This window comes from Gossypium raimondii, chromosome 2 (assembly GCF_025698545.1).
Source record: "Gossypium raimondii isolate GPD5lz chromosome 2, ASM2569854v1, whole genome shotgun sequence".
NCBI lineage: Eukaryota > Viridiplantae > Streptophyta > Magnoliopsida > Malvales > Malvaceae > Gossypium > Gossypium raimondii.
This window is the reverse complement of record NC_068566.1, coordinates 41,798,132-41,942,310: the sequence shown is the minus strand read 5'-3', so window position 1 is coordinate 41,942,310 and position 144,179 is coordinate 41,798,132. Positions and strand designations below refer to the sequence as shown.

The 144,179-nt window shown below is 33.3% G+C and overlaps 11 protein-coding genes, 3 long non-coding RNA genes and 1 other non-coding gene across 32 annotated transcripts; 5 read left to right on the top strand and 10 right to left on the bottom strand.

The window, feature by feature from the left end:
* Positions 1-27,765: 27,765 nt before the first annotated feature.
* Positions 27,766-28,329, bottom strand: LOC105788864 (histone H4). Its single transcript, XM_012615930.2, has one exon. The coding sequence runs from the start codon at positions 28,238-28,240 to the stop codon at positions 27,929-27,931; it is 312 nt and encodes a 103-aa protein (XP_012471384.1). The 5' UTR covers positions 28,241-28,329; the 3' UTR covers positions 27,766-27,928.
* Positions 28,330-37,255: 8,926 nt separating this feature from the next.
* Positions 37,256-40,410, bottom strand: LOC128034831 (uncharacterized). The gene is made up of 3 exons (XR_008190888.1): positions 40,313-40,410; positions 39,170-39,254; positions 37,256-38,375 (listed from the first exon to the last, which is right to left on the bottom strand). It is a non-coding gene; the product is annotated as an uncharacterized LOC128034831 (long non-coding RNA).
* A 7,009-nt stretch (positions 40,411-47,419) lies between these two features.
* On the top strand, positions 47,420-49,515 carry LOC105788861 (uncharacterized). 3 transcript variants are annotated; one of them, XM_052627549.1, is made up of 4 exons: positions 47,420-47,564; positions 47,734-48,477; positions 49,031-49,077; positions 49,161-49,515. In XM_052627549.1, the coding sequence occupies exons 2-4, from the start codon at positions 48,223-48,225 to the stop codon at positions 49,315-49,317; spliced, it is 459 nt and encodes a 152-aa protein (XP_052483509.1). In that variant the 5' UTR covers positions 47,420-47,564; positions 47,734-48,222; the 3' UTR covers positions 49,318-49,515. The 3 variants fall into 3 exon arrangements, 1 of the variants encoding a protein (XP_052483509.1); XR_001132180.2 differs by having other exon boundaries at positions 47,734-49,077; XR_008193742.1 differs by having other exon boundaries at positions 47,444-47,490; positions 47,734-49,077.
* A 19,698-nt stretch (positions 49,516-69,213) lies between these two features.
* Positions 69,214-70,717, top strand: LOC105788859 (ATP synthase small subunit 6, mitochondrial). Of its 2 annotated transcripts, XR_001132179.2 has the most exons (3): positions 69,319-69,425; positions 69,536-69,578; positions 70,416-70,717. XR_001132179.2 is itself a non-coding variant. In XM_012615926.2 (2 exons), exons 1-2 carry the CDS (start codon positions 69,302-69,304, stop codon positions 69,580-69,582), a joined length of 171 nt encoding a protein of 56 aa, XP_012471380.1. In that variant the 5' UTR covers positions 69,214-69,301; the 3' UTR covers position 69,583. The 2 variants fall into 2 exon arrangements, 1 of the variants encoding a protein (XP_012471380.1); XM_012615926.2 differs by lacking the exon at positions 70,416-70,717 and having other exon boundaries at positions 69,214-69,425; positions 69,536-69,583.
* A 2,430-nt stretch (positions 70,718-73,147) lies between these two features.
* Positions 73,148-77,305, bottom strand: LOC105788858 (UDP-glucuronic acid decarboxylase 5). 2 transcript variants are annotated; one of them, XM_012615925.2, is made up of 13 exons: positions 76,935-77,305; positions 76,718-76,838; positions 75,770-75,856; positions 75,567-75,654; positions 75,356-75,447; positions 75,215-75,279; positions 75,047-75,135; positions 74,739-74,816; positions 74,562-74,655; positions 74,282-74,348; positions 74,113-74,176; positions 73,956-73,996; positions 73,148-73,632 (listed from the first exon to the last, which is right to left on the bottom strand). In XM_012615925.2, exons 2-13 carry the CDS (start codon positions 76,805-76,807, stop codon positions 73,447-73,449), a joined length of 1,041 nt encoding a protein of 346 aa, XP_012471379.1. In that variant the 5' UTR covers positions 76,808-76,838; positions 76,935-77,305; the 3' UTR covers positions 73,148-73,446. The 2 variants fall into 2 exon arrangements, with proteins under 2 accessions (XP_012471379.1, XP_052483508.1); XM_052627548.1 differs by lacking the exons at positions 76,718-76,838; positions 76,935-77,305 and adding an exon at positions 76,078-76,147.
* Positions 77,306-83,461: 6,156 nt separating this feature from the next.
* On the bottom strand, positions 83,462-87,355 carry LOC105788856 (uncharacterized). 2 transcript variants are annotated; one of them, XM_012615923.2, is made up of 7 exons: positions 87,243-87,355; positions 86,740-87,170; positions 86,477-86,631; positions 85,714-85,806; positions 85,005-85,261; positions 84,199-84,419; positions 83,462-84,053 (listed from the first exon to the last, which is right to left on the bottom strand). In XM_012615923.2, the coding sequence occupies exons 2-7, from the start codon at positions 87,037-87,039 to the stop codon at positions 83,691-83,693; spliced, it is 1,389 nt and encodes a 462-aa protein (XP_012471377.2). In that variant the 5' UTR covers positions 87,040-87,170; positions 87,243-87,355; the 3' UTR covers positions 83,462-83,690. The 2 variants fall into 2 exon arrangements, with proteins under 2 accessions (XP_012471377.2, XP_012471378.2); XM_012615924.2 differs by lacking the exon at positions 87,243-87,355 and having other exon boundaries at positions 86,740-87,236.
* A 2,391-nt stretch (positions 87,356-89,746) lies between these two features.
* Positions 89,747-93,455, bottom strand: LOC105788855 (ubiquitin-conjugating enzyme E2 7). The gene is made up of 6 exons (XM_012615922.2): positions 93,388-93,455; positions 93,179-93,281; positions 92,688-92,785; positions 92,510-92,610; positions 91,398-91,475; positions 89,747-90,263 (listed from the first exon to the last, which is right to left on the bottom strand). Exons 1-6 carry the CDS (start codon positions 93,428-93,430, stop codon positions 90,186-90,188), a joined length of 501 nt encoding a protein of 166 aa, XP_012471376.1. The 5' UTR covers positions 93,431-93,455; the 3' UTR covers positions 89,747-90,185.
* Positions 93,456-96,345: 2,890 nt separating this feature from the next.
* Positions 96,346-97,369, bottom strand: LOC105788854 (osmotin-like protein). The gene has a single exon (XM_012615921.2). The coding sequence runs from the start codon at positions 97,343-97,345 to the stop codon at positions 96,593-96,595; it is 753 nt and encodes a 250-aa protein (XP_012471375.1). The 5' UTR covers positions 97,346-97,369; the 3' UTR covers positions 96,346-96,592.
* Positions 97,370-105,999: 8,630 nt separating this feature from the next.
* LOC128039246 (uncharacterized) lies at positions 106,000-108,736 on the bottom strand. 5 transcript variants are annotated; one of them, XR_008193741.1, is made up of 4 exons: positions 107,891-108,557; positions 107,503-107,642; positions 107,050-107,098; positions 106,000-106,470 (listed from the first exon to the last, which is right to left on the bottom strand). It is a non-coding gene; the product is annotated as an uncharacterized LOC128039246 (long non-coding RNA). The 5 variants fall into 5 exon arrangements; XR_008193740.1 differs by lacking the exon at positions 107,050-107,098 and having other exon boundaries at positions 107,891-108,556; XR_008193739.1 differs by lacking the exons at positions 106,000-106,470; positions 107,050-107,098 and adding an exon at positions 107,123-107,287 and having other exon boundaries at positions 107,891-108,556.
* LOC105788850 (CLAVATA3/ESR (CLE)-related protein 46) lies at positions 106,172-106,882 on the top strand. The gene is made up of 3 exons (XM_012615917.2): positions 106,172-106,301; positions 106,433-106,512; positions 106,606-106,882. The coding sequence occupies exons 1-3, from the start codon at positions 106,172-106,174 to the stop codon at positions 106,681-106,683; spliced, it is 288 nt and encodes a 95-aa protein (XP_012471371.1). The 3' UTR covers positions 106,684-106,882.
* Positions 108,737-110,382: 1,646 nt separating the features above from the next.
* LOC105788853 (uncharacterized) lies at positions 110,383-113,746 on the bottom strand. Of its 3 annotated transcripts, XR_001132178.2 has the most exons (8): positions 113,267-113,746; positions 112,882-112,983; positions 112,602-112,798; positions 112,288-112,360; positions 112,073-112,177; positions 111,507-111,613; positions 111,336-111,413; positions 110,383-110,443 (listed from the first exon to the last, which is right to left on the bottom strand). It is a non-coding gene; the product is annotated as an uncharacterized LOC105788853 (long non-coding RNA). The 3 variants fall into 3 exon arrangements; XR_008193735.1 differs by having other exon boundaries at positions 112,288-112,798; XR_008193736.1 differs by lacking the exon at positions 112,602-112,798.
* On the bottom strand, positions 113,608-113,710 carry LOC128039505 (small nucleolar RNA Z279/snoR105/snoR108). Its single transcript, XR_008194006.1, has one exon. It is a non-coding gene; the product is annotated as a small nucleolar RNA Z279/snoR105/snoR108 (small nucleolar RNA).
* Positions 113,747-116,642: 2,896 nt separating the features above from the next.
* Positions 116,643-117,989, top strand: LOC105788852 (chitinase 2). Its single transcript, XM_052627546.1, has 2 exons — positions 116,643-117,118; positions 117,539-117,989. Exons 1-2 carry the CDS (start codon positions 116,643-116,645, stop codon positions 117,981-117,983), a joined length of 921 nt encoding a protein of 306 aa, XP_052483506.1. The 3' UTR covers positions 117,984-117,989.
* A 5,408-nt stretch (positions 117,990-123,397) lies between these two features.
* LOC105788849 (inner membrane protein PPF-1, chloroplastic) lies at positions 123,398-129,938 on the bottom strand. 6 transcript variants are annotated; one of them, XR_008193734.1, is made up of 13 exons: positions 129,478-129,938; positions 129,263-129,373; positions 129,088-129,162; positions 128,925-128,985; positions 128,394-128,467; positions 128,178-128,282; positions 127,540-127,647; positions 127,343-127,446; positions 126,547-126,696; positions 126,335-126,461; positions 125,381-125,520; positions 124,934-124,982; positions 123,398-123,582 (listed from the first exon to the last, which is right to left on the bottom strand). XR_008193734.1 is itself a non-coding variant. In XM_052627545.1 (12 exons), exons 1-11 carry the CDS (start codon positions 129,817-129,819, stop codon positions 125,413-125,415), a joined length of 1,365 nt encoding a protein of 454 aa, XP_052483505.1. In that variant the 5' UTR covers positions 129,820-129,938; the 3' UTR covers positions 123,398-123,582; positions 125,381-125,412. The 6 variants fall into 6 exon arrangements, 4 of the variants coding, with proteins under 4 accessions (XP_052483505.1, XP_012471368.1, XP_012471369.1 ...); XR_008193733.1 differs by lacking the exon at positions 123,398-123,582 and adding an exon at positions 123,904-124,131; XM_052627545.1 differs by lacking the exon at positions 124,934-124,982.
* LOC105788851 (CLAVATA3/ESR (CLE)-related protein 46-like) lies at positions 124,053-124,789 on the top strand. 2 transcript variants are annotated; one of them, XM_012615919.2, is made up of 3 exons: positions 124,053-124,189; positions 124,317-124,396; positions 124,489-124,789. In XM_012615919.2, exons 1-3 carry the CDS (start codon positions 124,060-124,062, stop codon positions 124,564-124,566), a joined length of 288 nt encoding a protein of 95 aa, XP_012471373.1. In that variant the 5' UTR covers positions 124,053-124,059; the 3' UTR covers positions 124,567-124,789. The 2 variants fall into 2 exon arrangements, with proteins under 2 accessions (XP_012471373.1, XP_052483507.1); XM_052627547.1 differs by having other exon boundaries at positions 124,060-124,189; positions 124,326-124,396.
* Positions 129,939-144,179: the final 14,241 nt, after the last annotated feature.

The window sequence follows — 144,179 nt, the reverse complement described above, 5'->3', positions numbered from 1 at the left end:
TTTTATTTATTAAATCTGATTTCATAGTTAAATTTAATTAACTAAGTAAATATCCTCTTTTTTTATCAAATTAATTAAATAATATTCTAAAAAGAAATTAAGTAAATATTCTTAGTAAATAAAAAATTTTAAATTTCTTCACTTCTTTTATTTTATAATTGTTGAATCAACGGTTCGATGATTAAGTCAGAATTTGCTGGTCTCACCAACTCGATTTTATAATATTGATGTCACGATGACATCTTACCCATGCACAACAATATGATAGGAGGAGCGGCCAATCTTCAAAATTCCAGTAGGTTCCAATTCCAAACTTCTCTTTTCACTATAATCGCAGTTAGCTTTTGTGTTGACTTTCGTTGGTCATCCTATCTTTTTCTCTCCCCATCTTTTGAGATTATGCCTCCCCCTCCCGTCTATCTTTTTCTATTGCCTTCGGCTGTTGTGATGCGGATGGCTTAAATTCCTACTACTTTCTGGAATTTTTTCACGTTTTTGCTTAGAGCATGGCTTGTTTTTTCAATTTTTTTTCTTTCTATCTTGACCTTTGTTTTTCAATTTTAAGGTCAAGAGAAACTGATGAAGGTTCTGGATGCATTGGAAGCCCATTGTCTCTTCTCTTTATTAAGCATTCTATTGTTTGATGGTTGATGTCTAAAGGAGAATTCTGACATCATCAAACGCTGATTAAAGCTTCCATATGAGTTTAGTACAACTTTGCATTATGCTAATCCATCTTTTGCTATCAGCCTGTAATCAACAACAGTTAATGTTATGAGATTTAAACATGGAAAGGAAGCTTGTTTGCCAATTTGAAGCCACGAAAAGTATCTCATTGTTTTCTAAACTGAGAGAAAACCGAGAGAGTATTGGAAAAAAAATAGTCTCTCAGATTTCTCTCCAAGTTAATATTGCTATCAAAAGTCTAAATTTATCCTTCACTCTTTAAAAAAAAAAAGTCAAAATTAATTAATCTTTTGAAAAAAAAGTAAAAATGAATTTTTTTCATAAGAATATTAATTAAAATGTTAATTTTTTAAGCAAGGTGTTAAATTATTTGTTTAATCTTACATGACAATTTATGTGTATTCTATTTTTTTTTAATCTTCATGAATTTTTATATTTTTTAATTTTGATTTTGATGTTTTATTTTTATAATTTTAAATTATTTGTTGACATAACATATAAGACAAATTATATTATGTTAATATGATGTGCACATATACTACCATGCAAGTTGTCACACCAACAACATTAAAAAATTGGGCAATTTATAGAAAAAAGCCCTTTTTTTAAAAAAAATTACCGAAATGGGCCCATTATTTAATTATTTACCGGAATGGTCCATTTTCTGAAAAATCGCGTCCACGTCAGCGCGATGTCAGGGAACGCGCCAGGAAATCGTGCTGACGTGGCCGCGACTTGCCCCGTGCGTGAACAGTGCTCTAACGGTCAAAAATTTTACAGTTGCCCCCCCAACGGTAAAAAAAAACTATAAATACCTCCACCCTTTTTTTTTTCACAAACTAATCCTCTCTCAAATTTCCTCTCAATTTCCTTCAAAAATTCTCTTAAATCCATATTTAATTTCAATTTTCTCTCAAGTTCCTCTTAAGTTTCTCTTAACTCCCTTTTTAAATAATTTTAAAATATTTTTAAAATTTTTAAACTGTAAAAATTTGTACGATTTCAAAGAATGGTAGGAGAATTGACTCGTCTTGATAAGCATCACATATTGGTGGAACAAGTGAAAATGGTAAGTATTAAATTTAATTTTTAAATATTATTTAAGAATTTTTTATTTATGCATTTTTAGATAATTATTAATTTTTCATTTATTATAAAAGTCTGTAGATTGGGTATTGGAATGCAATATCCGGAATATGCATGCTACTCCATCACCGTTGGTAGAGAACTACCTGCGGGAAGCGGGTTTTTGGCACGTGGCGACGGTAGGCCGGGGATGCAAGGTGGACCTGAAACTAATCAATGCGTTGATCGAGAGGTGGAGACTCGAGACGCACACATTCCATCTTTCATGTGGAGAGTGCACTATCACTCTAGAAGATGTCAGTCTGCAATTAGGATTGCCGGTGGACGGGAACCAAGTCACCGGGTCTGCCCAATCTAGTGATTGGGGGCGATGTGCTACGAGCTTTTGGGCACTATTCCGAAAAAAATGGAGGGAGGTAAGGTCGAGATGGGCTGGTTACTTGACACATTCCCTGATCTGGATGAAGATTCAACCGAAATTGAAAGAATCTGATATGCTCGGGCATACATTCTTCAATTAATTGGAGGTTATCTGATGCCTGACACATCACGGAGCCGCGTACATCTAATATGGCTGCTAAAACTCGTTGATTTTAGAGCAGCAGGTGAATTGAGTTGGGGGTCTGCCGTCTTGGCAACGTTATATCGGGAGATGTGCGGGGTGACGCGACCGAGGAGAGCAAAAATCGGAGGTTGCCTATCACTACTACAGTCGTGGGCACGATTTTGCTTTCCATTTCTACGTCTTCGAGTGGACCACCCATATACATTCCACTCATAACGAGGTAAATTTTATATTAGATTTTACAATTATTATGTAGATTTTTAAAAATAAAAGTATGCTAAAAATTTATTTAATTAGGTGGAACCATCCGACAAGTCATGCTCGATTACCGTCCTCTCTTGAAGATATACGACTTCTATTGGACTAACAGTCGGAAGCACAAGTAAGTTTTAAATAAAATAGATATTTCTATACATTCGCTAGTCGATTGATATATAGTATTTAGTATTTAGTATTATGTATATAACTAATATTTCTATCATGTTCATATAGTTTTAATGGACACCATACGAGGATCCGGCAATTCGGGCAGTAATCCCGGAAGAGTTCTTACAAAATCCACAAGCTTGGCAAGTGAAAGTCATGTTGATCAACTACGCAACCGTGGAGCCGCACCAGACAGACAGAGTGCTACGACAGTTTGGATGTAGACAACCGATTCGCGTGGATCCTGAGGTGTTTGACGATCAACACAAAGTCGACCTTCGGCAATTGAAGATGGATTGTACGAGATACTGGTCCGAGTACATGGAAATGTGGGAAGATCGATATGAATATATACCTACTCGGGAACCAATCATCGTTCCGGAGTTAGCGTGCGTTCCAGAATACATGCCATGGTTTAGGATCCATGGCAAGCCGTATTTATTGACGCCAGAGGAGAGGCAGCGGCAAATACGTGTCGAAAGGGAAAGGCGCGGGCCTCTAAATCCAAAACGACAAGACGACGAAGGCAGCCCTTCAACGAGGCACAGACATTCACCCGGCTCATCATCAGCGGCCATGCAATCACCAGGCCCAACGAGAGCACCGACACAATCACCCGACGCAGCAGTTCAACCGATAATACCTAGGCAACCACCTTTTCAGATGATGCCAGGTGCGTTTCCTAACCCTTATATGTATCCTATTCCGAGTCCTATGGCAGGTTAGAGCCAAATGCCCGGTTCAGCTCCATTTCCTGTTATGCCGAGTGGACCGCCGATGTATAGGCCAGCGGCGCACGAGGGATCGCAAGATGGGTTGTCGGGGAGCTCTCCTTTTTACCAATCCCCACCAACGTATGAGTTTCAAACACTGTCGCCGTTCGTGATGCAAACACCTCCACATACACTATTCTTTGAATGTGGATCATCGTCCTAAGTCCGTCAACTAGATGCCGTACCGGAAGAACCAGAATCCCCGCCAGAAGAACAACAACCGCTGCCGGAAGCTAGAGAAAGGAAGAATCCAGTACAGAATCGTTAATACCGCCATGTGGCAATCGAATCCTCGGTATAGACATTGATTGTCAGTATTTAAATTTATTTGTACAAATATTTTGAATATTTTGATATTATTTGATGTAATAAAATAGAAGTTTATTTGATGTAATAAAATAGAATTTTTGAATATTTTGATATTATTTGAGAATTCTACTAACAATTAATACCCTTAACTTAAAACCCTAAACTAAATTAATTAAAACCTTAAACACTTAACTTAAAAACCCTAACCCTTAACTTAAAAACTCTAACCTAATTAAATTAAAAACCCTAACTCTTAACTTAAAAACCCTAACCTAATTAAATTAAAAACATTAACCCTTAACTTAAAAACCCTAACCTAATTAAATAAAAACCTTAACCTAATTAAATTAAAAACCCTAACCTAATTAAATTAAAAACCCTAACCCTTAACTTAAAAACCCTAATCCTTAACTTAAAAACCCTAACCTAATTAAATTAAAAACCCTAACCTAGTTAAATTAAAAACCCTAATCTAATTAAATTAAAACCCTATCCCTTAACTTAAAAACCCTAACCTAATTTAATTAAAAACCCTAACCTAATTAAATTAAAAACCCTAACCTAATTAAATTAAAACCCTAACCTTTAACTTAAAAACCCTAACCTAATTTAATTAAAACCTTAAACCCTAAACTTAAAAACCCTAACCCGTTACTTAAAAACTCTAACCCTTAACTTAAAAACCCTAACCTAATTAAATTAAAACCCTAAATGAAATTAATAATTTTACTTTCACATAATGTTAGATTTGGAAAATGTTTTTTCCTGGTACTAACAATTAATAATTTTATATAATTTGATAATTTTACTAATCATTAATACAATTTATCAATTAATAATTTTACATTCACATAATGTTAGATTTGGAAAAATGTTTTGACTGGTACTAACAGTTAATAATTTGATATAATTTGATAATTTTTACTAACCATTAATACAATTTATCAATTAATAATTTCACAAACTTAATTTTTTTACAATTACATTCAACTATTGCGATTAGGGCATGATCGACTTGTATGGCCTGGATTCCTACACCATCCGCACAACTTCGTTTGACTGGCTGTTTCTCGGATATCCATATTGTTACGTATTCTAGTCGAGCAAGGTCGACCTTTTGGTTTGCGACGTAATTCTCTATCCGGTAATAGCTTACAAGGAGCAAGAGATATGGGCAGCCACTTACGTTCATATGGGACCGGTGGGAAAACGTGTCTCTAGACGTTGTACATGTTTTCTAATTTGTACACTTCGTCCACATAACTCATCGGATCCAGACGGAGATTCTGACAAGCTACAATAACATGCGCGCATGGATAACGAAATGTATCAAACATCCCACAGTCACAAGTCCTATTTCGCAAGTGTACACGATATTGCCCGCCACCAACACCTTGGTGTGGTCTGTCAAACTCTGTCACGCGAAACCATAAATTATCTCGATCGTGACACACTATGTGCATGGTGTTTGCCCTCGCCTTGGCCTTGTTAATTTCTTAAACTACCTTACTGCACCATACATGTCCTCCCTGCATCTGGCCTGCATAACTTGCTGCTCGTTTTGGAAATAGCGCCGCCAAACGAAAATATGTCTCTCGCACAACCGATGTTATCGGTAGATGGCATGTTCCTTTAAGAACAGAATTTATACATTCAGCCAGGTTCGACGTCAGATGGCCATATCGTAGGCCGCCGTCGTATGCTTGTGCCCACTGTTCGAAACGTATGTTACGAAGGTAGTCCGCCCCTTCTCCGTTAATTGAACGTAAAATTGCCAACATCTCGTGAAAACTATCTTTATTTATTTCATACCCTGCCAATATAAGATCATAGCGAATAATTTATACCACTTCTACCAATAAAACTAATTCAAATTGACGAACGAAATAACACAAATATAGACTAAATACCCATGTTGGTCACTTGTCGTCATTCGCTCTTAGATGGATATTGCCTGTAGTAGTTCGAAGCAACGTGTCTTAGGCAATATTTATGGTGTGTATGCTGCCACAAGCTTCCCTGTCGATCAAATGCAGCTAGTATACCGGTGCCCCGATCTGAAATAACATAGATATTAGGTTGGGGGCACACATGCCTTCTTAACCTAGAGAGAAAAAAATCACAGTTATCAAACAACTCCCCCGGTGTTATTGCAAATGCAATTGGAAGAATTCTCCCACCGCCATCCTGTGCCACTGCAAGCAATAGCCGATGAGTATACCTACCGAACATAAAGGTACCGTCAATTTATACCAACGGCTTGCAGTATGGAAATGCGTCTCGGCATTACTTAAAGGTCCAAAACACGCGTTTGAACACTTGGCATCCACGTAGCAATCGGCTGTTGTAGTACGCATGTTCCGTTTCAAGGTCTGTGATGGCACTTGGGACGTATCTCTCTAGCACCTGACACCACTGTCATATTTCATTATATGAGGCGTCCCACCTACTATGCATCTTCTCCAACGTCTTTTGCTTAGCTATCCGAGCCTTGCGGTAAGAAGGCGTGTACCCCATTTGGCTACGGATATTGGCAATTAACACCGGCACTGAAGTCCTGGGATCTGTTTTTACCGTGGGTAGTATCAAGCTAGCTAACATAGCTGAATCCATCTTGGGATGATCTTGTGAAACACCTACAAACCGAGTACATTAAATAATGCAACATTGCATAATAAAATTATTAGTTAGAAACCGTCAATACTATACCTGCATCACATGTATGTAGACCTTTGTACTTTTTAATCTCCCACAACTATATCCTTTTCCTTAACAAGGTATAGATTTTCCATGAACATGTGTCGTCTTGGACCGCACACTTCGCCTCAAACTTATCATATTTGGATTTAACGACGTGGTAGTTAACGCCGTTTTTGATGCTATGTTGTTTCAAAGCACCAATAAAACTATCCTTGTTGGTAAACTGATTACCAACTTCAAATTCACCGGAATCTACCCCCGAACTTGTACGATCACACAACCGGTGTGGTAGATCTGGAAACTCTAACGCATCATCTGCAATAGATCGACATTATGCATGTGGGCTGGAGGTGAGTATGCTCTGAATCGTGGATTTTTTTCATCTGAACTCCTTTCAGCATCTTCAGGTTCTGTTGGAATAGGCTCCGGTTCAGAAAATAAGCCAACTTCTGCACCATCCGGCCCGGGCTCCCGAGGTGGATTCACATCGGAGTCATCTTCTAACCCACAATCATCTGCAGCATACGAGGTCCCCTCACCGATTGACGTCGTAAAGAGTACGTCATCCCTTCTTCTGGGCATTTGATAACGTCCCCAATTGGATGTAGATTGCCACCCACTAGAAATTGATGTCGTTCCCCAGTACGTATTTCCAGCATCAAACGTCGAGCCACCGACGTACATGTCCCATCCACCGACAGAGTGTCTTGCAGGGGATGTGCATTTGACACCGCTACCGAACATAGGCTGTTCCGTATTTGTAACCCGCTAACCGAGTGTCAGCCAGGGGTCGTGTATACATCTCGAACACCGGTCGTAAGTACATCAATTGGCGATGTAAATTGTACATATAACTCAATATAATGTGCTCCACTAGCAAGATGAGTCTGCACCATTGCCTCCAAGCTACGAGCACCTTTTTATGTCGAACAAGTCATATGTCACCGGATCAACAGAAGAACAAAATCGATACGTGATAGACAGAACTTTCATTGGCGTCGTTCCGAAAATTTTATGCCTAATTCTTTTACGAAGTTCTGTCAAATATATGTTCTGGTTAAAAACCAGTTGCACCGTATTCTCCAACAAAAAAACAACACCATTCTCGGTGTGGCAAACCTCACCATCGTAGTAAATAGCAGCACTAATACATTCACTCATATTTGGAACTCTAACCTTCTTAGCCTCTCTAAATTTTTTCTGCTGTGACTTATGCACTCTGCGAACATTTTTTGCCTAATTTATAGCCTCAGCTCAAACATGCTACTGTAGCAAAAGTGCGTCCACGAGGGTGCAATTTTCACAAATTCTTCTCAAATAGCATCCTCCTAGAAGCGATTTTATACTATTTGCTCAGAAACGTCAAAAAAAATTGTTTCTTCTATGACCTACTGTAGCAAAAGTGCGTCCACTAGGGCGCGATTTCACAAATTCTTCTCAAATAGCATCCTGCTAGAAGCGATTTTATACTATTTGATCAGAAACGTCAACTCGAAATTATTTCTTCCAGGACCTAAAAACCCTAAAAAGCCTGAACCCTAAGCCGTAAAAGCCTAAAAAACCTAACGTGGGAAAAACGGAAAAATCGCGTCCCCAGACCGCGCTATTTGGCATGAAATCGCGTCCCCTGACATCGCGCTGACGTGGACGCGATTTTTCGAAAAATGGACCATTACGGTAAATAATTAAATAATGGGCCCATTTCGGTAATTTTTTTTAAAAAAGGGCTTTTTTTGGTAAAATGCCCTAAAAAATAATGTTTTACTCATCATTTCCATTTAAAACAAGTAACTTGACTTTTTTTTAATGGTTAAAGGCCAAATTTAACTAAAAAATTAAGGACCAAATTGACAAAATATAAATGCTGAGGACAAAATTTATCATTACCCCAAATACTTTGTAAGCTTTGGGTTTGAATAGGGCCGTCAAATTAAGTGAAAACCAACATGCAACCTTTGGATGAGGCTAAGAGTTGTTTCTGGTGGTGCTGCAATTCTGCAAAAAGTTTAACACAACAACAAGATTTGAGTGTTATACCTCATGAACCTCCCAACATACGTGAGGAACCTCACAGTGTACCCATAAAGAGCTAGACATGCATCTCTCAATAGAATCAATGACACTACGAACTCTGGGTTAGTTTACGAACTTCAACTTAGTGAACTTTAGCAAAAGGCACCTTCATTAAGACTATATAAGGATCACGTGGAGGCCAAGGTGATTGATCGCTAGTCACCCTAAAATGTCTCATCCTAAGACATAATATCACTTTCACTGCCAAAAATATCTAATCAGACTAATTCAACTTATTTAGTTTAATTCACGTTTATCAATTGCATAACAAATAAATCATTTAACAACATCATTCACGTTCATTCATAAGGTCTAAGGTCTTATTTCATCTAATTACAGGGTTATGCTAAGTTAAATTTTACTATTAGTCCTTATACTATATGAAAGTTGTGGATTCAGTTCTTGTATTTTAATTTGTTCTTCTTTAATCATTGTACTTTTAAATTCTAAAATTGTAGTCCTCACCAAATAAAATTTGTTAAATTTATTAAGTTATGTTATTTCTAAAATCGATACAATAAGTATATTATCATATATGCAATGTCATATCAACTTAAAATTTCATATATTACTCACTAAAAATTTAGTTAATAGATTAGCAACTATCTTTTTGTCTAACGCTATAGTATTGCTACAATATCAAATCCACTATCACTGTTGTTTTTACACTAACAGCAGATAAATGCACCATCCATCCAAAGGGGATCTTAGACTCAGAGATTAGTAGAATATAGAAGGGATGAGAAAAGTAATCTCTATTGTATAGGACTAGCGTTTAAAAATGACTTAATTCACACTTTAGCTTTTGAAGTATACTCATTTTTTATTTTGATATCAATTTTTTTTTGTCTCAGTTTGGTACTTAAAGTACAATTTCTTCTATTTTTGTTCATTTTGTAACGGATGTTAAAAAGAAATTATTACGCTACTTTAGCTAATGAAAAAGCACCATGTGACATGTTTTGACCAATGAAAAAAATGCCACATGACAATTAAGTTTATTTAAAATAAAAATTAAAAATAAAAAAATTATAATATTAAATATTTAAATATTAAAAAAACGTTTTTAACTTTGAGTGATTGTTGATCAGCATTGATCAATGTTGTTCGGTCAACCACTTGGCGCTATTTCAACACACATGTCCTTTTTTAAGTATTATATATATTATATTGAATAAAAATGTAAAAGAATCATATATATATAATATATATAAAATTTAAAATAATATTTAAATTTCAAGTAATTGAAAAATAACTTGAAATTCAAATACCTTTTAAAATTTTAGAATTTTATAAATATATTTTACATTTTTTAATAATATTATTAATTTCAATTAATTTCTTTTCAATTATCACATTTTTAATTTTATTTTTATAATTTATATTTTTTTCAAAATTTTATATTTTTTGAATTTTTTATATTTATATACTTTTTAATATGTGTATATATTTAATAAAAGAAAATAATTGTTTTTTCATAAAAAATGCTATATGGCACTTTATAATTGGGAAAATTAGAAGAAAAAAATGTCGGTTTTAAAACATATTTAGCAAAGTAGCCTTTTTTTTAAAAAATTAGAGAAATAAACTGATTTTGGATAGAGAAATAGGAAATGCTTCCTGTAGAAAGCATTTTCAGTCGACATGTCAAAAAACGCTTTATACAAAATGCGTTTTCTTTTGACATATCAATGGTTTTATCCTTGAGTATTACGTTCGATTCCTATCCTACTTACATTTGTATTTTTTATTTCATGTTGTTTTAATTTTTTATTTTTTAATTAATATTTTTTTTTGTTAAAAAACCTAACTAAACTAACATCCTAAGCCTAAAAATTCGATACCCTACCATTCCAATAATTCCCTAAAGAAACGTCATGATCTAAATTACTTATCCTAAGCAACTCTCAGCCATGTGCAGAGCAATAATGTTCTACCCAACTTACTGATATCTTGATAGTTTCCACAAAATCCCAAGATAAGCCTTGAAACATCAATGACTTATTGCTATTGATTCGATGATCCCTATAGGACGTGGTCAACGAGAATTAGGTATTGGAGATAGACAAATCGGTAAAACAGCATTAGCCACGGATACGATTCTCAATCAGTAAGGGCAAAATGTAATATGTGTTTATTTAGCTATTAGTCAAAAAGCATCTTCTGTGTCTCAAGTAGTGACCACTTTCCAAGAAAGGGAGCGATGGGTACACCATTGTGGTAGCCGAAACGGCGGATTCCCCAACTACATTATAATACCTCGCTCCTTATACAGGAGCTACTTTGGCTGAATATTTTATGTATCGTGAACTACACACCTTGATTCATTAAAAATTGGACAAGGAATTTTCTCGTTGAGATACGTACTTACTTAAAAATGAATAAACCTCAATTCCAAGAAATAGTATCTTCTACAAAGACATTCACTGAGGAAGTAGAAAAGCTTTTGAATGACGCTATTCAAGAACAAATGGAACATTTTCGACTTCAGGAAAAATTATAAATTGAAAATTCTAACTTAATGGAATATAGAGAAATTGATTCTAATTGTGTCCAATAGGATTTGAACCTATACCAAAGGTTTAGAAGACCTCTGTCCTATCCATTAGACCATGGATGCTTTTCATTATGATATTTTGACATTTTGACTTTTTTTCTCTTGTTCAATTTTTTCTTTTCTCTTGGTTGGAAAAACTAAAGAACATGTGAAATTTTGGCACTCTCTGCTGCTTTGATGTTGTGCCCTAACCATTCCATACATAAAAAAAATAAGTAAGGTGACAGAAGGCATCCTTGACGTACTCTTCTTGTGGGTTGAAATTTTCCTGTAGGTACTCCATTCCACATAACCTGCATAGTGGATGTCGAAATGGCATACATAATTACTTTACGTAAAAGGTCTGATATTCCTGCTGTATGTATCGATCTATCAATGAATTCCCAACCAACCCTATTATAGGTTTTCTCCAAGTCAATTTTAATAGCCACCCACTTGTTACTCTTTCCTCGCATGGAGTGAATGACTTCTTGGGCAATTAGAAGATTATCAGAGATATTCCAGCCAGTAATAAACCCAACCTATTCTTATGCAATAATTTTAGGGAACATCACTTTAAATCTATTAGCTATTACTTTTATAACCAATTTATGAAGCACAGAGTACAAGCTAATAGGTTGAAATTACGAGATTTCTTCAGGTCGATTATTCTTTAGGATAAGAATGATAAGTGTATTATTTAGTTCTTGGTCAACACGTCGCCCTTTAAACACTTCTTTCACCCATTCACAACTTGCCCCCCCAGCTGATGCTATCCCACTAATTTTGAAAAAGTAAAGCATGAAACCATCACTTTTGGGAGCTTTGAGCAGAGTCATATCAATAGTGATGTTTTAATTTCTTCATTTGAGACCTCTTTTCCTAAAAATTCAATGCCTCTTTACTCTAATCGAGGAAAATAGCTAGGTAATTCTCCCATCCTACTTGGTATTTCCCCATACAGCTGTTGAAAATAGGACACCACTTCTGATTGAATTTGTAACAGCCTATTTTCAGTGAAATCAGAACAGTGGTTTCGAGACCACAAATCTAAAGTCAGAATAAAATTTATTTTAATATTATTTTATGGTCTACAGTATGACAGAAATATCGTATGAAAATTTCGTTAAGAAATTTTACCGTTTACATATCTAGCTTGATAAAAAGGACCAAATTGTATAAAGTGCAAAAGTTGAATTCTAGTAGCTAAAGGTATCAAATAGCTATGGAATTTAAAATTGGAGGTCATTATATGACAAATAAACCATTTATAGGAGTTATTGGATAAGGATGATTATTCATCATTGGAATTTAGTAAATTATTAAGATTAATTTTGGAAAGTAAATGATAAAATGATGATAAATAAATAAAATAAAACAAATTTTCATCATTTTCATCATCTTTCCTAAAATAAAATGTGGAAACCCTAGCCATGGAAGCTTGAAGATAAACAAGATTATTTTGCTTAATTAGGTGAGTATTCTTGTCCCATTTTTAATGATTTTTATGTTTCTGATATCGTAATAGCTTAATCTAGCTATCTCAAGGATTAATTTGCAAAATCGTTAAAGTATTAGGGTTTTTCCATGGATGAGTATAATTGAATTTTGAAGTTTTATGGTAGAAAATGAAAGGTTGTTGCTAGACAAATAACTTTTGTAAAGAGAACTTTGATGAAATTATGATTTATGGACTAAATTAAAAGATGAAAAATTTTGGAAAATTCTAAATTTTATGAAAATATGGGCTGCTATTGATATGTATGAAAATCATTTAGGCTTGAAATAAGGATTAAATAGTATGAATTTCATTTTTCGAGCTTAGGGACAAAATCATAATTAATTAAAAGTATAGGGGCAAAATAGTAATTTTTCCAAAGATGTGTATGGGATTGAATTGAATATGAATTGTATTAAACTGAGTTAAATTCATTCATATAGATCTGAATAGACTTAGTACAAAATTGGATTGAAGAAAAGAAAAAGTATCTGAATCTACATATACTTGTCGAGGTAAGTTCGTATAACTAAATTGTATATTTATATGTTTTAAAATTGAATTTTTTGTGTGTGATTTGTACAATTTGCCATGTATAATTATGATCACATATCTGATAATTATCGAGTCTCGTTTGAACCTTAGAAATTCGAAGGATATAAATGACATGTCATTAGGGTTCCCGATATGGTTGTGATCCTGCATGTGTTGCGGACGCACCACAGCTCTCATGAGCTTCCTGATTAATGGCTCTCTTAAGCTTCCTGATATTTGGCTCGTATGAGCTTCCCCATTAATAGCTCTCCTTAGCTATCTAATTTACGGCTCTCATGAGCTTCCCGTTACTTAGCTCACATGAGCTTCCCGTTACATGGTTCGAAAGAGCTTTTTGTTTACATGCTTGTATAAGCATACTTGTATATGAATTGACGAATTATAGATTTGTACACTTCGTGTGTACTACCCGTGTATCCAACGATATTTTAAATGGTTCAACGGGCAAAGTTTTGAAATGAGATAATTTGAGTTCGAAACGAACTATTACCCATATATACATTAAGTACATGGAAATGATATTACTTGATATACTGAAGCATGAAATGTCTGTTACATGTATGAGGAACTTGCTTGATGACTTTGTTCATCCATGATGATGGGCTATTATATGGTCTTGCATGGCTAACGTGTTGAAGATATGTGTTTAAGCTTTTGGCCAAGTTGATTGGATTATGCTTTGTATGCTTACCTTAAATGTAATTGAATGGTAAGTTAATATCCGTGTTATACGAACTTACTAAGCTTAAATGCTTATTATGTTTTATTTTCCATGTTTTATAGTAATTTGAAAGCTCAATTTGGTTGGAAGTTGGTCGGAGCTACTTCACACTATCCAACGACCATTTCCGTATACATATAGTAAACTAATTTTGGTTATAATGGCATGTATAGGTTAATTTGGCCAAAGTTTGCATGTAAATGTTTGGTTGAGACTAGCCATTTGAGTGGCTTGTGTTGGATATTTTAATGTTTTTATAAATGACATTACCATGCTTGATGTGTTTTTGGTATGGATGAGTGATTGATAATTTATAGGCATATTGATGATTAGTTTGAGATAATATGTTTGGTACAAATATGCATATATGAGTATATGGTCAAATTGGTAAGTATGGATGCTTGGATATATGAGGTGATATGTCAAGTATAAATTTTGGTTTTGGCTTGATTTGACTGCCTATATATAGCTTCATGATGTTAAAAAATGTTTGGTTAAGTTGATGGCAAATTGGGTGAGAAATGTGGCTTGGAAAATGACTTATTTTCATCCACATGAGCAGAGACACGGGCGTGTGTCTTAGTCGTGTATCCCCTGTATCTTTTAAATTACAAAATAGAATGCTCACACGGCCTGGCACACGGGTGTGCCTCTTGACCGTCTTAGACACACGGTCGTGTGTCCCCTGCACATTTAAAAAATTTTAATATTTTTTGAAAAATTCTTTGAGTACCCGAATTAGTCCTAACTTGTTTCTAATGTGTATTTTGGGCCTCGAGGGCTCACATAAGGGACATTATGCTTGATTTCAATTTATTTCTGATATCATTCCTATATGATATGAAATACCCATTTATTTGTTTCTATAAATTCTAGTAATGTTCTGTAGCCTTATTCCAACGACGGACACGAGTTAGGGGTGTTACAAAATTTTATCTAGTTCATACAACCAATCACCATTACTGTTAAGCAAGGCGTTAATGCGGTTAACTTTCCTTCTATATAGTGTCTAACTGTGGAAAAAGATTGTGTTCTTGTCTCCTTGTTTGAGCCAATCACACCTTGACTTTTGTTTTCGAAGTAACTCTTCGTGATTAAGCAGTTTTTCGAGCTTATCCCTTATGTACATCTCTTTTTTAGTGATCATATTCAAATTTGATCTTTCCATATCACTCTGATTTTGATTTAAGGATTGTAGCAACTTCTGTTTACGCACCCCAATATGTCTATATATTGTTTTATTCCATTCTTTGAGACCCGTGGTGAGGTTTCCTAGAGTGTCAAACATGTTTCCATTATATTTCCACAAATCCTTTACAGTGCATGAGAAATTATGATGTTGGGTCTATCTAGCCAAGAAGCGAAAGGGGTGACTTTTAGGTAGATTAAGTTCTAGGCAAAGGTTAATGAGAAGAGGTCGATGATCTAACTTGATTCGCACTAGATGGGTTACAAGGCATGTAACAACCCGTTTTTAGTAAAATCAGAACAGTGGTTTCGGGACCACAAATCTGAAGTCAAAAAAATTATTTTAATATTATTTTAATATTTAAAGCATGTTAAAATTATGGTATAAAATTTTCATTAAGAAATTTTACTTTTTATGCTCAATTTACGAAAAAGGACTAAACTGTGTAAAGTACGAAAGTTGTGTTCTATTAGCTAAAAGTGTTAAATAGCTATAGAACTTTAAATTTGAGGTCCTTATATGGTAATAGACCATTATTTGAGTGATGTGTATGGCATGATATTTATGAAATTTTTAAAGTTAGGTAAGGGTAAAATGGTAAAAGGGCAATTAATGATAAAAATAAAATAAAACAAAATAGTTGTCATCTTCACACATGCATGAGCTGAAATTTTCATCAAAGAAAAACACCATTAGAGGAGCTTTGAGGTTTGGCCAAGCACTCCCTTGCATGGTGAGTGATTTTCGTTCCGTTTTTAATGATTTTTATGTTTCCGGGATCGTTGTAGCTTAACTTAGCTAGCCCGGGGACTAATTTGCAAAATAGTTGAAAGTTTAGGGTTTTACCATGAGTATAATCTAGTTGTTTTTGAAGTTTAATGGAAGAAAATGAATCATTGTGGCTAGTTAAACAACATTTGTTAAGTGAGTTTTCATAACATTGTTAATTAGGGGTTAAATTGAGAAATATGAAAATTATGTGTTAAATGTGTGAATTTATGGAATATATGAGCTGTTATAAGCACATATCAAATTCGGCTAGGCATAGGTCTAGATGAAATTGCATGAAATTCATTTTACGAGCCTAGAGACTAAATTGTAAAGAAGTCACAAGTATATGGAGAAAAATGGTAATTTTCCATAACATGAATTTTGGATTGAATTGAATATATTGATGATTAAATTGGTTAATTTTGATTATATAGATCAAGAAAAACAACGTACAGAATTAGATCGAGGGAAAGATAAAGTCGTGGAATAAACGATCATATTTTCGTCGTACGAGTTTAAAGTAAGTTCGTGTAATTAAATTGCGTATTTATATGCTTTAATTGATATGTACGTATGTGAATAGTGTAACTATTATGTATAATTATCGAGCGCATTATCAATGACATACGAAGAATACTGAGCCCCGTTTGAACCTTAGGAATTTCGTAGGATACAAATGACATGCCATTAGGTTTACCGATTCCAACTCTTATGAGATTATCGATACTCAACTCGTATGAGCTTACCGATATTCAGCTTGAAGGAGGTTACCGTTTATCACTCGTATGAGCATGCATGTACAAGAATTGACGAATTACAGTTTAGAACACCTCGTGTGTACCACTCGCGTATCTAACGATATTCTAAGTGGTTCAACGGGCATAGTGTTATTACGAGATTACACAAGTTCGATACGAACTAGTACAGGTATTTTTATGGAAATGGTTTATATATGATATACGGTATAGATGCTACATGTACATGAAATTTTATTAATTGTTGAATTCATACATGATTCTCGATTCTTATATGGATACATGACTAACTTGGTGAATGGTTATGTGTTAGGCTTTGGCCAAATTGAATTGAGTTATACTTTCAGTTACTTACCCAAATTTGTGTTAAAAGGGTAAGTTTAATTTTGTATTTTACGAACTTACTAAGCTTAATTGCTTACTCTGTTTATTTTTCGTGTTTTATTGTGCTTCGGAAGCTTGCTCGGTTTGGAAGTTGTCGGAGATTGCGTCACACTGTCAAACACTCATTTTAGTATTTTGGACTATATATATTTTGGTTAAATGGCATGTATATGTGTTTTGGATAATGTGGCCTATATGTCTTGATGTGATAGCCATTTGACTTGGCTTTTATTAGGTATATTTTGTTATATAAATATGTAAATAACCTTATATTATATGATGTATGGTTGCCATGTAAATGTCTTGGATGTGAGTTGGTATTTAGGTACCAAATGGTAGAGATTTATAAGTGGCACACATGTTAAGCTTTAGGCACAAAGATTTCATATATGTGTTTGACCAATTAGGTAGATTTGGAGGCATAGTTTGCATGATTATAAATTGCCAACTGAGATGCATATATGTATCTTGATTGTGTGGGATATTATAACATGTTATGAACTTGATATTGGTTGGTTTTGAATGCCGATTTATGCCATGGTTGTATATACATTGTTGAGCTTAGGTTGGTACCAAATTGGATGAGAAATATGACTTGGAAAACGACCTATTTTTGTCCACACGTGTAACATCCCGATTTAGGGCCTAGTCGGAACAGTGGTTTCGGGATCACAAATCTGATAAGGAAAAAGTTTTATTTTTATTATATTTTTATGGCCTACAATTTCACAGAAAGATTTAGTGACAATTTCGTTAAAAAATTTTGACGTTTGGGCACTTAATTTAGTCAAAATGACTAAATTGTAAAAAGTGCAAAAGTTGAGTTTTATATGTTAAAGGTATTTAATTGTTATGGAATTATAAAATAGGGGTCCTTATATGTAATTAGACCATTAGTTAGTGATGGACAATAATGGACATGAGATAAGTGAACTACGATTTTTTTAAGTAAGGGCATTTTAGTCATTTAGTAAATAAATAGAATTAAAAGGGAAAATAATGTTAAAAAAATTGTGTTCATCATCCTTGCTTTCTGCAAAAAATTGAAGAAAGCCATAGCTAGGGTTTCTTCACTTTCTCAAGCTCATAGTAAGTGATTCCAAGCCCCGTTTTTAATATTCTTTATGTTTTTGGAATTCTGGTAGCTTAATTTAGCTTATTTTAGTAATAATTTAACCTAGGGTTCATATTTGGAAAAATACACATAGGTGAAATATGTTTTTTTGATGTTTTATAGTAGAATATGAAGCTAGGAATTATGTTAAACAACTTTTGCTAGTCGATTTTAAGTGAAAACGAGTATATTCACATAATCGGCAAAAATACCTAATGTTCATAAGTAAGTGTTAGAGTAAGAATTTGATATTGTCATAGAAGGGAAAAATGTTCAGCATGTTATAAAACATAAGAATAAGAGATGAAGTTTAATTTTCGAGCTTTGGGGAAAAAGTGTAAATATGAAAAAGTTTAGGGGCAAAACTGTAACTTTTCCAAAATTGAGTCAATGACTGTTTTGATAAATGTTTTGAGCTATGGCATGTATAAGGACTTGGTCACTTCAATTGTATATTCTTAAATTATGACTAAAAGATGATATGTAAATATTTGATGAAGAATAGTTATTAAAATGGCTAAGTATGAAGGTGTTTGTTGTTATAAATGTCTAGGTGATAAATTACGCATAGAATTCATGAAAAAGTAAAAATTGGTAGTGAATCAGTTTTGAGACAGCAGTAGTGACGTGAATTTGAAAAATCACCAAGGATAGTAGAAAATGAATTAGAGGGTGGATGAGATATAGAGTTAAAGCTTATTGAGTCTATTTTCATAGAAAAATAACAATGTAGACAAAAAAATTATGTATTCTAAGATATTTGCATTTTAGTTAGACAAGGTCAAAGTAGTTTTCGAAATCCCATATTCCGACTTTCGAAAACTATTAAAAACTGTACAAATATAGTTATGAGTTTTAATTTATATGTCTAGATTCGTTATTGAGTCTATTTTCTGTAGAAACAAGTGAGAACACCATATGAAGTTTGTACAATGAGATAATTAAATTTTAGTAACAAGAGATCAGGAGAGTTGATCAGTGAAATAGGGGAGATTTTAACTAATAAACTGTACTAATTGGCTGAACCAAAAATTCTGAAAAATTTATGGTAAAAAAATATATGAGTCTAGTTTCAGGGAAAATTTACGAATCTAAATTTTGAGTTTCGTAGCTAGAGTTATACTTAATTTAGTAACTACTTCGCAGGTGTACAACTTTGTTGTGAATAGTAAAATTAATTTCAAAAGTAAAATTTTATGCCCCGAACTTTTAAGTTAAGTCAAGTAACGCCTCGTGCTCTACTCCGGAAACGGTCTCGGGTAGGGGCAGTTACATTTTATTGGTATCAGAGCAGGTTTAGTCGGTTCTTGGAATATTCAGTATGAATAAGAGTCTAGCTACACATGCCATACATATATATTTTGATAGTGTGACGACTCTTGACAATTTTGAAATGTTTTCTTTTATAGTTATAGATCCCGAACGAGCTGGCACAGATGATGTAAAGAGTAATGCGACCGCTTTCGCAGAAGGGACGCTGCCACCAGATGTTAATGTTAGTGAAAGACCCATTTCAGTTAGTCAAGGAAGAGGGGCTCGAGAAGCCATTTTCCAATATTTAAATAATTGGTTTGCCGAGTTCGTTCTCACGAATCCGGCTGTTAGACCTCCACCCCCTCATGATTCTCAGGTTCCCCATGTAGCTTCTCCAGCCGCAGGTATAGTTATCAGGGAAATGCCACCAGTTGATAAGATCAGAAAACAAGGGGCTGAAGAATTTCGGGCTACTAAAAACGATGATGCAGAGAAAGCAAAATTTTGGATCGAGAACACTATCAGAGTTTTTGATGAATTATCTTGTACACCTTAAGAATGTATGAAGTGTGTTGTCTCACTTCTCAGAGATTCGACTTATCATTGGTGGAAGACTCTTGTGTCAGTGGTACCTAGTGAGAGGGTTACTTGGAATTTCTTTCAGGAGGAGTTCCATAAGAAGTACATCAGTCAGAGATTTATAGATCAGAAAAGAAAAGAGTTTCTTGAGTTAAAACAAGGTAAGATGACTGTGACCGAGTATGAACGCGAATTTGTTAGACTTAGTAAATTTGTGCCCACTGAAGCTAACATGTGCAAGAGATTTGAAGACGGGCTCAATGATGATATTCGACTGTCAGTGGGTGTTTTAGAAATCAGAGAGTTTGTTGTTCTAGTTGAGAGAGCCTGTAAAGCAGAGGATTTGTTAAAAGAAAAAGAAAAGGGCAAAGCTGAAATTGAAGCGCAAGACACGAAGAAAAGGCAGATGAGCAGATCATTTCAGTCTACTTCCAAGAGGCCTAGAGAGTTCCCTAGTGGATCAAATTTTCCAACCAGATATTCTAGTCGAACTAGAGGCAGAAGATTTGAGGGTTCTAGAGCTCAAACTACTACAGTTGCAAGTACGAGTAGTACTCAACCCACTAGGTCAGAATGTGCCCAATGAGGTAAACGTCATCCTGGAGAGTGTAGAGCAAATGAAATACATGTTTCAGATATGGTGCACCAGATCACTTTATTCGGGATTGTCCCAAAACATCTAAAAGAGAAGTAATACTGAGTGCGAGATCAGAAATGCTCCTACTAGAGGCAGATCACAAAGGAACCCGGGAGTCGGGGCAAGTAACAGGGGTACGTCTAGAGACTCAGCAGCTAGATCAGATGTTAGAGCACACGTAAGAACATATGTTATTCGTGCTAAGGAAGAGGTACCCTCCCCTGATGTGATTACGGGTACATTTTCTCTCTATGATACTAATGTTATTGCTTTAATTGGTCCGGGTTCGACTTATTCTTATGTTTGTATGAGATTGATGCCTAGTATGAACATGCCTATAGAATCCACTGAATTTATAATTAAAGTATCAAATTTATTAGGCCAGTATGTGTTAGTAGATAAAGTATGTAAGAGTTTCCCTTTAATGATTGGAGGTCACTCTTTTTCGGCCGATCTCATGCTATTGCCATTTGATGAGTTTGATGTGATTCTTGGTATGGATTGGTTGACTGCCCATGATGTGATAGTAATTTGTGAAAACAAATACATTGAGTTGAAATGTGAAAATGATGATATTATTTGGGTTGATTCAGATAAGTCAGATGGTTCTCTCTCTATGATTTCTGTTATGTCTGCTCAGAAATGTTTGAGAAAAGGGTGTGAAGCTTAGCTTGCTTTTGTATTGAACACTAAAGATCCAAAGCTAAAAATTGAATCAGTGGCAGGGGTACGTGAGTATTTAGATGTGTTTCCGGAAGAATTGCCAGGTTTGCCTCCTGTTAGAGAAGTTGAATTTGGTATTGAGTTGATTCCAGGTACAACTCCTATTTCTATTGCTCCTTATAAAATGGCCCCGTTGGAATTGAAAGAATTGAAAACTCAGCTGCAGAAATTAACCGATAAAGGTTTTGCAAGGCCTAGTTGTTCTCCGTGGGACGCACCAGTGCTTTTTTGTGAAAAAGAAAGACGGTTCAATGAGATTATGCATAGATTATCGTCAGCTTAATAAGGTAACTATAAAGAACAAATATCCACTCTTGGATCTCAAGTCTATCTTGGAAAACACAGTAGGTCCTTTCAACTGGTCAAAAAGATCATCAATTCTAGGCAGTGGATATTTGTTCTTTATAGTTACCTTATTAAGCTGCTGGTAATTTATGCATAATCTCATTGAACCGTCTTTCTTTTTCACAAAACGCCCTGATGCGCCCCACGGAGAACAACTAGGCCTTGCAAAACCTTTATTAGTTAATTCCTGCAACTGAGCTTTCAATTCTTTCAATTCCAACGGGGCCAATAGAAATAGTAATTGTACCTGGAATCAACTCAATACCAAATTCAACTTCTCTAACAGGAGGCAAACCTGATAATTCTTTCGAGACCACATCTAAATACTCACGTACCACTGGCACTGATTCAATTTTTAACTTTGGATCTTTAGTGTTCAATACAAAAGCAAGCTAAGCTTCACACCCTTTTCTCAAACATTTTTGAGCAGACATAACAGAAATCATAGAGAGAGAACCATCTGACTCATCTGGATCAACCCGAATAATAACACCATTTTCACATTTCAACTCAATGTATTTCTTTCTGCAATTTACTATCACATCATGGGCTGTCAACCAATCCATACAAATAATCACATCAAACTGATCAAACGGCAATAGCATGAGATTGGCCAAAAAATAGTGACCTCTAATCATCAAAGGGAAACTCTTACGTACTTTATCTTCTAACACATACTGGCCTAATGGATTTGATACTTTAATTACAAATTCAGTGGATTCTATAGGCATGTTCATACTAGGCATCAATCTCATACAAACATAAGAATGAGTCGAACCCGGATCAATTAAAGCAATAACATTAGTATTATAGAGAGAAAATGTACTCGTAATCACATCAGGGGAGGATACCTCTTCCCGAGCACGAATAACATATGTTCTTGCGGGTGCTCTAACATCTGATCTAGTCATTGAGTCTCTAGACGATCCTCGCATTTACTCCAACTCCTGTGTTACTTTGTGATCCGCCTCTAGTAGGAGCATTTCGATCTCGCACTCAAGATACTTTTCTTTAATTGTTTCGGGACAATCCCGAATAAAGTGATCTGGTGCACCATATCTGAAACAGGCATCTTCATTTGCTCTACACTCTCCAGGATGAGGTTTACCGCATTGGGCATATTCTGGCCTAGTGGGTTGAGTACTACCCGTACTTGCAACTGTAGTAGTTTGAGCTCTAGAACCCTCAAATCTTCTGCTTCTGCTTCAACTAGAATATCTCGTTGGAAAATTTGATCCACTAGGGAACTCTCTAGGCATCTTGGAAGTAGACTCAAACGATCTCGCCCATCTGCTTTTCTTTGTGTCTTGCGCTTCAATTTCAGCTTTGCCCTTTTCTTTTTCTTTTAACAAATCCTCTACTTTACAGGCTCTCTCAACCAGAACAACAAACTCTCTGATTTCTAAAACACCCACTGACAATTGAATATCATCATTGAGCCCGTCTTCAAATCTCTTGCACATGTTAGCTTCAGTGGGCACGAACTCCCGAGCATATTTACTAAGTCTAACAAATTCGCGTTCATACTCGGTCACAGTCACCTTACCTTGTTTTAACTCAAGGAACTCTTTTCTTTTCTGATCTATAAATCGTTGACTAATGTACTTCTTACGGAACTCCTCCAAAAAGAAATTCCAAGTAACCCTCTCACTAGGTACCACTGACACAAGAGTCTTCCACCAATGATAAGACGAATCTCTGAGAAGTGAGACAACACACTTCAAACATTCTTAAGGTGTACAAGATAATTCATCAAAAACTCTGATAGTGTTCTTGAGCCAAAATTCTGCTTTCTCTGCATCATCGTATTTAGTAGCCTGAAATTCTTCAGCCTCTTGTTTTCTGATCTTATCAACTGGTGGCATTTCCCTGATAACTATACATGCAGCTGGAGAAGCTACATGGGGAACCTGAGAATCATGAGGGGGTGGAGGTCTAACAGCCGGATTCGTGCGAACGAACTCGGCAAACCAATCATTCATAGCTTGGAAAAAGGCTTCTCAAGCCCTCCGCCCTGACTAACTGAAATGGGTCTTTCACTAACATTAACATCTCGTGGCATCGCCCATCCCGCGAGAGTGGGCGACATCTCTACTTCATCTGCACTACACTGCTCGGATCCATAACTATAAAAGAAAACATTTCAAAATCGTCAGGAATCGTCACACTATCAAAATATATATGTATGGCATGTATAGCTAGACTCTTATTCATACTGAATATTCCAAGAACCAACTAAACCTGCTCTGATACCAATAAAATGTAACAACCCCTACCCGAGACCATTTTCAGAGTCGAGCACGAGGCGTTACTTGACTTAACTTAAAAGTTTGGGGCATAAAATTTTACTTTTGATATTAATTTTACTATTCACAACAAAGCTGTCCACCTACGCAGCAGTTACTAAATTAATTATAACTCGAGCTACGAAACTCAAAATTTAGATTCGTAAATTTTCCCTGAAACTAGACTCATATAGTTTTTTACCAAAAATTTTTCAGAATTTTTAGTTCAGCCAATTAGTACGGTTTATTAGTTAAATTCTCCCCTATTTCACTGATTGACTGTCCTGACCTCTTGTCACTAAAATTTAATTATCTCATTGTACAGACTTCATATGGTGTTCTCACTTGTTTCTACAGAAAATAAACTCAATAAAGAATCTGGACATATAAATTACAACTCATAACTATTTTTTATAATTTTTAATAATTTTATAAAGATGGAATAGGGGATTTCGAAAACTACTTTGACCTTGTCTAACTAAAATGCAAATATCTTAGAATACATAATTATTTTGTCTACACTGTTATTTTTCTATGAAAATAGACTCAATAAGCTTTAACTCTATATCTCATCCACCCTCTAATTCATTTTCTACTATCCTTGGTGATTTTTTAAATTCACGTCACTACTGCTGTCTCAAAACTAATTCACTACAAATTTTTACTTTTTCATGATTTTTATGCATAATTTATCACCTAGACATTTATAACAACAAACACCTTCATACTTAGCCATTTTAATAACTATTCATCATCAAATATTTACATATCATCTTTTGGTCATAATTTAAGAATATACAATCGAAGTGACCAAGTCCCTATACATGCCATAGCTCAAAACATTTATCAAAACAGTCCTTGACTCAATTTTGGAAAAATTACAGTTTTGCCCCTAAACTTTTGCATATTTACACTTTTTCTCCAAAGCTCGGAAATTAAACTTCATATCTTATTCTTATGTTCTATAACATGCTGAACATTGTTCCTTTCTATGACAACATCAAATTCTTACTATAACACTTACTTATGAACATTAGGTATTTTTGCCGATTATGTCAATATACTCGTTTTCACTTAAAATCGACTAGCAAAAGTTGTTTAACATAATTCCTAGCTTCATATTCTACCATAAAACATCAAAATAAACATATTTCACCTATGGGTATTTTTCCAAATATGAACCCTAGGTTAAATTATTGCTAAAATAAGTTAAATTAAGCTACCGGGATTTCAAAAACGTAAAGAACATTAAAAACGGGGCTTGGAATCACTTACTATGAGCTTGAGAAAGTGAACAAACACTAGCTATGGCTTCCTTCTAGTTTTGGCAGCAAGCAAGGATGATGAACACAATTTTTTTTACATTTTTCCCTTTTAATTCTATTTATTTACTAAATGACTAAAACACCCTTACTTTAAAAAAAATCTTATTTCACTTATCTCGTGTCCATTTTTGTCCATCACTAACTAATGGTCTAATTACCATATAAGGACCCCTAATTTATAATTCCATAACAATTAAATACCTTTAACATATAAAACTCAACTTTTGCACTTTTTACAATTTAGTCCTTTTGACTAAATTAAGTGCCCAAACGTCAAAATTTCTGAACGAAATTTTCACGAAATCTTTCCGTAAAGTTGTAGGCCATAAAAATATAATAAAAATAATTTTTTTCCTCATTGGATTTGTGGTCCCGAAACCACTGTTCTGACTAGGTCCTAAATCGGGATGTTACAACACGAGCAGAGACACGGGCGTGTGTCCCTTGATACTTTTATATAAATCAAGATAGTAGCTTCACACGGTCTAGCACACGGGCGTGTGGCTTGGCCGTGTGGCACAAATCAGAATATCATCCAGTTTTCACACAGCCTGACACACGGGCGTGTGAGACCATTTCGAAGGGTGCACGGCCTGGCAAATGGGGTCGGACACGGACTGGGACACAGCCGTATGTCCCCATTTCGAATGCCCACACAGGCGTGTGTCTCCTGAAAAAAAATTAATGTTTTTCTAAAAATTCCTTAAGTACTCAGTTAAGTCACGAACCACTTTTAATGTCTATTTGGGGCCTTGAGGGCTCGTATTAGGGACTTTATGAATGAATTTGAATGGTTTTTAATTTGAATGAGAAATGAATATGAAATGTTTGATTGTTTGATTTTATAAGTTCGATAATGCTCCGTAACCCTATTTCGGTGTCGGATACGAGTTAGAGGTATTACACGGCACCTCAGAAAAGCTTGACTCCATGTAGAATTTCCCAATGCACGATCAAGTCTTTCAAAGTCCCCTCCTCTTTTCCAGGTAAACGGTGGCCCTGTAAACCCCAAATCCTATAAATAGTTTGTTTCGACAAATTCCCCAAAATGAGGGCATCGTCATCCAACAAAACTACCCTTTTTTATCATTTTTAAAAAGGATAGTATTGAAGTCTCCAACCGCCATCCAAAATACAGAGGAAGAAGGAATGGTTTCTTTTAATGTTTCCCATAAGGCTGTCCTTCTACATTTGTTCGAGTTACCATAAACAAAGCAATTAAAATAGTCTAAAAGAGTAGCCCAAAGACAATCTTTGTCAGAAATAAATTGAGGGTGGCTTTAGACAATTTCAAGTCGGACCAAGTAGCATCCTTCGGGCCCAAGGAGAGTTGCAAGCCCCTCATGTTAATAATTGTATTATTTTCATGTTTTTTTTAATTTATCTTTTTAATTAACAACTCTTTTATTTATACAAATAAAATAATAAATATGTAATTATATAATAAAAATATATTTTATATAAATCATTATGTAAAAATATTTTTAATTAATAACTCATTTATTTATAATTATATAATAAAAATTAATTTAAATTTTATAATATTAGAATTTACTACACCCATATGAAAAAATAATAATAATTGAAATATTTTATATATAAAAATAAAAATAATATTTGAAATAATTATTTAATTTTATAACATCAAAAATCATCATACCCGTGAAGAAAATAAATATTTAATATATAATTATTAATAAATAATAATTATTTTATATAAATTAAATAGTTATTAATTAAAATATTTTTAACAATATATATATATATATAATATACGTCTTCATTACATAATTATATATTTATTATTTTATTTATGTAAATAAAAGAGATATAATTCAAAATGAATAAAAAAACTTTATAATAACATATTCATTCATTAAAAATTAAAACAACATTTTTATTTCTTTCTTCAAAATTAATTTACTTCCTTAAATATGGAGGAAACAATGGCCAACATTACAAATTTTATTTTCCGACTTATTTCCTAATTTTCCCTTTATATTGGCTATATTTAAAAAAACATATAACAAGAAGATATTTTAAATACCAGAATTTAAAAATTAAAAAATTTTAATTTGACAGTTCTATTGCTTGTTTAATAATAATAATATAATTATTTAATAAATTCATAAAAAGTATTTTAATCATTTTTAACTCTTGATTCAATACCCATTTTCTTTCCATAATTTTTTGTCACCAATCAAACTAATCAAAGCAATAATTCTTAACTTAACCAATGTGTCCGATAGAATTACATCTTCATATAGAATATATCGTACTTATTGTACAAATTTGTATGCCGATATCTTTGTCATGCTAAGGTATCACAATTCAACCAATACGTAGGACAGAGAGAACAGAAACCTATAGCCACCCATCGTTGAGATAAGAGGCACCCACAACTACAAATGTCCAAGTAGAACACTATGTTAATTAGCTATATAATAATTCAATGGGATGCACGCAGAAGCATAGTTGATTGAAATCCTTTGAGAGCATTTCAAATATTTAGAATCACAGTAACATCAACAACGAACTGAAGCAATTACATTAAGGCAGTGGATCTATAGCCAAGATCCATGATTCTACCATAATAAGCATAATACTGCAAAGCCTAAAATACAAAAGTGTACTAAGCTTAACCTCCAAAACCATAGAGAGTCCTGCCTTGCCTTTTCAAGGCATAAACAACATCCATGGCGGTAACAGTCTTCCTTCTGGCGTGTTCAGTGTATGTCACGGCATCACGAATCACGTTCTCCAAGAAGATCTTCAATACGCCTCGGGTTTCTTCGTAGATCAAACCGCTGATTCTCTTCACACCTCCCCTACGAGCCAGACGGCGAATCGCAGGCTTGGTAATGCCCTGAATGTTGTCCCTTAAGACCTTCCTATGCCTCTTGGCTCCTCCCTTTCCGAGCCCCTTACCTCCCTTTCCCCTTCCTGACATTGTAGTCAAAAGCTGGAATTTCAAAGAAAATTTTCAGAAGACGAAGAACAATAAAGAAAACTGAATCACAACTGTGTGATGGATAGGGATTTTGTGGGCATTTATAGAGTGAATGATTGATGTTTTGCGTGTTGTTGCTTTTTTGAAAGTTTGGCGGGGGCTAATCTGAGTGGCACGATCAAATTTTAATCGACGGTTCAAAGTATCTATCTGCGTGAAAAGAATGAGCTACATCTACACTGTTGATTCTTAGTTAATCAACGGTTGCTAGAAATACGAGGTCTTTGTTCGGGGATTGTAGGAATTTCGAATTTCGTATCTGATTTTTCTCTTGAGAATCTATCCGTGTATGTTTAGTAAATTACATATACACCGTTGATAGGATTACCATCGACGGCTGCAATCAATTTTACGACATGTGACACGGATTGTGCTATTTTTAGTGCTTTGACTTTTAAAATTTTAAAGCAGGCGGGTTCAAGATTTTTGAGAAAAGAGTTCTTTTATTTCCATTTTGGCGGATTGCGCTCTCTTAAACAATATAATTTACAATAGAAAAAACAACGTAAAATTAGGCTTAGTTTTGATGGACAGTGTATTTATTTTTGGGAAGTTAAAAATAGTGGTGGCGGTAAGATTAATTACTGTAGTGATGATATTGGATACTATAACAGTGAGATTAGAAACAATGGTGGAGTGTGTGTTTAGATTCAAACGCAGCTGTAGCGGTGAGGTAAGAATAAAAAATAACTATTAAAGACACAGATTAGAATTGATATATAATAGAAGTTTTTAAATTATTTTAATTTTATAAAATTATCAAAATATGTGAATTTATAAATTAATTTAATAACATATTAAAATGTATCTTCTAATATTTTATTATAAAATAATAAAAATAAGATTGGGAAAGAAATTAGTTTAACTTTCAAGGATAAAATGGTAAAATAATAAATAAAAGTATGGGTATTTTTGTCTATTAAAAATACCAACTGCCCCAGTGAATTTTAATTGCTACTAAAATCTCCAGCTGATTTTCAGCATATCAACGTGGTGGAAATGCATTTTCATTTGAATGTCATCTTGAACCAAACAAAGATAGCATGAGGTTGGTAGCAGTTATTTACCCCAACTGCACCTCATTGGCATTAAAAGCCAAACCAAATGAGGCCTTACACTTTGTTCGCATTTGAGATATAAACTTATTTTCTTCACATGGTAATGATAACTTTAATGATAAATGTGATTGATTTAATTAATTTTTTATTCAATTCAATTAGTTTGTATTAGTTCCTCGATCAACTGGTCCAAAGCCTCTTCCAAATCGATATCTCGATCCGACCAGTCTGATTCAAACAATATTGGAAAATGCTTCAATTGCTTGATATTACAATCCTTATTTGATATCAATTTTATGACTCGTTACATGTTTAATTTAGCTTATTATTAACTTTGTTACATTAGGTGCTTGAAGCATTAGGCTTCAAATTGATATATTTTAAGCTTAGATTGTGAAAAGGGCTAGATTGTAAAGTTAATTTAGCTTATTGTTAACTTTGTTACATTAGGGGCTAAATTGAATAAATGTAAAATTTTTCATGAAATTATGTATGAGAATATATAAAATCATATTTTAATCCAAATCTAGGAATCGAAAGTTATATTTATATCGAGATTAGGGACTAAATTGAATAAAATGTAAAATATGGAGAAATTGAAAATAGAATTATATAAGATCATGCATATCATAGCATAGTATGAAAATGTTTGATATTTATTGGTTATATAAAATAATTGATTAGATCAAGATTTGGATCAAAGTGTAGCTAATTAGGAAAAGCTAAAATTGTGAATTAGTCCCTAAAGTATCCACTCATTTCACATTTTGAGCAGGTAAGTTCATATGGAACTTACTATCTTATTTTATGTTATGTGTTATTTTGTGTTTGTTATTATATATAAATATGCTTATATATAATTAGAACATTAGTCAAATTGGCATGTAATGGACTGAATTGAAATGTTATATGATCATTGGTTATTATGTAATAGTATAGGGTACAAATGTGAAAGTTGAGTGATTACAGGACAAATAAATGAATTATGTGATCATGTATAGGGTACGATATGAATTATGAATAATTACAGGGATTGGTAATGTTATACATATACAGAAATGATGCTCGTGTGAACTTAGTAAAAAGTTAGGATACGACTGGCATGCCAAAAGGGTTATATGCATGATTGATTAGAGATGTTATCGGTTATAATGAGATCTAGCATTTGTTGTAAATTCCCAAGTTATATGTAACAGAGCTTTAGCCCGGACGGGTAACGTGATGTAATCTCAGCTTGTGTGAGCAACTTATTTGAATGTTAATACTGTCATGTGCCTAGTTATGACATTATACGCCAAGGATATCCAAATTGTATGCCAAGATTATTGGTAATTGTTACATTTACAAGTAATCAAGGTAAGTCTAATATTTCTATATGAACTTGCTAAGCATTCTTAATGCTTACTCTAATTATTTCCTTTCTTTGTAGATTGTCACCTTATAAGACTTGGCGACCCGGATCAACATGATGCACACACTGTTAACACGACAGTAGATATATGTTCATTTTGAGTCAAGACATTGTGGCATGTATATAAGGGTACCTTGTTGAGTAAATGTGGTAATGGTTAAATTTGCATGTTTAACATGGTACTTAACTTATAGTTGCATGATTTGGCTAAGGATGATGCCTTGTGAATAAAGTTCATAAGTCTTGTATGGTTTAATATGTTAAAGGTTGCAAGTGAATTAGTAGAAATAGCTAGGTTGATGGATGTTTAGAAATGGTCAGTTCGAATGCTAAGCATGATACATAACTTAGTGAATATGTAACACCCCAACCTGACTCGTCCACCGGATCTGGGTATGGAGCATCACAAATGGATCGGGTTCTCATATCCTTAATTAATTTAAGCTAACTTAACTGCTATAAAGAAGACTATAGTAAAATAATATAAAAATAATATCAATAACAATTATTACAACAAATGCCTTAAGCCACTGAATGTTTATGCCCTCACAATTTCAATATTTAATTAAACTATTCACTTACAAAGAGACCCTTAAAATTTTAACTTATTGCTAACTAATTTAGAATCCAAACCTTAAGGACGTCGTCTGGTTACACCGTGATTTATCCTGAGGTGTAGTCTCTAAAGGTACTCTCTTCCTATGTGTATGACTCTAATTGCCTGTGATCCACTATCTTATCACTGTATGGCTAGGTCCCTCCTTTGAGTCATCGACCAACCTCCCAAATCCTACGAACATCAAACAACTATTGTAAGTTAAATAAACTTAGTGAGTCCCTTCTCCACACCATAATTAAACCTTATTGCACGAGGGTAACAATGCAAAATAAACTAAACATAAATTTACTCATTGCTCACTCGAGGCGGTTATTCTTTATCAGGGTGGCGGACTCCACCTGATCCTTTGAGCTGCTCGACTTCCTATCAGACCTTTCTCTTGTCGAAGTTTCCACTCAACTGTACCCTAAATACTTCACTATATCAGCAAATCCTATCATTACTTCTTGTCCTTCCTCTATTACACTTCACCCTTTTTCGCAGTGTTCATTGTCCTCTATCTAACTTGGTTATACACATGTTTACCATCATGTACCTTTATGGTGGTTTTCTCGTCTTTTCGACCAAGTGTTCTTAGGACATACCCTTCTTGGTAGACTTCCATGGTCAGACCAATCCTTGGCCGACTCCTTTATTTCCACACATTAGTCTCCAAGAACTTGTTGACATTTCTGTTATGTGCTGGCCTTCAGCAAGCCTCGCCACTCTGACGTACCGATTCTCCTTCCACCTTATTGTTCACAATGGTGGGATTAAATTCAACAACCCACCAATAACCTAGACCTTTCCTAAGGACTCGCCCACCCCATAAATGAAGGTCAATCTGATTATTTGAACCAAGAGGTTATTGTCCATACGACTATACAAGCCTACCATCTTACTTACTCGTTTCCTCCTTACGAGGATATCATTATGGCAGTGTACCCGCACTAGACTTTCCTCAAAGAGGAATAGCCTTGAAAAATGTGTTGTCCCCTAGACAGAATCATTATCCTAGGGGTGGAATTCCCATCCCTTTCATGAGTTTTTCCCCCTCTCACGTACAACTTCTTTGAGCACTCTCTGATGGCTCTTCATTGTCGATCATTGCTTGCGATCCATGGACAATTTCCCTATTTTCATTCCCATAATTAGGGCATCTCTTGCATGACCTATCTTCGTCTAAATCTTGTTGGGTCTTCAACGATTCATTGTTGGCTTTCACATTTGTCCTTACCACTCACCACTTTCTTTTAACTCTTTTTCCATCTGCGTGGTTTCTCATACTTGGTACACTAGATGTGCATCCCTAACTTGAGGTCCTGGCGTGCTTTTCGCATTTGTTTTCTGGCGGACTCTATGGGTTACCATAGCCGAGCTATGGTCTTATACCCTTCTCACCTCATTTCCCTTGTCTTGACAGACTTACCCCGTGTTTACTATCCTGGTGGACTTTATCTGTGTTTACTGTCCCAACAGACTATCTCTATTCTGTGTTTATTTTCCTAACAGACTATCTCTGTTCTGTATTTACTGTCCAAGCGGACTATCTATTCTGTGTTTATTGTCCCAACGAACTATCTCTATTCTATGTTTATTGTCTCAATAGATTATCTCTTTTGTGTTTACTGTTCTAGCGGACTATCTCTTTGAATGTCATAGAGTCTTTCATCAATGGTCTTACTCATTATAGCTGGTTTTCATAGCATTTTTCACCTACGGTCTTATATTGTATACCTTATACCATGTCGTCATGACATCTTTCATCCATAGTCTTATGCTACGTACCTCATACTAGACTGCCATAGCATCTTTCATCTATGGTCTTACGTCATATAGCATCGTCACGATGTCGCCCTGAAGGACCAGCCGATACCGTCATCACAATAAATACCTTTCCATGATTTTCATTTCCTAAATCATCCTTTAATTAATCCTTTACACAACTTAACTTTGATGTTCGAACACCGCAGTGTTCCCTCCGTAAGGCCCGAAGCTTCGCCTGTTGTAGTAGCTAACAAGGTCACTCATTATTTCTCTTATTAACTTTATCTATCCCATATAGGTTTTTCCTACATTTATCATGCAATCATGCGCATATTATACACATATTTCATAGCTATGTGATGTACGCTATACTATAACCATTTCATGCTTATGCAAACATGGCATACTCTGACAATAGAGATTGTAACGTCCAAGGTTGGAGTTTTAGGAACTCGCCTGATACTTTATCATCTCCTCATACTAGCTTTCTTGAACGCCAGAGCTTCCGTTTTTCTGATAGCTAAACATTCTAACCAAAATCACGGGTTATACTCAAAATTCTTAGCTTAAACCTATGTTTTAGAAATATGCAGAACCCTTAAAATGGTTCCAAAGTCCATAACTTCATTTCTTAACTTTTATGTACACAAAAAGGCTAAAAACCTTACCAGCTTGTTGATTTCCTTACTTTTGCATCTCAATCCTCATGAAGTTCGCTCCATGCAAAACCTTCCATAACTATTCCTTCTTCAAACTGCCAAAGAAGATGAAGAACAGAAGAAAATGAAATAGATTCGGGAAGGAAATCATCATTAGGAAACCATTTCTCAATTATTTATAGCCCTTCTCGTACTATTACCAACCTTTTGAGAACTATCAATTGCTAATTATTATGTCTCCCACAAAGGAACCGTCTGGTTCTATTTTAACCAAACCAATTTGGTTTTCAACCATGTCCAATTCAGTTTCCAGCTTTCCCGTTTCTTCCAATAGAGGTCGCTAACTTGCGGTCTTTTTTAATTTAGTCCTCCTATTATTTCAAGTTTTCTGGTTATCAAAAATCCGAGTGTTACAAAATACTTTGGTTAGTTCATGTCAAGCTAATTCCTTAAATTGTTTAGTTATTAGTTTTCATAATAAAACATGTTTGATACAGTAAATGAAATATTTAGATATGATGTAACACCCCCTAACCCCAAACTATCGATGGAATAGGGTTATGAGGCATTACCGGACATATCAGATAATTTACAATAATTCTTAAATAAATAACAAACATATTAAGATAAAATCATAAAATCATATAATATTTTATTAATTGACTTCATTTTTAAAAATTTTAAAAAGTTTTTAAAGATTTCGCTTATTTTTACATAAAACCCCCGCAATTAAAAATCATATCATTTTCAAATATAATCAAATCAACCAATTCATGTCACATTCTCATTTTCTATTCTAAATTCCTTCTAATCAAACTCAATCGATATACTATCAATTTAAATTTAATAATGTACTAATTAAATAAAAATAAATAAGCATCTTCCATTATAGTTCATAAACTTATAATACTATTTTTTTTTAACCATTTATATTAAAACATAATAACATTTATACACATCCTATGTATATGCCACATTACCAAAAGAAAATATACATAACCAAGGTTATGCTGAAGTCGGGTCTGGCTTTGGATGCTGGTTCAGTACTTGACTTCTACAACTCGCATACGTAAACAACTGATGTTGAGTATGCATATACTCAGTGGTATCACTATAATTCAATTTATACTTAAATATAATAAATCACACACATACTTTTCATTACAATTATCACTACTAATAAATAATTCAATCTTTTTTATATATTATCAATTAATTATATATATAAATATCATTTTTATTTCTTTATTTCAAATTTCACTCTTCACATATACTATGTCATTCGAGATTAGCTTTATCAGTAAATTTATTCCATTTATCCCTATTAACTTGACTCGGACTCGGCGGATACTCGGATTCCAACCAAACACACCAATAAACGATGAATCAAGATGCGATAGCGATAATGAAGAATAAAGAATAAGAATAATATTCAACACACAAAGTGTGAATCAGAATAAAGATTCGACACACAAAGTGCCGAATCGTAATAAGATAATGAGTCGGCACATAAGTGCTCGATCGAAGTTTCGGTAAATACCTCGTACTCTTCCATATCCTATGGCATGCCAACTATATCCGACTAGCCCGACTAGTTAATAGGGTATTTAATTCACTTTTCAGTACAATTTCCAACTTAGTTTAGTATCAATTATAAATTCCTTATTTCAATCAGTTTCACAATATTGCAGTAATTCATTACTTCAGTAATTTCACAATTCAATGCATTATACATACAATATTCAGTATTTTCACAATTCACTCAGTACTCAAAACAATATCCAGTATTCCATAATTCAGTTCAGTATTAGTTTCAATTTCAATACCACATTATAAATTTATCATTTTTAAGCACTTACCTTAAAATACTTGCCACACATAATTAACAATTTAAACACTTAATAATAATAATAAAGTTTGAATTATAGTGATACAAACTGTGATTCTCGTGTCTATTCCTCGTCCACTTTTTCTTTTCCTTTCTTCGTGGATGCCTCGGGTGCGATATTAGCTACGAAAAAAATTAAGATAATTTTCATAATCATTGATACAATATAATTTAACTGCTGAAATTTTTATCTAGCTTTTACTTTAATTCCAATTTAATCCTAACTAAACCTATATGTTTTTCTTTCTCAATTCATACCTTTTACTACTCAATTTCTTGCCAAACTCACATTTAACTATCTAATTTTTATCATATTTTCATAATTTCGAATTTATTTCAATTTAATCCCTAAAATTCAAAACTTATAGCTTAGTTTACTATTCAATCCTTTATTCAATTCTAATCAAAATTTCTATCAAATAAATCCTAAATTCCATCATTTATTCAACATAAACCCTACTAAAAATCTATTAACTTTCAAAATTTCAACTTAAATCCAACAAAACTTTGTTCTAAGACTTCTAAAACATCTAAATTAAAAGAAAAGGACTTGATTGACTTACCTTTAAAACTTTAAAACCTTAAACCCTAATTTTTCCTTTCTTTCTCCCCTGTTTCTTTCCCTGTTTCGTCACTTACCTATTCTGTTTCTTCCTTCTTTTATTTCATTTTATTTTATTTACTTTATATTATAATAACATCTATTTTAATATCAATATTCATTTTACATTTGGTCACACTTATATTTCTACATTTGTGCCAATAGTTTTATTACAATTGTCATTATTTAATTTGTTTATCAAATAAAAATCTCATAGTTTAATTATTTAATTTAATAAATATCTTTAACTTAATAATAATTATTAGTAAATATCTATTTTAATATCATCTACATGTATTGCAATTGTACACATAAATATTATTACATTTGTACCTTATCATCATCATACACTTATCATGTCCTTAATTTATTTATTATATAAAAATCTCATAATATAATTAATACAATTAATAATTATAAAATATATTCATACTTAAATTATAAGTAATTTAGGTGTTTGATTTACAAATGTACAAATATAATTTTTACACATGTATATTTTATTACCATACAATTGTCCACTATTTACTTTATTTAATAATAATAATAATAATAATAATAATAATAATAATTATAGTTAATAATTATAATAATTATATACATATAATATTTGTATATAACTTAAATAAAATCTTGGATTTAATGCATATATGCCACCTTATTTCATATAAATGGCTTAATTCCATTTTAGCCCTTTTACTTTCTCTTAATCTATAATTAGACTTTTACTCTTTATTCAATTTGATCCTTTTTCCTAATTAATACCTAATTAAGCACTCAACTAATCTTATAATTACTTCTAATAATTATTTATGACTCAGTTTACTAAGACGAAAGCCCGATAATATTCTTTTCCAGTGCCAACGGGTTTTGGGTCGTTACATATGAATGGTTGAAATGGAAATTGAATATGCTTAAATGAAAGATATGTTTAAGGTAATGTGTTCAATGGTTGGTTCCATGAGATATAGACTTATTTTAGCTTAAATTGTATTATTTTGGCATAGGAGGAATTGACATATGAATGGTTATGATAATATGTTGTGATTGGAAACACTTGAATTAGGTACCAAATATACATTTTGCCAAAAACAGGGGCAACGTCCGACCATGAGTCCCTGACGTCCCAACATTGTCTGACAATGAGTGATGTCACGACGTAGATATACATATCATCACGACGTAACTCAGTTGAAAATTTCGCGACAATAAAATTATGAAGTCACGACGTTGCCCGAAATGGGACCCAGAAACGAATATTTTGCATAGTATGAATGCGATAATATACTTATTTGCATATGTGTACAACTATAGGATGTAAAATTATCTGAGGTTGCTCCAACGGCGAGTGTAGCACTCTGTAGCTCGGACCCGAGGGTTGGGTCAAGCAAGGGGTGCTACATAAGAATTTAATACTTATTAAGTTCAAACGGAATTTACAGCACTTACCTTCATCATAGGTGAGCAAGTTAACCACCTAAGGATTAGACATACATCTTGTAACGACTCAGTTTCCAATGGTGTCAAAACATATGATTTTGGGACATAGTTTTCGTAAACTGAGCCCGTAAATAATAATTACATATATTTATAGAGTTATTATATTTATGAATAAAAAATTGGTTAAGCATTTAGTAAAAAATATGGTTAATTAAGTCCCAATAACTAAATTGTAAAAGCTTAATCGCTATAAAATTTTAACTGGGAAAAGGATTGGGGACTTAGATAGTAATTATCCAAGGGACTAAATGGTTAATAAACCAATTTAAATTAAATGTTAGTGGATGAAGATGGTGGAATGTAATACCCCCTACCCGTATTCGTCACTGAAATAGAGTATGAGGCATTACCAGATTTTACTGAATTTTTTTTAAGATAGATTTATCATATTCATAAGATAATTTCATCACATACCAAAACCAAAATTTGTTAGCCATACCAATGGCTAACCGTACATTCATTTCACATTAACATCTAATTTACTAGCTTATACATGCCATTGATTTCCAAAATAAAGTTCCTTTATGTACCGAGATCTCGAGATTGATAGTGTGATGTGTCTCCGACCAAATCCGACCTCCGAGCTCTTAACTCTACAAACAGGGGAAAAAGAAACAGGGTAAGCACTTTGTGCTTAGTAAGTTCATGCAACAGGAATTATACTTACCATACTTATACATCCATCATTTAATAACACAAGCACACATCCAATTCACATAAACATATACCTATCACATACAAACTCAACCTCATACAAACTCATTACAAAGATAAATGATTCATGAGCTCATCAATTCCATGATTTCCATTTCCTTGTTATTTTTCCATATTTATCCCGTTGAACTACTTGGAATTTCATTGATATTCAGGGTACACCTAAGTGTACAAATCCGGTCCGTCAATTCATATTCATGTGTGCACATTTCCATTTCAGAGAGCACACTCATGAACCTCATCCTTACAAATGGATTACAGATCAAAGCTAAATCCTCTGTAATATAAACTCACGAGTATTGTCGGGATTACCGGTCAAGCTAAATCCCTTGCAACGACAATTACTCTAATGAGCTTGGATCTGAATTACCAGTCCAGGCTAAATTCAGACCCTAATTCTGATTACCCGTCCGGGCTAAATCCATTTTCCACATATTCTTCGGGAGGGCTATATCAGGATAGGATCACCCGTCCGGGCTAGATCCTTTTTACCGTCAATTCTTTTTCAAAGATCCATCGAACTTTCCTTTCATTCAACCGAGATTTATTTCCTCTTTTCATCCAGAATATCAATACTTCATCAGTTATCATACAATAAACATCCAAATCATATTCACATCAATAACAAACATTTCAAGCATTTATGAATATAATTCAAGTTACACGAACTTACCTCGACAATTGTTCGTAAACAAAAATCTACTAATCCCGAACTTTTTCTTTTCCTCGATCTTGCTTCGTATTTGAATTTTCTGGATCTAAATAAATAAATTTAATCATTAATCTAATACATTTCATGTTCATATGTAACTTTCTCTACAATTCCATTATTATTTATAGTGCATTCAAAGCTGCCTCACTGAGTTACAGTCACTAAATTATTTATATATTAAGATACGGAACTCCAAATTAAGATCCGATAATTTTCCCTAAAACTAGACTCACATATATTCTTACCATAAAAATTTCAGAATTTTTGGTGTAGCCAATAAGTACAGTTTATTCTTTAAAGTTTCCCCTATTTCACTGTATGACAGTTCTGACCCCTCTTCACCAAAAATTAATTATCTCACTGTACAGAATTAGGATGATGCTTCCCTTTATTTCTTCAGAAAATAGACTCATTAAGGATTCTAAGCATATAAATTATAACTCATAATCATTTTTTTAAAATTTTTAATGATTTTCCAAAGTCAGAATAGGGGAACCTGAATTCATTCTGACCTTGTCTCACAAAATCTATTATATCTCATGATTTACAATTCCATTGCTTACACCGTTTCTTTTATAAGAAACTAGACTCAATAAGCTTTAATTTCATATTTTATTCATCCTCTAATTCAATCTCTACAATTTTTAGTGAATTTTAAAAGTCAGAGTACTGCTGCTGTCCAAATCTGTTTTAGTGCATGGTGTTAATTACCATTTTTCCCTTAAGCTTTCAACAATGATAATTTCGTCCCTGCTCAATTAACCTCTCAATTGAGCTGATTTTTCTCAATCAACACTTTATTATATCACTTTAAACTACCTAATAACCTTTGGAAGTCATAATTTCAGCACTAAACTTTAATTCCAAACTTTTTCACAATTAGGTCCTACAAATCAATTTCTATTGGAATTACCTAATAAAATCATCTCATAAATAAATTAAAGCATAAATTTCATCCTATTTCCTCATAAACTTCCAGCACATATTCATATCAACTTTCAATATCATTCATAAAATCAAAAACTAATGAATTTAGTAATAGGACCTAGTTGTAAAAGTCTTAGAAACACAAAAATTACAAGAAAAAGGCAAGAATTAACTCACTTGGTGCAAAAATTATGAAAACCCAGCTTGAAGAAACCCTTAGGACATTTTTTTTGCTGATGAGAGTGCAGAAAAATAAAGAGAAATCTAGATAATTCCACCTTAGTCCTAACTTTTAAAGCAAATTTTGTAATATTCCAATTTTACCCTTATTTCTTCAATTCTCCTGATTTTTCTCAGCGTATGCCGCCCAAAATATCTCCTTTTGGGGTTATTTTCAATTTATGTCCCTCCTCATTTCACAATTGAGCTATTTAATCCCTCTAGTAACTTTTACACATTTTTCAATTTATTTCTTTTTACTTAATTGACTACCCAAACATTAAAATTTTCTAACGAAATTTTAATACCATATTACTAACACTTCATAAATATTTATAAAAATATTTTTGACTCGGTTTTATGAGATCAAGTCTCGATATCTTATTTTACCTAATTTCTTCAGAATTTCTTTTTCTAACTAACCGCTTAATCAAGAAAATTTTTCTATCGATATTTTCATACGATTTTTCCTATCATATCAATATTCATGCAAAAATATTAAAATAAATTTCTCTTTAAATTGGATTTGTGGTTACGAAACCACTATTCCGATAATTTTAAATTTGGGCCTTTACATGGAATGTCATTAGAATTAACTAATGGTGATTAATGAATAATTAACTAAAGTTTACATTAATTAATTATGATTAAACATGTTAATTTAAGTATAAATAGAAGAACAAAGTGGAAAGAAAGATAAACTGGTGTCATCTTCTTTATCAAACACCATAGCAACCAAAGAATAAAAGAAAGGAGAGAGCTTTAGGTTTTCATACATTCGGCCTTTCAATTTCAAGTAAGTCCCTAGCCATTTTTTTTATTTTTATGGAAATTTAATCATGAGAGTTTGATTTAGTTAGCCCATGTACCAATTCATAAAACTTTTAAAGTTTTTAAAAGTTTCCATTGTTGAGAAATAAATGAATTTGGTGCGAAATTGTTAGAAATTAAGCTTAGTATATAAAATGAACGAAATTGTAAAGCTTAATTATTAGTTTTGTACATTAGAGACCAAGTTAAAAAAATAAAAAAAATTGTTATAAATTATTGATAATAATAGAAAATAGAGGGTCACTAATGAGTTTTGGCGAAATCAAATTTTAATCTGAATTCCTAAATTAAAAATTATGATTGTCTCAGTTTCAGGGATTGAATTGAATAAATTGCAAAGCATGTGAAATTTGGTATTTGATTTTGATTTGGTTGGAAATTGATAATTTAATATGTTTTATGGTTATTTTTAGGTAATGACAACATCGAACAACCGAGAGGGAAAGGAAAAGCAAAAATCATTGACTAATGACGCGCAAAACCTCAGTTTATACTTTTATGATTCGGGATAGAAACATTTGATTTTATAAGCATATTTATTGATTGTTGAATTATTAAGGTGAGGCTATTATGATAATATGAAAGGTTTTGATTGAATTTGATATGTAACATCGAGATAAATAATTAAAATGAATAAAATGGGAAAATATATGAAATAATTAAATTATGATATGTGATATGGAAATTATATTGAAATATGTCTTTTAATATGGAATGTGTGTGTTAGATGATGAATGGGGTTGTGATTGTGAATTTGATCAAGAAACAATATATGTACTAAATTGCAAAATAATTGTTATATGATAGAACGATGTACAGGGTACGAAAATGCATATGTGACCAAATACAGGGCATGAATATGTGGGTAAGATGATTACAGGTATGGAAATGCTTATATATATAGGTATAATGCCAAAAATAGCCCCTAACATTTGGTTGTTAGGTCACTTTGACCCTTTATATTTTTTTGATCACTTTGGCCTTTAACGTTTTTTTTTGTCAAATTGGTTTATTTTTAATGGACATACTAACATGGCCTTTAGTTGACTGACAGTCAATATTAACAGCTAATGTGGCGGTCAAATATAATTAAATGCTGACATTGCACTATTTTGTCTTATATGCCACGTCAGTAAATTATTTTAAAATGATTTTAAAACCATCATCATCATTCTCGTTCTCCTTCAAAAGCCTCCTTAATCATTTTCTGGGTTTTTGAAACCTATTCTTAAAATTATTAAAATTATTTTAAAATCACCATCATCAACATTGTTTACTGTATTAAAGGAACCTGTTCTTAAAATTCTTACACCCAATTCAAAATTTAAAAGACCTTACAAGACAAACATAAGCCCTTATTATTTTTGGTTTGGTATAAAGGAAGCCGTGACCAAGAGATAAGTTCTGGGTTCATTGACCTCTATTGTTGGTTACAAAAGTAATTACTTATCCAATAAAGAAAATTTGGATCCACTAAACCCCACAACCAATGAAAACCTCCAAAATATGCAAATAAATGAAACTTAATTTTCATTTCCTTTACTTATTTTCCTAATAACTAAATCAATAAAAATAAAAACTTCCAACTTTTTCCATCGTTCATCATCATTGTCATGTGAAGCTGTTAGACCTCGACGGAGCTACTCTCGCAAGCTAGTACTCCATTCAGAAAATTTAGATCGACAATCTAAAACCCAAACCCATATCATCCCCATCCTCATCTCAAAAACTCAGGGCTAGTTTGGATGGGCGGTGTGTTTACCTCCGGTGAAATTAAAAACAGCGGTGGCGGTGAGATTAGTTACTGTAACAGTGAGATTGGATACTGTAGCGGTGAGATTAGAAACAATGGTGGAGTGTGTGTTTGGATTCAAACACAGCTGTAGCGGTGAGATGAGAATAAAAAATGACTATTAAGTACATCATATTAGAATTGATATAGAAGTTTTTTAAATTATTTTACTTTTTAAAATTATTAAAATATGTGAATTTATAAATTCATTTAATAAAATATTAAAATGTATCTTCCAATATTTTAATGAATTATATAATTAATTTAAATTATTTATTAGATAAAATGATAATTATTTTTAATTTTTTATAGTTAAATATTTTTTTATAACAATGGTAAATATTATTTTCACAAATAGTAACATTATACTTGGATCAAATTTTAAAGTATCTAAACAGATGATTTTTAATAAAAAAAATATAGTAACATAAGACATAATAAGTTTCATTATTACTAGAAATTAGGTTATGATACAAAATGTTTTTACAAATATGGATTCATTAAACTAGTTGCAATGGTTTCCTTAACATCGTGATTTCAAGGTCACTTTTTATGTTAGAAGAACTCGATTCACCTCTGTCAAACTGGCTTGAAGAGACTGGCATGTCGGGTATATTCTCAAATTCTCGAAAATCCTCATCATTTGACCAAGCATGTCTTCGAATGTAATTATGCAAAACCATTGTTGCAATAACTATTAAAACTTGCTTATTGAATGAATAACTTGGAATATCTCTTAATATTGGCCATTTTTTTTCCACACTCCAAATGTTCGTTCAATCACAGAGCGTAATGAAGAATGGGCATGATTAAAGATTTCTTTTTTTCTAGAAACTTGATGATTACCTCGACGAAAATCAGGTAAATGATATCGTTCCCCCTATATGGACCTAGAAAACCTGCCATTTGTGGATATCCTGAATCCACAAGATAATATTTTCTTATAAAAAAGTAATACCAAGTTTAAAAATAAACTAAAAATTCTAATATTTTTATGTAAAAAGTAATTAAAAAATTAAAGTTCAACCTGATGGAGGGTGTGGAAACTTCAACTCTTGTTTTCTAAGTGCTTGCAAAAAAATTCTACTATCATGTGCTGTTCCTTCCCAACCAGGAAATGCAAAAATAAAGCACATGTTGAAGTCACAAACTGCCATAATATTTTGAGTTGGTTCAGCTTTCCGTCTGATATAAGGTATTTGACAAGAAGGAGAAATGCATGCTTTTATGTGTGTTCCATCTATGGCCCCAATACAAACCTTTAAAATAAATACAAGTAATGAGATAAAAGTTAGAAATAATTTATATTTTAAAAAAATAAAGATTGTGTAAATTTTACCTTAAAGTGAGGCCAATATCTTGTATCCTGTCGAATATGGTTCGGTACTTCCTCGAATTGACCTTCAGTGGGTTTAATCATGTCTATTCTCATTCGAGCAAATATATGCAGCATATTAGTAAAAATTCGACTAACAGTTTCCCTAGATCGTTGAAATCGCTCTGTTGCATTTGAATTTGATTCTCTATTTCCAAGAATGTACAATGATAATGCTAACTTCTCTATCGCCGATACTTTCCCATTCTTTAAGCCATAATTTGTTTGCAAATCATGCAACAAGCTGAGAAATATATCTTTTGGCATCCTAAAACTATTCATGCAACGATCATCGTGCCCATTTAATACTTCGTCCACCCACATTTGACCTGTATAATTTGAATCCATACGCGGTTGCATAGTGAAATAAGTTTCATGGTGTACCAATACACTGCTTAACACATATTCTTCCTCTTCATGATAATTGTTGTTCTCAACTTGGGTAACAATTGTGGCTATTCTTCGTTGAGCTTCTTCACTTAATTTAGGGGTATCATAATTCATATCAAAACTATTATACATATTGTTAAATTCATCCATAACCTGAAAAAGTAATCAAATGAAAATAAATCCTTTAAAATCTCGTGATATTCTATACAACACAGAAACTTGATTAAAAGCATAGCATAAAAATACCAAACATAAAAAGTAGCATACATTAGTTTTATATATAAAAAAGTAGTATAGTTATGTTACAATAATAATTCTAAGGAGCTTATGGTGGAGGTGGTTGATGGTATGGGTGGAAGGGAAATGAGGATGTTGCTACCGAGGATGAAAATGATGTAATTGGATTTTGTTAAGCATACTTACGTCGAAGCCACCAAACCCTATCATCTGGATCTAAGTTCAAAAACACTTCTCGTTTCACCGGTATTTGGAACATTTTGGTGGCAAAATAGTACAGTTCATCTTTTTTTGGAATTTCATCTCCCAAAGCACGCAAAACATCCATTGCATTTGAAATAGTATATTGAGAGTGAGGAAAAATAATTTCATTCACTGACTTCCTTGGACTAGCCATACTCTCACACAATTTCTCAATCTGAGTAGTTAATGTATTTCTTGATGATTTTCTACTTGAACTTGATTTTTTTCCTTTACCATGTACAACCCCAAGTGTTTGCTTTCTTCGATTATGGATTTTATGAGAAGGGTTTGATGGTACCTCATCAGGAGGAATACCTTCATTCTCGTTACTATGTTCATCTGAATCACCAAATCCCTCATTAGGTGCATCATCTCCCATAGGAACCCCACTTGGAAAAACACCAGACGAAGGTGCCCATGCGTTCTCTCCAGTGGTTACAATGCCACCAAACATTTGCCACATTAACTCATTCAATCGTGGTTGAATTCCTTTCTTCTTAAATACTTTAAAATCAAGATTTTCCTACATAACATGTTAAATTTAAATGTTATACTAAGATTTTTATAATTGTAAATAATTAATTTCAATAAACTTTATGCATTAAAATAATGATAAAGTTAACACTAACCTGTATTTTTGCAGCCCACTATTCTTCGGTAGCATCGACCGTCTTTTTAAATGGACACCATTCCTTTCTTAATGTATCCCACTTATTTTTCAATTGAGGTTTTCCATATTTTTTTTTTTTTGTGTTTTTGCTTGAAAAAGAGCAACCACATTTTCCCATCCTTTTGAGTTTAGATGAGTTGTCGGTCTATTACCAGCATTGACTTCATTCACACAAAGCTCACAAAATATCAACGTCAGCTCATCATCCCAAACAGCTTTTGTTGCTAAGGTACTATCTCCCTCCACAAAATTTCGTGTCTTTACCATCTATTATTATTATTATTATTTTGATTTTAAATGTCAACCGACATAAAACCATAAATATATAATTAGATATAATAATATAGTTTCATAAAAAAATAAGAATAACACATCACAAATGGATGAAAGCCATAATATGAACACTAAAGAAAAAATTCTCAAAGATCCTAGATAATAATTAGTATATGTGGCCTTCCTACCTCTTCTTCATGAAAACTACTTTTTTTTTAAGATTAATATTACAATAATCTCGCACTCGTCCTCGGGCTTTTGTTTTTTCACTTTACTCGTTGGACTTCCCACTATATATATATTACTTACTCCATCCTCCATTATTTTCCTTTGTTTAATTTTGGTCTCTTTATTATCGCTTTTCTAAAAGATATCTCATCTCATCTCCCTATTCTTTTTCTTTCTTCACTTCCAATTTCTTTTGCAAGCCTGTTTATTGTTCAATGAAGTGGGTTTGGGCTTCATTATTTCAATTCAAGTGGCAAGATTTTTATTGAAATAGGGAAATGTTATCGATAAAAGTACTATAGATATTTCCAATGATGTATTCAAGAGGGCACTCGGAATTTTCAAATTTTGAATTTTATATATAAATTAAGTATTATTTAAAAATAAAAAGTGTTTGATAAACTAAAAACAAATAAGGGTTTAAAATTAAGTATTAAAATTTAAGTTTTGAAATTTTTGTGATATAGTATTTAAAATTAATTACGGAATATAATTGAATTGCTTGATATATATAGATTTTAAATAATAATAAAATTATATTGTCCATTGTATTCTAAACAAAAGCCAAATTTTAAACCTAAATTTTTATAGAATAATATAATATTAAAATAAATAAAATAAAATAAAATAAAATAAAAATATTTTCATTAACTAATAAATAGTCCTAATCTACTTATCAATTTTCACACTTATTTATAGAAAAATTCTATTGGATTTTACTAAAAAATTTTATTATCATGTATAAAAATTTAAATCATTAAAAATATTAATTTTTAATTTAAAAATACATAAATATTATTTTAAAATTTCCATAGAAATCAACAAATATTATTTTCAAAAAGGATTCGATAGTGATTGACCTTAATCAATTAATCTTGAGTAAAATTTTTAAATTTTTATTTAATTTTTAAAAAACCTTTAGAAAATCTAAAATATTTACCGTTTAATTTTTTTCCTAAAAATTGATTATGAAGATATAATACAAAAGAAAATATATTATATTTTCTTCATTTAAAATTTAATAACTTCAACTTTATCAAAATTTCATCTAATTCATAATAATTTTTCTTACTCAGTCGAGTCTCGACATTTCCGAGGTGCACACCCAATCTACAAAATCTCTCTCTATTTTGCTCATAAGCCTCACTCTATAAGCTTTGAATTTTCCCAGGTTCATTTAATTTTCTTTAATTTTTTGGTATATATTTCTAAAAATTTTTTTTTGTTGGGTTTTTAATGATATAATTGTTTCTTTCTGGGTGCATTCTAATGGTCAAAAGAACGAATATGCTTTTGAGTTATGTATTGATTTTGAGTTTTTATAATCTGGGTATTTGCAGAATTGTAAGTTCTATACTTTTTGGAGTGAGATTTGAAGAATCCCAATTGACAAAAAGGCAATCTTTTGCGATTGGGATTTTAAATTATGGTTGAATTTTCAACTGTTTAAGATCTGGGTGTGTCTTTAGAATTTTCAAAGGGAAGAGGATGTATGCTGTGGGGAGACTAGGTAGCTATATATCTCGTGGTGTTTATACTGTGTTTGGTCCATTTCATCCCTTTGGTGGTGCTGTTGATATAATTGTAGTTGAACAACCTGATGGGACCTTGAAAACATCACCTTGGTATGTTCGGTTTGGTAAATTTCAAGGGGTTTTAAAGACGAGGGAAAAGGTTGTTAGTATCTGTGCTAATGGAATCGAAGCCAATTTCCATATGTTTCTTGATCATAAAGGGAAGCATATTTTTTAAGGGAAGTAGATGGTGAAGAAGGGGAATCTGAAGGTGTTCTATTTCCTTTTCCTTCGGGATATGATACGGATGAGCCTATGTCTGGTAAAAGAATGCCAATGAAGACTAAAAGTTGTAACTATGATGCTGATAGGTCTAATTCCGCGGGTGAAGTTGATGTGAGTAATGGGAAGATTTTGGCTAGGACTACTTCTCGGAGGTCACGGATATTTGGACTTGTTTTTGGACGGAGGTCGATGAAGGAGGATGGTTACCAGGAAGCTATATGTGCTGCTGATGTAATGAGGTTAGATCCATTGGAGCGTGCTGAAATTGCTGCTGACTTGTTGGAGGTGAAGTGTTCTACTAATCTTATATCTAATAGATCAAATACTAATGGTTCTGGATTACCTTCCACGAATGATGCATTGGATAATAAAGGCTACGAAGAGCATACACTGATTACTCGTGAAGAAAACCAGTTTCAATCTTCAGTACATGATGAGGAGGGAAAGAATAATGTTGAAGAAAACCAGTTTCACTCTGCAGTATATCATGAGGAAAATGGTGTTGGTCACCAGACATTACTAGAGGAAACTGAATGCTGCAATGAGCAAAATGGGTTGGAGCTTTTGGATGAGATTAGAAGTTCTGAGATTTTGCTAACAGAGTTGTGTATAATACATTGATTTCAAGTTTTTATAAGGAAGGTAAAACTGGTGATGTTGAAAGTTGGTGGAAAGAATGAGAGAGGACGGTGTAAGGGATGTTCATAATTAAACCCTATAAACTTTGAAGAATTAAACAGTCACTTGCTCATTTTCCATATTCATAATCAATATTCTCACATTATTGTGCATATCTATTTCTTTCTCTGCTTATTATTTATTTTACTTTTTGGTGCAGCTGACATGCAAGCAGCAACCTCTAATGTTCTACCAACTTTATCTCTGGTAAGCATATATATATATATATATATATATATCTTGGATGACATGCTGCAAATGGGTATAAATCCTAATATTTCTACCTTCAGGATGTTAATAGAAGCTTTCTGCAAGGCAAGTGATTTTGGAGTAGCGAAGGAGCTTGAAAAGATTGGTCTATATGTGGTCACAAAGAGCTTACATACAGTTTCTAGTACCCTCACACACAAACAAATGAACTCAGGTAGTTATTATTTTCTTAGCTAAGAACAAGATCAGAAGGCTGTAAAACTAGTTGTAGATCATTAATTCATGATTGATTTTTACTTTCCTTCATGTTTTCTATTGGACCTTGTGCAATTTGTAGGAGTCACTCAATTAGTGCTCTATGCAAAGCAGGAAAGATAGATGAAGCTAAAAATATTTCTACCGTTATCTAATAAAATCCTAATATTTCTACCTTCAGGATGTTAGTATATGTGGTCAGAAGGAAGCCTTTTATAGTTTAATATTTCTACCTCACGCACAAACAAATGAACCTTGGTAGTTATTATTTTCTTAGCTAAGAACAAGATGAGAAGGAAAAACAAAAACTACTTTGATACAATTCAAACACATATATAGAGTAGAAAAAGAAGGGTTTTGACTTACCAGATCAAAGTTGAGAACAAGATTGATAGGATGAGTCGAAAAATAGAGCTTCTTTGAGTCTGCTGTGCTGTTGGTGGGGTTTTGTAAGAGTGTCAATTGAAGAGCAGGAGTTGAAGAGCAGAGTTTTCTGCAGATTGGGAAAGAAATTAATTTAAATTTTAAGGATAAAATGGTAAAATAATAAATAAAAGTAAGGTTAATTTTGTCTGCTACAGTGCCAACAACTCGGTTTAGCCCTCCACTGCTGCTGATTTCTCCAGTTGAAAATCAGTTGACTAGCGTGGTGGAAAAGAAACCTCACTGCACCGACAGTCTAAACCAAACAACATAGCAGTGAGTTTGGCACCATATTTTTCATGTAAACGCACCTCACTGCCTTTAAACCTCAATCCAAAGGAAGCCTCAAACTCAAACCCAACAATCTAAAACACAAAGTAAGAGCAAAAGAATCAAATATATCTTATTCCATGAAACTTTTTTTCTTCCTTCTTATTGTAGTAACCATTAATATTAAATCTTTATTTTTTCATATCTGAATCCAAAAGAAAATGCCAAAAAAGAACCCAAAGATAAATATATATGCAACAAATATATAAGAAACATATAGTAGAAACCAAGAAATTCGCTTCGAAAATGGAAGCGATTTTGAAAAGCAAATTGTCAACGGAAGAAAAGTGATGAATGTTTATCTTTTCCACTTAAAAGCCGATCCTAAAACGCACTTCCCCCACCATGATTCTTTCTTTAGTAGCCTTTTGAATATTCCCCATATCTTTGGTCTTCCCATTATGGGTTTTTATTTTCAAAATATTTTGTGGGATTTTTTTTAATCTTTGATTGAAGAAGAAATATGGTGGGTTTTTTTTTGTTTGAAATGTGGTAGGAAACAAGAAATGTAGGAAAGAAGCAGAGAGATGGGGAGAGGAAATTAGGGTTTTTTAATTGTTTTTTTAAATAATTTTAAAATCATTTGTTGATGTGGCAAAATAGTACCACATCAGCATTTAATTACATTTGGATTGTCACGTTAGCGGTTAATGTTGACCGTTAGTCAAATAACAACCACATCAGCATGTCCATTAAAAATAGACAAATTTGACAAAAAAAATGTTAGGGGATATTTTTGGCATTATGCCATATATATAATTGATGCTCGTGTAAACTTAGTAAAAGGTTAGGATACGTTTGGAATGCCAATAGGGTTTTATGCTCATTTGTACGTGTAATACGCCAAACTCAGTGATACGAGTCACAAAGGCCCAACCCAAATTCTTCAAGGCAAGGCCCAATAAGAAGATTCCAAGCCCAATCAAGAAATCCACCCATACTTAGTTGAAAATCAGGCCAAATTGTCAAAGTGGCCCAAGTTGTAAAGTTTTATTTTTATTTTTATTTATTTATTTATTTTTACTTAGTTTAATTTTATGTAAATATTCGGTTCGAGTCCCAAATAAAGACCATTGGTGAATTTCCATATTAAAATAATTAGGAGTTTTTTTATTTTAGTTTTCTAATTAGATTAGGACTAGTTATAAGGCCTATTTATATGGATTGGCCACCACCCTACATTACATTACAATTACATTGAAAATTTCAGATTTGATTTGAGTGAAAATTCTCTTTGAGTTCTCCAAGGATTTTCTCTTGAGTTTTCTTTAGAAGTTGTTTTAACAATCTTTTTTATTGTGGGAGCCATCTTCAACCTTCTTCTTGCCATTGATATTCTTTGGAGGAGATTAGAGCCGTTTGAAGGAGTTGTGAGATCTTTCGGGATTTCAAGGCTTCTTAGGACTTATCTTTTAATTTCTTACTATCAATTCTTTCTTTATTTCGCTATACTGAATCTTTATCTAATTTATTTTTTTGTTTTTATTGTGTTTTCACCTTTTTCTATCTTAAGGAATCACCAAAAAATCCCCAATTTCTAGGGTTCTTCCATACTCTTTTGGGTAAAATCAGATTGTCGAAATTTGGGGAAAACTATCTTGGTGTTCAATTGGGCGTAATCGCAATCTCCTCTAGGGTTTCAAGATTCCTTATTAACACTTATTTCTATTCTCAATTTGATTCTTTATTGTTTTGGAGATTTTATTTCGGATCCGAAATTCAAAATTCTAATCTTTTAATTTTCTCTTTCGTTTTCAGATCCGATTGTTTAGGGTTTTCATAGGAGTTTCCGTGACTTGGCAACTCGATCTTGGTCCGCAACCCTCGTATCATTTGGTATCAGATTTTGGGCGTTTTGGGTGTTCTTGGTTGATTTCTAAACCGATCTCAATTTTTAAAGCAAAAACAGCAGTTTACCGGAAAAATCTTTCAAAAAATTCATTTGAGTGGGTAAACGTTGTCCAATTGATCTGAAATTTTACATACATATTTGTGGCACTGTGATTGAATATAAAACAATTATTCCATAAAAAAATCAGTCAAAAAGTCAAAAATTGAAAAAGACGAAATCCAATAAAATTTTAAAAAAAATATTCAGCGGGTTGATTTTAGTGCCCAAACTTTCCAGATCAAAAATTAAATATTTAAGGACATTCCAGATTTATTTTCATGATTTTTTGAGATCGGGAACACCTCGAACGAAGTTGTCAAGTTACTCTGCAGCTTTTTGGGTTTTTCTTTTCAGCAATTTTATTGATTCTTAGCTGTAGGTTTTCATTTGTTTGCTTTTATTCTTCCTTTACAATATCTAACACCTTCTTGTTTCTTGTGTTAGTAGAATTTAAACATGTGCACAATCCTTCCTCAGTGCAACACAAATCAATTGGTGTCTCGCCGCTTTTGGCATCCTAGTGCAAATTAGGATTCTTTGGTAGTTTGGTTCACACTCTCTAATTGGTTGATATAAACTCCAATAAAGAACTCACAAGATTGAATTCTACCTCATTGAGAATTTGAATTTTTCTTTTGAGTGATTAACGGTGAGGTTTGCTAATTTTTCTTTTGAGTGTTGAGTGTTTGTATTGCGGGTAGTCCAAAATAATAATAATAATAATAAGATGCTCCGCACCCTTAACATCCAAATGGGAGACAATTGTGATAACCAAAGGACCAATATTTTCCATTCTAGGTGTTTTATAAAAGGTAACTTATGTTCACTTATGATTGATAGTGGGAGTTGTTCAAATGTAGTTAGCAGTTATTTGGTGGATTCCTTAAAGTTACCTTGTATCGAGCACCCTAAGCCGTATCACCTTCAAGTGGCTTAATGAATGCTCGAAGTTAAGGTTACAAAACAGTCCTTGATCACTTTTAAGCTCTGGAATTACGAGGATGAGGTATGGTGTGATGTGGTCCCAATGCATGTGGCACACTTGCTCCTTGGACGACCTTGGCAATTTGATCGTGATGTTACACACCAAGGCAAGCTCAATAGATACTCTCTTGTGTTTAAAGGCGAAAATTCACTCTTGCTCCTTTAAATCCCAATGATGTATATAAAGATCAATTAAAAATGATGAAATTTTGTGAGGGGTGAGGGAGAAAGGAAAAATTAAAAAGACAGAGAGAAAAGAGGCTAGTAGTGAAAAAAGTCAAAATTTAAATGGCCCAAAGGTGAGTGAATCCGCAAGTGGCAAAACTAGAGAGAAAAAATTGATTGGAACAAAAAAAGATGTGCGGAGAGCCCTACTCAATAAACAACCTTGTATCCTTGTGAGGTTTAGGCAAAACTATTTATCTCTATCTAACATTAATGGATATTTGCCTAGTGTGTTTCAATGTCTTTTGCAGGATTATGTGGATCTTTTTAGTGAGTCCCCTAAAGGTTTACCACCTTTACGTGGGATAGAACACTTCCATTGGCCACATATGAAGAAGGATGTCGAAAAGTTTCTGTGGTTATACATGAAGTTTGAGTTGCATTTGACAAAGGTTAACTCAACAACGGAGTTTCGACTACACTATGCCCCCGATGAGCGAAGGTTTGTATTAAATGGAAAAGGTAAAATCGACCCTTATTCTTCTCATTATAAAGGTAAGATGCTTGAAACTTTTGAAACACCTTTGTACTCCTCAGATAGTGACAAAGATCATGTTGATGATTTAATTTTTGTAAAACACTTAGATCGAAACATGCTTGACTGTCATATTTTATTTATTGATGATCTATATATTTTGATGGTTGATAAAAAGATTATTGTTTTTGATAATTTTTATGATGCATGTGTGAGTGAATCTATAGTCCGTCAATTAATGCATGGTATGATTGTGCAACTCTGTGAACCGTGTGAACCTTTTCAAATACCTACTTGTGACGATTACGTTTACCATTTGATTTATTACTCACGATTTATTCATGGTTTGTGGAAATAATTTGAGAGGATTGAATGCTTTAAAACATGTCCATCTTTCAATATGGCTGACTTGTCCCCATTTGATTTTTCAGATTCGAGGACTAATCTTTTTGAGGAAGGGGAATGATACGAGGCACAAAGGCCCAACCCAAATTCTTGAAGGCAAGGCCCAATAAGAAGATTCCAAGCCCAATCAAGAAATCCACCCATACTTAGTTGAAAATCGTGCCAAATTGTCAAAGTGGCCCAAGTTGTAAAGTTTTATTTTTATTTATTTATTTATTTTTACTTAGTTTAATTTTTATGTAAATATTCAGGTCGAGTCCCAAATAAAGACCCTTGGTGAATTTCCATATTAAAATAATTAGGAGTTTTTATTTTATTTTAGTTTTCTAATTAGATTAGGACTAGTTATAAGGCCTATTTATATGGATTGGCCACCACCCTACATTACATTACAATTACATTGAAAATTTCAGATTTGATTTGAGTGAAAATTCTCTTTGAGTTCTCCAAGGATTTTCTCTTGAGTTTTCTTTTAAGTTGTTTTAACAATCTTTTTGATTGTGGGAGCCATCTTCAACCTTCTTCTTGCCATTGATATTCTTTGGAGGGAGATTAGAGCCGTTTGAAGGAGTTGTGAGATCTTTCGGATTTCAAGGCTTCTTAGGACTTATCTTTTAATTTCTTACTATCAATTCTTTCTTTATTTCGCTATACTGAATCTTTATCTAATTTATTTTTTGTTTTTATTGTGTTTTCACCTTTTTCTATCTTAAGGAATCACCAAAAAATCCCCAATTTCTAGGGTTCTTCCATACTCTTTTGGGTAAAATCGATTGTCGAAATTTGGGAAAACTATCTTGGTGTTCAATTGGCGTAATCGCAATCTCCTCTAGGGTTTCAAGATTCCTTATTAACACTTATTTCTATTCTCAATTTGATTCTTTACTATTTTGGGGATTTTATTTCAGATCCGAAATTCAAAATTCTAATCTTTTAATTTTCTGCTTGCTTCGAGATCGATTGTTTAGGGTTTTCCGTAGGAGTTTCCCGTGACTTGGCAACTCGATCTTGGTCCGCGCGCAACCCCCGTATCACTCAGCCTGGACGTTATGGCCAAATCTAGAGAAGTCACACCTACTCGTTTGAAAAACTCAAAAATCTAATTTGAAGTCGTAAGGTAAAACAATGTCTAACTTGATAATTCGTTTTCTAGTTTTAGGGAGAAATCCTCATTAAAACCATTTATATTATTATGGGAAACCATTTAAATGATTATTTCTATTTGCAACGAAATTTTCCTAAGTTGAATCATTTTGAAAATCATGACTTTGTTTTATAAAACATATAATTTTACAATCTAAGATATAATAATTACTAAATCCGATAAAGAAATTTAAAAACGAAAATTAAAGTCCAAAAACAAACACAAGCCTAGAAAGTCTATTAAAATGTAAAGTCTTTTAATGACCGTATTTTTAGTAAAACTAGTCCAAGTTCCCGCACATCGACCGATCCTAAGTTTGCTGGTTACTTGAGAGAAAAACAAATAGAAAGTGAGCTTACAAGCTTAGTGTGTAACACATCCCGAGCAATAGATCAGATACACATAAATTTAAAGATATATAATCAGATACAAAATCATATGTACTTTCATAATCAGATACAGATACAAAATCAGATACATATTCAGATGCATAATCATATCCTACCCCCAACCGCTACACACCATCATCGTCCATCCTCACATACCAAATAGGGTATTAAATACTCATCCAACCCCATACACTTATAAGTGAGTGTATGTCACTTTTTAGAATAGTGCAATCAAGCTGCCAGATATAGTACGCGGTAAACTGCCAAAAACAGATAAACGTGGCTAAGCCACCAGTATAGATATATGTGGTTTTTACAACCAGATAGGGTAGATTATAAATTGCCTACACTTCCTCTGTCACATCAATATCCCACCCCAATGCTTATACAGATAGTAACAAATAACATATGCTCATATGACATGCATGCTTTTCACATAAGACATGCTATCAGAATTATCAAAATACAAATAACATATATTTCACATACCATATCCACATTACATACAGTAGTATACTATCAAATATTATGTTTTTAAGTCCTATTTATACAGTATGAACCTTGCAGAGTGGCTAATTACGAATCACACTACAATACGAGCCTAAGCGAAATTTTCAAAAAATGGGATCACACGATCGTGTGGCCTACACGGCCCAATTGACCCAGATCGTATCGCTTACATGACTGTGTGGCGTCGACATTCCACTTTTCGGCATCCCATCATTCATTGTTTTTTGGGTTTTTGATAAACGATGATCCAATACCCTTCTAGACCCTAAAATCATCGATTAAAACAAACCAATTAATGTCGATTATTAAAAATCAAAACTTGAATTCGGTATATATATCTTAGTAAAACAATCCCCAAGATTGACATTCGATTGCTTACCTCGAAACTTCCCAATTAAACAAAAACTAAATCATTGGCAAACTACATATTTCACTATTATCACCTAACAAAACCAAATTTTCCTCCAAAATCAAAACAACCCTTAACAAAAAACGAACTACCATAACCAAAAACTATACAACAATACTGACATTCTGAAACACACACAACTAGCAGCAAATTAGAAGGAATCGGACACACGGAACTCGAGGCTTAAATAGAAGAAAGACAAAAGCAAAAAACGACAAAAGAGAGGAGAATCAAGTAGGATAAAAATCAAAGCGTCATTAACAGAAGAGTATAATCAAGAAAAAGAAAGGAATGACCAAAGGAAGAAGACGGTAGAGAAAAAGTAATTTTGGTCAACAACAAAAGGAATTGAAAAAAAAAACAGAAATGTGGAAAAGAGGGGAGAAAGAAACAACACTAATGAGAAAATTAGGGAAATAATCTTTATTATATTTTTTCTATTTTAAAAGAAACAAAAATAAAATGATAATATCCCCACCATTATTTTTTGGAAGAAAAAAAATAATGCCTACAATCTACAATATAGTAAAAGGTAAAAGAAAAGGGCTAATCAGTTATTTCTTTTATCACCTCAAACAAGCCAATATTAGCACTAATGGTGCATAAATGTAACTCATTGTTTAAAGTACTATTCAGAGTTCCTAGAGCTCCTTGTAAAGCTTGTTGGAAAACCCATTGTCGGACTTGATTAATTGCTCTTTGTTGTTCAAAATAAATGGTTTCACTTTTGTAATTTTCTAATTGTTCAAAAATCTTATAAGTTGAATTAATCAAATTCAATTTTTCTCGTTCTATCTCAGAGTATCCATTCACTCGAAACTGATCCGCCTCTATTTCTACTTTTAAGTAAGTGGTAGGGCTTTTTCCAAATTGCTCAATAGGCCCTCGTAGTTCTTCGAATTTGAATAGTATTCAAGATCCTCTTTTCGATTATCTAATAAATCACTTAATGAAAGTAGATTATCTTTCCATTCATTTTTTATTTCAAAATTCCATGATCCTTTCGAACCAAACATGAACCTTTCGATTCATTTGGCTCTCACGCTTAATTATTTCTTATTTATTGGGAATTAATTCCTAATATCTTTTTTTCTAAAGTAATGAGCTTACCCTATCCCTCTCATCTCTATTCATATTCCAAAATATCGAACCGATTACTAATCCAAGACCGTAATATTCGGAGGATTCTTCCGACCAAAATAGAAAATATATCGAAAAACTAAAAGTATAATAAATAATAAATAAATAATTTACACATAATTTGGAATTTCTAATTGTACTTAGAATTGTATAGTGTATAATTGTAATTTGTCAAGAACGTTGTTTCTTTTTTTTTTCTTCAAATTCAAAGAATTCTTCTCCTTTATACATAGGTCATCGATAAATAATATTTATTATATTTTTTTCTATTTTAAAAGAAACAAAAATAAAAGTATAATATCCCCACCAAAACCAACTAATCTAGTTAGTTACTCCCCTAATCATCTTATGGGAATTTGAGTTTTCCCATTTCTTGAGTCAATGAGGGTAAAGGAGAGTCAAGACAAAAATTAATTCAATTTTTCAAAAACGAGATTCAAACTTGAAACCTCTCACACACAAGCACAACATTTAACCACTAAACCAAATTAATTACTTTGACAAATTCTAATAATTCAAATACTAAAATTTTGAGGCGTTACAGTATGGGTGAGATTATACGGAGATCATTACAGATTATATCGGGATCCAGCATTTGTTGCCGATCATCGAGTATTATATGTCTCTACGAAAACCTTGGTGTGGTGGAGGGATGTTTATACATATGAGAATGCATTTGATGTCTATGGGCTTTGCACTTCGATGCTCTAGTGTGGTGTAGTTAAAGCTCTTATGAGCTATCTGGTGTAATGTAGTTTACTTGTGTATCTGAGTTCGTTTTACTAAGGTTCCATTGGGCATAACATTATATTTGAAATTGGAAAGCTTAAAAAGTAATGAAATAGATTAATAATAGAATATAGTACCGAAATGAATACAGATGAGTTGATAGCTCCAGAAAGATGTTCGAACGATATATTAAACGAATTTTGATATGAAATGAACTTGATATTGAATGTCAAAATGAATGGATTATGAATGTTTTAAATTGTGAATTGGTATTGATAGCTAAAGGCCTTAAGATAGGTTTTGGTATATGTAATTGGATTTTGTAACGACCTGAAAGTCAGTGATGTTAGAAAGTGTGGTTTTGGAAATATATTTCCATAAATTGGACTTATAAATATTTTTATTAAATATGTACAGAGTTATTTTAAAAGTGAATTGAAAATTGGTCGAGCAATTTTGTCGAATTAGTGCTTAATTAGGGTATAGGGACTAAATTGTAAAAGTGTCAAAAGTTAATATCTTAAGGATCTCTTGATTGGAAAATGATTTAAGGCCTAAAATAACAATTTTACCATTTAAAGCTTAATGTGGGACAATGGCTTAAAGCATATCATTATTAGTAATGTATAAACTTAGTTAAAATTTATTTTATATCATATAAAATCAGAAAGGTAAATAAAATAAAAACAAAAACACTTAGTGGAAGAGAAAGCCAATGTTCTTTTCATTCTTTCGACATTGAAATATCAAAGGGAGAAAGAAGAACCCACAACCTTAGGGTTTCTATTTTCAAAGCTTCATTTGGTTAGTTCAATTTAGTCCTTTTCTTATAATTTTTATATTTTTGGAATCCCGATAGTTGACACATGTCATATTTTTATATGATTTTTATTTCAATTAGTTAGGTGACCCATGTCATATTTTTTGGTACTGTTAAAGATTGAGAATGTTGCCATGGATGAATAATTGAAGCTTTATGTGTTAATTTAATAGATTTTAAGTTTAGAGTTGATAAATGACTAAATTGTAAAGTAAATTGATGGTTTTGTTCAATAGGGACTAAAGTGCACAAAATTTAAAATTTGTGGTAGAAATAAGATATAGGAAGTCTTAGAAGGAATATAATGAAAATAGGTTGACAATATGGGTTTTAGATTAAAAGATATATTAATCTCGATTTTAGGGACTAAATTGAATAAAATGTAAAATTTACATAAATTAGCAATTAAATGTGAATTTGATTATGTATTGATAATTTTGTATGTTTGTTTTAATCCATAGCTAACATCGACCTGAATCTCTCGAAAAAGAAAGGAAAAGATAAAGTTGTCAATGAATAACTTGAAGTTTACGAATTGTGTTTCTATAATTCGAACTATCTCAATTGTTGCATTTTTACATTGCATTGTATGGTAAGTTCATAAGGTGAGTTATAATTCATTAACTTGAAATGATGTGATTGAATTGGTTATTTGTATTAAGGATTGAATTGAATAGATTCAAAAATATTAAATATTATTTAAAATATGAAATTGTGTTAATGTTGTGATTAACTTTGCTATTATATATAGGAATTATGGATTGGTTGATTGTGATTATGAAGTTGAAATGAAGACTTGGTTATAAATGAATGTGAAAAATTGTTACCCTGTTAACTGTTCGGGTAGAGTTGGATATAATTGGCATGTCATAGGATAGGAAGAGTTCAAGGTTATACAATTACATGTCAGGGAGTGCTGAGCACCCCATTTGTCAGTTATATCGACCAATGCTTAGCACATCTATTTGTCATTTTTTATTGGCGAGCAGGGTGCAACTTATTATTTCGAATTTATTCGATAGGCACTGGGTGCCAAATTGGTGTGTTAGTTGGATTCGCGTATCCGTCTGAGCCCAAGTCATGTTAATAGGGAAAATAAAAAAATTAGAATCAGAATTACGACATGTGAAACAAATTAAAATAAAGATGATTATGATTTTTGAATGCATACAATGGAAATTGAGATGAAATGGGATATTAGTGCTTGATATCTCAATGAATATGAAATGGTGGTGTAATGTTTCATATTAGTACATTTGTAATATTGGTTAATGAAGCTATGAAGAAGTGAAAGTTTACATGTTGATTTGCATATCATCTATTATTTTTAACTCATGCATTTGAATGTATTATATATTGTTTAAATGTTCGGATCATAGAAATATCACTGAGTATACTCAGCGTACTATTTTGTTTTCCGTGTGCAGGTTAGGTGCTTTTTGATTTGATCGTTGACTTCAGCATCCAGCGACAATCCTAGACTCAAGTGTTGGTGATAGTTTATTTTGGTCATGGCATTTACCTACGGAGTTATTGGTTAGACAATGTTTATTTTAGATTTTTGTTGGCATTTTGAGAATCTTGTGTATATGCTTATATATATATGTGAGTGATGGCAATGTTGTCTTGTTGAATTGGTTGGTATTTTTGCTTACAAGTTAATAAGGTAATATGCTTGAAATATGCTTATTAAATGAATGGTATGTGCATGTTAGGTTTGAATGCTTTTGGTAAGGCTTTGAGCATGCTTGTATAGTTGATATTAAATCATTGTTATAAGGTGTTTAAAATGGTCAAATGATGTATGCCATGTTAATTGTTTTGAGGTGCCTTAAAAGGTATATTGGATTAATTTGAATATGATGTTATGTTTGAACTTGAATTGTTGGATTGATGTGCCAAATGTGGCATATTGGTTAGGCACTTAGGTTGATTGTTATAAGTGATATTTTTGACATGACATTAATACTTTTGAATGTGGTGAGAATTGGTATAATATGTTGCTTGAGGCATAAGTGAATTAGGTTTAAAGGCTTGTTTTGGAAGGTTTCTACAAGTAGACACACCCTGGCACACAACCGTGTGCCATTCACGGGTATATGGCACGGTCGTGTGGTCTGCACATTTAAGGTAATTTTGGTGCACACAGCCACAATCTGTTACAAGGCCTAACGACACGACTGTGTGACATCTTTTGAAATTTTGCACTTTGACCCACATGACGTTAGTAAGTTACACAATTTGTTCGCACGGCCGTGTGAGTCTAGCTCCACATGAATTCAGGCTATTACATGGCTTGCCCACACTACCGTGTGTCCCATCCCACATAGCCTCAGCCTTTCACACAGTTAGGGAACATGGCCATATGACCCTTATTTGTAAAATTTTCCTACCTTTTTGTTTTTCTTTCGATTTGATCCTTAATTGATACCAGGTTGGTTTTAAGTTTTCGTAAACTCGATATAAACTCGAAATTGATTGAATTGCATGTTGCACTTGATTATATATGAATAAATTGATATTGAATTGATATTTTAAACTATGAAATGTAATCAATTGTTCTGTTTTTGCTTGTATAATCTTATAGCTCGGGTTCAACGACTGGACCTGGTATGGGGTGTTACAAATTTGATCATTCTTTTGCCATGACGTTGAATTGGTTTGCCTTGATAATAGTATACCTTCATATGTAATTGATTATATACTTATGTTAAAATATAGAATATATATTAGTAGGCATTGAGATTATAAATATCATAGCTTGTCATAAATGTTACTTTATGTTATATTATCTTGAATCATGAAAGTACCATTAAGATTTATCGCTCAGCATATGGTTGTTTGTTCCATGCACAGGTTTAGGTACCTCTCGAAGCCCCGGGAATTGAATTCAGCATCCAGACTACTATTTTTGACTCAACAAAGTTTGTATAGTTTGTTCATTTTGGTTTTGTTGCATGTACCTAGAGACTATAATCTAAATGTTTCAAATGGTTAAGTTGTATGTGATATGTTCTTGTGCTAATGTTTAGAAATTGTGGTTGCGTGTGTTCATGTAGTTGGTTTTGAGTCCTAAAGTTAAAACTCATGCATTGTATGAAATTTTGGTGGCTTTTGAAAGCGTAATGGTTGAAAATTAGCTTCGATAATCAATGTTTAATTAAATGTGGATAGTGGATGATGTTGATAGTGGATAGTTGATGATGTTGACAGATATCATTAGGCTTAATTAAATGTGGATTAAAACAAATTAAAATAAGCAGCTGAAAAATGAAAGTAGTTGATGAGTAGTCGAAAATTCTGGTTTGTACATTTATAATTTAAAGTCATACAATTTTCTTGCATTTTCATGTTACATGCATACGAGAGTATCAAGGTAAGTATATAGTAATGATATAAGCTATTGGACTGAGCTTGATTTTGAGTTTTCGCAATAGAGGACTAAAATGAATGAAATGTAAAATAACAATAATTGTCTAAATATGGCATGTGATATGGAAATTGTATGAAAATGTATGGAATAATATGTCATGTATTGTTGATTTGAGTTTTGATAGTGAAAATGATTGAGAAATGATATGCGTACTAAATTGTAAAAATGAATTGAATATTGGTACCTTATTAACTAGTTGGGTGAGTCGGATATAGTTGGCATGCCATAGAATTGATTTATGTACGGGTTATGCACTGGGATGCACCTCGTGTGCCAGGATGCACTTCTTGTGTTAGCGTACGCTTCGTGTGCCAATATGCTCATTACGTGTTAGTTATTTTACTTTAGTTTATTCGATAATGCACTTCGATGCCAATTTGGTGTGTTGGTTGGACAATCCGTGTATCCGTCTAAGTCCGAGTCAAATTAATAGGGGTTACAAAATGTAAACTCGAAAAATTATATAAAAATGTTATAAATTGATATCATTGGAATAACTTGTGTTTTAATGCGAATGATATGTAAAATTTACACATCTGAGTATGCAAATTAGATGAAACCGAGCCCTATGGGCCGGGACAAATATGAATGAGTTTATGAACTCCCAGAACATGTGAAAATGTGATATTATAAGGGATTTATGGAAGGAAACGTCTTATAATTGAATACTTGATTTTGGTATGTTTGAAAAGTTGTTAATCATAAGTAAATTGAAGTGTTCATACATACTATAAATGATTAAAATGAATTGGTATGTAATATATGCAAATTTATGTATTTAGGTTGATGATGGTAAGTTGGTAACAAAAACAAATTGGTTGGATGGTGTATGCATATAGATATAAATGTATAGGCTTGAGTAGAACTGTTAATTCATTTGTTTATATACATTGAATTATATATGTACCACTAATCCTTATTGCTCAATGTATGGTTTGTTTTCTCCGTGCGTAAGTTTAGGTATTTCTCGTAGCCCCAGAACTTGAAGTCAGCATCCAAATTATCGTTTTTGACCTAACAAAGTTTGCATAGAGTGGCTCATTTTGGTCTTTTGGGCATGTACCTACGAAACTTATGCTAAAAGTCTCAAATGTTAAGTTACATATATGGTATAATTCTTGTTAATGTGTTGGTCTTGTGTTGAAGTGGGTTCTAGTTGGAGTGGAATATGTGAATTGGTTGTATGAAATTTATATAAGAAATTTTAGGTTTCTTTTAACGCCACGACAACGACAAACTTTTAACGCCACAACGAGAAACAAAGCAAGGTTCTTGTGGTAATGTTGTTGCTGTGAAGTAATGACGAGCACAAAATAGTAAGTTTTCAACCCAAAATTTTAGAATCCTTACAAATAGGTCCTTTTATGACCTCGGGTTAGCAAAAGGGCTTTTGTAAGCCCTTATAAAACCTATAAATGATAATGTATTGTATTATACACATGTTTTTAATTACTTTTGAATGTTTAATGATTTGAAAATGAATGTAATTAGAATATAGTTGCTTCGACAATGAATGTGACACTTTGTAACTTAGAACGGGTAATCGATTCGGGTATCGAGGTGTTACAGGGTTAGAAAAAGAGCCTCCATAAGCTCGTATAAACCCTAAAATTGAAAACATATTATATAATATGCACGAATCATTTATATTTAGATGTATAAAGATGTTCGATTGAATATTATTGAATATAGTTGCTTCGACAACAAATGTGGCACCTTGTAGCTTGGATCCAACAATCGAGTCAAGTATTGGGTTGTTACACATCTAGCTAGAACATGACACATGGTGTCACAACAAAGTGAGCAAAGTAAATATAGGCATCCATATGTCAAATATTATAAACATAACCAAAACAATCACCAAATTATACCAATTAACATAAGATCATCAAGATTTTGCATACTTTCACTAATCTGCTAGTCAATGCCTATACAATTTTAACCACATGCCTTGATAACTGATCAAATCAGGTTCATTTTCATTTTCAAATTTCAATGTTAAATTTTAACATTTTTCCCGATGGAACCTTAGTAAAATGAACTCAGACATGCGAGTGAACTACACTACATCGAAGAATTAAAGTGCAAAGCTCGTAGGCATCAAATGTATATACACATACAAACACATCCCTCTACCACACTAAGGCCTCTGAAGAGACAATGAATACTCGGTGATCTGCAACAATGTTGGATCTTGAAATAACATATCATAATCTGCACATTGTCAACTAACCTGTACATAAGAGCGATATGACCCCATTGGCATGCCAATTGCATCCTAGCATTTTACTAAGCCCATATGGCCATTAATCATCCATATTTGCACAAACATACATTGTGGCTATCATATATCAATTTTTGAAGTTCATCGATCGAATCTGCACATGAATCATACATACAATTAATGATACATTTAAAGATCTTTTATTATTATTCTAGTTACCAAACAATAGATATAACATCAATCACTTATCACAACACATCTTAATTAATTATCTTTCATAGCCAAGTATGTCAATTTCCACTGAAACTTTAAAATAAATTCAAAATAGATAAAATAAAAATAAACACAAGTATGCCTATCAAACAAGGAAGGGTAATAAATTTCATAAGAACTTACATTTCAAAACACAAAATGAGTAGGTTTCTTAAGGCTTAATCCACAACCTTAGCCTTTCCTCTACAAGTTCCAATTTTGTCCAATTTTTGTTCTATACAAATATATATGTACATACCATATCAATATCATGTATTAGCAATTAATATCTATTCAATGTCTCACCAACAATGATGTTATGGGATGCATGATTCTATTTAATCCCCTTTACGAATACACTCATATTTTGCATTTTATTCAATTCAATCCCTGAACTCAAGATAAGCATATTTTTCAATTCCTAAATTTGAATCAAAATCCGATTTCACATTCTTTCATTAGGGACCCAATGGTTTCAATTCATAGCAAAATTTCATGATATATTTTCCATCCATTCAATGTAGTCCCAAATGTTACAAAGTTACAAAACAAGCTTAATTAACTTTACAATTTAGTATTTATCATGATCTAAGCTCAATATCTTTCAATTCCAAACCTAATTAATCAATTTATCAACAATGACAACTTGCTAAAAAATTAACAATTAAACATATTGATACATAGGGTAGATAAATTATGCTCCCATGATCATAAATCTATAAAATTACATGAAATTAGCTTAAATTACCTTTCAATTAATGATGGTTGAATGTACAAGGAACTTGAAAGATTTTCTTGGTTTTTCATCTATGTTGGACGGTGGGAGAGTGAAGAAGATGATGAAAATTCCACTAGCTTTCATATTTATACCTTAATTAGTCTTTAATTAATCTAGATTAATTAGCTTAATTAAGCTTTAATCATGTTACTGATTAATCTAAGTAGAATCTAACATCATCATCTACTAACTCATGCCAAAAATTGGTTTAGTAACTCTTTTGGTTTTTTGGATAATTGTTATCTAGGTCCTCAAGTCTTTTCTAAATCAAACCTCAATAGCGAATAAACTTTTACAATTTAGTCCTTGAATTTTAATTAACTAAATTATCAGCTAAATTACTTAACCATTCTTTATTATATTCTCATATTAACTCTGTAAATATTTCTATTTTATATTTACAAACTCAGTTTATAGAAATGGGGTTCCAAAATCGTATTTTCTAATACTACAGAAAATCGGGCTGTTACAAGTCAAATGCTCGTCTATTTGGATCAAAGAGGTCAAGTAATGAGAGTTTCTATCAGGGTAAATGACTGAAGGAGGTCGCCTCAGAGTGTGTACCTACACAACATAGGTTTAGTGGGATTTTTATCATTGGTAATACATGATAGATGAAAAGTAAACGCGACCACGAGTCATTTTTCTTTGTGATAAATGACTTAATTACTATTTGATAGTAATTGACTTTTCATGAAAGAAGATGTAATGGTTACCACGAGATAAAATAAGATCATATTGGGAGAATGAATTTATCGCAAAGAGATTAAGGATATCCTATGAGGGTAACACACTTATGACAAGGTCATTAGACGAACACTGATCGAGTAACTTTCTAATGGTATGTAATTAGGGAGAGCTCAGTCACGATACTATAGTGGAATGGCTTTGTGACTAAATGCATTTATAATTAAAATGCGAAAAGCTATAACTTAATTATAAATCATTTGAGCCCTAATTATATATGTCCAATCGGTCCCTCCGTTAGCTCGTTGGAACTAGTAATGAATTGCATTTAGAATCAAATGAATAGAAATGATAAAGTTAGAGAAATGGGTTACATTTAGAATGAATGTGGTTTCTCACTAAGTATGGAAATGACCTAAGAATTAATTCAAGTTTTTCGAATTATTATTTTCAAATAATTGAAGTTTGAAAATAGATTTAAATTAATTAGTCATTGTGAATCCATTGAATATGGAAATTAAATATATTTTCACATAGATTCCTTTACAAGAAAGTTGTCATAACTTTAACAAAATTAGAATTGGGTTGAGAAAATCATTTCATTGGAAAATTAATTAATTTAATAAACAATATTTATTTTGGGAAATAGAAAAAACATGTATTGGGTTGGATTAAATTATAAAGTGTTGAGTTAAAAGTTCAGAAAGTACATATAATTTGACCAATACAAGAGAAGCCCAAAAACCTTCATAACATGTATAATGTGGCGACAATCCTAGTATATTTAACTAGGGTGTGTCGTCCCTCTCTCCTAGTAAAACTAGGGACTATTTTTTTTATAAGATAAGTATTATTTGTATTCTACTAATTAAACCATGATTTTTCTATCTCTCCCTATAAATAGATGGCACTGGTCGAGTTAAAATAACAAAAATTTTCAATATTTTTATGCTACTCGAAAATAGTGAGAATTTATTTTTTAAGTATAAATTTTATTTTTTGAGAATAACAATTTTATCGGTTTCTATTAAAAGAGAGATTTACTTTCCTACTAAAAATAAGAAAATTGTTTCTGGTTTTTTGTTTGATTTGTGATTGTTTGAGCCCACACTTGAAGCGATTCGTGGTACGAGAATAGCGAAAAAGGTTGTTTGGTTGAAAACCGAGACGTTAAGGATCCGTCTCACACAAAGCACATATGCTTTTTGGGAAAAGATTATTGCTATAAATATAAAAAAATTGGTTCGGTTTTCAAAAAAATTAATTTTTCGTTGTGACAGAAAACCGTTTTTAAATTAGATTTTTTCCAATATAATCATAGGCACGTATCCTAGGATTCTATCAATAAGAGGTAGTTAAACCTAAATAGGCTCTTTGTTGTCTTGGAAGTGTGTTCACATTAGGATAGCATTCAACTCCAAGCCCGAGTGGTAGGTCCTATTTAAAGTGGGACGGGTGGTCCAAGAAGTCAATGCAGAGTCAATGATGTCTTTTGGGCTTGCCACATTCTTCTCGATTGAGGGATATAACATATATATTTTCCATATGTGTGGTTGGTAGGAAAGATGAAGAAAATTGAAAGAATTAGTAATTTGCTTTCTATCAATTGCTTGGTATAATTGAAAAATAAGAGGAAAGAAATAAAACTTTTAGAAATTTATAATTTTGAATTAACATACACCCTTTTTAAATTTTCTATCGTCATATCATCCCAATTTGGAAAGATTAGTTTTATGAGTTAAAATGAAAATGATTATATAATTTTTTTTTGTTTTTCAAGTTATATTGCCTATTAACCATACTTAAAATTTATTTCTTTCCACTTTTCCACCCATCATTCGCTTTTTCTATTTTTAGATAAACTACACAATTAGTTACTAAACTATGAATAAGTTTTCGTTTTAATCACTTAACTAAAAAAGTTACAATTCAATCATTGAACTATTCGAAAGTTTTCATTCAAGCCATTGAACTATTCAAAAGTTTTTATTTAAGTCACTAGACTGTTAAGTTTTTTTCTTTGAAGTTCCACTAGTGAGCTTTAAGCAACGATTCAACGATCTGTTTGGTGGATCAATGCCCATCAACGAGTAAAAAAAATACCTTAGATCCAAGTCGATTTGATGGTCATTGTTGGAGATTGGAGAAAAAAGTTGTTTGAATTTTGACTAGCAAATTTGTGACGTCCAAAGTTATTTCATGAAAAAACTGAACTGTAGAAGAGAATGGGAAAAAGAGCTTTCGATTGGCACAAACAGTGCGAACAAAGAAAGTCATATAACATTGATTTTAATAGCCCAGTGGCTTAAATGAAAACTTTTGAATAATTTAGTGACCAAATGATAACCTTTTTAGTTAAATGACCACAATGAGAACTTACTTATAATTTAGTGACTAATAGTGTAATTTACCCTCTATTTTCCTACTCAAAGCACACCTTATTAGTTGAATTCAAGGACCCATTAACGAGACAGACTTGATCCAGTGTGACTAAGCCTATCGGACACTAAATCCCAGAGGACCCAAACCCAAGCATCTAATCCTTCGATAGGCCTGATCTCAACAGACCTTCTGATCATCCAACGGCCATGATAAAACCATAAACTTAATATCCTTAGAAGAAAATACCATCTCCGCCTTCAAGACCTTGTTTATATCTACCAAAGTAAAAACACCAAGCAGCAAAGAATCAGAATAAAAAAAAAAAGCCAAAGGAAGATGAAGAGGTGGTTCGATCCATGGCCAGTGTTCTTCAAGAGAGAGTTCAATCGCACTTGGCCTTTCCTCGTTGGTTTCGCCGTCACCGGGACCATCATCACCAAGTTCTCCCTTGGTCTAACCGGTAACACATTTATTTATTCTTTTAAAAACTTCCGATTCATGATGTACGTATTTTCATACATCAGTAGATATGGAAATATACCGATCGACATTTGTTATTATTTTTTGCAGAGGAAGATGCTAAGAACTCTCCCTTTGCTCAGAAGCACAAGAGGTAATCAAACCCTAATTCCCGATTTATTATTTTTCATTTTTTTGTTAAATTGGATTGAACTGAACCAATGATTAAAGGCTTTGTGTGGTCCCTTTACATAGATTTTAGGGATTTGTTATTATTTTGGGACAGATCTGAGAATGGTGTTTACACTTTGAAGAGCTAATAGTTCCCCCCCCCCCCCTTCCCCCCTGTTAATTGGAATAATTTCCATTTCGAATGTAGCAACGTTTCAAAATTGTAGAAGCTACTGGGTTGTGTTCGATTTTGATGCACGAAACATTGAAAAATTGAAGTCTGTCTTTGTTTGTGATGCTTTTGATGTTTGAAAATGGAAACATTTATTTTTTCATTGTCTAAGCAAAACTGTATTTAAAAAAAGCACAATGAACTGTAAGAGTTTAAGGCAATTGATTATTTTTTATCAAGGGACTGAGTGGTATGCTTTGAAAATTAAAAGGTTTTATTAGTTATGGTTGTTTGGTTCTTTGTGATGTATTTCTAATATTCTTAACGACTTCTAGCATTGGTAGTTCTGAACCTGTAATAATCTTATTATACGTTACTACATTGCCACATCAATGGCCACAGAATAAGGGGTTTTAGGAAATCAATCTATAATTTGATGCTTCTCAAGGATTTTAACAGCATTGACTCGTAGGGCTCTGAAACATTGTCCTTTTTTCCTTTCCTTCAGAAAATGCTATGGTTTGAGCTTTTGTTTAATCCCGGACAGTTACATTTTCATGTTCTATCTTCCCTCTTTGGGAATGATAGATGCTTGAAACATGACCTGGAGTTGTAAATAATGGTTATTTTGTATTCTTTGTCATGCAGGTGATCCAACTGATTTCAAAAGCCTATATGGTATGAGAGGCTCAGTTGTTTTCCTTTTTCCTTTTCCCAATGAACAATGAAAATAACAGAAGACATCAGTTCTGAGTACACTTTATTTTGTGAATTATGATTTTGTCATCAATTAATGATTTTGCTTTGAATAAGGTTAAAACACCCTTCCAGTTAGTGATTATGTTTGACGCCCTTGATTCTGGGTTTATGATATTGAGAATCAAAACATGACAATTTGTGCCATTGTTTGCCAATTATTAGTTAATGAACTTAATGATGGTTAAGGATGAGTAGTAGCTTATACAGCTAGCTGTTGTAAGTGTATACGGTGCTCGGAGTGCTTGGATTAGAAACCATGGGCAACACTGGTGTAAACCATAGGTTAGAAGGTGTTGACATAGAGTTTCAACCACTTGATGAGTTGTTCAATTCTATTGATTTTTGATATAGACCTTCAAACATATTGTCCATCAAGTGTATCGATGTACTTACGAAAGAAATAAGGTCGTAATCGGTTCGTGCTTAGCTGAGCAAGAAGTTTGACTTGAAATTCGAGGGTTAAAGTTTGACTGGGTATTTGTGTGTTGGTTTGAAATTTTGATTTTTTATACTCAGTATGCCCACTTCCGAATTATAACTTCACTCAAGATTGATTCGACCCAAATTTGACAAAACAATAATCTAATTTGAATTTCAGTTTTTTTTTCCTTTAAATTTCGAATTAGATTTGGAAGTAAGAGTGTGAGTAGGGTTGCAAATGAGTTCAATGAGCAGTTGGGTGAACAAAAGTCGAGGTTTCTTTATTAAATAAAGAGTCAGTACTTTTGCATCGATTCAGAATTAACGTTGAAAAATACACTGTAAAATCTGATCTAAAACCCAGCATAATACCATACAAAATTAAGGGTAAACTCCGTATGTATTCATTGAAGTTTCTCTTTTACCACCAAATTATAATTTTTCTTTTCTTGATCACCAACTAGTAAATAGCTATTGACATAAAAACTTTTAAAATTGGCATAATAATAAATATAACCATCAATATTTACATAGTGTTAATTTAATCTTAATTTTAAAAATTTAACCCCAATATTTTATGTCAATTTACTCTTAATTTTTAAAATGTAATCCTTGATGTTTACACATTACCTATTTTATCCTAATTTTTACACGAAAATATAACACAATGCGCAATGTGTAAATTAGAAATAAAAACACATTTTAAAAAAAATTTTATATTTATTATTAAACTAGATATCCCCCAAATACAATGCATTCTTTGTACTTCAAACAAAGGAGAACTTGGTATCCTCTTAACGACAATTAACTCATTTTTTGTAGCTTGAGTTGGTTGTCATTGACGAAGCAAAATAATTTTTTTTTAGCCTTAGACTTAAATTCGGGTTGAACTTTAAAGAAATTGGATTTGCTATTTCTCAAATTTTGGGTTATTTTGTTTCTTCTTGTTTTTTATTTTTCCATTGAGTCGGACCAAGTGGTAGCACTTAATCTCTCTTATTTACCAACAAAATCCTTTGATGTTGGCTTTAGTGATCGATAATGCGAGTTCATTCATGGCTCTATCTGATTCTAAAAGTTGATGGTTACAAAGGCACTTTCGTTTCCCTTTTAATAGTGGGTTAATTGAATGGGTGACGAGGCTCTTTGTATTTGTCGGAGACGGTAATAACGATGATGACAATAACAAGAGTAGCTCGATTTAACTGACGTTGAACGATTCAAGCATGAATCTTATGAAATTGGTAAAGAGTGAAACGACGAAGATCGAGTCAATTCAACTGTTAGTTTCATTCTAACGATGAAGAATCATAGTATCAAGAGAAAAGAGTGAGAAAAGGTGAAATTATTATCTTAAGGTTTTGGGTGTTTCCAATTTTGGTAGATTTCTTATAGACTTAGATGATAGATTTTTTTAAGTTTTTTTAGGTGAAAGGGTCACAAAGAAAATCAAAAGTAAAAAGAAAAAAAAGAAAGAAAATCAAATTACACAATGTGTAAACATGGAGGGATAAATTTTTTAGAATCAATGGCTAAATTGACATTGTATAAATGTTAAATGTTAAAGTTGCTATTATGCCAATTTTAAAAGCTGCCACATCATTTGTTTTAGCCATTAAATGGCTGGTTGCCGAAACATGAAAAATTGAATAATTAGATGACTATTTTGTAACTTTTTATAGTTAGATAACAAAAAAAAATACTAATAATTGGGTGACTACCAATGTATTTTACCCTAAAATTAATAAATCAAATTTAAAATCGACTCAGAATCCAAAATAACATAATAAAATACAAAACATAACACAATATTTACCATTGTTGTCAAAAGCACTTTTTAAGAAAATAAAATATACGTTAATTAAGTCTTAACTCGATTGGCGTCAATTTTATTCGTTGATTGAGTCTTTGGCATTGGTATTGTTATCGATGCATGAGTTCAGGTGCGCTTCCTATTTTAAGAGTTGGAAAAAGACTATAGATAATTTTGAGTATTGTATAAAAAAGAACATTATTTCTGCTCTAAAACTAAATACAAAGAAAAATATATTTTATTTATAATTCTTTTAAGGAGCAAAATAGTTTGATAATTTTTTATTATTTAAAATCAAAGTTTGATTGAAGAGAACTAAACAACAGTAAACAAAGCCAAAGTCAGACTGTCAACTCATTGTTGTAAAGAGTAGGCCAAACATAGCATATATAACACAATCATAAAAATTTTTATTAATTGCTATAACAAACAAAATTCAAGGCAACAAACACCATTTATAAGCCCTGCCAAAATTAAAATAGTTTCATAAACTCTTCACATTTTGTGGGATACATTGGTTTATTTTCTATGGCATCATAAAGAACAAAACAAGGCAAAGGAGAGAGCATTAACTATATTAAATCACACAACATAAGCTCCCAGTTTCCCACCACAAGCACTGAAATCACCCAATCCAAAATTTCACCTTCTATATAATTTCATTAAAGTGCTTTTTTAAAAAAAAATTCAGTTCTCTTTGGAGACTCCGAGCCTCAACCTAAAATCCTCCTCCATTAGAGGAAGACCGTCTCGCAACTTCACTTTCGGCTCCCAACCTAGCAATTCTTTCGCTTTTGTGATGTCAGGTTTTCTTTGCCGTGGATCGTCTGGAGTGTTCTCCACCATCTTTATCTCCACCTTCGGATTAATAAGCTGCAATGATACACACCAGATAGGGTACAAAAACTTTCAAGACACATGAAAAAACCTAGAAAAAAAAAGCAGTACTTTGCATCCCCCATTCCTTTATGTCTCCATGTTTTCAGATTTTCGAACCCTCACTCTTTCACAGTATGGTATTCAAAACAAAATCCGAAATAAGCAGATATGCCCCAACTTCACGATGTTCAAAACAGATTTGAGCTACTCCCGAGTACTTTAAACAGACTATCTCTGTGTGTGTGTGTGTAAGGATGCGAAAACAGCAATGAAACCATGAAACTATGCGAAAACAGCAATGAAACCATGAAACTAACCTCTTTTACTGTCTCGGCAAGCTCAAGCATGGTAAATTCACCTAAAAGTGTACAAAAGGCACATAAAGCAGTAAGTGCATGAGAACGGACATAGGTCTCAGAGCTACCAGTGAATCTTAGACAAACATTTCATATAACACAAAGATTGAGGGATAACCTGGATTCCCGATATTGATTGGACCAGTGTTCTCCCCCTCCATGAGACGAATAAGGCCATCAACCTAGTCATTTATGCAAATGTTATACTTTAATTTATTATAATAGAGGGATATCATCACAAGGAATTAAAGCTAGTAAAATTGTTAAAATCCATAAGTAGAGCATACCATGTCAGAGACAAAACAAAAACTGCGAGTTTGTGTCCCCGGTTTTTGAACTGTCAGTGGTTCACCACTGCAAAGTGCAAAAGAGAAATGAAATGATAGAGAAATTGATTCAAGTGAAAATAAACTAGAGGGAAAGAATTTTTTTTTTTTCAAATTGATTAGAAGGTAAGAAAATTTAGGCAACAACCGTCTCCTAAAAGAGAAGTGAATGGGGACCTAATTGATAACAAAACTAAGAATAAAATGGAGAAGATATAGCGCATTAAAATACACTAATTACCGCAGTGCTTGAGCAATGAAATTGCTAACAACACGCCCATCATCAATGTTCATCCGTGGCCCATATGTGTTGAAGATTCTAGCAATGCGGATCTCTATGGAAAAGGAAAAATAGAAAAATGTCAAGACTTATGAAAAATAACAGGATGACATCATTCAGGAAACCAAGAAAATTTACCTATCCCATGCTGCCTATGGTAATCAAACATTAGGGTCTCAGCCACACGCTTCCCTTCATCATAGCAACTCCGAACCCCTATAACAAAAACAAGACGTTTAGTGCTAGAGTAATGTTGTCATAACATTATACATTCTGCAAAGCTGAACTCTATGTTCGTTGTATCTCCTAGGTTCAATTCCTCATTAGAATTTTGACAGATTTGAAAAGAAATGAAGTACTCTATCTTCCACGAGAAAAAAATGTATCATTGGAGGCTAACAGTCAATAAGACCAACAAAGCATAAATGCTTCCTCAATAGACTTACCGATTGGGTTCACATTGCCCCAATATGTTTCGGGTTGTGGATGGATAAGAGGATCTCCATACACTTCCGAAGTTGATGTGAGCAAGATCCTGAAACATAAATACCGATCAAGTAGAGCCAAAGAGAAGGGGCGCTCAAATAAATTGATAAAGAACTGCATTCCCTTACCTTGCTCCAACTCGCTTCGCAAGTCCCAGCATGTTCAGTGTGCCAATGACATTTGTCTTTATTGTCTATTAGAAACAAGAGTAAAAATTAATGAACTGCTCAGAAATATTTTAGAAAGAATTCCAAAACACCAACACCCACCTTCACAGGGTTGTGTTTGTAGAAAATTGGAGAAGCTGGACATGCAAGGTGGTAAATCTGATCGACCTCGACCAACAATGGCTCAGTAACATCTGCAAAAAAAGGAATATAGTTACCAGACATCTGTTAGACCTTTATGGTAATGAAAAAGGAACACATTGATGTTAAGAGACCCTGGAACAATAACAAGCTAAACGATATGAGAACCCACCATGACGAATAAGCTCAAATCTAGGATGACCGATCCATTTTCTAAGATTGTCCTTGGATCCAGTGAAGTAGTTATCAACAACAATCACCTAAATACAAGGTAGACATGAATAATGGTATAGAACATGATATTCGTGGTTCACCAGTCCAACACTACATTTCTAAACAAGGTAACAAAGCTTGGATATGATGAGAAAATCTAACCTCATTTTTCTCGTTTTCCATCAATTTGTCAACTAAGTGGGAGCCGATAAAACCAGCTCCTCCAGTAACCAAAATCCTCATGTTGGACTGTAGTAAACAGTAAAAAGGATAAGTCTTAGTGATATAAATGGAATGTAAATGAAAATAAAACATAATGCAACCGAAGAAACAAAAAGCTTATTACAAGATGTAATTAGATCAAGGGCATAAAGATCAAGAAAGTAATTAGATAAACAAGATCTCAGACAATATTCACATATCTAAGCTGAATTCGAAACATAATAATGGATCTATACTCGTGGAGCTACCTGTTCGGGAGGGGCAGCCATATTGAGATTCATCATCAAATTATCTGAAGAATGATTCTCAATAGATCTGAATGAATTGCTCTTGAAGGATTGTTTATTCTTATAATAACTCTCAGTTATCTCATGGCATTTAAGTTGAAAAAGACAGAAAATTACACTTCAAGAAATCAAAAGAAAAGAGGTCATTTTTGGAACATGACCTGCCACATGTACCTCCGATATTCTTCTTCGAATATTAACCGGATTATCCAACAATTAAACACATTTAATCAACTTGGTATAGTTTAGAGTGCAAATCAAGAAGAGATCCATGAAGCTAAGAGTACTGTCACCAACTGCTAGTACATTGTGATATAGCACATAATTTAATATGCTGAGGGACCATAGTAGCATACATTCTCTGCCCCCACTTTAAATTGCTCTCATTAAACCATTTTGCTTAGGCCATAATCAAAGGACTAAGCTCAATATAATTTCTTTTAACAAATTACATAATTCACACAAAAAAAGCAGCTACTCAGATGCAGAACATCAACATCATTCACTATCAATTAACATAATGAAAGAGAAAACTGCGTAACATATTTATTAAAATGAGCTGATACCATCATTTTAGTATAACATAAATAAATAAAAAGACCTGGAAAAACTTGGAAAAACGCAATGGAGATGGCAAAGGTGGTGGCTTTGAGGGTGTTTGTTGTTCCCCATTTGATGAATTTGCTGCCATTGCTCAGATCTCGCGACTTAAACTCAAAAACCTGCGAGAGAAGAGGGACTCGTTGAGAATTTTTTAAAAAATGAAAAAAAAAGGGGATAGAATTTGGACCAAGGATTTGAGAAACAAAAAAGAATACCTGATTCAAAATTTGCGAGATTGATCTCTTACTTAACACACAAAAACCTGGGATCGAATAGCGTTATTTATAGCTTCGAAAAAATGGTTCTAAAAACCGAAACTTTGTTCCACCAAACAAATTTCCAAAATAAAAAATAAAAAATTTAAATTGGGGAGCCTTCAAATTTACGAAAAGTGAGAGGTTTCAATGATAGCTCCTCGATAACAATACCAAAAACTACAGACCACACCAAACTGAATTCAAAGATTGAATTTTTAAAACTTAAAATACGAAAAAAAATAAAAATTGAACTAGTATATTAAATTTTCGATTTTAAACAAACGCGGCGATTTAAAGATAAAGGTTTTAATTAGTGTATTAATGGCAGCTGCCCTGCGTTGTGTTTGCTTTAGTGGGATGGGAGGTAACAGAATAAGAATATACGAGGGATTCTTTTAGGTCTAATTGTATCCCTGGTCCTTACATTCTTCATAATTTTAAATTTTAGTCCCCCTTTTTTCTTTTTCCTTGGAAATAAATAGTCTCTAATTTTAATTTCAATCGATCTGTTAATTTACTTTTTTTTTTTTTAAATCCCAATACTTATAATATCTTTAATTTTAAAATTAGAGTTTTTAATATTGAAATGATACGTATTTAAATCAATGAATTATCGAACATTAAAGAAAAAATACATGAAAAGCTTAAGAGAAAACTGAGAAAATAATTGAGGAAAAATCTATTCATTTTATTCAAAATACTCTAATCTCTCAGCATTAGAAGCAAGTCATATTTATACAAAGAGTTGAAGAGTGAATAACACTAATAATCACAAAGTATGGAGAAAATTCTTCATACTTTCACAAAGCTCCCAACGTCCATGAAAGGGAGAAGAAAGAAAGTTAGCACTTTATGTAATTTAGTTCTTTTCTATTAAATTCATTATTTTCACTTAAAATTCATGAAAATTTTCATAGTCACCAGAAAGAAAAAGTGAAATAGAGATTCCAAAAAGTTCGATTATCATTTTGGAAACGAGAAATTGGAGTTAAGAGAATTTAGAAAATCAAGGTATCAAGGCTTGAAGATGAAGATGGAAGTGTGAGAAAATATGGGTTAGTGAAGAAATTAGTTAAGAAATTAAGGTAAGTAGTTTAAGTTATTATGTTATATTTATTTTGAGTGTTTAATCGATAAGATATTATAAAAATTAATTTTGTACAATTAATTTTATGTTTTAAGTAAAGAAAATATTACGTTTATGTATGAAGTGAATGATGAATAACAATCGGATGAATGGTTTTAAGTGAATAACTAAAATAAAGTAAGTGTGAGTGGTTTAATTATGAAAATTTGTCATTCAAAATTTATTAGGTGTGAATGATGAACTGTGTATTTGTGATGTTGAAAGTAGTAAATATTTATTTTGAACATTATTTGGATGAGTAAATTGAAAATTATTTGTTAATGTGATTAATTTGATTAAAATTGAAGTAATGATTAAATTTTAAATTTGGAAAAATTTTGAAATTAAGGATTTAAATAGAGAGATCAAATTTTTATTTTTATGATAAGACTATAAGAATATGATAGTTAAAATATTGGAAAATTTATACTTAAATTAGGATGTTTTAGAATAAAAGGACTAAATTGAGAAATTTTAAAAGTTGAAATGTGGAAATCTGGAATTTTAATATCTTAATTGGTATGTATGATTTTTTTATTTGAAAAATTAGAAAAGAGAACATTATGTGATAAGAATTGATGGTATAGGGATTAAATTGTAAAAATTTTAAAATATGAAAATTTGAGAAAATCTGGGAATTCTGTGCTGTTTTTGGAAGAAGCAGATTTTGTTTTCAGGGCTAAAATCATAAAACAGTAAAATTGAACTTCAGAGACCAAATTGTAAAAACTGCAAAATTGAAATTTTATGAATTGTTCTGTAAAAATTTAATATTGAAAAATAGGGGTTGTTTAGTAAAATATGAAAATATAAAAGCGGAAATGAACAAAAAATTACATTAGTGGTTAAATGGAAAATTTGAGAAATTATTGAATTAAATATTAAAATAAAAATTATTAAGTAAAAAGTAAAGATAGAGAGAGAGAATTAAGTAAGAATAATAAGGTGAAGTGAATTATATATGAAATAGAATAATAAAGGAAAAATAAGGTATAGTTAGTATTATTTGGATGAGTAAATTGAAAAAATTAAACTAAATATAAAATTATGATGCATAAGCCATGAGGTTTTGGTATATGTGTTTCAAAGTTTCGATACATGAAGATTTCGAAATTAAAATGAATGGTAATCTAGTAAATGTTTGGATATTTATAAATAAGATACCAATATTTTTGTTCTATAAACTATAATTTGATCTAAAAATACTCTAGAAAAATAAATTAAGATTGCTGAGTAAAGAGTATTACACTCTTTGACAAAAAAGCAAGTCTAGTTCAACCATCTTGTATTTGCAGCTGCCATAGTAGACTTGTCCATGACTGAAACTTGTAACTCATTTAGCAATGATTCCAACCATAATGTATTTGCAGTAGCATAAGCAATGCTTCGATACTCGGCCTCAGCAGTTGACTTGGAGACAACCTGTTGCTTCTTGGCACACCACTGACACAGGATTTCCTCCAAAAGAAAAAAACAGATAATATCCGGTGGTTGAACGACGATCATCAAGATCAGACCCCCAATCCGCATTAGCAAACCCCACAACTGACAAACGAGAGGCTGGTTTAAACAAAAGAAGAACCACAAACAGCCATTTGAGAAGACTTCACTGCAGGAGGATGAAAATGATATAAACCATTATGTGTGTGCCCCTCCAAAAGCATGACCTTTGTCTTGATATCCTTAACAAAATAATGAAAAGGATGAAACTCAATGAAACCATCAGTATCAAAAGCAAACTGCGAAACGGATAGTAAATTCTTCTTAATACTGGGTACGTTAAGAACATTTTGAAGCCTTAACACTTTAGCATAAGAAGGAAAGAAGGCATAACCTATATGTTGAACTGAAACACCAGTACCATTTCCCACACCTGAATAAGTTGCAAACGTGTCCAAATCTGTGAGATCATTTGTCACATGATTGGTTGCTTTGAAATCAGGATACCACCCCTTATCTTCAGGAATAGAACCAGGAGTAGTTGCCATAGCTAACATAGGAGGCATGGATGAAAAAGGGTTCGGATGAGCTGGCATAGCCTGGTATATATGGAGGAGTGTAAGAATGATTAAAGACAAAGGCTGGAGAGGTCTGAGGACCAGGAGAACTATACTGTTGTTGACTGCCATATCCCATGTTGAAATTAGGAAAAAATGAAGGGGAAGATGGTTGTTTAGCAAACATGTAATGATTAACCATCATAGGTTGATACAGGCTACCACGCTAAGAATTAGGAGATCCAAAAGAAGACTGAGAAGGCTGACCACCATTAAAAGTATGATTGAATCTATAATAACACTTTTGCACAAGATGACCAAACCTGCCACACAACTGACATTGTGGTCGATTTGTGTAACCATAACGACCTCGACCACCTCAATAGTTACCTTTGAAATTACCTTTGCCGCCTCTAGAATTACTATAAACCTGTTGTTGTGGTTGTTGCTGCTGTTCAGACTCACCGGAGGGCTGACCAATAGAAGGAACCTATTGAGCAGTAGTTGGAGATGCAGATTGAGGACCTTGAGCACTTTTCACACCAGCTTGATGTTGAACAAGATTTACCTGTATGGAACTACTAATAACAAACTCTTTCTGCCTATTTTCACATTTTGTCAGCATATCAATAATTAAATCCAAGGATACTGTGTCTCTATTTGAAGAGGCAACAGCCAAAACTAATTCGAATTCAATAGACAAACCAGCAAGAATCACACTGACCTGTTCTTGTTCAGAAACATTACTGCCAGAAGCATTTAATGTATCACAAAGCAATTTGATTTTGGCTAAATATTCCTTTATAGTCAAAAGAACCTTCTTTTGGGAATGAAGAGTGTGCCTTAAATTTGAGATCTTGCTGCAAACATACAACTAATAGAACTCCATACAACAAAAGCAGTGCTTGAACCAAGCAAATGAGGCAAGATTTCATCAGAAACAGTAGAAAAATAACCATGATGCTAGGAGCTTATCTTGTTGTCTATAAAGAACAAAGGTTGAATTCTCAACTAACTGACTGCTATCTCTTTGAACAAACTGAGCAGGGATCTCTAGAGTGCCAAATAATATAACCATTCAAACCATAACCTTCTATGATCAAAGTTACTTGATATTTCCATAGCACGTAATTATTCTCATTTAATTTGACTATATCATGCTTTGGAAACTAATGCATAATAGATGTTGACACAATTGAACGTGATTACTAACTTAGAGAAGAAGAAGAAGTACCATTGCCTAGATTACCTGATTGAGGAACTTCATTTGAAGACTGAACTCCTGCCGGTAGATTTGCAGGATCTGCAAAATGCTTTGTCTCTAAGTTCACCATCGATTTTTATCACAATCTTGAATCACCATTGTGCACACGAGTTGAAAAGCAAGTGAATGGTGTTAAGCAATAGCTCTGATACCATGATTGAACATCAAAGAAACAAGAAAATACAGGAAAAGCTTAAAAGAAGACCGAGAAAATAACAGAGAAAAAAGATCTATTCATTTCATTCAAAAGACTCTAATCTCTCAGCATTAGAGATGAGTCATATTTACATAAAGAGTTAAAGAGTGAATAGCAATAATTCACTAAGTGGTTAACTAATTCTTTAACCAATTACAAATAATGATAAGCTAAGCTAACAGTTCATAACAGAAACTAGTTATTAGCTACAGTCACTAACAATGAATATTCATCAATAGAGTTATTAACTGGATTTTAATTTTAAAATCAAACAAATGTAAGGACCAAATTGTCAAAAATAAATTATATTAGGTACTAAAATTTGAAATTCCAATGCATGGAAAGCATGATTAGAATCCCCTTTTGACGTTAGTCAATGTTTGAGTTCTGCGTTTAAAAAATATTTATAACCTATTTCTAGATTTTGCATGCCACAAAGTGGCTGTAGTTTAGTGGTAAGAAGTCCACGTTGTGGCCGTGGAGACCTGGGCTCGTAATCCCAGCAGCCACAAACATGTTAAATACTTTTTTTCTCTGGGTCCTGGCGAATTGAAACGTCTTGATAGGGGAGGAAAAGAAAGTAAAAGCGATTCCAAGATTGTGGGAGAGCAATAAAAGCGTGTCCTTGTTAGGTGAAGCGAAAAGGGTTTTCCACTGCATGAAATGAAAATTATTAGCCCAACACTTATAAGTGATTATCTGATAATGAACAAGGAATTTCCGTCTTTATGCTAGCTTACGCTTTTACCCGATTAGCATGAGACATATGAAACCATAAACTCCCAAGCACAGAATTTCATCAAGGTCTCTTCTATTTAATGTTACTTTAATTTGTCTTGGATTATCTGATGTATCATTTTCTTTTTCTAATATACGAATTCTTTTACTAGAAAACAATTATATTGAATTATAATTAAATTAGATTAAATTCTTATATGAAAAGTAAATATTTTTCAACACAATTTTCATCTACAAAACTCGAGTTCATGATTTTAAGGAATATCAAATTTTTTTATTACTTAAGTTGTACAATGTATCATTATTCATCCACAAGACATCATTGTTCACTAAAGCAGTTATAACTTATAAGTTCACATATAAATAGTAAAGCTAAAACATAAACCATTTTGTCTTATTTTATATTGTTTTAAGTTAATCTAGTTTTTGTTTTCCTTTTTTTCTACATTACCTTAGAAATTTTATCATGTATGATCCTTCAATCATTTTCGGCCCATTTTCTTCAGTACTACTAAATAACTATGTAGAACACTAGAAAGGTAGTTTATTAAGAGATATCATACCAACTGATACTTAAAACATACAGCTTCCAATTATATTGATAAATTTCAACAGTTGAAATTTATCATATAAAAACTATGAAATTGTGTGAAAATACTTCAATTTGATATTAATGCAATTGAATCCATCCTAGACTCGTCAGATGCCAGACAACTTTGGAACAACAGAGGAATTAGATACACAAATATGAGGGGTTTTTTTTTTCTTTTCTTTGAACACTTATTTTGTACCATACCAAGGCATCTGTCACATTCTTCACAATCTATTCTTCTCTTGCAAAGACAAGCATATAAAAATAAATGGAATTCTTAAAATCAATGCTAATTCCAAGAGATCAGTGGCATAGAGCAAAAGAGAAAAAAATAAAGAAAAACAATGATGACATTTGTATACTGTACTTTGTGGCATATGAGATGTATCATCACAAAGACAAAAGCTTCATCTCTGTAATTATTTCCAGTGTGACCAGCTTTAAGGATTTTTTTTATCGATTATAACCAAGCAATATTCATTAGTTTGTTCCCACATTCCATGCTATTATCAATACATATTATAGCAAAGGAGGCAATAAAAACCAATAAACCATATTATGGGTAGAAAGAATTAAGAATATGACAATAACTTATTAACCTTATATAAAACTTCATATGGACAACGATATAGAGCTCCAACGATCAAAAGAACCTAGTTTTCCTAATACAGCATCAAATTTCAGGCAGAAAATATATAAACACAATGGGGACAATGGACACATTCAAACTATCAAACCACTCAGAGGCTTGAAAAAGAAAAGAACTGGATGGACTGTAATAGAAAGAGCACCACTTTCATCTTATTGAGATTGAAATTCAGGATCAGATAATCCTGCCATGACAGCTATAAGAACCCAAAACATGAGCAGACCTATTATGGCAGTTCTCAATACCTGGTCATAGCTCCAACTCGGGTCAATATCATCCTGACAAATCAGATCAAGTTCAGATGTATCCTCACTGTCACTAACACCTTCATTTGTCTGTAACTTGTTCAACTGGTCTATGCGTGGACGCTTCACATCCATACCAATATTTAAACATTTTGTGCATCTACAGTCTCCACCTAGATATGATGGGAGTGTCTGAACATTCTCCAAGAGAATTTTGCGGTACGTTTCTCCTCCAATTTTTAACTTTTTCCTTGTAGTTGGTTTCAAAACCTGAAAAAAGCCACAAATTGGTACACAAGAGAAAAAGAAGAGAACTGGACCCTCATCATATTTGACGCCAAAAAAAAAAAGAACAAGAAATGAAATGCAATGAGATATAACACATTCATGTTTTAGTCAAAGGAGGAAAGTTAACCTGAATAAAAGTCTGAGCAATGACACGAACAACTGGAGGAAGCCGTATAACAAATAAACAGCCAAGACGGTTGGGGTAGTGGTCTTGCAAGAGGGAAGAACATGATCTCATTACTTGCATGGGAATTTTGAAAGGGGATAATCCTTCACAGTCCACTAATACTGTAACTTCAGGATTCTCTGGACTAACTAAATACATGATTCCGTGCTCAACTTGAGATACTGCAGCAACAACCATTGCTCTTTATCATAACATCTTATACAGAACCAACTAAAAGGAAAAGAAAAGAATTGAGGCCAAAACATTGATTAATGACTTCAAAATTTAATCCACAGTGATGATAAGAAGATATGTTTTGTCTCGGATTGAGTTTCTTATAACAAGTGAAAGACAATAATTTTAGACTCCAGTATACATTTTGCCTACAGAAGTTAATTGAATTCCATAGATAAAATGCCCGTCCAGAAAAATAGATTCTTTTGGATAAAAATGTCAATTCTTTTGTTAAGGAAAAAGTCACTTGGCAAACCGAGAGGAAAGACAGCGCTGTAAAGGTATGAAAAAGCATCCATCTTGGTGGAAACAGGAAGTGGTACAGATGATCACAAGATTTTTGTTGGATACTCCTGCTGGATATTTCAGAAGGAAAAATAATTCTTTGAAAGAAACTTTCCCCAACAACACTATCTACAACTCATTAAACAAAGGAATTAAATATTTGAAACCAATAACAGAGGAAGTCTCATTAAATTTCAAATGGCAGCAAAATGGAAACGTAAACAGCACTACAGGGGCTAAAAACATACTGACTGCCTGAGCAAAACGAGGCCTGTCATGAGATGGCAAGCAGGAGCAAGCTAGCCCAAGCCGTACTATGAGACAAGGTCGGTGCATGAGATCATATCCATGCCAGAATACCATGTTCGCCCATGTCTCAAGCTCTTCTGGAGAAAGAATTCTATATGTCTCCCTCCATTTGATTGTCTTTTTAATCGATGATAGGAAAACTACAAAGTCACCATTTGCAGCTGTATAAAATCTACGTAGATCTTCATAATTGATTCTGCATAAACACTACTATGTCAAGGTCTGCTGCAAGGAAGAAACAAAGCAATTCAAAAACGAATATGCATATGCCAAAACAAGGAACAAATCCCAGAAACATAGTTGGATGCCACCCTGAAAAATTTGCAGTTAAAACTTCTATAGAAGAAGTTAACATTTGAGAGAGGTGAAGAAAACTAAAGTTAATCATCAATTATTAGTAATGAATAAAAGGAGAAAGAGCAAACAACCTGATGATGAACTTTAACTCTAGTAACGAAAGAAGTTTATAACTCATGTCAATGCGGGGTTCTGGCACTTGAATACATGAGGATTGCAAATTGATTAGCCATTTTATTTCAGCAAGATCATTTATAGGGGGGAATTTGTAATGTGGTACATTTCTTGCAACCAAAAAAAAACCAAATAAAATATACCATACATGCATTCATGTATAGAAATCATCATCACCTCTCTGGTAAACTAATTCCTTGATTTTCCAGCTCCTTGTGGAGTTTACCCAACCAGCTTTCACACTCCAGATTTTGGGAAGCTTCATGATTACTGATTCAGCAGTTTACACAGACTTGAAGAGGTTAGTAAGCAAAGATCATTAGTGCAGACATCCACAAGTTCCTAGTAGAAACAGTAACAGATAAATGCACATAAAGTTGTCACTTGCTAGTCAACTTGAACATCAAATTGCTTGAAACGTGCAAACCCATGATATTTAAAGGGGAAGTCTGGCCTAATCATATTCAACATGACAAGTAATGATTCTATTTGGTACTATTAGAATATAAGAAAACCAGAAAGATAGTCTCATGAGCAGATAAATTAATCAGAATTGAAGTGGATAGAGATGGATCGAATCTGAACTATGGAACCAATCAATGGTATAATATTAGTTACTAGCAATTCTTCATGTTTAGGAAAATTCCACGATCTATGTGTAGGCATGATAGAGTTTGCCTTTATAAATACTTCATTTTTAGGTTCAATCTAACCCAACTTCTCACTCTGCAGCATCAGTCGATTACAAAGTCAATCGAAGCTCCTAAGATCAGATTATGAGTGACAGTTTTTTAAAGATTACTGAAGCTCCATTCCTATTTTAGATTGTGCCAGTGCAAAATTAGTGTCCATTCAAGATTGACACGCCAACACAAAAACATAAAAGCCCCACCCCCCCCCCAAAAAAAAAAAATCTCATAGACTTCATTGCTTGGGTTACCTTGCATCCAAGGCCGGCTGCAAAGAGGGTTCCTCGGAATGCGATTCTGTATTCACCAGAGGACCACTTCTACGCACCGAGGCTTCGCCAACTAACTCTTCTTGATCAGAAAGCGATGTCGCGATTGAAAGCACCAATAGCGGCCTCGACAACATCTGGAACAAAGTCAATCATTTGTTAAGAATAAGACCTTTAATCATAAATAATTCAACCTAGCAATTAACTGAAAAATGCAGATTTCTACAAAATTGTAAAGAACAAACCTGCATTCCTTTAACCAAACCCTTAAAGGGAACCCATTTCTGGAAAAAGTTAAAGGGCGGATAGCAAATAACTTGCAGAGCCTGAAAACCGCGCCATAAAAAGGGACACTTGGCCTTTGAGACCCGCCTAACTGTTTCTAATGCAGCAACTTTGAGCAAAAATATCGCTACATGACCTGCTGCACCCTTAACATTTCTACGATTCCTTATCGCAGTTATTTGCCTATAACTACTCCTGGGAAGTGCTTTGGGATTTGAAGAAACTACTAAACTTCCTTTATAACCTTTTTTCTCTTCCATGGAAAATAAACACTTTTTTTTTCCGGAGAAACCTATGAAAACTTCACATTCTCAATTAATTAGATCAAAACCAAAAGAGTAAGCTCTAACTATTCAAATCTCGCTGAATTTTATCCTAATAAAAAATCAACCTGCAAACAGATAGGATCTGAAATCAGGTATTAGCAAACAGATGGACATTAAAAGAGGGGGGGTGATATTACCTCAAAATCTCCATGAAATTTTGGTTTTTGGTGGATTTGGTGCTTAGGAAGTGATGTGACAGTTTTTATTTTTTTACTTGTTTTAGGGTTAATTCACCAAATTTCCTCAAACTATTGCTCTTATTCTGAACTGGTTGCTAAGCTTTGAAATGTTCTATTTGAGTCCTTGAATTATCAATATTGTATCCATAATGTCCTTCCATAAGTGTAGAGGTCAATTTAGGTGCTAAATACAATACAATAACAATCAAACCCTAAAACTTTTTTTTCAAGTTGTTTGCTTATTCTATTTTGTTTTGCCTAGCGATAGTACCAGCCTTCAGACGACGGGATATCACCTGCCTTTTTTTTTCCTCCTATCAACCTTCTATTTTTTTCTCTTCATTCCATGTGCCTTCTCTCTTTTCGGTTTGCAGATCTATTTTGTGAGTATCTTTATTATCTTCATAAGTTGTGATGGACAGATAATGGTGTTTGTCGTTGCTAAAACTCCACCAGCCACCAATAATTTTTTATTTGTTTCTATTTTGAAAGGGTTTTGGAATAATAAATAATTTTATGAGTCGATTTGGACTCGTGTTGTCTTAGGTTTTATGTATTTTTTTTGTTTGTTTTCTATTATTTAATAAGTCTTCACTTTTAGTTGTTTTTGTCTGCTCTTGTAGCACGTTTTTTAATCTTATGCATGTAGCATTTGCTTTTGCAAGTGATTTTAAGGAGGATTTTGTCGTGGTTCTCTCCAATTTGGTGGATGCTCGGTTCTTTTGTAGAACATTGCCTATCGTTTTAGTCCATCTAGGGCTGATTTCATTATTGTATTAAGTGATTCTAATTACTCTAAATATGTCGTGCTTGAGTTGTGACAATGTCAATTGCCAACATGCCATAATGTTGATTTGATATTAAGGTTAAAGCCTTTGTTCTGTTGATGGAGCTTGTCCTTCAACTCCTACAATGGTTGGGTTTTTTTTTTCGGTAGAATTATATAGTCTCGTTCATGAAATGAACTAATGAATTTTTTTTTAAAAAAATCGTTAAATGGTAGTTTTAAACTGATTTAGAGCATATTTAAAATATATAGATTAAACGACAAACAATTGTGCATCTAGTTTGAATATTATGTGTTACAAAACATAAATGGAGGGAGGATCCTAACGGGGGTTAGGGGGTTTGGCCCCCAAACTTTTGAGAAAATCTGATTTTTACCTTGAAATTTTTAGAAAATTTTAATCAGGCCTCCTCAAATTTTTAAAAATTATCATTATACATTTTAATTTATTTGACAATTTTAATTAAGCTATCTTAAAATATTTAAAAAATATCATTAATCTCATTAGAAAAACCCTAATTTTTTTAAAACGTTCTCATTGGACTCCTAAAATTTTTGAATTTTTTACTAGGCCCTCCAAAACTTAATCTTAGGACCCGTCATTACAAATAGTTTCAATAAAATTTAGAAAAGCTATTTTATTTTTTACTATGTTGATCTAAGTTATCCATATGATAGGTATACACAATGTGTTTCATGTTTCACATCAAACTTGAGTGAAAGACTAATGCTAATATTCAATTTAATGGTTAAGCTGAGAGAAAGAGTTTATTGATATCATATGAATATTCTGATGACTTCAATTAGAATGTGTTGAAGTTTGAGAGCAATTTAAAATTTTAGATCATGGTTTAAGGATCTCTAGTGGAATTAATCCTTTATTTATTACAGCGAATAATGGAGTTTGGGCTGGGGGGGGCACTGCACGTGATTATTAGGCCAACGACAGCTCAATTGTGCGGCACGTGTACGGTATTTACGTAAAGAAAGATCTCTAAGTCAAACGGGGAGCTGAGCGGTTCATTAATTCACGGACCTTATTACGAGTCTGGATGCTAAGCCAACGGGTGTGTCTTGCTCAGTCTTGTTGGAACCGGATGGATCGAATAAATCAGTTTCTCAATGGACGGTCTGGAATCACTAAAAAATTGAAAATCGATTTAAAAATTAATTGTTGAACTAATTTATATTTTTTAATTAATTTTAATGATTTATTTAATTATTGTTTGAAAGGTTCATTAATAAAATCATTGTAAATAAGATCATTTGAATATCTTATGATACAATTATATACATCTTAATATCATATTTAAAATTTGAAAGCAATTAATTCTGTTGGCCCAAAAAAGTGAGAGGGCCAATGAAACAATCAATGTAAAGTCAAGGTTGGTACAGGTGAAAGAGACTTTGACAAGCTCTCTTCTTGAACACCTCTATCAAGCGTGATTTACGCCGTCAAACTCAAACCCAGACCTCAAAATTTGAGTCCATCTCAACATCAGCCACCAAGACCAAAAACCAACAACAATAAAAAAATGACCGGACCCAAATGACAGAAATCTGAAGCCTCAATTCCTTACTCAAAATGACAGAAATCGGAAACAACGCAAACCTGAAACCGTTTGATCAGAGATGGTCTAAAACCAACTTGACCCAAGTCTAATTCGCACCCATCTAAGAACAATGGTTGGAAGTACACATCCAACTCAAGCTTGAAGAGAAATTAAAATACAATGGTGGAGTTTATTGATCTAAAAAGGTAGTAATAAGATCAATGAAAGCATCAAAGACCAGACAAATTGTCCACCCAAGGAAGAGACACCTGACAAATGACCATTTCATGATAAAAAAGCGGGACTCAACAAGAACGTTTGCCAACAAACACTTACCAAAAAACGCTTTTGAATACCGGGAAACTGTTTTCAGAGTAATTACATTACTCCAGTCAAAACCAAAACAAAAAAAGGGAGAGTTTTTAAGTAAAGTGTTGAGATTTTTTCATATGGCATTCTACAAGGACACTTGCAGTGTTATCGACCAAAGCTCCCCACAGAATCAATTGAAGGCATTCCCTGGGTACTCAAATATTGTCGAGAAGAAGCTGCGGCAATGGATCATAACATTTCTTGGGACCGTCTCACGCAGCGGCTAACCTTCCTCTTGAATTCATCTCTTGTCTCTCTCCATTCTTTCTGCAAATACACACATAATAATAAAAAAAAAGGAATGTTGATTGTATGAAAAAGAAAAATCATAGTTTTGATTCTTTGGTCCGTCAAAAATAGTAAGACATCAATGTCAAACATGTTTTAAATTCGATCAAACTATAGTTTGTCACTCTACCATGATGAAATTTGAGATTTAATCATTCTACTTTAATTTAGCATAATTTGATCCCGTCCAAATTGATAATAGTTACGGTTGCCTTTGGCATGAAAAATGGAAAGAAGACAAATTAGTTTATTTTAGTAAAATTTATAATTAGAACAATTTATTTAGCAAGTGTTTTATTGCAATTAGAAGTCCTTAAATTATAGTTTCTGATCCAACATGAATAAAACCCTATATACCTTCTATTCAAGAGAACAATTATTAGTAAAAAAATAGGACAAAATTATTTTAATTTAGGTTTAAGACTCTCTTCCTAATGAGTCTAAGGTTGGGAACTTTGGGAACTCCCTTCGAAGAATTTAAGGTTATGAGCTCCAATCGATTAGTTCCATAGGGACCATAACAATATAATTGTGTTCATAACTGTTAATTGATAACAGTGTTGATAATGTTAACAGACTAATGGAAATTCCCTGTCACTACTTTAACTGCAACAGTGAATAGCTTTATCAATTTGGAGGTACTAATAATATTATAAAAGTAAAAAGACCAAATTATCCCAAATTAGAGTGAAAAATCCCAAATTCCAGCATAGTAAAGGGGCTAAAACATAATTAAACCTTTTGAATTCACTACCTCACATGTGAAATCCTATCATAGAATTATGCTAGCCACCACAGATGTGATAAGGGAACGCAAACCATAGATGAAGACTTATTGAGATGAAAGCACAAGTGCATGTTAGAACACCATACAATCTGAATACTCATTTTAATTGACCATTAGCTGACATGAGCTTAATTCAATAAGCTTTTAACGAAAGTTTCATCATACTAGCCCCTTAGGACATATGTTAGTTTACATCAAACATTATGCAGAAATTAATTAGCCATACTGAATGTAATGAGGTGGCCACCAGAATATCTAATAAGAAGCAATAAATTAAAGAACAAAGAAGCAACGAAAAGGAAACATATGAATCAAGAATCACTTACTGCAGCTTCAACATTCGCAGGGGATTCATCGTTAGGGCTGGAAAGCATTGATATGATACTCAAAACAATACTTTCAACCTGCCAAATAGCAAGAATATACATTTGTTAATGCACTACCAATAGAGTAGGGCAAAAAATGAGGGAAAAACAATAGTGAGGAGCACGTTGAGAAAACATTTCAAACTAATGAATACAACACTTTAAATCTCCACATCATAAACAGATAACAAAAGGCTTTGAGACCATAATCAAACCATGAGAACTGATAACCACAAGACAAAGCAATGCACCTTAGAAAAAACATTTGGATCAATAATGAGATGAAAGAACAGGAAATAACAATAGAGACTAAATTGTTTTATAACTTGAAACTTTCGACGGTTCCTCAACTAAACAGTCTATCTGAAACCGATTTTGTGTACATGAACTTTTTACTCTGTTTCATCCAAATTTAAGCTACCCACACGACTTACAATTTATATCCGTGTTCTCTTTCCTTCTTATATTGTTTTTCCTTCCAGATATCTTTTACCTTTAACATTGTTCTTCATTTGTTTCATTCATGTTATTATCTTTTTAGGTCCACACATCACATGATCAGTCCATTCTATGTCATCCTTATGTCATCCTTATTTTTATCAATAATTCTTTTTAACTGATATAATCACCATCCTTTGAAAGAAGAATGTCTCTCGAGTCACTCACATTTATCCAACACCAAATTAATTTTACACCTCTAACTCTCAATCACCTGATAAACTTAAGCAATCAAAATTAATCATCTTACAGTCATAAAACATTCTGACCACATTCCCACAAAAAATATCCCCTTCAATCCTTAGTTCTAGTAAGAATAAATCATTGAATATTAGCATTCAGATTCATATAAATTTTGGTTTCTAATCACATGCATATTTCTTACTATTTCCAGGAAATATAAGAGCTGTTTCCTATCTTCATTTGTTGCCTGATAAAAGAATACTACTTGATTGCAATCAAGTATAACTCAAGAGAAAATCTGAAATCTACCGCACTATGAATTCAAATGTTATTAGCACTTGAACAGGCACAAAAAAAAAAATTGACAAACAAATGACACTTCATAAACATACTGTATGGACTGGCATCCAGCGCTCACTTGCAAGCTCATAGCCATTTGGATCATCACCCGGAGGATGAAGAATTGATATGCAAACACGCCCATCAGGATAAACTGCAACACACATAAAGATGGGTTTAGTTATTGCATCACATAAAGGCAAGTGAGAAGTTGAAGAAACAAAAGTATACCATTAGGATGCCAAATCTCTGATGTAAATTTGACTGTTGGAGGGCTGTTTGGATAATTTGGTGGAAAACTCATGATAGCATTGAAAAATCCCCCTTCACTGAAATTAGAACATTTACGTTAAGGAACTCTAAAAGTAAACATAAATTAGAAATATATATATATTCCCCAGACGAGAGATATTAAAGAAATTATTCCCAGAGCAGCATACACCATAAGCAATTCCACGAGAACTCAATCCAAAGTCAAGATTACTCGAGAGTAGCAAACTAAATGGTTGAGCAAGCTACAAAGCAAAGATTAGTCAATCTAATGCCAACATTACTAAAGAACAGCAAAAAACCATAACATCAGTTCATGATCCAATGTCAAGAAACAAAACCCACATCGAGAATCCATAATAAACACTAAATTTCAATTCAAGAAACAAACTTTACCCCCCAACCACCTCCCCCCCCCCCCAAAAAAAAATAAAAAGAAAAGAAAAACTTACTAAAGAGTATCAGGAGGTCCAATAATTGTTACACTCCATTCAAAGATATTGTTCTCATCGACCAATCCAGCCGAGAACCCATCAACCGGATTCTTACAAAGATCTGCAAAAGAAAAGATCAATAAAAAACCCGATTCAAACCAAAACCCCAAAAAAGATTCATATCAAGAATCTCTAATTGAAAACGATCGAAGAAGAAAAAGAGCTACCTTTGAGCTGTTTTTGAAGGAGGAGGCTGGCTTGAGATGCCATGTAAAAGATGAGAGAGAGAGAGAGAGAGAGAGAGAGCTGAGAAAAAGCTCTGGGATTTCAAGATAGGAAAAGTAAAAGAAAATTTATAAGCAGACACTCCGTTTTACTTTATAGATAGAGTGAATTCGGCGATAGTGGACTTAAATATTGTGCAAAGTTGAGCTAGGATTAGGTACGGTTCGATTTGTTTCTACATTCGTTTTACCACGAATTGGGAGTTGCCACGCAAGAGAGAGAGTTGGTATAATAGTAAATATTGGAAATTTGATTTTTTTTGGTAAACTCAACAAATCTTCGCTCAACTATGTTGGGTTGATGTATTGGTATTTGACTTCGTTCCCATAGTTGAATTGATAACAGAATTTTTTTTCTAATCCGTATGATAATACATTTAATTTTTAATATTTATATATTCTATCAATTTTATCGATAATATATTAAAAATTATAGCTAAATTTAATGAGAATAGAATTTAAAATTTAAATGACTTTGACAAAAAAAAATTTCTTGTAAATAAAATAGGAATGAACACTACGAATGACTTGACAATGAATTTCAGGTCGGAGCGACTAATTCGATCTATTTTTCACATTCATAAGAGTTCGTCTATGTTTCTACTTTACGAATATGATATTTTTTTGACATTTCTAATAATATCAAGTGCTATTCCTACTTTAACATTTCTAATTTCTAGCGTTTTAACTCCGATTGAAAAAGATTCAGAAAAATCTTCTAATTATGAATCGGATATAAAAGCAATAAGCGATGCTTGGTTATAATTTCGAATCCGGTCATTTCATTTTAACAACATTACTTCTCCCAACACTAATCGAAATGTTGATTTCTAGGAATTATGTATTTCTACATTTGTTTGAAGAATTTGGTAGAGTAACAAAGTTAAACTAAAATCAAACATCAAGTCTTATTCAAGGAGAACAACGATAGCCAAAATGTTAAGAGAAAAACGATAATTAAATCTGTGTTCAGAAGATAAGTGTATCAATAAATACAGTAGGGTTGAAAATATTTTTATAGTTGTGAAAATATTGTGTGGGATGGTGGAATGAGTGGCGAATGGATTAACATGTAATTTTTTATTTTTTATTTTTTGCAAATGCCTCTATTTTAAAATTCAAAATTTTGGTTAGAAGTTTGAGGATCAAATTAATAGAATTTACAACTATTGAGAATTAAATGTGTTATTTCAATAGTTTGAAAAAAAGCTTTTCATTATCAATTTAACAAAAGTAAATAAAAGAGGAATCGATTCAAATATTAGTGCCTAAATTAAAAATTATAAAATTGAGTAATCAAAATAGAAGCGTCGACATAAGTGACCATTTGTATGGTTTAACTTAAAAAAAAAAAAAGTTATATGTATACTTATCATCCTAAATTTACAGAATAAAGAGGGAACATGCCTAGACTTTGAAAATGCGTTTCATCTTTACTTTTGAACGAGAATCAACCATATATACACCCTCTTCCTCTTTTTGTATATGATAGCAGTATGTGGTATATGGGAATCATCTATTTAGGGGGCGATTGCATTTGAAAAAATAAATAAAAATTTAATTATTATACTTTTCAAACGTACAAATCAATTCCACCCTTAAATTTTATTTGTTAAATGGTAACGTGGAATGATAATTTAAATGGTTAATGATTAATTTAGTTCATAAATAATAGTTAAAATATTAATTTTGATTTAAAAAATTCTTAACAATAGTTTTAAAAAATAAAAAACCTAAAAATAATATATATTATTATGAGTAAATATTTCTATTTTTAATAAGATTATTGATTTGATGAGAACTATCTAATGTAATGAGACACTATCTTACTTGTTGAAAACACACTTCAGTGCAATTCTAAAAGCACCATTTCAATAAAATCATGGTTTTATTATTATTGAAATACAATCAAACCAAAAAACAACACATTTACAATAAATAAAATCCTTATGTACCTTTTAGTTGGAAGCATGGACGATGAAAATGAAATTGAATATTAACAAAAGCATGAGAAATTTGAAAGTGAGTAATCTAAACTTGTAGTTGATTTTTTTTGGTTGCTTCTATCAAGTTTTTATTTATTTATGACTTCAATCAAGCATGGGCAATATTTTTATTTTTGTAGGTTTTGTAAAATAAGGAAGAAAGTCTTGTAAAAGACAATAATTTTGGGTTTCGACTCAAAGTTTAATAAAATTTTTAAAGATTTTTTTGTAAAATTTTTATACTTTTTACATATATATTTAGATTTTTAGAATATTTTTATTTATAAAAATATTTTAACATAATTATTATTTTTAATAATTTATAATTATTTTAAGATTTTAAAAATAGAATTATTGTTAAGAATTTTAAAAAATTAAAATAATATTTTAACTATAGTTCATGGACTAAATTAGTAATTAGCCATTCAAATTAATGTTTTACATAATCATTTAACAAATAAAATTAACAGAAGGGGCTAATTTGACATTTTAAAAAGTATGAAGACTAATTTATCAATTTTTTAGTGGAATAGTGAAAATACAATCTACCCGCTTCCTAATACTTTTACACGCGAATTCACGTCATTTAACTTTGTTTTCATTGCTTTTTCAAAAGTGGTTTTGCTAAAGTTAAACGTTAGGAAGAAAAATTTGGAATCAAATGCGATTTTAATTATTTTATAATGTGATGTATTCTATGTAATATTTATATTGAGTATACATATTTTTTTATTGAAATTTATTTTAAATATATGTCATTATATATTTAAATTTATAATGAAATTTAAAAAATACTTAAAATATTTAAACTTAAATTTTATATATGAAAATATCACACTAGAGTTACAATAAAATATTTTTATATTTTTACTAAAATTTAAACATTATTTACTTTTTTCCTTTATAATATCATATATTCATGCTAATCTTTTGAGCCTGTATTACTTATAAAAGACACAAATACAATGAACCGAAATTAGAAAAGAAGAAACCCAACAAAGCTACATGTATTTCATCTCAAACCTAAGCATACCTTGACTATTACAGTTCAACACCAGTGATTCTTCAAACCAACGTACAAACATACAACACCCGACATTTATATGTGTGTATAACTAGAAATTAACGTAAGTTTGGTTCCTTCATCTTTGTTTGCTTTGTAGTTAATGGCAGAATATAACCTTAAGTTCACGTGGCGAAGAACAGTCGTGCATGAGCGAAGGGCTGTCATGGGCATACGTAAACGTCGCGGGGCAAGCCTGCTTGAAAAACTGGGAATAACCCGAAGGCTTACACGTTTGAGGACTATTGTAATGGTTCCTGCAACAAAGCTCGTCCGTACCAAAGGCTTCGCACCCACTCTTACAACCCACCACCGGACCCTGTCCCGGCTCCGACCTCAGCTTCAACACCTCCGGACACGTCTCCAGCAGATTGACCCTGCACCCGACCACGGGACAAACGCCTTTGCCCTCGTGCGGTGTCAACGTCATGGGGACGTTGAAACCGTCCACGAGGCTGACCTCGTAGGAAGACACGTCCTTTTCGCCTCCGTGGTGGAAGCTGAACTGCGCCAGCGTCACTGGGGAGTCGCCGCCGAGCCCGTTGCACTCTATGCGGTGGCCGCAGTCTCCCGTGGCACAAGAGAAAAGGCCGTTGTCGTAGGTACAGCCTGTTCGAGCCCAGATGCGGCCGGACCAGTGGGCAGTGGGTGCGGGGAAGGAGCGGTGGGTCAGTGTTGGAAGGGCAAAGCCGCCGCGTTCGAGGACCGGGTAGCCGGCGTTGGGTTGGATAGCTGGGTAAATGGTGAAAGGACAGTTGTTAACGATTGTTAAAGTAAGAGCAGGTGGCTGAGCATTAGCAAAGCTGCATAAAAGGAAAAGAGTAGCACAAAAGAACAAAGGAGAAGAAGCCATTGTCTGAGCTCATGAACAAGACATGGAATTTTGAGGTTATTATATACAAGTAAAAAATCAAAAGGACTAAAATACCCTTTCTCTCTTTTTAAAATATTTTATATTAAAAATTAATTGAATTATTAATTTATAGAAAACATAAAAAAAATGCAAATTTGTTATTCAATTAGAAGAAGTATAAACTTCAGAAGTTTTCTTTTAATAATTTATTTTTTATTATATTTAATTTTGTTTAAGAAAATATGAAATGCTTTAAAGAAATTAAAATAATATTTCCCCACCATAGCTTTAAAGCCCACTCATGTGACCCAAGTTTAACGTGAAGAAGAAGTGAGTGTATAAATTGGGCGTTTTAACTTATTTAATAAAGATCGCATTGCATGCAGGTGGCGGCTGAGGATTAAGACCTGCAAAAATATGGGCAGACGCCAGAGAATAAAGCTGATTTCAGACTTTCATGATGCTTAAGGGCTAAGTTAGGCTAAACATTGCTTTTTCATCCTCTTTTCCCCTTTTTTTTCCGACTACTTAAGAATCTTTAACTTCAATCTAATCAGATCTCATCAGCCGGATTTTAACTTTGGCTTTATCCATACTATATTAAGGTAAGATGAGTTGTTATCATTAATTAATTAATTAATTAATTAATGGGATATTAGCTAAAATACTATTGTGGTTTAAACTTAAAATTAGAAAATTAATATTAAGGCGGATGTTTTTGTTTTTATTTTTAAATCATTTATATAAAATAGAAAATTACCCACATGATGAAATTTAAACTTTAAATACAATCGTTTTAACACCTTTATTTTGTTTTTTAGCTTCAATTCCTTTTTATATTATATTTTTATAAATATATTTATTACATAATTTTATTTTTCATTAGCAATAATATAATTATGTTTCTTTTAGGAATATAATTACAAATATTACATTTGAATACTTTTCTCTTTTTTTTTTTAAAAACACAACATAAAATGGTTGCATCAACCACTCATATTAAGTTAAACTAGAGTCATTATAATTATCAGACAACAATTATTATATTGAAACCAGTGGAGCTTCAAATAATTGAAGCAATGAGTTTCCTATTGCAGCATATTTAACCATGTAATCCATAACACCATTCTTTTCCCTTAGAATATGATGTACTCTTACTTTTCAATTCCTATGTAACAACTAATATAATAATCTTAATTCGCCAAACTACTATATAATTATATTTTAAAAAATACAACATAATTGCATTTATCAGAAGAAAACATATTAACATGATTCCATGCGTGTTAATGATATAATGGAAGATAAAAACATAATGCTTCCAACATCAAACAAATAAATGTGAAAAAGGAATAAAATAAAATAAAGGAGAAGATTATTCGTAGCTCATTATTAGCTAATTTTATATGTTATGTGCTTGCTATTTTGAGAGGTAAGTTGGTTTTTCATAAGACAAGTAAAATAATAATTCGAAGAGAAATCAATTTTAAAAGTCTATACTGAAGACCTAATTCGATTAAAACGTCTATAACTTCAATGGAAAATTTCAACGAAAAATCATATATTTTTTAATTTAAGCTCTAATACCACATGTAAAAAATTTTAGATTTAAAAATTATACAAATAATGTAACACCCCAAACCCGGCCTAAATATTATGGCCGAATCTAGCGATGTCACATTGTAACACCCCTTACCCGTATTCGATGCCGGAATAGGGTACGAGGCATTACCAAAATACATACATTTATAAACATATTAAACTGAGTTATAAAATTTCATACAGATTAAAACTTTCAAACTATTATCTTCGAATCGCTAATTAGGGCTTACAAGGCCCAATATATATATACTCATTCGATCCAAGCCTTATAGCTATCACCATTTGTTCATTTCATAGCCATATATGAACTTATAATCCTTCACTTTCTCGTCATATGAATTTATCAATTATTACTTGCTTCTCGCGAGTACCTGAATTGATCCGTATCATTTCATATTCTCGTATCGTCATATTTTTCCTATTAAACCATTGTAATATATTAAATATTCAATATCTTGTAAAGATTCGCTAATCTATCCCATATATTTTCATACTGATTAATTCACAATTCACAAGTCTTATCATTTCAAAGCTTATAAGACACATGTACATATCTATACTAACTCGTATGAGTCTCATACTCATTCATATGCTCAATAAATCCTTTAAATCATTTCAACATCGAAGAATCCACATTATGTCAGAAACAATACTAATAACAATCATAAATCTTTTCATATTAATTTCATATATCACTTACTAAACTTCAAATATCATTTCATAAATATGTAATTCACTAACACATCTTGCCATATACAATATAATATCCAATTAGTGAAATCACTTAATTGAATTCAACTTCAACAATCACAATAAATCTATCACTTGAGTGTTAGTCCATGTAACACTAACCAACTTTGTCAAATTAGTGAACGTCTTATGGAATTGAGTACTTTATTTTCTCGATGCCATAGTCCAACTATGGTCTTACACGTAATCACATAACATATACCGATGCCATAGCCCAGCTATGGTCTTACACGGAATTACATATCACTTATTGCCATGGTCCATCCATGGTATTTTCCGTCAATTCGTCTTTATCACTGAACGAAAGTACTCAACCCTGCGTTCTACTCAATTTGAACTTTCTTTCCAATTTATCTATCTTTCTCAACAATCATAATTCAACCATGAATATATATATATATATATATATATATATATATATATATATATATAGAATAATACATTATGTCATGCATAATACTAACAAATAATTGTTTGGTTTCATCCATATGAATTTACAATTCAATTCATAATAACTAATTGAAATGAAACATTATGTTATTTCGATTCAACGTTTATCAAATATAATCGGCATATGACCAATTTATATACAAATCATTCATATATTTTATTTTTCCTCTTCCTCCTCTCCATTCCACATCCTTAATTTACATAACACTCTTATAAATAATATTTTCTATAATTTTACTATTCACTCACATGTATATTCAAAGCTGTCTATCCGAGTCAGAGTCACTAAATTATTTTTATCCAGAGCTACAGAGCTCCAAATTAAGATCCGTTAATTTTCCCTGAAACTAGATTCACATATCTTCTTACCATAAAATTTTCAAAATTTTTGGCTTAGCCAATAAGTACAGTTTATTCTTTAAAGTTCCCCTATTTCACTGCTCGATAGTTCTGACCTCTCTTCACTAAAAATTAATTATCTCACTGTATAGAATTAGGATGGTACTTAAGTTTATTTCACTTGAAAATAGACTCATTCAGGGTTCTAAAAATATAAAGTTTATCCTGTAATTATTTTTGTACAATTTTTAACAATTTTCTAAATTCAGAACAGGGGATTCCAAACTCATTCTGACCCTGTCTCACTAAACTTAAAATATCTCAAAATATATGTCTTTTGCTTGCTCTGTTTCTTTTATGTAAAAATTGACTCATTAAGATTTCATTTCATATCTTATTCACTCTCTAATTCGATTTCCACCATTTTTGGTGATTTTTCAAAGTCACACAACTGTGTCTGTCCAAAACTATTTTGTTGCTAATTCTACTATTTCATAATTTCACTTTTTCACTTTCGATCACTATTCAATTCAATTCCACACATATATTTGTCATTCAATTACACTTAATCATTACATGATCTCATGTATTTTCACTTAGTCAATTTCCTGTTGAACACTCGGAATAGACACGGATACGTAGAGAATTAGCACATAAGTGCCACACTGATATGTAGCCGGAGCTACCACTGATACGTAGCCATAGCTACCACTGAAATGTAGCCGAAGCTACCACTGATATGTAGCAGTAGCTACCACTGAAATATAGCCGAAGTTGCCACTGATCAATAACACTGGAAATGTCCACGGGCCTGCTCACACAAGCTATCAAGTGTCTGCAACACATGCTAGATCACCCAGCACCCGGGACTCACTGTAACACTGGTCTCTAGTGACATGTCACTTGTATCCACTTCTATTCCTAAGTTCAACCGGGAATTTACACTTAACACTTTATTTTAAACACTTTATCACTTGAATAATTCATGAAAAATTTTCCTTCCACATTCAATATTAATTCACATATCAAATATAATTCACAATTTATAAAAATGTATTGTTATTATTTACACATAACTTACTTTGGTGCAACAATATAAAAATTTAACAATTTAGTCTTTAATCTTTTCTTTTCTCCGATCAAGGTCGATTCCACTTCTTTCTTGATCTATAATAACACATTTAACTTATTTAATACTCACATTTATCAAAACATTCCTTGACTCAAACTTTGACAAAATTACAATTTTGCCCCTAAACTTTTGCATATTTACACTTTTGCCCCAAAGCTTGTAAATTAAACTTCATCCCTTATTATTATGTATTATGACATGCTGATCATTTTTCCCTTCTATGGCAACGTCGAATTCCCACCCTAACACTTACTTATGACATTAGGTATTTTTACCGATTATGTCGTTTTACTCGTTTTCACTTAAAACCACTTAGCAAAAGTTGTTAGACATAATTTCAAGCTTCATATTATACCATATAACATCAAAATAAACACATTTCACCTATGGTAATTTTTCCAAATATAAACCCTAGGTTAAATTATTGCTAGAATAAGCTAAATCAAGTTACCGGGACTCTAAAAACGTAAAGAACATTAAAAACGGGGTTTAGAATCACTTACTATGGAGCTTGGAAGCTTGAAAACCCTAACTATGGCTCCCCTCCTTGTGAAATTCGGCCAAGGCTTAAAGATGGACAAATTTTTGGCTATTTTGGTCTTTTTAATTCTTTTAATTACTAAATAATCAAAATGCCCCCAACTTAAAAATATCCTATTTCACTTATCTCATGCCCATTTTTGTCCAACAAGTTAACCAATGGTCTAATTTCCATTTAAGGACCTCTAATTTAAAATTTCATAACAATTGGACACTTTTAACATGTAGAACTCAACTTTTGTACTTTTTACAATTTAGTCCTTTTTATTAAATTGAGTGCCCAAACGTCGGAATTTATTTTTTTCATCCTCTAATTCGATCTCCACAATTTATGGTGATTTTTCAAACTTAACCTACTGCTGCTGTCAAAAACTGTTTTAGTGCAAGATGTTGATGACTAAGTTTATAACTTACTTATTCCCTTTCTCTATAATATTTCTCATCACTTTCACTTATTTCCCTTCACTAATATATCAAGAACATAAGACCTTATATAATAAAATTCTACTATAACATCATTTCTATGCTTTTTCAATAATATCAAACTTAAAAATATATTGAAATCTTGATGTTCTTACCTTGTCCTATTAGTTTCAACCTTTAACTTGATTTTCTTTCTCCTCCAACTTCTCTTTCTTGAATCTAACTTGATATTATAGCGCCCCATAGTCTCCTTGTTATCTTTCTCTCTTTATGGATATGGAAATTCTTTTGATTTCTAGGTGAAAATGGTGAATTTTTGGTGGAAGAACCAATTTGTAAAGAAAGCAAAATTTTCTTTCTTTCTCTCTTCTTCTCACTTTGGTGCATGGGAAAAAATGATTGGATTAAAGCTTATTGAGTCTAGTTTCTCATAGAAGAAACGGTGTAAGTAATGAAATTGTAAATCATGAGATATAATAAATTTTATGAGACAATGTCAGAATGAATTCAGGTTCCCCTGTTATGACTTTGTAAAATCATCAAAAATTTTAGAAAAATAATTAGGAGCTTAAATTTATATGTTTAAATCCTTAATGAGTCTATTTTCAATAGAAACAAACGTAACATCATCCAAATCCCGTATGAGGAGATAATTAATTTTTAGTGAAGAAGGGTCGAACCTGTCAGACGGCAGAACAGGGATGACTTTAAAGAATAAACTACACTTATTGGCTAAACCATAAATTCTAAAATTTTATGGTAAGAAGATATATGAGTTTAGTTTCATAAAAATTTAGCAGATCTTAATTCGGAGTTCCGTAGCTCAATATATAAATAATTTAGTGACTATGCCTCAATTGGACTGCTTTGAATGAACATATAAATAAATAGTGAAATTATAGATAATGTTACATATAAGCATGTTATATATATTAAGGATGTGGGGAAGAGAGGAGGAGGAAAATATATGATTATTCAACTAGCATGAGTTTTCATTAAAAATGATTAATTTGCATGTTTTAGGTTTAGGGACTAAATTGAATAAAAGTAAAATTTTAAGGGTAAATTTGTAAAATGTCAATAAGTGACCAAATTGCATGAAATGAATTTTTTATTATTTAAATTAATAAATTGAATGAAATATTAATTTAGATCAAGATTGGGTGGAAATTGAGGAAAATAGAAAATTACCAAAATGTCCCTAAATTTTAGTATTTCGCAATTTAACTTTGGTAAGTTCATATGAACTATATTCTATATAATTTAAATTAAAATGAATGTTATTTAGTGATGAATATTATATAAATATGTGTTTTATTATTGGAATTGAATTATTATTGGTAATATGTATAATTATTAGATGCATTGAAATGATTACCGGAAGCTCGATTGGGTTGGAAGCTTATCGGAGATATATCACACTATCAATTGGTTCTATCGGTAATTTTGGATGATTTGATTCTGGTTATAATGGCACGTATAAGTTAAATTGGCCAACGTTAACTTATTAATGTTTTGATTTTGATTGGTTATAAATATGAATGCTTGATGAAATGAAAAGTTTGTAAATTAATTTGTAAACTCCGGTAATGCTCTATAACCCTATTCTGGCGATGGATACGGGTTAGGGGTGTTACAAATAAAATCCTTAAAATTGCATAATAAATTATTTTAAGATCTTTAGAATAATATGATTTCACAATTACAAGAAATACTTGATGTAAAATTGGAGTTGACCATTAAGCTTGATGAGGAACACAAGCACACGATAAATTGATTTCACCTTTTTTACTTTTACCCTTAATTACATAAACCCTAAGTAATGACAACTATAATTTTTATGTGTATTTGTGTGCACGTGTGTGTGTGTGGAACTCTATAGGTAGATGGAAGATCAATTTATAATGATCAACTTTCAATCTAGTATGTCCATCAAATAACCGAATGAATGAATAAGAATAAACTTCTATTAAAAGTAAAACTCCTATCCCTTTTAAATTGAGCCACATAATTTTAGACTTAATTGGGTCTACAATAACGGGATAAAAATTTTACAATTATAACTTGCAATAGTAAAGCAAGGAGTCCTTGAATTTTTTTTTAAAAAAAAGAAGAAAGAAAGAGTAATTAAGCCATTGTTTTTTTATTATGCGTTCAATTGGATATTTAAATTATCAAAATATATAAAAAAAGAAAAAGATTCGTTAAAGTTAACAAGTTCCTTTTTGGGGTTAACAAAAAGAGGTGAAAATAATAAAATTTTATTGAAATCGATAAAAATTATAGAAAAATTAAAAAAACTATTAGAAATTATAAAATTATTAAAATTAAAATTTTAGAATATATTAGAAAATTATAAAAATATATAGAAAATTATAAAAATAAAAATAATATAAAAATATAAACACTTATAAAAATATTAAAAATTCTAAAAAATATAGAATGAAATCTAATTTTTTTATAAAATTATATAGTTTTTTTAAATAACAAAATACAACTTATAAAAAAGATATAAAATTATTAAAAATATAAAAAAACTTATAAAAAAAGTATAAAAATTAAAATTTAACCAACGACCGCAGTTGCTCTATCATCAAGCTGGTCAGCTTATTGTACTTAAATCACAACCACATTTTAGCTTCACCTTCAGTTGCTCTATCATCCAGCTGGTCAAGTTGTTGGGATGCCATGGCACCAATAAGAAGTTAAAAAAAGACATAAAATCGTGAATGTTAGAGTAGAAGTTGGAAACAAGCATTATGAGATCTAGGTTAAAGCTTATCAAGTTTGCCTCATCGTTGAAGAATACTATAAAAAATCATCACGGTGGAAGAGAATTATGGGCCGTTTAGACGTCGTCACTGTTTTTGACAATTGAGATGATTAAATTATAATTTTTATGTCTTATAAATTTTATTTTTTAAGATTTTTAGAGATTTTCTTCTCTATTTTTCTGTATTTTTTAATGTTGTTAGTTTTTCAAAAAATTGTATTTTTATTTTAAGGGGATTTTTATGATTTTTTTATAAAATTTTATTTTATAACTTTTCTATGATTTTTATAATTTTTAATTTTTATGATTTTAATAGTTTTCTATAATTTTTATTTTTCTATTTTTTATAAATTTATAAATTTTATAATTTTCTAAATTTTTATATTTCCATAATTTTTAATTTTTTTGTAATTTTACATTTTTTGGTTTTTATAATTTTATTTTTATTATTGATATTAATAATTTTTTATGTTCACCACATGTCACAACCATAATATGACATGTGGCAGATGTAACCCCCAAAAAGAAAAAACGGGTCCCGACACCCGCGCCGACAGCAAGCTTTTAAGCACTCAACAAAAATTAATACCATCTAACTATTTATATCATGGATGCAATGATAGATGAGAAATGATAACTTAGAGGAAAGTCAAATCCACAATAACCATAAACACAGATTTTGTCAAACTCGTTCATAATGCCATATGATTCTCCAGCACCTTTAACAAACATTCTTAAATCTATTTTCAAGTTTGGTTATGATTACAAAAAAATGCATCAATAAAATGCTCCTTCATTCTTGTAAGATAATCAAAGCATGCAGCATATGTCACTACCTATACATAAGATGAGAGACCATGTTCTGATCTACCTTCTACTAGCATGGCTCCTGCTTATACATTATCAACTCCAGGGATCCGATATCAGTGTTCGAGCTATTGACTCAGGCAATCTTCACCCCCTATCCCCCCCTCCCCCTTCTTCGTTTTAGCATTCAATGCATCGCATACAACTACATGAAAAAGGCTTTACTTGTAGCTTCTAACTTCTAATGCATTTGTGTTTTTTTTTTCCATAGTGCCAGCAGTTCACTTCAAGTTCAGCACACCTAGAAGCCTAATGCCAAGGTCACGTGTTAGAAATGCATTACCTACCTGGGTAACCTCTATGTAATCTCTTTCTATCGTAGCTAGTATAACAAAATCCATTCACTAAACAACTACTTGCTACTGTAAAATCATGAAAAAACAGGTTGAAATGAAGAAGATTCATAAATCCCCATCCAGCCCCAACCCAGTCAAAAATCGCCGGTCACCATCTAAGCACTAAGGTGATACAAAACAGAGTGGAAGTCAGATGTCTCTATGTAGGTTTTTGTGCTTGTACAAAAATGAATTTTACTTTGAAGGTTCATGTGAGAAAGCAAGTATTGATGTATTCGTATATGCTTCTATTATGTATTAAACGTTCTACACGAGTTTGTTCTGGTTCTCTCACCTAGTAAAGGGTAGTTTTGTTTGTGATGGTATGTTCGGTTTTCTTCAGTCAGAAGGTAATCCTATCTCGATTCAATATTCTACAATATAATGCTTCTAGTCATTGCAGCTACCCCAAATGCAAGTTAGACTATCCAATGTTTGCAGAAATAAACACTCATCTTTCACACATGAAAGGAAATGCGGGATTGTTTCGAACCTTGACTGTGACTGTAAGTAAATATGTCAACAAGTGGCTCCACAGGTGACTGAAACAATTTTAAACAAAGAACTGCTGACAAATCTTCATGAGTGAGGAAATCAATTATTAGAAGAAAAATCATGCTACAGAGGTTCAGATCAGATAAGAGGAAGCGATGAAGGTGTAACTATTAGCACTGCAAGACCAGATCCCTATCACAAAACCTTCCAGGAATGAGGCTTGACATGCTTAACAGCTAGCTCAACATGCCACAAGATAAAAATGTCAGGTTAGTAGTTACTCAGTTTAATCAAATTTTCTCAACCAAGCAATTACCATTCGAAAAATATGGGCCTTTTGGAGCAAGGATGTGGAGTATTTCATGATTTTGCAATATATCTTGAATGGGCCAGCATAAAAAATGCCACTATATTAAAAATAATACAATTCCTTTAAATATACAAGACTCACCATAAACTAAAATAATTCAGTGTAAAATCTTCTTATACAGCATGCTTCCGCTTAGATCTCTTGCTTCGTCTTGGCTGAGAAATATTAGGAACTTGTTTGCTTGCACTTAAAGAATATGCTTCTTCGAGAGACTCATCACCCTGTTGCAATCTTGAAATTAGTCATTGCTTTTGAAAATTAACAGGGTAAAATTAATAATTTGCTTTAATTCACCAGCTGTAGTTCTACGGCCCATTTTGACCCGGGGCCCAACAAACCCAAACCTACCCAATACCCAAATAACCCAATAACCAACCTAAAACCCAAATACAACCCAACAAAATTAAACCCAACACCCTAGCCCAGTTATCAAAACCCATTTTCAGGAAAAAGAAAAAAAACAGAAAACCTTAGCCACCTAGGTCTTCTGCCGCCGTCGCATCATCTGACTAGTGCCGTTCGCCTTGTCCCATCCGCCCATACCCTCTGCCTTTGTAGCCTGCCACCAAGCACCTGCAAATAAGAAAAGAAGGGACAACTAGCAGAGGAGAGCAGTGAAAAATTACAAAAATGCATTGTAATTAGGATATAAATGCAAAAAACCTTACCTTTGTATTTTTTCCTTACAAGGAACCAGCGAATGAAAAGAAAAAAAAACAAAAAGGTTGACTCTAGTATTCTTTTTCTTCTGTTCGTGCGCATCTTTCTCTGTTTTCTTATTTTATTTTCTTTGTTATTGTTTTACTCTATTAACACAAAAACAAAACGAAAAAGAAAAAGAGAAGGGACACTTACCGGTCTCGAAAGCCCGTCGCCAGAGACCACCTTCGGCGATGGAATCGGACTGAAAAGGGGTAGAAAAAACCCCTCCTTTTTCGACTTTTCGGGACTGAAAGGGTAGATCTTTAGAGGGGGTTGTGAACGGGGTTAAAAACCCCCTTTTCTTGTCAAGACAACCTCTCGCGGCGGAGCCCCGGCGTTGGTGGCCGGCGGTGGTGTCTGACGAAAAGGGGGGAAGAGAACTGTGAGTTGTCTGGTTTTTTTTAAAATGGAATGAAAACATTTTTTTCTCTTTATTTTTGCTATTAATGCAGGCCACCATACGGCGCCGTTTTGGGCTTAAGTTTTATGTCCAAAACGACGCCGTTTCGCCTAATAACCGAAAACCCGACCCGATGGCCCTCAGGATCCGCGTGTCTCTGCGGTGAAGGGGATATTTGCGCTGAGGATCTTTCCGCATTTCGCCCATTTTTTGATTTAGTCCCTTTTGTTAGGTTTATTTTATTTTAATTTGGCCCCGAAATTTTATCTTGATTTCATTTAAGTCCCTCGAAGTACTGCGTTTTGGTGGATTGGGATATTTTTCACCTCGGTCCCTCTCCTTTCACGCGCGTCACGGATTAATCCTTTACTTCATTTCATTTTTGATTTTTTCCTGTGATTTTGTTTTGTTTTCGATTTAGTCCCTTTTTTTATTATTTAACTATTTAGTTTTATTATTATTATTATTATTGTTATTATTATTATTAATATTATTATTATCTATGTCTTGTTAATTTCAAATTTTATTTTATATATAAATATATAGATGCACATACATAAATATTTCATTTTTATAATTCGTATTGTTATCGTTGTTTTATTTGATATTTATTTATTCATTTATTGAAGTGTTCATTATTTTTATGAAATGTTTTAGATTTTTTATTCATTTATTATTTTATGTATCTTTGATTTGTTTATTATGTATTTTATTTGTTGCTCATCTTAGTTGTGGTTGTATTATTTTACTTACATTATCATCATTATTCTATTACACCCATTTTTTATTTAGATTTCAAAAAAAGAAAATTTAAAAATAAGTAATATTCGGTATTTTAGATCTTCGAGAGAATCGAACCCTAACGCATTGGGTTTCGACTTTCTTCGTTGAACTTAAATAATCGAGATTACTCTTTTAAAAAATGATAAGAAGCTTGTTATCGAGAATTCAATACGTTGTGTCTTAACGCATTGGATATGACACGTTTTCTCGAGACGAGGATTTTTCGAAATAAATGCAATATTCAATGTTTAATATTTTGAGAAATTGTGCCCTAACGTATTGGGTTGCGATTTCTTCATTCGATTTAAACAATTGAATATTCTTTTAAACTTTATTACACGAATCTTTTCAAACTCAAGTTTTAAACGATATCGAGAATTAAAAAAAGGATCGTGTCCTAACTTACTGGTCGTGATCCCTCTTTTAATCCAAGATAGTTAAATATTTTTTTAAGTAAACATTTTTCAATCGCGTATCGGGAATTCGAGACATTGTGTCCTAACTTACTGGATACTCCTTCTCGAATAATGTGAAATATGCCTCTTTTCCTGAAAATTTTTAACGTTTTAACACAAGAATCGTAATTTTAAATTATTCAAAGTTTTCACTCTTCGACACTAAGACATTAAATAATCAACTAGGTACCAATTTTGGGCGTATCGAGGGTGCTAATTCTTCCTCGTACGTAACCGACTCCCGAACCTGTTTTTCTGAATTTTGTAGACCAAACTTGTTGTTTTAATAAAATCAAACTGTTTATTAAAAACAACCACTTTTCGAGGTGATCCAATCACACCTCATAAAAAGGATTGGTGGCGAATCTCGTTTTTTTCGTTTTCGTCAAAACCCAAGTCGACCCGTTTTCAATCCAAAAAATGGTGTCAAAGTAGTTGGCACAATTTCAAACGGTAACATACTAGGATCATCAGTCCTGTTTTAAAGTTAACAACAGTCATCTGCAGTAAAACTCAGTTATGCATATAAGAAGTCATGTCTGTTAGCTAATGTCCCCTCATGTTACCAATTAAGCCTTCCCCATGTTAATAGCATACCATGTTTGCACTCACGCACCACATGAACTGTTTGATTTCATTACATGGTTCAAACAATATTGGATCTTGCAGCAGTCGAACCCACCTACAGATACCATAAAATCAAAACTTAGTGCATGTAATCATGCTGCCATAACATGCAGAGGCAGATTAATTTCATCTCTGCCTAAAGATAACTAGCTTTTAATGTCATTATTTGCTTCTTTTTCACTGTCCTAAATGACTATTTTAGAAGATCCTTACTTGACAGTTAAAAGTGGTACTATCATCACAAATGACTTCATAGAATTCAACTTGCAAGGGAAACTAAAACCTAGCAAAGGGTACACCTGAGAATTGGTACACCTCAAAAACAACAAACTATACCACTTAATGATAAGCTGAGATTTTAACAGCAAGTTTGGGTGTACCACTACTTAGACTAAGGGGGAAAAATACCTAGTGCTCAAGTAACCAATTTCATCTAGAAGGCTAGAACAAGCAACATGTTTATACTACATTCAACAGGGAAGACAAAGAACAGAGATTCATGCATATTTTGCAGCATAGTATGCAAACAAATGAAGATAAAAGTTATATGTGGAGATATTAGGGCGGGTGCTCAAAATTAAGATCCAGAAGGAATCAAATGCTCTGAAGCTGGGTCAATTATTCTCACGTATGCAAGTTCAGTTATGTATTTTATGCTAATATATGCAAATTCCAATCGGATATCTACATCCAACCTTAAAGAGCATTATTAACAGCAGAAAATAGACAAAAATGAAGTTTGGAAGTTCTAGTCCCGCTGGCACATACAGCATCATAAATTAATGATAGCACAAGAATATGAAGTGCTCCATTCGTGCTTCAGAATTATGACCATTTAAAAACCACTGCATGTATATATATTAGTACCACAACCAGAAACTAAACTAGAAGCAAAGTGCAATTTGCTAAATCTATAGGTTTCAATAAAATTGCTAAAAGAGACCAACCAGTAAATCGGTAATCCTGACAGAACGGATAATGAAAAGTAACCAATCAAGTGTGTTCTTTTGGGCTGGATCATCTGTCTGTCAAAAGAAAATTTGAAAGATTCAAACTACTTAACAAATTAATATGCAAAATAGGAATGAAATGGAAGTAATGAGACGAGTTCTTCTGACCTGGGGCGGCTTCATCAGCTCTGCTGAAACATATTGACCGACAACAAGAAGCACAGGTAAAACAAGGTATGACGCAGTGTCATGCCAACCTAATGGCGGTGGCTATTCTGCACGACCATTGCTCCTCATATTAGATAACAAAATTAGATATATGAATCAAAGACAACATGGTCTCCATGCCTGGTTAACAGAAGCTACATCTGAAATCTCTAATTTGCTGTTCTTAATTTAATTTCAGCTACATTTTTTCAATCCTTCTCATCAAAGGTGAAGATGCTACAAAGTAAGAGGGTAATTATAAAGGTTAAACCAATACTATCAATCTTCAAAAAATAGCAGTCGCCCCTCTCACAACTGCTAATAAATATATCAATGCCAAAGAGGCTAAAATAAGTAATAACAGAAAGTCTCTTTAACAACTCCGTACAATCTTGAAAAAAGAAGGAAAGTTGTCACAGACAAGTAAAAGATACAAGAAAAAGGCCAGGTAATCTTAAAACATTGGGATATACAAAAATAACAAAGAGATTTATTAACCTTATAAGTTTAGGGGGTAAGTTTATTACCACAAATGAATTAAGCCAAGAAATTCCAGACCCGCTTTGTCGAGCAGCAATTGTAGTTGGTCCACCCAAAGAAGGGATCCAAAAGAAACCTTCTGTCAACAGAACCTTTGAGTAAAAATTGCATCAATCAGTGATGAAAGTTATTTAACATGTGAAAGAGTTTCCCAACATCATGCAGAAATCAGAATGCAATGCAAAGTCAACCACTTTATTACTTCATTAGTCACAGTTGAAAGAGCTTGATACAGGCCTATCCAGACTGGAACAGTGGCAAAGTAGGGAAGCAACCTGCAGAGAAGAAGACTTGAGATGCTGATGAGCATTGTCCCGTTAAGGTAACAACTATAAGACCTAACATTTCAGTATAAAAGAAGAGAGGCAAAAGGCCTGAAGTGAAAGAATGGCACAAGAAACCTTTGCGGCATAAGTTCATTTTTCATTCTATTTTATAAAATAATTCTAACATTTAAGTTCAAGTAAATTGATTTGAACCTGAAAATGACCCAAAAATTTTAAAACTCTATTTTACCCGACCAAATAGGCCCAACCCTCCGAATTGACAGGTCTACATAAAATCTATGGAACGTCTCAGAGACTTTAACCCAAGAAGCTTGGATGTGCTTCCCAGAAGCTCTGCTCAATTATACTACAATGTTCTGTAATTATTTTAGCTTCCCTTTTCTTAACAGAAGAAGCATCATTCTCTAAGATTGAGGTGTTCTCTGTCTGCACAAAAGCCACATAACTCAGTATGACGTATGCAGTAAGCATTTGGAATAACGCTCCAAATGGGGGAAAGCAACCTTAACCTGGAAAACGGAAGAACCCAGCCGGAACATGACTGGCAATGTATTGTAGTCGATACCAAACTCTTTAAGCAACAATTCGTTTTTCTCGCGTGCTTGAGTGCCCTGCAATTGCAGAACAGATGTGGCTGAGATACCAAGGACATGACATTATTCACCATACCCTACAATAATTTTATGTATGACAAACAGCATTGTAACTGTAGGATAACACAAACATAAATATATGAACAGTCTTGCAGCAAACAAAATGCAATAGAGACTGTCAATAAACTGAAGAATAATCTTTAGCAAAATAAGACGGAATTTAAATAAGTGGAAAGCTACTATGCAAGATTGTCAAACAAGTGAGCTAGAACTGAATGACATATTGTGACCAGAAAGAGACCTTCAGGTAATTTTGAGCTTCGCTTTTGCTTTTTCCCAACTTTATACAGAATTTCAGACAAAAGAATTAGCGATACTGTAAGGTTTTGTTTTAAGAGGTATAATGTCTCAAGCTAACAGCTTCCTGTTGTTGATCGATATCTCAAAATGCTATTGAAAAACAGTCACATATCAACAATTATTTTTTAACGTATTTATTTATTTTGGTTTAAATATTTTTTTAACCAAGAAATTAATATCTCATTCTAAGGATTCTTATGGTTTCCAGCTCCTCCAACTCCACCCTAGACGCTGACAGCGATCTCATAGCTCCTAACAACAATTTAGGATCTATTTCGCATAGGGATCAGATGGTAAAAATGGGAGTGCCCAAGTGTCGTAACCAGGCTTTGCGGCGGACACCCATCTCGCAACGCTTGCGAGTAATGACCACTCATCATATCCCGTTTGCTGCCTGAAGGATCATGCTCATCTCCCTGGGGGGCGCTTCTATTTTATACTAGATGTCAGCTATTTGCTTTCCGTCTCTAGGCAATGTGGGTTTACACAAACTTAATAAAGTAAGAAGACTTTCTCATATTTACTACTACAATATGCATTTTTAAAACAAACAATAGAGGATATAACTCAAAAATCTTTATCAGCCGATTAGAAATTAGACTCTGAGTTCATATAATACCAATTTAATTAAAAAATGACAAATCCCACCTATCATACCATTCGATTTCAATTATCATTTTTTAACCTTGTAATAGGAATGAGAGTCGCTTTTAAAAATTTATAAAATATATCAGTAAAATCAATAAAATCACATCTAATTTGAAACTAATATATATTCCACTTACATTAGTTGTGCAAAATTAAAAAAATTCACATTTTTTACCCTAAAATAAGTGATATTTTTAAATTGAAGTCATTTTTACCCTTCATTTATTTTTTATCTAAGGGTCAAGAAAAATGTAAAATCCTTTAATTTTACACCGTAGATTTATTTTCATATATATAACATTTTTAATTTCTTGATAGCCTAAAAACCAAAAATATAAACCATTTAAGTTATTAATACTTGTTAGATTGTGGTATGGAATTCAATGATCGTTAAGTAAAGTCTCGCGTCTGAAACTTGTGAATGAAAAACCATCATTATAAAAACTTTACCTCACTTGATTTTAATTTTAATGTAAGTATAAAATACCGATATTTCTTTTTTAAAAAAAACCCTTAAAAGTCCAACAAAATGATGCCTGTATTAAAAAAAGCTACAGTAGTGGTAGCATTGAGCTCAAGAAGTGTGACAGATAAATAAGAGGATAATGTGCTTTAGCATACTTAAACTCACCTCCTCTTGCATTAACAATAATATCCATACCAATCGAACTAAGACTTAATCAACACTCTTACCTTTTTGTTTATACACTTCAATTCAACTTAAACAAAAAGTTGAAAATTCCAAAATAACATTCTATTTCATATTATATGATATGATATAATAGTTTCGTTAATTTATTTATTTAAATTGATTTTTTAAACTCCAAATTTACATTCTATTTCATATTGTATGATATGATATAATAGCTTCATTAATTTGTTTATTTTTTAAAGAGAAAGGTTATATAAAAGATGGATTTTTGCATATCATGTACTAACATTTGTTAGATCAAGTTATACGTAACTCGATATTAAAAGCAAAATTTCAAATTTAAATATTATGGATGAAAAATATTGAAAGAATTAATTTTGATTTAAAGAAACAATCCCTTACACTATGAATTTAATTGTATCACATATTAATATAACTTGATTCTACACTAGTAATAATCACTACTAAACCATTGTATAGTTCTTTTATTTCTATATTTTTGTATAAAAAAATCACTAAACCATTTTAAACAGAACTATTAGGATCTAAATCAGAATAGTTTGACTTTGACTTGGGCTAGTTGAATTTATACTATTTTGTGTCTTGAAGCATCATCCGTAACATCTGTTATCAATGTCTATCAACTACGTTTTAAAGTCATAAAGCTGCAAAGTCATACGTTTTTAATCCAAATTAATCCGATCAGCTTGTAATGTACTTATACCTTTGAGAGTAAGATTAACATATTTTTGTCCCTTGTTTAGTGTTTTCAGCCTATGGTTAGAACTAGACAACCCGATGTCCCTATGATGTCGAGAAGGAGAAGGTTTATATTGCATATATAAGTTCCTTCATTTTATTACTTTTTTTGGGTTGAAAAAGTTGGTTTTTGAATAAAAATGGCGGCTTGCAGGATTAGTAGCATACCTGCTGTTGGTTTTGGCAGTTAAAAACAAGGATTTTAAGGTCAATGCCAACATTTTTTACGCTGAGAAACTAATCAGGTGAGCATCTTTGATGTGCTATAAAACATTGTTTTACATTTGTTTAGTATATAAATTGCTTCTTTTTTTTTCTTTTTTTTTTCTTTCTCATAAAACTTAATATCTATGTATGTATTTTGTTTGTAGCATTTGGTGTTAGTAATATGCTTGATCAAGGCTTAGGCTGACTAATGCTACTGTAAAAAGCCTGCATTTTATGTTGGGTCAAGGTCGAATTTCACTTCACTTTAGCTTTTGCAATTGATTATGCTTATGACAATCATCCATCACCTACAAATGGAAAGTTCAACATATTTTCGGGAAACCAAGAATTTGGGTTAAAAAAAAGTATATTATTCAAAGGTCAATAGTTGCAGATTCCTCTTACATGCCTTGTCAGGCAAATCACTGCCGAGTACAAGATAAAGTAACAGTTTAACTAATATATATGTGACAATAATCTTTGTCGTTTACATTCAGATGCCTTGCTAATTGTGTTCAAGAAGATATCAGCCTCATTAATATTACTGGTATTTTTTTTTGTAGGAGATCTCCTTGGCCAAAATAATAAAAAAGTCGACCAATGAATTGAATACAATAATATCTTCTTAATGTATCTACAGAAAACTTTTCTTATGGGTATCTAAGAGCAACAAACTGTTGAAATATTACATAAAACATATATTCAAATGTCAAAATTTGCAGATTTCTCTCACATGCCTTGTAAGGCAAGTCACTGTTCTTGTTTTAATTAACTATCATACCCCTGCAGCAAGAGAAAATAATATCATTATCGTACCCTGCAAGAAGATACCAGCTTCATTTATATTACTGGTATTTTGTGATACATCTCCAGGACCAAAATAGTAGCCTATTTGTTGTGATTAAATATCCCAGATTCATAAGCAAACAAAGCATTTCTTTATTTTTAATCTCCCTATGCCTTCAAACCTTTGTATTCTGCAGTCAAACGCCTATATATTAACCTTTTTACGAGAGTAATCCTTCAACTCCAAGCCTACATCACAGCAGCAATGGACTCTTCTAAGCTTCTCATTGCCCTTTTCGTTTTCCAGGTTTTTTTCCCTTGCCATATGTCTATCCAAGCAGCTCCCGAGAACTCGGACCTTTTCCGAGAATACATAGGAGCTGAATTCAACAACGTTAAATTCACTGATGTTCCCATTGATTCAAACGTTGAATTCCACTTCATTCTTTCATTTGCCATAGACTATGACAGCACCTCAGGTTCTCCTTCTCCAACAAATGGGAAGTTCAATGTCTTTTGGGACTCTGATAACCTCAGTCCTTCCCAAGTTTCTTCCATCAAGAGCACCCATTCAAATGTTAAAGTAGCTTTGAGCTTAGGAGGGGACAGTGTGGGAGATAGCTATGCTTACTTCGACCCTTCCTCTGTAGATTCTTGGGTTTCTAACGCAGTTTCTTCAGTCACAGATATCATCCAAGAGTACCACTTGGATGGGATTGATATTGACTATGAGCACTTCAATGCTAATGTTGGAACATTGGCAGCAGCAAAAAGAAAAAAAACGAGACAGAGAACAAAGGAGGAAGAAACAAAAACAATTTACTTGCTCACAAACGTGCAGCAAGGGAGCTAAAGCTGATAGCTCATTCAGCTCATTCATTCAACTAGAAAAACAACATATATATAGTCAAATACATCACCAAATACTACCTACTACCACTAGTTTTACTTTGAAACAAGTAAAACTTAACTTGCACACAAGCTGATTATGTCAATCAGCACCTAAAAACATCAGAACAATACCAACTTAGTTCATTTTCAACTAAGTAGCTTAACAAAGAAACTAAAGAGAAAACCTTGCTGTTACAGCAAGTATACGTGCTGCAGCATGTCATCAAGCTGCATGCACTTCAAACAGCAGCATGGTTGGCCAATTTCAACAGCTAATCCTGACACTTTCGCTGAGTGCATTGGGAAACTTGTAAAAACCCTCAAGAATAATGGAGTGATCTCTTTCGCTTCCATAGCTCCATTTGACGATGATGATGTTCAAAGTCATTACAAGGCCTTGTGGCAAAGCTATGGTGACCTCATAGACTATGTCAACTTCCAGTTTTATGCCTACGATCAAGGAACAACAGTCTCTCAGTTCATCAATTACTTCAACACCCAAAGCTCTAACTATAATGGTGGTAAGGTTTTAGCCAGCTTTATAAGCGACGGCAGCGGTGGCTTGACACCGAAAAATGGCTTCTTTACTGCCTGCAGTAGGCTGAAGAGTGAGAACAAACTCCATGGGATATTTGTTTGGTCTGCAGATGATTCTAAGAGAAATGGTTTCCGCTATGAGAAGCAATCACAAGCTCTACTCGCAATTTCCCACTAGTATTTCTCTGTTATCTAACGCACTGAATATGAGTTAAACATTCACATTAGGGGGTGTATTATATGTGTAATAGCTTTCTGTTGTATGAATATATATGGGATATTTGTTGTGTGACCCTTTTTCGCCTTCTATCGGTAACTCGGGCTTAATCCAATTGATCCATGCAATCACTCTGAAATTAAGAGTCGACATCCAGCATGTCTTGAGTTCGAATCCCGGTATTTATAACCTCTACCCATACTAGAGCTGCAGCCTTCTTTGTATTAAAAAGGAATGTTGGATGTATATTAATGAAGCTGAATGTGAATGACAATATTGTGATATACACAATGGTGGAGAAAAAGACTATCAACTACATTTTAAGCCATAATGCTGTAGAGCTACTTAAGCTTGCATGACCATATATTATCCCATACCATATATATTGTAGTACATAGTTTATATATTCTAGGCTTGTAATCCCTCGTTTATATTATAATTCAGCTGTTTGTGGTACAAAGTTTGATTTTGTCATTTCTCCACTTCTTCTAGTCATTACAATTATATAATTACATAAGCAACTAATAAATTTTAATATTATCCCATACCATTGTAGTTTAGAATTTTAGCTGGTTTTCCCGAGATATCCCAATCTTGACAGTTACAACTGGAAAAGAAGCAATCTATCTGCTTTCTTGTTGTTTATATAAAATCCGTGAGCTGAAACCATTCCCATTTCTCCAAACTCACATCCAAGAACCCTTTTGCTGCTTTCTTCTCCCTCTGAAATCCGGACGTTATAATAAAACGATGGGTGTTTCTTGGACACGGCTCAAATCATTTCTGAAAGTACTTGTTTCTTGGATTCCAATGGCCACAAACCCCGTCAGATATCGATTGAATACTCGTAATCGTTTCTTCTTATGCCGCACTTGCAGAAACCACCTCCTCACCTTGGACAACGTCATCATTACTGTAATAACTCTCTCTCTTTCTCTCTTATGAATATATAAAGGTTTTTCTTTTACTACTGGAACTTCAGTTCTTGGTTTTGTTATTCATAGGATTGCTTGTTCTTGATTCTTGTGTTGTTCAAGCAAAGAATGATTGGGACTTAAAAGCTTTTTATCTTGAAAACCTTATAAAGTTTCAAAATGTTCATGTGAGAATCATTGTATGAGTAGATATATAGACCTATACGTACATTATATATATTATCATTATAAGTTGTCATCTTACTTTAAACAAACTTTTCAGATAGAAGGGGTGGTGAATAGATTTCTCTGCCACAATGCGTAAGATACTTGTCTCATTACATTACATTACATTACATTACATTACATTACATTACATTGTGTAACAGAGTAGAATAAATATTATAGATTAATCATTGCGGTTGCTTGATATTTGTAGTGTCAATGTGAAGAGCGATCCTATATCGACTCGTAGGTTCCTCTTTAATTTTCCAGCGGTGAATGTCCGTTGCAATGGATGCAACAGGCACATTGGCGAGCAATTTGTAGCTTCTTTTCTATGTCTCTCTTTTTGTTTTTCCGATGATTTTGTTTCTGATTATGCTGTCCTTTAATAAGATTTACTTATTTATTTGTCTTGCTGTTTCCAGTTTACGTTTGATGGTGATAGGCCTCTCCATCGTGTAATGGAAAGAAGTTATGTACTTCATGTGTAAGTATATATATATATATTTGCTTTGAAATATAGAATAATATTCCGAAATTAGAATGTAAATGGCAGTGGTTGCATGCAGGGACCGGTTACTGTATTGGGATGGAACCCAGGTGATTAATGCACCACTCCTCGGAGAAAGGCGACTGAATTACCCAACTCTAAGTTCACTAAGGATGCAAACTTTTCTACGGCGTCTGGTTTTATTTTTCATTTCAGGATGTATTGTTGGTTTTGTACTTCATGTGGTTCGTTGAATACTCATCAAAAAATTAGACCGGTATTATAATTGCTGTCGGCTTAGGTAGTACTTTTCATGGATTTTGTTGCCAAAGCCAACATTTTGTTTAGGAAAACTGATTCAAGTGAGCATCTTTGATGTGCTTTAAAAACATTGTTTTACATTTGTTTAGTATATAAATTGCTCATTTTTTTCTGGTTTATTTTGTCTTTCTTTCTCATAAAACTTAATATCTATGTACGTATTTTATTGTAGTATTTGGTGTTATAAATATGTATGATGAGGGCCTAGGCTGATTAATGCCACTGCGAAAAAACCCTGCATGCATTTGATGTTGTTAACAAAATCATGAAAACTACCTAAGCTGACAACAATTAAAATATCAGTCTAATATTTTGATGAGTATTCAGCTAACCAAATAAAGTACAAAACCAACAATGCATCCTGAAATGAAAAACAAAACCAGATACAGTAGAAAAGTTTGCATCCTTAGAGAACTGAAGGATTGGCTCGACTATTAGTTAAAGAAGTTAGTTAGGAAGAATTCAGTTAAGTTGTTGTCAATGTAAACTGTTTACGTTCTGATAATGCATCAGCTGGAAATTGGTTAGGATCAAGTTGTTAGACTAAATTCTTGGCTGATGCATTATCCAAACTCTTGTATAAATAAGTGAGCTCGGTCCTTTTGGGATTATTAGAGTTCTAATCAATAAAGGAAGTAGATCCTGTTTTTTTTAGTTGAGTTTTCTTTGTGGTAGATGTAAACATGGTACCAGTGCCAGCTCTTTTTTTGGCTGAGTAGAGAGGTTTTCTTTGTTTCTTGGTGGTGATCATCTTTCTTGGTTCAATCTTTCAAAGATCAGTTTTAATGGTTCCAGAAGTAGATTCTGGTCATGGTGGACATTCTTCCTCTAATGCAGGTGATCAACTTCACACTCCTAATTCAGATCCAGTGGCAAGTTCATGTCGATTGGTCAAAAGAATTCAGCAATTTCCCAAACATGACACGGTTAAGCTCACTGAGAATAATTTTCTCTTGTGGAAACATCAAATTAGGCAGCAATATGTGTTATAATCCTCGTCATATTTCTCAATTTGTGACTGATGCAGATGGGAATCTGGTTGACAATCCAGATTTTTTTCCATATAAACAGCAAGATAAGCTTCTGGCCTCCTGGTTACTTTCTACTATATGTGATGGATTTTACTGTACTTAATAAATGCCAAAACTAGTTATGATGTAGTTATGACCATCGAAAGAAAGTTTGCAACTCATTCCAGTATTAAACTTTCAAGTCTGAGACACATGCTGTATTCTCAAAAGAAGGGGCAGCTGTCTATCAAAGAATATTTGTTCAAGATCAAACACGTGTGATGTTCTGGCTGCAGCTGGAACTGGCATTTCTGATCAAGAACAGGTTAGTATTGTTCTTGTTGGACTTCTAATTGAATATGAATCTGTTCGAGTTGTAGCCTCTGCAACTAATGTCTCTCTTGAGTTACTTATTGAGATGTCGAGTGACTGTGAGTCCAGAAAAAATGAATTTGTTAGTAATCTTCCTATGAAAGCTAATGTAGCTCAGCAGCAAAAGAGTGATGAATCAGATCAGTGCAAGAGTTCAGACAAAATGAATTTGCAAAGACATACATTTTTAATCCAAATTAATCTGACCAGCTTGTAATGTACTTATATACCTTTGAATAATATTAACATATTTTTTCCTATTGTTTGGTATTTTCAGCCTATGGTTAGAGCTGGACAGCCCGATCTCCCTATGAAGTTGAGAAGGAGAAGAAGGTTTATATTGCATATATAAGTTCCTTCATTTTATTACTTTTTTTGGGTTGAAAAAGTTGGTTTTTGAATAAAAATGGCGGCTTGCAGGATTATAGTAGTATACCTGCTGATGGCTTTGGCAGTTAAAGACAAGGATCTTAAGGCCAACGCCAACATTTTTATGCAGCGAAACTAATCAGGTGATCATCTTTGATATGCTGTAAAACATTTTTTTTTTATCATTTAACATTAAAATAAATTTATTTTATATATTATTAATAAATATAAATATGGTTTTAATATATTTTTTAAAATTTTTATTATATATAATGTGTTTGATGGTCAATTTCTATTTTCATGTGTGCAAGGGACACTAATGAGAAAGAGATGGCGAGAGAGAGGAAAGAAGATGCAGAGTTGATGACACGAGGCCTGCCATCGTATATGCAACATTCTTTGTTTACAGTTACAACAATACTAGATAGATGAAGCAATCTTCGCGTAAGTGCAGTTATGAAGGAACTCCATGGTGTTTGCTGTAACCATGACAACAGACTTGACATTACAGCTCAAAATGATGGTTTATGCCTATGAATGCCATGCTTCTTCTTGCACTATCAAAATCCTTTTGTAAAATTCTCCTCTTATGAACAGCAAATATCAACTAATGAAATGATGTACATTGTACAATGATCCTTACATTGTTTAATGATCTCATATGTTCATATTGTGTAATGATCCTTTACATCTTTATAACTGAAAAAGGCTTGGAGCATTTCTACAAGGAAAAGCAAGTGTTGCTGGGTTTTTTTTTTTTTCTTTTCATTTTAGCTTCTGTTGTTGGTTTAAGGGCCGAATGGTCATCAAAATACTGTAAATGTGAGGTTGGCTCTGTTAGGTTTTGCATGATATTGTGCAGTTAAAACAAGGATTTTACAGCCAGGCAACATTTTGTGCAGGGAAACTGTTCAAGTATCTTTGATGTGCTTTAAAACACAGAGTCTTACATTTGTTTAGTATAATTGCTCTTTTTTTTTTTTGTGGTTTATTTTGTCTTTCTCATAAAACTTAGTATTTACGTATATATTTTATTGTAGCATCTGGTGTGAGAAATATGTATGATGAGGGCCTTGGCAGATTAAATGTCCCTGTGAAAAACCCTGCATGCATTTGATGTTGTTAACATTGGAGGTCTTTGATATATGTCTATAAACTCAAGTACTGTCGAATTTCACTTGACTCCAGCATGTGTGGAGTTTAAATCCTGGTATTTATAAACTCTTCCCATGCTGGAGCTGCAGCCTCCTTTGTACCAAAAAAGAAAATTTGACGGATATTAATGAAGCTCTATATATGATATAAACAATGGTGGAGAAAAAGTCTACTTATTTGTTTAATTTTTCCTACGTTTTGGGAACTAAATACTTCTATTTAAGAAAACACACCATTTTTAAACAAGTACCAAAACTTAAATCGAAATTTTAATTGCATAAATTCCAATTATTACAATACAATCAAATACTTTAAAATCTTAATATAATCATATCATGAACAACATGGGCCATTCCCATAATATATTTTGTCCACAATGCCTAATGCTCAAACTCTGCACAAATAAATTTCGAGAGTGGGGAATTTGCAAGACGTGGTTATCCTTTAAACAAGATTCCAGTTTTGAGTTTTGTATATGGTAAAACAAAGCCAGCAAAACTTTTAAGATCATCGCGCATCTCACCTAAGATCATTTTGCCTTAGATTTAAAATAATAAAGTGATAACATATGGGTATATCAAGTGAGTTCTTGAAGAGGCGATGAATTCGATGGAATAGAAACACCTCATCAGTTGCTTGAAGAGGCGTAGACACACGGCTATTTACCAAGAAAATATCAACTTGGTAGAATTTGAACCTGTAACCTACGGCATATAGGACACCCCTCAACAATAATGAAATTTGAAGACAGTGATACCTTTTTCTCGCAACAAAATTAGCGACACGAATCAAAAACAAAATCTGTTAGCTTATCTGCTTAAGTCTTAAAAAAATTTCAGTGCCTCTGCAACTGTCATACATACAGCAACTCGAGATCTAAATATTCATTGGTGGGTCCCGACACCCACGCCGACAGCAAGATTCAAAGCACTGAACAAAAATTTAATATCATCTAATTATTTATATCATGGATGGATGCAATGATAGATGAGAAATGATAACTAAGAGGAAAGTCAAATCCACAATAACAAGAAACACAGATTTTGTCAAATTTGTTCATAATGCCATATGATTCTCCAGCACCTTTAACAAACATTCTTAAATATATTTTCAAGTTTGGTTATGATTAAAGAAAAACGCATCAATAAAATGCTCCTTCATTCTTGTAAGATAATCAAAGCATGCAGCATATGTCACCACCTATGCATAAGATGAGAGACCGAGTTCTGATCTACCTTCTACTAGCATGGCTCCTGCTTATCCATTATCAACTCCAGGGATCCGAAATCAGTTATCAAGCTATTGACTCAGGCAATCTTCACCCCCTACCCCCCCCCCCTTTCTCGGTTTTAGCATTCAATGCGTTGCATACAACTACATGAAAAAGGCTTTACATATAGTTTCTAAATTCTAATGCATTTATGTTTTTTTTCTATAGTGCCAACAGTTCACTTAAAGTTCAGCAGACCTAGAAGCCTAATGCCGAGGTCACGTGTTAGAAATGCATTGCCTACCTGGGTAAGCACTATGTAGTCTCTTTCTATAGTAGCTGGTATAACAAAATCCATTCACTAAACAACTACTTGCCACTGTAAAATGGTGAAAAACAGGTTGAAATGAAGAAGATTCATAAATCCCCATCTGGACCCAACCCAGTCGAAAATCGCTGGTCACCATCTAAACACTAAGGTGACACAAAGCAGAATAGAAGTAAGATGTCTCTATGTAGGTTTTTGTGCTTGTACAAAAATGAATTTTACTTTGTAAGGTTCATGTGAGAAAGCAAGTATCAATGTACTACTATATGCTTCTATCATGTATTAAAAGTTCTAGATGAGTTAGTCCTGGTTCTCTCACCTAGTAAAGAGTAGTTTTGTGTGCAATGGTATGTTCAGTTTTCTTCAGTCAGAAGGTAATCCTACCTCGATACAATATTCTACAATATAATGCTACTATCCATTGCAGCTACCACAAATGCATGCTAGACTATCCCATTTCTGAAGAAAGAAACACTCATCTTTCATATGTGAAAGGAAATGTAGGCTTGATTCGAACCTTGAATGTGACTGCAAGTAAATATGTCAACAAATGGCTCCTCAGGTGGCTGAAACAATTTTTAAACAAAGAACTGCTGACAAATCTTTATGAGTGAGGAAATCAATTATTAAAAAAAAAAAACCATGCTACAGAGGTACAGATCAGATAAGAGGAAGCAATGACAGTGTAACTATTAGCACAACAAAATCCCCATCACAAAAGTTTCCAGGGATGAGGCTTGAAATGTTTAACAGCTAGCTCAACATGCCACAAGATAAAAATGTCAGGTTAGTACTTAGTTTAATCAAAATTTCTCAAACCAATCAACGATCATACGAAAAATAGGGGCCTCTTGGAGCATGGATGTGGAGTATTTCATGATTTTCAACATATCTTGAATGAGCCAGCATCAAAATTGCCACTATATTAAAAATAATACAATTCCTTTAAATATACGAGACTCACCGTAAACTAAAATAATTCAGTGTACAATCATCTTATACAGCACGCTTCCGCTTAGATCTCTTGCTTCGTCTTGGCTGAGAAATATTAGGAACTTGATTGCTTGCACTCGAAGAATATGCTTCTTCGAGAGCCTCGTCACCCTGTTGCAGACTTGAAATTAGACATTATCTTTTGAAAATAAACGGGGTAAGATTCATATTTGCATTAATCCACCAGCTGTAGTTGGCACAATTTCGAACGGTAAAATATTAGGAAAGCATCCAACCAACACATCAAAATACCAGCCTTCTACCTAAACGCCTAAAAAGAGGTTTTACGATTATTGACATAGAAAGGCCAAACCTACCATACCTGTATAGATTGTTACAACAGAAATATGTAATGCAATTTAACATATATTCTTCAAGTACAGAAAAAGAGAATCACCAATGCTGTTTTAAAGTTAACTACAGTTATCTGCAATAAAACTCATTATGCATATAAGACAATTCAAGTCTGGTCGTAGCTAATGTCCCCTCATGTTACCAATTAATCCTCCCTACGTTAATAGCATACCATGCTTGCACTCACGCACAAAAGGAACTGTTTGATTTTATTATATAGTTCAGTCAATATTGGATCTTGCAGCAGTGGAACCCACCTACAGATACCACAAAATCGAAACTTTGTGTATGTAATCATGCTGCCATAACATGCAGAGGCAGATTAATTTCATCTCTGCCATAACTAGCTTTCAATGTCATTATTTGCTTCTTGTTCACTGTCCTAAATGACTATTTTAGAAGATCCATACATGACAGTTAAAAGTAGTATTATCATCACAAATGACTTCATAGAATTCAACTCGCAAGGGAAGCTAAAACCTTGCAAATGGTCCCACAATTATTCTGTTAGACAACTGTCAATCTAAACATGTCATTATTATTTTCTGGAAAGTGAAAGTTATAATATTACCTTGCCCTTTGTCTCTTCATCTGATTCCCCATCAGAATCAGATGCTGAATCTAGACTCTGAAACTCTTCTGCTGGCAGAGCCTTGCTTACTTTCTTCTTCTTCTCTTCTTCTTTTAACTGCCTGAACCTGTAAATTTCCATTTATTTTTCAGCATGCTAAAATTGAAGAAAAAACAGAACCGTGTACATAATTTAAAAAGCCAGGCACTAACCTATCCCCAGCCCGTGTTGGCTGAGCAGCTGACCGTTTTGCACGTCCTGCAGTAATAATTCCACTTGCACTCTCATCAACAACAGGTTTTGCACCACCTAATTTGCGAAGCCACACTTGTTGTGCAGTGCTAAGGACGTTGTTCGTGAACCTGAAAATGGGTACACCACAGAAATGACAATCTATACAGCTTAATAGGAAGCTAAATTTTTAACATTAAGTTTGGGCGTACCACTACTTAGAATAAGGAAAAATGCACAGTGCTCAAGCAACCAATTTCATTTAGAAGGCTAGAATGAGCAACATGTTTATACTACATTCAACAGGAAATGACAAACAAGAACAGAGATTCACACATATTATGCGCATAGTATGAAAACAAATGAAGATAAAAGTTATATGTGGAGATACTGGGGTGGGTGCTCAAATTAAATCCAGAGGGAATGAAATGCTCTGAAGCTGGGACAATTATTCTCATGTATGCAAGTTCAGTTACATATTTTATGCTAATATATACAAATTCCAATTGGATATTTACACCCAACCTCAAGAGCATTATTAACAGCAGAAAATAGAAGAAAATGAAGTTTGCAAGTTCTAGTCCCGCTGGCACATAATACATCATAAGTTAATGATAGCACAAGAATATGAAGTGCTACATTCATGCTTTTGAATCATGGCCACATAAAAACCACTGCATGCAGTATCTATTGGTAACACGATTAAAAAACAAACTAGAAGCAAAGTGCATATTACTAAGGCTATTGGTTTCAATAAAATTGCCAAAAGAGACCAACCAGTAAATAGATAATCCTGACGGAACAGATAATGAAAAGTAACCAATCATAAGCGGAAGAAACTTGAAAACAAGAAGAGTGTTCTTTTGGGCTGGATCATCTGTCTGTCAAAAGAAAATTTGAAAGATTCAAACTTCTTACCAAATTAATATGCAAAATAAGAATGAAACGGAAGTAGTGAGACAAGTTCTTCTTACCTGGGGTGGCTTCATCAGCTCCATTGAAACATATTGACTAACAACAAGAAGCACAGGTAAAACAAGGTATGCAGCAGTGTCATGCCAACCCAATGGTGGATGGCCATCCTGCACGACCATTGTCCTTCATATGTTAGATAACAGAATTAGATATATGAACCAAAGACAGAACATGGTCCCTGTGCCTGGTTAACAGAAGCTACATCTGAAATCTCTAATTTGCTATTTGTAATTTAACTTCAGCTGTAAATTGCGGTTAAGCCATATCTTTACACAAATTTAGCAGCTATTTTAAATTTATAGTTAAATTTTTTTAATCCTTGGCAATCAAAGGTGAAGGTGCTACAAAGTATGAAGGCAGTTAAAAAGGTAAAACCAATACAATTAATCTTCAAAAACTAGCGGTCTCCCCTCTCACAACTGCTAATAAATATATCAATGCCAAAGAGGCTCAAATCACTAACAACAGTCAGTCTCTTTAATAACTCTGTACAACTAGAAAAGAAAAAAGAAAAGGAAAGTTGTCACGGACAAGCATAAGATACAACAAAAAAGGCCATGTAATCTAAAATGTTGCAATATGCAAAAATAACAAAGAGAATCGTTAACCTTATAAGTTTAGAGGGTAAGTTTATTACCACAAATGGAATAAGCCAAGAAATTCCAGACCCGCTTTGTCGAGCAGCAATTGTAGTTGGCCCACCCAAAGATGGGATCCAAAAGAAACCTTCTGTGAACAGCCCCTTTGAGTAAAAATTCGCAGCAATCAGTAATGAAACTTATTTAACATGTGAAAGAGTTTTCCAACATCGCTCAGAAATCAGAATGCAATGCTACGTCTAACTCTTTATTACCTCATTTGCCACATTTGAGAGAGCTTGATACAGGCCTATCCAGACTGGAATAGTGGCTAAAGTAGGGAAGCAACCTGCAGAGAAGAAGATTTAAGATACAGATGAGCATTGCCCCACGAATTTAACAACTACAAGACCTGGCATCTCTGTGAAAAGAAGAGAGGAAAAAAGGCCAGAAGAAAAGAATGGCACGAGAAAGCTTTGCGGCATAGATTCATTATTCATTCTATATTTTAATATAATTCTAATATTTAAGTTCAAGTCCACTGCCATACAACCATCACAAAGTCTGTATCACCAGCTTTTAATATAAGCTAGATACCAACGAAGCAAAAACCCATCATTCAAAAGAACCTAAATTTAATTAAACATGAAAAATAACCATACAATCTAAAATAATTAATCAAAAGGATACCTGCCATAGGATTAACATCATACCAACGAAGCAAAAACCCATCATTCAAAAGAAACAAAATTTAATTAAACCTGAAAAATAAACATGCAATCTGAAGTAATTAATCAAAAGGATACCTGCCAAAGGATTAACCCCAGCCTGCCTATACAAGCGAGATGTTTCAAGTTGTATTCTCTCCTAAAATAGCAGCGAAAGAAAACCAATAAACCAAAACGAACCATTCCAAACAAAAAAAAAGAAAAGAAAGAGTAAATACTCAAATTCAGACTTCAGTATTACCTGATTGCCTGCATATCTTTGTTGGATAGCTTTTATTTTCGGCTGAAGATTTTGCATAGCTAGCGTTGATTCCACCTAGAAACCATCGTCAAGAACTAACTGTTAATAATCGAGTAAAAAGTAGTCAAAGTTTTAAGCACTTTCTTTTCCTAGACAAGTTAAACCAAAGGCAAACCTGCTGCTTTGTCAAAGGAAATGTAGCAACTTTAACTAAAACCGTAAGTAATATAATCGCAAATCCATACGCGTAAGGCACGTGTAACGTGGATAATCCATCTTTCAACACCTAAAAAAACATAAATAAACGAAATTTAGTTAGACAATTAATCAGTAACCAGTTCTTGGTTGATCTCTCGAATATGTGTTTATAAAGAGAGAGAGAAATGTTACCTTGAGAACGAATTCCATTCCTTCAGAGATGAAGCCGAACCAGCCACCGTTTTTCTGCACGGCAGCATCAGTAGACCCGGCGGTGGTGGCGGCTGGATCGGCCGCAACAGCAGCGTCGGCGAGAGTGTATAGGAGGCTCTCGGCTTTCGTAAAAAGTGCTTGGAATTCAACGGAGGAGCCGAGTGAAGTAATCGGAGGGATTTCGTTAAAGCTTAGACGGACTCTGGTAGAAACAAGTCTACGGTTAGGGAGCGTGTACAGACCACCATGACGAGAGAATTTTGATGATGATGGCAGCGAAGTGCCGATGAACGGCTGTGACGAAATCAGAGTTCTCGCCATGGATTTTGCTTGATGAAGGAATTTTTGAGAACCAAAAGAAAAAGGGAAGAATTTTCTTCAGAGAGTCATGAGTGGGGGAGAAATGGAGATGAGGTTCTGGCAGAGTGTATTTTTTGAATTATCTTTATTTTTATGGTTACGTTTAACTGAAATGAACCACCAAAATATCTATTTTGGATTTCATCCTTCTATTTTGTAAAAACTAAAAAATTAATCCTTTTTGCTTTAATTTAATTTATCAAAATTTCTTGAGAAGTTAATTTAATTAACTAATATTCTTAAACCTCACCCTTAAATCGCTAAAATGAAATTCAGTTGTTCAACAGTTTATTAGAAAAAATAATAATTTAATCATTTATTTACAAAAAATTAACCGTTAACTTTTCAGTTTTGAAGAAAATCAGAATTAGACACAAAATATCCAAGAAACACATTTCTTTCGGTGGATTTTCCAGCCAGTAAGATTAATCCATGTCATAACGCCCCGTAACATTGAGACTAAAAAAACGCATGCAAATTATTTATTTATTTAAAAAAAAACATTAAAACACATCAGTTGATTCCTACACAAAATTCAGCCAATCACTTAAATAATGGTGTAAATATAAATATATAATTAATGGAGGTAATGATATATATTTAATAAATTTAAATTGTATTAAAATTTAATATAAAGTTTTGGTTGGATGGTAGATTTAAAATTTGACCAATATTTTAAAAGACATTTTATAATTTTTCTAACAAAATTGATGTCCAATTAACTTGTGATGGTAACTTAATCAGAGCCTAAACCATATTGCATATGTTATATGTGAGTTTTTTTTTTTCTTTTGGGGAGAATAAAATTGCTAGTTATATCTTATCTTTTATGCTTACAGCATAATACTATTACTCAAAGGTTGTTGGCATTTGAGTTTTTTTAGATTTTATGTTCACTGTATTTGAGTTTTAGCATACACATATGCCATGTATGAGTTTGCTTTTAGATAATTTTGAATTAAGTCTTATTGAATATGAGCTTTGTCTAAATTTATCTTGGTGTAGGTTTAAATATATTTCGAGTTTTCATTATGTTTTTCTTAGTTGACTCTATTTTTATTTAATCAAATATGTATTGTTTGTGATCTTTTTATATAAAAAATTTAATTAATCTTATCATAATGATTTTAGTATCACTATTATAGTGAAATTTGAAGGTTAATTTTTTTATTTTAATTGAATTGAATTTTTATATTATTATTTTATTAAATTATAAGAGGAGGATAAAACTCTAATAATAACGCAACTAGCACTACTTGAACCCAAATCACACCTAGAGCAGTGAATATCCTAACCATCAAGCTAGCACACAAGATTATTTATTAAGTGACGTGGAATCTCAAACTGAGTTTAAAATTATTTTCCTTAAAACGGAGTTTTATGATATTTATAATAATAAACTCTTAATTGAATTATTACATGTTGGAGTCGATTTAAGTCCTTTCTTGGCTTTCTACTAAATAATTTTTTTATTATCTTCAAATCTCGAATTGTTTTGAGTGTGAGCTCAAACAAAATGAATCGAATGCACAGAATGAAAACTTTTTTTAACTTTTAGTGAGAAAGTTAATTTTCTTTATGGGAATTAATTTTTTTAATTTTATGGCATTTATAATAATAAACTTTCGAATATAAAACAAAATGATTCAGAGTTCATTTTAAATAAATGAGGTAGATCTTCGATCTATATAATACTTGAATCTCATTGAAAAATACATCACAAATCAACTGATGTTCTAGGATTGAAAAATAACAACTTTGAACTCAACCCATTCATTTGTGCATCATATTGATTTCTAGCCAAGATTGAGATTGTTCTTTTTAGGGTTTGATCCAATGCTTTTCTTCTTACAACTGGAAAAATTCAATTAATGATAAATTATTAGTGGTTGCCTAAGTGTCGTATTTACATGCCAACATTCTAAAAATCCAAAAATTATGAACAAATCATGTAAAATTCGTAATAATTAAAGCCTTCTAATATAAGACCTAATAATTAAAGGATAAATAATCAATATGACATTATTGAATCACATAGCCAGCATATGGTATTGGAATAAACTTAATTATTAGTGTACTATTAATGGAATTGCATTAATGACACATGACTGTAATAGGCCCAACTGGCCTTGGCAGTACAAAATAAAGCACAACCCAAATCTTTAAAATACAAGCCCAATTAAAATAGCCCAACACAGCAAAACTAAAAACCAAAAACAAAACCCTAGCCGCGTGTTTGCCTAGCAGACTCCCCGCCTCCAGTAAAGCTTCCAGTCACCGCACGTCTCGGGGCCGATCCTCCACGTGCGCTCCACGAACGTCTGCAAACACGAACTCAAGGAGTCCATCAGCAAAAATATAGTGGAAAAGAAGTTAGTTTTGGGCTATATAAAGCCATATTTTTACTTTGTAAAAGACGGGGGGGGGGGGGAGGGGGAAATCAATAAGAGAACAGAACAAAATATCAATTTTTCTAAGGTGATTTTTTGGTTTTCTTGGCAGTGTCCCTCGTATTTTATTTACATATATTTCTTTTTTTATTTTATTTTATTTAGTTTTAAATAACAAAGAAAGGAGAAAAGGGAAACTTACCTTTCGCCAAAGTCGCCGGATCGTTGCCATCTCCGTTGCCGTCGGAGCATCGGCACAGGCGAACGATGGCGCTAGGGGCAAGGGCTGAAAACCCTAGCAGAGGGCCTTTGGTTTTATTTTTATTTTTTTCCTTTTATTCTGTTACAAATGGCTTTAGAAAAAAAACTGTTTTAAATAGCATCACTGAAACGGCGCCGTTTTACCCTGGCATGACTCGCGCGGTGACCCGACCCGGAGGGGAGGATCCGCGTGTTCGGGCTAAAGGGTAATTTGCGCAATTGGTCCCTCCCTTTTGCATTGCGTTGCAATTAAACCTTTTTTTTTTTTTTTCAAAATTGGGCCACATATTTAATTTTTGTTTCAATTTGGCCCACCGTTGCGTAACATTTTGGAAGGTGGGGATAATTTCCCTTTTGGTCCTCTACTGTTATGTGCGCGTTCAAGTTGGTCCTGCTTTTTTTAAAATTCATTCAAAATCTGCCCCATTTTTTTTCGTTTCAGTTTAATTTAGTCCATTTCAAGCTATTTTATTATTATTTTCCTTTTTTTTTTATTTTCATATTATTATCATTATACCATTTATTTATTTATTATCAGTATTATCTCTATTGTTCCTAAGCACGCATTTTTTATATGTACATATATGCATTTTGTGTAGTGTATGTATTTGTATATATTTCATACCGTTTCTTTTGTATTTTTATTTTACTTCTTTTACTTCTATATACGTATATATATACTATTGTGTTTTAGTTTCTTTACTTTTATAAATATGCATATACGTTTTTTAATATTATTTTCACTTTAAAAAAATATATATATGTATACATATGTATTTTAAAATACACGTGTTTCCCATATTTTACAATTCAAAATACACATTTTTCATAAATATACATTATTTTATATATATATCCTATTATTTATATACTTATTATACATATATATATAAGTGTTTTAATATACATATACGTATTTTCATGATTTTCCAACACATATATACTTAAGCATTTTATTTTGTAAATTTATACACATATTCATACTTTTTGTTTATTTTCACGATTTTCAAATTCATACGTGCATTTTTTTATTAGTCTTTGATTGATATATTCCATTCCATCTTTTTATATGTATCTTATATATTATACTTGTACATATATATTTTGTAAATACATATACACATGTAATTCATTATTGAAGTATTTGTTTTGATATTATACATCCACTTTTTAACATGCCCTTTAGAAAATATATTTTGGTTTTGACAATACATCAAAGTTATTTTCTTGATTCAAAGGTTTTTTTAAATGAAAGTAATATTCAAAGTTTGGGATTTTCAAGGGAAATTGAGCCCTAACGTATTGGGTTATGATTTTCTTTGATGATCTTAAATAACCGAGGATATTCTTTATTCAAAATGTATGAGTATAAAAATCATTTTTGGGAACTTAACTTGTTGTGTCCTAACGTATTGGGTGTGGCATGTTATTTTCTCAAAATGAAGATTTTCACATAAAATAAAGTGATATTCAAAGTTCGGGGATTATAAAGAATTGTACCCTAACGTATTGGGACTCGATTTCTTTATATGACTTGAGCAATTGATTATCCTTTTTTAAATTCCATCGTTTGAGTTGATTTTTTTAAATTTTTTTTTAAAACCTTCGACACTAAGACATCAAATAATCAATTTGGTACCGATTTTAGGCGTTACGAGGGTGCTAACCCACCTCGTGCGTAACTGACTCCCGAACTCGTTTTTTCAAAATTCGTAAACCAAAATAATTTTTAAGGTGAGCCGATCACACCTTAATAAAAGATCGGTGGCGACTCCAGTTTTATTTTTAAAGTTGACAACTAAATTTTTGTTTTCAAAAAGGTGGTTTCGACAGCTTGGCGACTCCACTGGGGAAACTAGAGAGTCGAGTCGTAAATTGGTTATGTTTTGTCTTCTTTGTTGAAAGTCAAAAGTTTTCTAAAAATCATGATTTCCTTTCGCATTTATTGATTTTCATCGTGACTCATTTGCATGATTGAATCAAGTTGGTTGATCTGTATTTGCATTTTGCATTGCATGGTCCGTTTTACCCTTTAAGTGGGAGCGAGAAAATAGTCCTTCGTGAGGTTTTCACCTCCGTGCAGGGTAGTGGATCGCTTCCGGGATACATCCGTACCTATGTCTTCGTGAGATTTTCATCTCCAAATGTACCATAGGGAAATGTATCCCCCTGAACTGAACTCGATCCACATGAGCCTATAATGGGTGAGGATTGAGGAATCTGCTGGTTCGGGTACCCTTACTCTAGAAACTAAGCCTCATATAGTGAGCTTTAGAAACTTGCCCTAGGTAGAACTATCCCAAAACCCTAGTGGATTCCTGATAAGTGTTTTGCTATTTCATGTTTGTATTGGATTATATCTTTTTAGTGTGATACTAACTTGGATTTATTTTGTTTTGATTGCATGACATTAGGATTGTATAGCATTACATCCTAGAAGGCGTTAGTTCATATTCGGTTACTAGATAGAAAGCTTATCATGGAAAAAGGGTTTCTTGATAAAGTGGAAGATAATGCGACTGTCCAAACTTGGTCAGAGACAACACAGCAAAAGAAAGGTGATAGTTTGGCCAAAGGATATGTGTTAGAGTTGTGGGACTTCACTCGCATCAGTGTGACTCAGAATAGCCTACAGAAACTGAAAGAAATGTGGGACCAGTGGGATGATGAGATCAAACAGCTCTTTTATTCTAGCTATGGAGATCTACCTTTTTTGCTCGATGTAAAGGTAGATAAGTACATGTTTCGTGCCTTAGCCCAATTTTGGAACCCTGCTTATAGTTGTTTCACCTTTGGAAGTGTTGATTTAGTGCCTACAGTAGAGGAATATACTGCCTTACTTCGTTGTTCGAATATCCAAGTAGACAAAGCCTACTCGAGAGTTGCTACTGTTCCAACTTTTTTGAAGAAATTGATGAATATTACGGGGATGAGTGAGCAATGGGTTGCAGCACGAATCAAACAAAAGGGAGATAGTAAATGTATTCCTTGGAAGAACCTGAAAGATTTAATTCTAGCATACCCGGATACGAGGAAGAGAGTTGATGTCTTTGCCTTGGGTATTTACGGTTTAGTTATCTTTCCTAAAGCCTTGGGACATGTTGATGAAGCAGTCACTGATCTTTTTGACCGTCTTGATAAGGGGGTTACATCGGTTCCAGCAAATTTGGCAGAAACTTTCAGATCTCTGAATGAATGCCGAAGAGCAGGTGAGGGTAGATTTATTGGATGCACGCAGCTCCTTTTAGCATGGTTTCACAGTCACTTTTAGAAGGTGGATAAGGTTTCCTATCGGGTTTTTTCTGAAAATTATTCGCCCTTGAAAGAAATAGTGGCATTACCGAGGCAGGATGATATTTCAGAGGAAAAATGGATGGCAATTCTTCAGAATCTTCAAGAGGAGGATATTGAATGGAGAGCTCCTTAGATGCTGCCAGATGAGATCTTATATAGGTGTGGAGATTTTGACTGGGTCCCTTTGCTTGGGATTTGGGGAGCCATTGGCTATGCACCGTTATTGGTACTGAGACAGTATAGGTCAAGGCAGTTTGTATCTACAACCCAAGGATTAGCTCAATATGAATTCTCATATAAATGTGATGGTTACAAGAAGAAGATATGAGAAATGACTAATGCTTGGAGGCAGACTCGCCAAATGAAGAGGTTAGCAGTAGGTCCATCAACGACTCCTGAATATATCGAGTGGCTAAACAGAAGGATCAATGACAATATACCTGTGCCAAGTTAGGGAGACAATCAACTAGCAGAAAAGCATGTACGAGTTGTCTCTTTCGAGTTAGAAATTATAAGACAGAATTTTGAAAGAAGAAATTCAGAGCTCGAAAAGAAGATAGAGCAAATGGAAGAGGAGAAGATGAATTTAAAGTTGGACATAGATGTTCAGAAGCTGGAAACCGAAGGCCTGAGAAAAGGAAAGCGCAAAGTCGAGGAAGATTTGAATAGCTTGAAGACGGATTATAAGAGACTCCGTCTGTCAGTGAGAACTGCTGGGTTGGGAAAAACCTCAGAGCAGTGGCGTTAAGAGGTTCAAGAAGAAAATGCCAAGGCGGTAGGTGGGAAAAGAGATTTCAGGAGGCTCAGATGTAAAATAAGTCCATTGAGAGGAGTTTGTCAGAAAGCCAAAATGAAATGGATGAACTAAAAGCTAGGGTGGCCGAACTGGAGAAAACTGTTCATCAATATCGAAATCGCAATGTTATGATGGAGTTGCAAGCAAGCTTGGGCAGGATCGAGCAAATGAAGAAAACAGTAGAAGGATTAGAGATGGCATTACAGAACTGTGAAGCCAGGATTGAACATCTGGAAGCAAGTGAAGATCTTCAAAGTGAACAGCTTCACTATCTCCAAGATCAAGTTGCAAAAAGGGATCACATTATGGGAGAAGTTGTGGTTCAGATTCAAGGGGTAGCTGAGCATCTGTAGACTTTGGCAATACAAGCTGAAATACTAAGTGTGAAGTATGAATCGGAATCAGATTAGGGGCAGAAGTTGGCATCGTTACTTAGGGAGATTAAAGTTCTAAGTGTTAGGGCTAAGCCTTATTTATAGCCAGTTTATGTAAAAAAAAATTCTCTAGTAAAGTTTTCTAAGTGGAATTAAATCATAATTAACGTCTTTCTTGCATTCATCTCATGCATCGCATCATATGCATTAAAAACCTTTAATTGATCCTAATTAACTAAAATCATTACTCAGTTAACTTGGAAACCAACCAACCAACCCAACACCGATACGGCACTTAAGCAAAGACAAAAGATATGGATCAGAGATTGGAAAAGCTCGAACAGTATCAGAAGGAGATGCAAGACCGACTTCATCTACAGTTGTAGGAGCGGTTAGACAAGATGCAACAGAATATGTCTGAGAAGATGCGGGAATCTCAAGAGGATATGATGGCAAAGCTAACCAAACTGTTGACCGGAGGAGGTGATAAGGGAAAGGGTCCCATGGCTGATGGCGAAGAGGGTAACGAGGATGAATCACTCTATCCTCCAGGCTTTACTCTTCTACATGCGCGGGCTCAAGCTGAATATCCACACAAACCTACTGTCACAATTAGACCTCAGCAGTCCCAGGCTGGTGCTTCAAACTTTCAAGTTGGATTAGGCTCTAACCCAGGAAACCGCCCTACTAACTTTGCCATTCCCGACTTTGATGAAGTGGCTGAGAAGGAAAGAATAAATGATGAGTTACCGAAACAGTTAGAGGAAAGGTGCAAGTGGCTCGAGGAAAAATTCAAGGCGATGGAGGTCAATGAAAGTTATCGAGGCATTGATGCTAAAGAGCTGAGTTTAGTTCCAGATCTAGTACTCCATCATAAGTTTAAGATGCCTGAGTTCGAAAAGTACAATGGGACAAGCTGCCCAGAAGCTCATATCACCATGTTCTGCAGGCGAATGGCGGGACATGTTAACAATGACCAACTCTTGATACATTGTTTATAGGATAGCTTTGCAGGGGCAGCATCTAAGTGGTACAATCAACTGAGTCGTACTACAATTGGTTCATTGAGGGATTTGGAACAGGCGTTCATGAAACAGTATAGTCATATAACAGACATGGCTCCTGATAGAATCACCCTTCAAAACATGGAGAAGAAGCCGAGTGAAAGCTTTAGGCAGTATGCACAGAGATGGAGGGAGGTCACAGTCCAAGTTCAGCCACCGCTCCTGGAAAAGGAAATGACCATGCTGTTCATTAACACCCTGAAGGCACCTTTCATCACACATATGTTATGAAGTGCCACAAAAAGCTTTCCTGACATAGTCATGAATGGCGAGATGATCGAGAATGCCATAAGAAGTGGGAAGATCGATGCTGGAGAGAGCAACAGAAGGTTGGCCTCGAAGAAGAAGGAGAACGGGGTGAACAATGCGAGTATGTACAACAAAGGTTATTCGAGGTCAATAACAGTAAACCAGCCAAGAAAAGTGGCCGCCAATTAGCAAAGCTCGTCAAGACAGGAGGCTGGTGCGAGGGAAAGCACCGAGAGGCCCCAATTCACACCAATTCCAATGTTATATAGGGAACTATATTAGAACTTGTTCGATGCACATATAGTTTCCCCTTTCTATTTAAAGCCCTTGCAACCCCCGTATCCCAAATGGTACGATGGGAATGCACAGTGCGACTATCATGCGGGAATAACAGGGCATTCCACAGAAAACTGTACGACCTTTAAGAAGTTGGTTGAAATGCTCATTGGTATGGGTCTCGTTAAATTTGATGACTCGACCAAGGCAGAAAACCCATTACCAAATCACACTAATAGTGGGGTAAATATATTGAGCAGAAGCCTAAGAATTAAGGCAGACATCGCAGATGTAAAAAATCCTTTGGGCTGGGTCTGGAAGGAGATGGTGAAAATGGGGCTGATCGTTTCAGAAGGAGATCATGAACAGAGGAGGAACTATTGTGAGTTCCATCATGAAATGGGGCATGAAATCGAGGAGTGTGCGGAGTTTAGAGCTATGGTTCAATATATGATAGACAATAAGGAAATGGAATTCTGTGAAGGAGTTCAGAAGGAGAGTCATGTGTGCGCGTCAGAGTCGACATCAGAAATTTAAAAGGCTAACTATCCTGTGGTCATCATCTCGTGGCCTAAGAATAGTGAGGCTGGAGCACGAGTAACACCAAAGGTTATCATTCAAAAACCGGTCATGTTTGCTTATAAGGACAACAATAATGTTCCCTGGAATGACGATTGTAATGTGACAGTTTTAGGGAATGATGATGTAATCAGTAAGAAGGATCAGGATGAGGGTTTCTGTACTCATAGTGGAAAACGCTATGATCAGATGAAAACTCGAATAGAGCCAACAAAAGATGAAGCGTCAACTGAAAAGAAGGGGAACTTGGTCGAACTTAGATTATTGGTTAATGAGCCAGTAAAAGAGGAAAAAGCTAGGGAGTTTCTGAAATTTCTAAAGCATAGCGAGTACAGCATTGTGGAACAGTTGCACAAACAACCAACTCGCATATCCGTGTTAGCTTTACTTCTGAGCTCGGAGGGGCATCGAAATGCACTATTGAAAGTACTAAATGAAACCTATGCGACCGATAACTGGATCGACTGGTCGGTAATATAAGTGCCGATAACTTCATCTTTTTCAATGATGACGAAATACCACCTGGAGGAATGGGTTCTACTAGAGCTTTGCACATCACTACTAGGTGCAAAGGATACACATTACCGGGAGTTCTGGTAGACAATGGATCAGCATTGAATGTACTGCCCTTATCTACGCTCAATAGGCTACCTATGGATAGTTCGCATATGAAGTCGTGCCAGAATGTAGTGCGAGCATTTGACGGCACTGAGAGGAGGGTTGTGGGACGAATTGACATACCCTTGTTAATTGGCCCAACTATCTATGAGGTGGACTTCCTGGTTATGGACATTAAGACTTATTATAACTGTCTATTAGGAAGGCCATGGATTCATTCAGCAGGAGCGGTACCGTCATCGTTACATCAAAAACTAAAGCTGGTGTAAGAGAGCCGGCTAGTGACGATAAATTCTGAAGAAGATATCATTGCATCTGCAGTCAACGATCCACCGTAGTTGGAAGCGAGTGATGATGCAGCTGAATGCTCCTTTCGGTCTTTAGAGTTTGTAAATGCTACATTCATCTCCGAGGGAAACGCGATCCAAATGTCAAGAATATCAAAGACCACAAAGATGGGTCTTCAGTTGACAGTTGGAAATGGAGCTTCGCCAAGAAAAAGATTGAGGAGATATCTTCAGGGTCGAGTTGAAGCCCCAGTGTTGAAGAAAAAGAATGACTGTTTTGGCTTAGGATACAAGCTAGATGCTAAGAAAATATAGATAGAGCAAGAGAAGAGGTGAGAGAGAAGAAGGGCTCGTTTGACAGGTTATGAAGTCAACTAGGAGCCTATGACCTTTCCTCATATCTCCAAAACTTTTGTATCAGGAGGATTTGTTTATCAAGGAATGCCAGAAGTTGGAAGTATTAATACAGAGTTGGGAAATATTAATGCCGTGTGTTAAAAAGCATCAAAGGGAGGAACTTTGTTGGATATCCGCCCTTACGAACCAGGAAGTGTGCTAAACAATTAGACTGCAGAAGACATATCTGTAGTTTTTAGGACTTCCTCAGAGTAATGTCCAGAACACCCTTATTGCTTTAGCCTAGAAGCGATAAGGATTCCTTTGTGAAATAGGCTCATGTCCAAATATCGTTATTTTAATAAAGTTCATCTTTGCAATCATTCTTGGAGTAAAATTTTCTTTCTTTCCATATGAGTAGCTATTTTGAAGTTTTCTTTGAAACTTACTCTTGCATCTCATTCATGACCATATTGCACAAGTAGTTATTCCTGAATCCATATTGTTTTTATACCTATAACAGGTCCCTCGATATCAATGATACGAATGTCACTCTTACAAATTCAGAATCTCCTTTTGAACGAAACATGTGTTCAGAGGGGTCACAGTATTTTTAAGATGACGAAGACGGTGGTTTGTCTCCTGATTTGTTGAAGATGGTAGAACGAGCCGAGAAACAAATCCTACCTCACAAGGAGTCAATAGAAATTGTGAGCTTGGAGGAAGGAAAAGAGGTGAAGATCGGTCATACCAAGGACTTCACCTGCAAAGATAAGACAATACCTCATCTGACTACTCCAGGAATTTAAAGATGTCTTTGCATGGTCATACCAAGATATGCCTGGGTTAAGTACTGACATTGTAGTCCATCGCTTTCCTATAAGAGAAGATTGCAAGGCAGTGCAGCAAAAGCTCAGAATGATGAGGCCTGATATCGTGTTGAAGATAAAAGAGGAGGTCCAGAAGTAATTTGATGTCGGAATTCTGCAAGAAGTCAAGTATTCTAAGTGGGTGGCCAACATCGTACCAGTTCCAAAGAAAGATGAGAAAGTATGAATGTGTGTGGATTACCAGGATTTGAATAAGGCTAGCCCAAAAGATAACTTCCCATTACCCCACATCGACACATTGGTAGATAATCCGGCAGGCTATTCATTATTTTCCTTCATGGATGGTTTTTCGGGGTACAATCAGATAAAGATGTATCCTAAGGAAATGGAAAGACTACGTTCATTACGTTATGGGTGACGTTTTGTTATAAAGTGATGCCGTTTGGATTAAAGAATGTTGGAGTGACATACCAAAGAGCCATGGTAGCCTTGTTCCATGATATGATACACAGGGAGATCGAGGTTTATGTTGACGATATGATCGCGAAATCTAGAACAGAGGAGGAACATGTGCAGGTTTTGAGAAAATTATTCTTAAGATTGAGAAAGTTCCAGCTCAAGCTTAATCCAACGAAGTGCACTTTTGGGGCCAGGTCAGGAAAATTGCTAGCCTTCGTAGTTAGTGAAAAAGGGAATCAAGATTGACCCAGACAAAGTGAAGGCAATACGAGGTTTACCTCCACCTCGCACTCAGAAAGAAGTTCGAGGTTTCTTAGGAAGACTAAATTACATTGCTAGGTTCATTTCACAATTAACCGAGAAATGTGACCCAATATTTCGTCTTCTGAAGAAACATAATCCTGGTACTTGGGATGAAGAATGCGAAGAAGCCTTTAACAAGGTGAAACAATATTTGTCTAGTACTCCAGTGTTGTCACCACCTAGCCCGAATAGGCCGCTGATATTGTATCTAATAGTGTTTGATAATTCCATGGGGTGTGTGCTAGGTCAACATGATGAAACGAGAAGGAAGGAAAGGACGATATATTACCTCAGTAAGAAATTCACTAACTGCGAAATGAGGTATTCGCCTATTGAGAAGTTGTGTTGTGCCTTGATTTGGACAACTCGGAGATTAAGGCAGTACATGTTATACCACACAACTTGGCTAATTTCAAAGTTGGACCCGTTAAAGTATATGATGGAGTCAACTGCTTTGAATGAGAGGATAACCCGGTGGTAGATCTTACTGTTTGAATTCGATATAGTCTATGTGAGTCAAAAAGCAGTAAAAGGGAGCGCAATAGTTGACTTTCTAGCTAGCAGGGCTTTGGAAGATTATGAACCGTTAAGTTTTGATTTTCTGAATGAAGACTTGTTGTATGTAGCCGCTACTGAAGAAAATCCCCAACAAGGTCACAGTTGGAAGCTAAAATTTGATGGAGCCTCAAACGTTGTAGGCAATGGAATTGGGGTAGTCTTAGTATCCCCAAATGGTGATCATTATCCTTTCACTTGCAAATTGGATTTTGATTGTACAAACAACATGGTAGAATATGAAGCGTGCATCATGGCTATTCGTGCAGCTATAGAGCGAAGAATCAAAGTGTTAGAGGTCTATGGAGATTCAGCATTGGTGATATACCAACTTAAAGGTGAATGGGAAACGAGAGATCCCAAATTAGTCAGTTATCGAAAGTTGGTCCTTGAACTGATTAAAGAGTTTGAGGACATTACTTTTTGCTATCTCCCGTGAGACGAAAACCAGATGGCCAACACACTGGCTACTCTAGCTTCCATGATCAAGGTGAACAGACAAGAGGATATGAAGCATATCTAAATGAGTATCTATGAAGACCCGGCTCATTGTTACAATATCGAAGAAGGAGAAATCAATGATAACCCTTGGTATCAAGATATACTACGATATGTAAAAAATCGTGAGTATTCTGGCTAGGCAACGGAGAATGAAAAGAGAACTCTGAGAAGGCTAGCCATTGATTACGTCTTAGATGGAGAGATCTTCTACAAGAGGGGAAAAGATCAGGTACTGTTAAGATGTGGGGACACCGTGGAAGCAAAGAAAATCTTGGAGGAAGTCCATGAGGGCATCTGTGGAACGCATGCCAGTGGGTTCACAATGGCTAGACAGATTATGAGATTCAGGTATTACTGGTCCACCATGGAAGGGGATTGCATCAATTATTCCAAAAAGTGCCATAAATTTCAAATTTATGGTGATAAAATGCATACACCTCCTTCGCCTCTTCATGTCATGACTTCTCCATGGCCTTTCTCCATGTGGGGTATGGATGTCATCGGGCCAATATCGCCGAAGGCTTCAAATAGGCATCGTTTCATATTTGTGGTTATTGACTACTTCACCAAATTGGTAGAAGCTGCTTCGTATGCTAACGTTACAAAGTCATCAGTCAGTAAGTTCTTGAAAAGAGAGATCATATGTCGATATGGAATGCCTGAAAGAATCATATTCGAGAATACGTTGAACTTGAACAACAGCTCAATAGCAGAAGTCTGCAGTCAATTCAAGATCAGACATCACAATTCATCACCGTATCGCCAAAAAATGAATGGTGCAATGGAAGCGGCCAATAAAAATATAAAGAAGATTGTGGGGAAAATGACTGAACTTACAGGGACTAGCATGAGAAATTACTGTTTGCTCTCATTGCTTATCGAACGTCAATCAGGACCTCCACCAGGGTAACGCCTTTCTCTTTGGTCTACGGTATGGAGGAAGTTTTTCCCATCGAAGTTGAAATCCCTTCTCTCCGGGTGTTGGCTGAGCTAAAGTTGGATGAAGCAGAATGGGTCCAATCTCGATACGATCAGTTGAACTTAATAGAGGAAAAAGGCTAAAGGCTATTCAGCATGGTCAAATATACCAGAAAAGAATGATACGAGCCTACAACAAAAAGGTCCGTCCCAGAGAATTTCATGAGGGGG

Excerpts from the sequence above, each read along its gene's own strand:
- LOC105788859 (XM_012615926.2), top strand. The coding sequence starts at position 69,302 with ATGAAGAGGTGGTTCGATCCATGGCCAGTGTTCTTCAAGAGAGAGTTC. Across the intron at positions 69,426-69,535 it reads GTTCTCCCTTGGTCTAACCG|AGGAAGATGCTAAGAACTCT; the intron begins GTAACACATTTA and ends TATTTTTTGCAG.
- LOC105788861 (XM_052627549.1), top strand. The coding sequence starts at position 48,223 with ATGTCTGGTAAAAGAATGCCAATGAAGACTAAAAGTTGTAACTATGAT. Across the intron at positions 48,478-49,030 it reads TTGCTGCTGACTTGTTGGAG|CTGACATGCAAGCAGCAACC; the intron begins GTGAAGTGTTCT and ends TTTTTGGTGCAG. Across the intron at positions 49,078-49,160 it reads TTCTACCAACTTTATCTCTG|GATGTTAATAGAAGCTTTCT; the intron begins GTAAGCATATAT and ends TTCTACCTTCAG.
- LOC105788856 (XM_012615923.2), bottom strand. The coding sequence starts at position 87,039 with ATGGAAGAGAAAAAAGGTTATAAAGGAAGTTTAGTAGTTTCTTCAAAT. Across the intron at positions 85,807-86,476 it reads CAGCCGGCCTTGGATGCAAG|TAATCATGAAGCTTCCCAAA; the intron begins GTAACCCAAGCA and ends CTGCTGAATCAG. Across the intron at positions 84,420-85,004 it reads TCGTTTTGCTCAGGCAGTCA|TATCTCAAGTTGAGCACGGA; the intron begins GTATGTTTTTAG and ends TTGTTGCTGCAG.
- LOC105788851 (XM_012615919.2), top strand. The coding sequence starts at position 124,060 with ATGCAGCATATGTCACCACCTATGCATAAGATGAGAGACCGAGTTCTG. Across the intron at positions 124,190-124,316 it reads TTATCAAGCTATTGACTCAG|TGCCAACAGTTCACTTAAAG; the intron begins GCAATCTTCACC and ends TTTTTTCTATAG. Across the intron at positions 124,397-124,488 it reads GAAATGCATTGCCTACCTGG|GTTGAAATGAAGAAGATTCA; the intron begins GTAAGCACTATG and ends GGTGAAAAACAG.
- LOC105788849 (XM_052627545.1), bottom strand. The coding sequence starts at position 129,819 with ATGGCGAGAACTCTGATTTCGTCACAGCCGTTCATCGGCACTTCGCTG. Across the intron at positions 128,986-129,087 it reads AAAGATATGCAGGCAATCAG|GAGAGAATACAACTTGAAAC; the intron begins GTAATACTGAAG and ends CTGCTATTTTAG. Across the intron at positions 128,468-128,924 it reads TGGGGTTAATCCTTTGGCAG|GTTGCTTCCCTACTTTAGCC; the intron begins GTATCCTTTTGA and ends TCTTCTCTGCAG.
- LOC105788858 (XM_012615925.2), bottom strand. The coding sequence starts at position 76,807 with ATGGCAGCAAATTCATCAAATGGGGAACAACAAACACCCTCAAAGCCA. Across the intron at positions 74,656-74,738 it reads CCATAGGCAGCATGGGATAG|AGATCCGCATTGCTAGAATC; the intron begins GTAAATTTTCTT and ends CCTTTTCCATAG. Across the intron at positions 73,997-74,112 it reads AATCAATATCGGGAATCCAG|GTGAATTTACCATGCTTGAG; the intron begins GTTATCCCTCAA and ends GTACACTTTTAG.
- LOC105788850 (XM_012615917.2), top strand. The coding sequence starts at position 106,172 with ATGCAGCATATGTCACTACCTATACATAAGATGAGAGACCATGTTCTG. Across the intron at positions 106,302-106,432 it reads TGTTCGAGCTATTGACTCAG|TGCCAGCAGTTCACTTCAAG; the intron begins GCAATCTTCACC and ends TTTTTTCCATAG. Across the intron at positions 106,513-106,605 it reads GAAATGCATTACCTACCTGG|GTTGAAATGAAGAAGATTCA; the intron begins GTAACCTCTATG and ends ATGAAAAAACAG.
- LOC105788852 (XM_052627546.1), top strand. The coding sequence starts at position 116,643 with ATGGACTCTTCTAAGCTTCTCATTGCCCTTTTCGTTTTCCAGGTTTTT. Across the intron at positions 117,119-117,538 it reads ATTGACTATGAGCACTTCAA|AGCTAATCCTGACACTTTCG; the intron begins TGCTAATGTTGG and ends GCCAATTTCAAC.
- LOC105788864 (XM_012615930.2), bottom strand. The coding sequence starts at position 28,240 with ATGTCAGGAAGGGGAAAGGGAGGTAAGGGGCTCGGAAAGGGAGGAGCC.
- LOC105788854 (XM_012615921.2), bottom strand. The coding sequence starts at position 97,345 with ATGGCTTCTTCTCCTTTGTTCTTTTGTGCTACTCTTTTCCTTTTATGC.
- LOC105788855 (XM_012615922.2), bottom strand. The coding sequence starts at position 93,430 with ATGGCATCTCAAGCCAGCCTCCTCCTTCAAAAACAGCTCAAAG. Across the intron at positions 91,476-92,509 it reads GCTGGATGCCAGTCCATACA|GTTGAAAGTATTGTTTTGAG; the intron begins GTATGTTTATGA and ends GCTATTTGGCAG. Across the intron at positions 90,264-91,397 it reads CTGCGAATGTTGAAGCTGCA|AAAGAATGGAGAGAGACAAG; the intron begins GTAAGTGATTCT and ends GTGTATTTGCAG.